This window comes from Cydia splendana, chromosome 4 (assembly GCF_910591565.1).
Source record: "Cydia splendana chromosome 4, ilCydSple1.2, whole genome shotgun sequence".
NCBI lineage: Eukaryota > Metazoa > Arthropoda > Insecta > Lepidoptera > Tortricidae > Cydia > Cydia splendana.
This window is the reverse complement of record NC_085963.1, coordinates 12,067,959-12,171,328: the sequence shown is the minus strand read 5'-3', so window position 1 is coordinate 12,171,328 and position 103,370 is coordinate 12,067,959. Positions and strand designations below refer to the sequence as shown.

The window sequence follows — 103,370 nt, the reverse complement described above, 5'->3', positions numbered from 1 at the left end:
TGTAGTGCAAATGTTTAGGTTATTTAATAAAGTAGGTATAATGTAGTTAATTCGTTATATAACGTTAAAGGATGGTTTTAGTAAATAAAATAGCATTTAAAATATAATCTAAGTAATTGGAGATCGTGAGTAATGATGAGCTCTCAATTACATTTACAAGGTGATTGTCACGCGACATGTAAGTTGTTAATTTACTTTTGTAACTTGAGATAAGGCCTGAGTCATGTGTTCTAGTTGTGAGTTTATTTTTATTCCATTAGAATTAATATAGAAATGGTTGAGTTGAAAACATCTATGCAGGAGGGTTTTGAAAGAGAATTAGGTTGTATTTAGGGATGGGCAGGCTTTATCTCATTTACGTGATATTTAGTATGGCGGCGATGAATGCAGAGAGTAACGTTATTTTTATTATGAACTTTAGCTATTTTGTACGGCCCTTTCCAAATAGGAGATAAGGCTTTTCGAAGCCTGTGGTGTTGTTTTAGATATACAAGATCGCCAACCTTGTATGAAATTACACGAGAGGGCGAGTCGTAGTATTGCTTAGAGGTTTCTTTACTTTTAATAATATATTTGAGGGCCTTTTCTCGACTACATCGCATACGGTACTGTAGGGCTCGGACATATTCGTCGTAAGTGAGACTGTCACTGGTTTCGTATAGGGAATTAGGAATATGGGGTTTGTGGCCATACAGCAGTTCATATGGAGTGTATTGAGTGGTACTGTGTGGGGTAGTATTATAACAGAGGATAGCCGTAAATAGATAGCTGTGCCAATCGGAATGGTTTTCATTCACAAATGATTTTAAATATTCCTTCAAGGTCGAATGGCTGCGTTCAAGCGCACCATTCGTCATTGGGTGATAAGGGGTGGAAAATAAGGGCTTTATTTTAAAAATATTGGTTATTTGTTTAAATAATTCTGAGGTAAAACACGTGCCAAGATCAGTAAGGATCATTTTTGGGAATCCAAATAGAGCCATGAAGTGAGCTAAATTACGAGCAACTTCCTCGCTCGTGGCGGTGACCTGTGGGTATGCGCATGAGAATTTGGTAAGGTCATCTTGGAGAGTCAGGATATACCTAAATTTTTGAACACCAGCTTCTGGAAGGGTGCCGACTATATCTAGAGCTAGTCGTTCAAATGGTTTAGTGCTAGAGGATGTTATTACCATTGGAGCTACATTACATTTCCTTAAGGGTTTATTGATTTGGCATAGCTTGCATGACTTAACATAGTTTTCGATATCTTTGCGCATTGTTTTCCAATAGTAAGAAGCTTTAATCCGATTAAACATTCTATTGATTCCGGGGTGTCCAGCGATTGTGGAGTTGTGGTTTTCTTTAAGGATTTGAGGAATTTCTGCAGGTGTAGGATAGATTATTTTGTTTCTGTAAATGTGTATAGTTATGTTAGTATTGTGAAAAACATATGCAATCATATTATAGATTTTAGCATAAGAAATGTTTGTAAATGGCTCCGTAAAGTCCGACACCGCCAAGTCTGTGAGTGTCGGGTTGTTTTGTAATATGATATGTCGTAGTCATCATCATCATCATTTCAGCCTATATACGTCCCACTGCTGGGCACAGGCCTCCTCTCATACGCGAAAGGGCTTGGGCTATAGTCCCCACGCTAGCCCAATGCGGATTGGGGACTTCACATACACCTTTGAATTTCTTCGCAGATGTATGCAGGTTTCCTCACGATGTTTTCCTTCACCGAAAAGCTAGTGGTAAATATCAAATGATATTTCGTACATAAGTTCCGAAAAACTCATTGGTACGAGCCAGGATTTGAACCCGCGACCTCCGGATTGAAAGTCGGACGTCATATCCACTCGGCTACCACCGCTCGTCGTCGTCGTCGTCGATATGTCGTAGTGATTGTAGCAAATTAAAAATAGTTTTATAATTTGTCTCGTCATAGTGATGGACTTTAGTGAATAGGAAGTAATACATTTTATTACTACTGGGGAATGGTAGGACGGAGTCAGGTTGACGTTCAGTATTTTGGAGGTCTTCTTGATTTGGGATTTCAGATAATATTTCGTCGATATAAGGCATAGAAGAGTCAAAATCAAGAGAAGTAGGGCATGCGATTGAGTTCAATTTAGTTTTGACTAAGGTTTCGGAATGTTCTATTATGTTTGTATTATACCTTTCAGTGGATTTGTTAGACTGGGATTTCATGAATTGTTCATAAGGACATTGGACTGTAGTATTAGGAATTAGACTTTGATTTCTACTCTGGCTGCGAGTTAGGGCATGAATTGGGATTCTGGAAAGAGCGTCGGCATTAGAATTAAGTTTCCCTGGTTTATAAACGACTTCATAGTCGTATTCCTCCAATTTTAATCTCCATCGGATAAGTCTACTGCCAGGGTCCTTTACATTGAAAAGCCAAGTTAGTGGGCGATGATCGGTGACAATTTGGAACTTATTACCATACAAATAAGGACGGAAACATTTTACAGCGAAGATAATGCCTAAAAGCTCTTTTTCTGTGGTGGAGTAGTTACATTCGGCTTTATTCATAGTACGAGACGCGTAGGCGATTGGGAGATCTCGTCCTATGGGACCTTGATAGAGTACAGCCCCAAGGGCACTGTTACTAGCATCTGAAGTCACAACGAAAGATTTGGAGAAATCGGGGTACTGAAGTAGAGGTGCCGAGGTAAGTTTTTCTTTCAGGTTGTTGAAAGCCAAATCTTGTTCAGAGGACCAATTGAATACGGCGTCTTTCTTTAAGAGAGAGGTAAGGGGTTTTGTTATTTTGGAAAAGCCATCTATGAATCTGCGGTAGTAACCTGCTAGGCCAAGAAATGATTTGATTTCTTTAGAATTACGTGGGACTGGGAACTCAGTGACGGCTTTTACTTTGTCGGGATTAGGATGCACGCCTTTGTCAGTGATTACGTGACCTAAATAAGTCACTTCGCGACGTAGAAATTCACATTTGTCAGGTTGGAGCTTTAAATTAAATTCACGAAATCTATCAAATATAAGTTGCAATTTTTTGACGTGACTTTCAAGATCATGGGAGTATATTATGCAGTCATCTAAGTATATATAACAATGTAGGCCTTGTAGACCTGAAAGGGCTAGATTCATGAGACGCTGGAAAGTGGAAGGTGCATTTTTCAGGCCAAACGGCATTCTTAAAAACTCGAAGTGGCCTGAAATTCCATCAGGATTAAGAACAGTAAAACCAGTTTTAGCCGAGTCAGAGGGGTCCATTTTAATTTGATGAAATCCAGACACCAGGTCCAAAGTTGAGAAATATTTAGAATTGCCTAGTTGATCTAAGATGTCGGTTATGAGGGGTATTGGATAGATTTCAGTTATTGTGTTGTGACGTCATTAAGGCGCCTGTAATTGATAACCAAACGCCATTTTTTTTGGCCTGATGCATCAGCCTTTTTTGGTACAATCCAGACTGGTGCACTCCAGGGGGATATGGAAGGTTGGTTTATATTTTGGTCAAGCATTTTCTTGATTTGTTTATCAACTTCTTGACGGTGACATTCGGGGAATCTGTAAGACTTAGCATTAATTGGCGGGGCGTTGCCTGTATTTATTGAGTGTTGTAGGGCGTTAGTATGAGTCAAAGGGTCTCCTTCGAGATAAAAAATGTCAGCGTATCTACTGCAGCAATCAAGCAAAGATTTCTTTTCTTCAGAATTTAGATGTGTGTGACGAATGAGATCTAATACACGTTGGACGCAGTTAGTTGACGTTGACGGTGCATGATTTAGGTTCATGACAGATTCAGCGGAGTTTTCTACAAAGACGGAGTAGTCGATTGGAGTAATCTTTACCTTAAGGTCCTTTATCTCGACCGGAGAATCAGTGTTATTTAAAATAGATACATTAACACGTTTATTCTGTTTTATGGCGACTACGCAGTTGGCTAAATACACCCCCTCACAAAACATATGGTCTAATACTAATCCTTCATTTTTCCCATTTAATTCTGAGACGGAGTTGGAAATACCGCATTCAATTACACTCTCCGATCTAGCAGGAATTATGTAAGAAGGCTGACTAAAATAAATGTGTAATTGCTGACCATTTAATGAAATAGAATCGGTTTTGTAATCTATATTTGCGTCGTAGATTTTGAAAAAATCGTTACCTATGATACCGTCGTATTTGAGATTGACCTCGTCTTTAATAGCGTGAAATTCGTAGCGAATTGTTTGATTTGTTAGACAGAGTCCTAATTGTAGGGAACCTAGAGTCTCACAGTATGAGTCAGAGTCGTTAATACCTTTCAGTTTAATAATTTTAGACGAGAGTGGGGGTTTCTGTTCCAAACTGGAGTATTTAACAATACTTACACTAGATCCTGTGTCCAACAGGAAGCAGAGAGGTTTATTGGAGTAGGGAGTATTTAAATAAGAATGTGGTAGTGATATTTTTTCCTTTAATGACTTAATTTCATAGCAGGGAATAGAACGGCTACTACTATTTGTTTCTAATTTATTTTCAGACGATGGCAAGGGTTGAGGAGGAATAGATTTCGCTGTAAGCTCTTCTTTACAGGATTTGGAATTAGAGACAACATCAGCGTATGCCCTGGTAACCGTTTCTGCACACGGATCAGTGAAAGAATTGGTAGGGTAGGGGGTGTTCCTGATTAACTGGATCATGGGGTGCATTAAATTCTTGATAAGAATGAGAGTCCGTTTTGACCACTTTATGGCAAGGTTCAGTGCTCTTCTTTATTGTTTATCTTATTAGAAAAAGGGCGTAATGTACTAAAAATTAAACTGTTTTAGTACCATTTGGCGTAAATCCAACAATTTCTTTGCAATATTGGCAACTTGCATTTAGGGAACACTATACTTCTAAGTACTATAATTTACATTTTTTTTTTCGAAAAATTATAGAGATGTATTCACTATTAAGTTTTTCCCCATTTTTGTTATTTTGGATACTTAAACGTGGAAAAGGTCATTTTCTTAGCCACAAAAACAATGTTTTTTTTTATTGGTTTATATTACTTCAACAGAATCACTGCTGTCCTACCATTTATGTATATTGATATACAACAATTTGTAACAAATTAATTTTACTGTAGAAAGTATTATGCGTTATTTTTGTTTGTAATGTTAATTGGATTATAAATTTTACTTTTACATACTAAAATACTATTAGATACAATAGTAGTTTTGAAATTTCGTATGTCTATTCAGTAATACTTAATGAATATGCTCGCATATTTATGACATTACATTAGAGTAGAAAAAGGCATACGGTCAGGCTTACGTACTTCTATGGATTTAAATGCAAACGTTATACCTAGACAGTAACTTTCATAAGGTTAATCTTGTAAATTAGGGTTTAAACAAAAAAGTATTAATATTACGTCTTACTTAATATTACCAATGACCCAGTCACAAACAAAACTAATAGTTATCAGTCTAACCTTAATTAAACGCCATAATTATCATTTGAATATAGTCATGTTTTATTATTTTCATAAAACTGATGATAAAGTACCCACTAGATCAGTTTAAATTGTCAAAATTTAGTAACCCTATAAATAAAGCAATGAGCACATGAGCAGGTAATGCAAGTACCTACTTAATAAAAAAATTGACAAGGAAAGTATAACTAGGTCATCCCACTTAAACACAAAAAAGCAACAATTATAAACCCGAAATTATACATAGTACGGAGGCGTATCTCTTACATTGAATTATCAAACACTCGTATAACTGCATTTTCGCAACAAATATCCATTAGTTGTGGGCGTAACGTACATTTAGCACTCAAAAAGCTACTGTAAAGAGGCGTAACGGACAAAAAATTACCACATATTTAATAAAATTCCGATGCAAAAGGGCGTATCGTACACAATGTTGGGAGTTACGCCAAAATGTCTTACAACATTTTTTTGAAACTGGCAGATACGGCCAAATGCGTTGGAAAATTGTGTTCAAGCATTGATTTTTCATAGGGCTTAACGGACATTTTTTTCAAGTTATCGAGACGTTAAATATACTATTCGATAGAGAAAAAAATACTGAGTATAACTGCATTTTCGCAATTTTGTCCCTTACGCCCTTTCAGCCTACGGTAGTCGTTATATACAGTTTTGTTCAGAATTCCAAGCGCTTTCGTTCTGTATAGTGAAAATTTCGATATCTCTTAAAAAGTTGCCTTTACGACCCAATTTTTGCACTATGAGCTTGCAAAAACAGCTTATTTCAAGGGGCGTAAATTACCAGTTATAAATTAGAAATTTATAGATATTATCGTAAAGGTTACCGCTAAATATAAATATTGTTGTAAATGACTTACATGTCTTTTGTCGTCCTTTAAGCCCTTCATTTGTCTTGATTATTTTTCATATCGTATCTCGTATGGTCAATATGGTCGTAAAGGACATATTTTACTATTGATATTATTTTACTTGCCCTTTATGACCCGCCCTAAAATGATTTTACCATAAGTATATGAAGCGAACAAGGTGGTAAAGGACTTTTCTAATATTTGTATCGTTTACTACCACGAATTAGTTTCTAAACTCTAAATTTAAAACAAATAACATTGACGTAGCGGTGTATAATAACAAATAAATCGTTTTCTGGGACCTATATTACTACACTGTAATGTTTGCCCTTAAATTAGAAAGCATTTACGCTAAGAGTTTTTTCGGCAGTTATCTTTGTTCATGGGCGTAAAGGTCTAGAATGCCTAATAAATAAATAGTTTTATGGATCCTTTATTACTAAAATGTAGAATAGAATAGAATAGAATAGAATAGTTTTTTATTCGTAAACACACAGACAACAGACGTACATTAAAAAAACATAGTGAAAAATAAAGTGTCACGAAATGGTCCCATCTCAGCATGTTGCTGGCGACTTCCAGCGCTGATCTTCCGATTAGACCATCAAGTGAGAAATAATCACGGAAGGTAACAGACAAAAAAATAAGTAAAGAAACATAAAATAAACCGAAAAATTGATTACACACATTTTACACAGCTAATACAAAAAAGAGATGAATTAAGTACACGGATTAACCGATCGAACTTGTACCATCCGGTCGGGTCACATCGTGGCGCGGCATTAGGCGCGCATAACTAGCGCCAGCGGTAGCTACACGAAATTAAATTCGATGACAGATTTGACAAACAATAAAGTGAGTGAATCTAATATAATATTATGTAAAATCTCAATCAGTTTTAACTTTTTAGTCATGAAAACAATGTTACAAAGTTGGCTAAAATACATAAACAAAAACAACACCAAAGTTAAACAAATAGAAACATAATGAAATTACACAGATAAAAAGGATGGCGTGTCGGGAATGGTGTCGACTCCTATGCGGAAGGAACAAGAACATTGTGGTAAGTAACAAAATTTACAATATAATACAACAATAGCAAGAGTCTTGACTACAGGCAGCTGGTTTCCAATCTGCAGGTTTCCTGGTTAAGCTGGTGATTGAGCATATACTGTTTGAGCTTTGTTTTAAAACTATATATACTTTGCAGGTTTCTCACTGGGGGCGGAATGTTGTTCCAACAGCGGGACGCAGAATATTTAAAGCTTCCTCGGAAAGCGGCTGAGGCATGACGCGGCGTCAACAGATGAATCCCACAATCACGGCGTTCGCGGAGCTTGATGCAAGATAGCTTGTTGAAGAGATATGAAGGAGTTTTATAGTTCAGTACGCCAAAGAGCAAACAAGCCAAGTGTAGTTTACGGCGGTGTTGCATTTTGAGGATGCTATGGCTATTCAGATATGGGGTCACGTGAGCTCTCAACGGAATATCGAAACAGAAGCGAGCACAGGCATTTTGAACACGCTGTATGAGTCGTTTAGTTTTTGCAAGAAGTCTTGGCCCAAACACAACATCCACGTAGTTCAGCTTTGATAGGACGAGTGATTCAATTAATTGAATGCGCAGGTTTTCACTTAAATATGGCCGAATTTTATATAGTACCTTAAGTTTATAAAAGCAACTCCTAATGGCCTCAGCGGTATGTTTCTCATATCGTAGTCCGCAGTCCATTATGAGACCTAAGTTACGCGCCTCATACACCCTCTCAACTGGTTTGTTCATTAGCAGAACATCCACTGAAATGCTGGCACCGGCCAGTTGCTGCTTGCTGCCAAACACAAGGTATTTTGTTTTGCTAGGGTTAAGTAGTAGGCAGTTTTGTGTAGCCCATCCAGCAATTCTGGTGAGATCTTCATTTAGTTTCCCTATGGTACTGTTGATATCGGCGGGCTTACATGATATATATACTTGTATGTCATCTGCGTAGATGTGGTATTTGCAATGCGTGATGTGAGATGTAATATCTGCAGAATATAATATAAACAGGAGCGGGCCAATCACGGATCCTTGCGGAACTCCTCTAGTTAGCTCGGCTTTCTCAGAAAAAAGTGAAGAACCATCACTGAGATGCACCGTTACAATTTGCGATCGGTTAGACAGATAGCTTGCAAACCACATTACAGTTTTATGGTCAAAACCATAGTAGCTCAACTTCGATAATAGCAGGTTAATATTCAAACAATCGAATGCCCTCGAAAAGTCGAGGAGTACTAAAAGTGTGCACATTCCCTTGTCTTGAGCATCCAAAATGTTATCAGTGACATCCAATAGAGCAGTCATTGTACTACGTCCTTTGCGGAAACCTGATTGGACATCTGGCAAAATATTGTTTTTTTCTAGGTAGGTGGTTAACTGTGAGCAGACAACTTTTTCCAATATTTTAGATAGGCAGGGTAGTATGCTTATGGGCCTAAGGTCTTTAGGCATGGTTGGGTTTGATACTTTAGGCAAGGGGTTTACTAATGCTAACTTCCAGATATCTGGAAAGGTGGATGTAACAATAGAGGTATTAATTAGGCTTGTAATGATGTCAATTGTGTATGGGAAAGTTAAGATAAGCATATTCAAATTTATCCCGTCAAAACCCTCGGCGTTAGATTTTAGACATTTAATTATTTTGATAATCTGGCTAGAATTAATAGTGTCTAAGTGGAAAACAGAGTCACTGTGCTTATGGAACTCAAAATAAGTTAGCTGTGATATAGTGACACCTGTAGTTCCCGGCAGCTCTAGAAAATGTTTATTTAAGATATCGGGGTTATTGAAAAAAGTAGGTAATTCTTTATCCTTTTTAGGCAAGACTGCTGACTTTAAGTTTTTCCATAAAGTTTTAGGTTCTTTTATTTTATTATTTATATTTTGTTTGAAATATGCAACTTTTTCAAAATATAAAGCTTTATTTACAACAGATTTAAGATCTTTGTAGTATTTCTTTTTAACATCACTCTGGTTTTTGTGGAAGTCTGCCGCAGCACTGTCACGCAGCCTCATCATATGTTTGATGGTGTCAGTAATCCAGGGGTAGGATTGTGTTGTAACTAGGGACGTCTTTACAGGGGCATGTACATTAAATAGACTAAGTACTTGTTGATTAAAAACATTAATCATGTCATTTACATTTTCAAGATTTGATATTAAGTCCCATCTCACGCACTGCAAGTCCACATCTAAATCTTTGTCGCAGATATTTTTAAAAGGCCTGTAGGTAATGTGGTAAGGTTTTAGTTTCTCGCGCTTAATATTAAAATTACAGACAACAAGACAATGACCATACAGTGAACCCACATGATCCATGTGAGTGCTAGCAGCCCGCAAGTCAGAGCAGACAACGTCGATCAGCGTCTGGCTGGTGTCAGTGAAATGCGTAGGCTGAGACACCAATTGAGTTAATCCAGTACTTGTTATGAAGTTATTGAACTGAGTGGTTTTTGTGTCGGTGCCATTCAATAAGTTAACATTGAAGTCACCAAGTATAATTAGATTATCGTAGCCACGGATTGCACTAACTGAGTCAGTTAAGGCATCAAAAAATAATTGCAGATCCATCCAAGGTGGTCGGTATGCCGTTCCGATTACCAGCTTCTTTCCGTTGAGAGTAAATGTGATCCACATCTGCTCCACCAGCTTATGCAACGGGTCAACGGGATGAGGCCAGGTCCGAGCTTTGAGATTACGCTTAATATAAAAGCCTACGCCTCCACCGCGCGACCGGTCGCCCTGCGGTCTAGGAATATGCCGGAAACTATATCCAGAAAGTGTCGGCGCCCGCCCTTCTTCACCCGCCCTTAACCATGATTCGTTGATCGCCAACACATCAACATCCTGCCGAGTAGCAGCCGCTATGAAATTGTCATGATTTGTGCCAAGAGAACCTGCATTGTACAAACCTATTTTAAGTGTTTTATTTACTATTATAGTTATATAGATATACCTCAGACCAGACATACCACCAGACAGATGACGTAACTTTAACAAAATGTATAACAGTAACAGAACCAGTGTCGCATAGATACCAGAGCCTGCAGATTATAAACAACTTTATAATTATATAAATGCTAAAAATGAGTGAAATAAACAAACAGAAAATGTAATGTTTGCTCTTCAAATTAAATATTAATTATAACTCTAATCGGGATATACCTGGCATAATCAACTACCGTTTGATACATTTTTAAGCTTCGTAACAGTAAATTATGCTGAGAAAAGTTAACATGTGGACCGTGACTGGTAACTAATACATCCCGAATTTGGTATAAAATAGTCTGATAACGTCACTTACGACCCCCTAATAAACAAGATTCACTAAATTATCAAACATTTCATGGGCGTAAAGGACATTCATAGTGTTTTTGACCAATTTTAAAGGACATTAACTTCTTTGGTATTTAATTTATAGATATGATTGCTAATTCAGGTTAAAGAGACTAACATTTTGAGTACTTTTCCAATACACATCAAAAACATAGCTCGATAAACAACAAAAATATATTATAAACATTTAAAAAAAATGCAGTTTTTCGCGTCTCCTGAAAAGTAGCATTTTGTCCTTTACGCCAATTGAACCAAAAGGTATCGTAATAATATATATTACTAAAATTAATAAAATCAGTCTTTATATTGTGTATCAACTAGGTACATATTATAGTTGCACATGCAAGTGCAAATATTTTCATTGCATTCAATTCATGGTATGTTGTGGGGGGCGTGGCTAACGATAATCGCAAGCCAAAAATTTTTCTCATGATTATACCAACCCGATGGAGCCCGTAATATCACCAAAATAATTAAAACAATTATATTCTGCTCCTCAAACGAACATATTTTTTTTTTCAATCACTTTTAAAATTTATGAAGTCTTGTATTCAATGTACACCATCATCATTGTAATTGACGTTGCTTGCCACGCTTTATGCATCACAAAATTAGCAATACATTGCGTCTTAAAATAATCTTAAAAAGTGTACTAAATAACGAATAAAATTTATTTTAAAAGTCGCTGATGTGACATTCTCATTCAAAAGGTAGGGACCACTTTGTCGTTTACCATAAAGACGAAATTTTATTGTATCTTTATACAAATCACCTGTCAGAGAGTCCTTATGGCAAGGATAAAGTGGTACCTTTTGATTGCGAACGTCACGAATGTTGGTCAGTATGAGGAGCGTACATTTTATTTTTAAATCTACTTACAACATACCTACTCCCACACTATGAAAAGACTTAATGTAATTATGCCTCCGAATGAAATAAATAAATACACTGTAATGGCTCCTCTACACGATGGGCCAACGCCGGCCACTCCATGGGACGCATTTATGCGTTAGAGGGAGCAAGTGATATTGCTATCTCGTTCTACCGCATGGCTGCGTCCCTTGGAGTGGCCGGCGTTGGCCCATCGTGTAGAGGAGCCATAATGTTCATCTAACAAGCACTTCGTAGCCTTCCCCGCGTACGCCGTTCATGCAAAGATTTATTTTGCCAAATAGTAAAAAACCGTTGTTGAAAATGACCCAAATTATGAATGTTGTCTCGATGTGGCATTATAATAATGTAGACGTAAACTTAATAACATGTTTTTTTTTGTGGCAGATACATGATGTTTATAAGAAAAAAAAAATATTAAAAATAAAAGCGGTTAATGAATTTGACACACATTTGTTTGAATAACATATTATAATATCCTGTGAAGTACAACACTTCACTTACCGACTATAATTTTATTTTAGGCATTTTAGGTTCACTATTAGGTATTTATTAAATGTAATTATACCCGTCGATGAAAATGACACAAAATGCGTGTGTACGTCGGAAGCCACTTTGCTTTTACAGGGAAACAAAGAATTTCATCTCGAATATTTTTTTTACCGAATGCTGTTTAAAAAAGGAAATACCTAAATTTCTACCTAAGCAAATACCTAGGATGACACAAATTATTATTATTAGGTTTAGTATGTGGTCTGAAAACTATATGTAAAAACTAAGCAACATTAATAATCTTATAACTTCAAAAGTTATTGCTACCGGACTAAAAGGTCACTTGTGTTCCCCACCGTAAATTTAGTATGTATTATGGTGGGTAACAAATAAATTCGACCAATCATAGTGTCGCATTGCGTATGTTTCGTCCCTCACGGAGGCACGCGTATAGGATCTTACCTTCTATGTTTTCAGTGAATTATACACAAAAATGAAAGTTCCAAAAGCGTTTATTAAAAGTAGGTATATAAAAGTAACGGATCCAAATGAACATTGACACCTATTCCTTCTTCTTGGTCGCAACGTCGCTCACTAGCGAGAATATGTTTTCGGCCGTGGACCGTTTGTGCACGTCGACGAAGTCCCGGCACGTCACACCGCACTCCTAGCGAACGAGTATCATATGTTAATTAATAATATACTTAATATGTTGATGTTGATTCGACGATCATTGTCCGATAGTTGTTTCAGCGAACGGTCTAATAGTGAAGAGTCTCGACCAACATCTTGAGAGACTCTCGCTAGGTGGTTGGATCAAGGGCCAGATGCAGAAAGCGGTGATCTTGGACACGGCGCGGATAGTCCACCGGTTCCTCTCTCTGCAACCCTGACCACCGACAACTTGGGCCTTGCCTCGCTGCGGCGGCACCCTCTAGTCTGTATCTTTAGCTGTTGAAATAAAAGTAAACAAACAATTTGTACATTTTCGGGTAATTATAACATAATATGGTTAACCAACCAAATACAAAACAGCCTGGATCAGTCACTGAACGACCTGACCTTAACCTACATTATTTGATCATGTAATGTTTTCATCTACCCTCAACTGGCTTAAGTTAAGGGTAGATTTTGTTTACTTTTATTTAAATACCTAAAGATACAGAGTAGGGAGTAGGTTTTTTATAATGTTTATATGCATATTGTAAAAAACCTAAACTGAGAGTTGAAATGAATAAAGGAGAATAATAATCACACCATTTGTAACTGTGATATTGTTAATAGTGACACCATAATTATGGGTGAGTCCCAAGATACAGGCTCAGCCTATTTTGGAGCTTACCGGACACCATTTGTGCATGCTACTGTATTCTTAGTTATTCTCAATAAATGTATTCTTATTCTTATCTTCTATGATTATTGGTTAGGTGACGTTACAGACCATAAAAATAATGCCAGCAGCGGCCGCATCAAGCGATTAGCTCAGGTTTCTAAACTATAGCCTGCGGGCCGAATCATTTTAGTAATTTTATCTAGGCACCATACAATTAATACATTTTAGTATCACCAATAATTTTAAGTATATGAAATGAAATGAAATGAAATGAAATGAAATGAAATGAAATGAAAGTTTATTCACGAGAACATATGGTACAGTAGATATTATTAAGTGTACATATTGACCCATGATATGTTCGGCCTTATGGCATGTGAAAATTATTTGTATTGACATAGTTCATGCATGTCAAAGGAAAATACGTTACAAAAATGTGGCGTTTATTAAAATATTATCAAAATTTAAATTATTAAATACAAACACCAAGTTCTACAGTCACAGTTAGTCATTCAAATTCAGCGCCTAAGTTCATCAATCTATTATAGTTAAATCTAATTGTCTTACTTACCTATGTAAAAAGATTACATGTTAAAATGAAGTAAAAATTAAAATTTATAATGTCAAAAGTTTACATGTCAAAATTAGGTAAGAATTAGAATTTATAATGTCAAAGTTTACATGTCATAATTAAGTAATAGTTAGAATTTATAATTAAATTAGGATTTATGATGTCAAAAGTTTACATGTCACAATGAAGTAAAAATTAGAATTTATAGTATCAAACGTTAACATGTCACAATGAAGTAAGTAATAGTTAGAATTTATAATTAAAATATTCATCAATGTTATAAAAACTTGCATTACACAATATATTTTTCAATTTAAATTTGAACTCGTTAAATGGTAGCGTCTTTATGTTTGCAGGAATTTTGTTAAAAATTTGTATACACATGTGATATGCGCCTTTTTTTCTTATTTTAAGGTTATAGGGCGGTAGTGTCATTTGGTACTGTCGAAGAGGTCTATTATTTATATTATTAAATGGCGGGAAGAGTTCTAGATTCTTCTTCACAAAGACAGCTGCTTCGTAAATGTATAGGCTTGTCAGTGTTAATAAGTTAAGCTTTGCAAAATCAAGTCGGCACGATTCTCTGCGACCTTCACCACAAATAGTTTTAATGCACTTTCTTTGGGCTACAGATGCACGTTCTATTTCAACTGAGTTTCCCCATAAGAGGATCCCATATCTAAAAATGGACTCGATATAAGCATGATATGTTACAAGAGCTGTTTTTTGCGAAACCGTTTCTTTGAGTCTCCATAATACATATATAAATTTATTAACTTTCTTACATACATTTTCTACATGTCGTTTCCAGTTACAGTGAGTGTCTAAAGTTATGCCTAAGAATACAGAGTCTTCTACTTCTTCTATTTCGGTGTTGTCATGTAAAATTTTTATTGTCTGTGGCGCTGCTTTGTATGATCTAAACTGGATAAATTTTGTTTTGCTAAGATTTACCTTTAAATGATTTTCGCTAAGCCAACCGATGACATCGTTCAATGCAGTATTTACCTCGCGTTCATATGAGTCTGTATTGGTACCTTTGATTAATATCGTGGTATCGTCAGCAAATAGGACGCAATCATGTCGGATACATTCAGGTAAGTCATTGATATATATTAAAAACAATAACGGGCCTAAAATACTGCCTTGTGGCACTCCGTATGTATTAACTTTATACTGGGACTTGTACGATTTCAGCTTATTGTTTTGAACCCTCTCAATTTGAGTACACTGCTTTCTTTCAGACAAGTAACTTTGAATCCAGGAATATGCGGGTCCTCTAATTCCATAGCGTTGGAGTTTGTCTAAAAGTCGGCGGTGACAGACGGTATCAAAAGCTTTGGACATATCCAAAAGTAATACCCCAACTGGAATGCCTTTGTCTATACAGTCCGTAATTAAGTTATTTAACTTAAAGCACGCTAATGTTGTAGACTTTTTTTTCCCAAAACCGTTTTGCTCGTCCTTTAAGATGTTAAATTTGTCTAAGAAACGTTCGATTCTGTTGTACATGGCTCGTTCATAAATTTTTGCCACGACTGGGATTAATGTAATAGGACGGTAATTTCCTAATTCCGACTTGTTACCTTTTTTAAATATTGGTTTGACAACAGATTTTTTTAATATCGTAGGGAATGTGCCTTGTTCGAAGGATTTGTTAATCAAATACGATAGATGGAATGCCAGTATTGGTGAAATACTCTTTATGATTTTGGTCGGTATTTCGTCAAATCCAGTAGATCCAGTATTTTTAAGAGAGCATATGATTTTATATATTTCACTCGGTTCAGTAGGGGTTAGAAACATACTGTTTTGTTGAGATTTAAAGGTTATTGGCTTTGGGAATTGTTGGCTGTTATTAGATGATTGGTTTATATTAATATAATAATCATTAAATTCCTCTGCAATGTCTTGAGGCCTATGTAATTGGATGTCATGCCTGTCTATAATACTAGTTATTTCTTTTTTAGATGTTTGATTGTAACTACCTTTGATTACGTTCCACGCAGCTTTGCATTTATTTGATGAGTTTGATATGAATTTAGTATTTTGTATTTTTTTCGAGTGAGAGATACATTTTTTAAGTATTCGTGTATAGTTATGCAGCTGTTCTTTATTCAGGTCTTTATTTTGTGTACTTTTTTGATATTTAAGGAACAGTTTTCTTTTCGTAACACAACATCGCTTAAGTGATTTCGTAATCCATTTCAGCTTTCTGTTTGCGTTAGATATTTTTATTTTTATTACAGGAAAGCAAAGATTGTGGAATAGTACTATAAGATCATGAAATACGGTAAATGCTTTATTTGAACAGTTTTCATCATAAATTTCAGAGAATGAGAGCTGACTGACATGATTTTTAAATATGAGGATATTTTCTTCGCTATAGTCTCGTTTCGTAGAGTACCACTCGCGTATGTAATTATTTATTTTAGTGGGAAAAGTTACGATTTGAGCTGTGTTATGGTCTGAGAGGCCTAATTGCACAGTTGTCCCTTCCGCCGTTTTTATGTTGCTAATTATATGGTCTATGCAATTATTTTTGCGAGTAGGTTCATTTATATGACTAAACATATTATAATTATCCAGAAGAGAAAAATAGTCCTTTTTTGTGTTATTTTTAATTAACGTATTAATGTTGAGATCGCCACATATAATAATTTTTTTAGATCGGAGAAACTTTAGCATTTTCTCAAATTGTTTAAAAAATGAATTGATGTTCGAATCAGGAGTTCTGTATAGGCACACTACTATCAAATTACAGTTATGTATTTCGATACCACAACATTCAAATTCTCGTTGGATTGAAAATGTTTGTATGATAGGTAGGTCATCTACATCAAGAGTTTTATTAGCCACTATGGCGACACCGCCTCGCTTCTTAGGTCTAGAGTAAAAGGAGACTAATTCATAGTCTTTGAGAACAAGATTGTTTTCGATACCAGAGGACAGGAACGTTTCTGAGAGGCAGATTACATGAGGAGCAGTTCCTTCATTTTTAAAACTATCTAGGATTAATTCCAATTCGTCTACTTTTGATAAAATGCCAGCTATATTTTGGTGGAATAAGCAAAAAGTATCATGTTGAGACACGAAAAGTCCGATTTTGTGAGACGCTTGCGTTTATATCGTGTAGGTGGCTACTGTCGGTAGAGACGCGTAGTTGTGTATGTTCAGGGTGTGCAGGCTCATGAGACTGTAGAGCCTTTTCAGTTCGGGAAGGTTCGGGGCGCGGCGACTGAGTACACGTAGGCTGCTGAGGTTGTAAGGCCTCCTGAGGTTGATTAGGGAGCTGAAGCTGTTTGAACTGTTGGTCTCCAGTATTCGAAGGCTGCTGCGATTGTAGGGGTTGCTGTGTCTTATCGTCGTTGATTACCCATTCTTGGCCATTTATGTATAATCGTCCATTCCGTATGACAGCGTGTTTGCCGTTCTTTCGGGCGTTTTGAAGGCAGTCTCTCATTTGATGTCTTTTTTTTAATGCTGTGCTGTCCAGTAGTTCTGCAACGGCGTACCCAGTATTATAAAAACAGGACGCATTATTAAGTACATATTTCTTCATACGTTGACTGATCAGTTCGATTACAAGCGGGCGGCGAGCACCTTTTTTTCCAATTCGTGCTATAGTTTCGATGTAAGGATTTATGTTTATTTGCAGTAGGTCGTAAAACATAGAGCTAATCCGCAGAAAAAGATCCTCTTCAGTCTCTCCAAAATACTCATCTAGTCCATACAAAATAAACTTTTTTTCGTTTTGTTTAGTGGAAGATACCAAGCTCGCACTGGCTTGTAAATCGGCTATTTCTCTTTTTATTCTATTATTTTCATTCTGTAGGGTCCTTATTATTATGTTAGCGTCTTGTAATTGTTTTGTTAAATTTTGTTGCTGAGTGTCAAGCATATTATTTCTCTGTATGAAGTCATTTTTGACCTTATCAATAGCCGCAGTTATTTCTGAATGGATTAATTGTTTTATGTCTTTTTTAATGGCTTCATTGTGCTGAGTTAATTTAAGATCCAACAGGGTGCTGATCTGGTCGATTGTTATAGGTGGCTGACAGGATTGACTGGGTTGGACTATGCTACAATTGTGTATATTTATCTGCGATTCGTCTGGAGTGATTTCATTCATCGATACATCTTGTGGTGGGGTTACGTCATAAAATTTTCGTACGGGCGTATTATCATTTCTATTCCTCTTCGTGATATTCGAGCATGACGAGCAATTCCAACTACGCTCAAGATCTTGTTTGCTTAATAAATAATTTGATAGTGTCATGCCAAGACAATCATAATGGTAAGCATCGTTACATGCGACGCATCTTACTGTTACTGAGGGATCGGTTATTGGGTCATCACATCCAATGCACTTCATTTTACTTAATTCTTTTACTGTTATAATTGTAAATCAAAGATAGTCACTTTTGTTTTGCAGTCACAACTTTTGTATGTAGTTACAATAAAAATAAAAAATATAAAAAATAAGAAAGCCAAAAAATAAATAAACAAAAAGCAAAAAATCGAGAGAAAAAGAAAAATGCAAAAAGTTTTTCAGTTCATTGGGATCGAACTCGGTCACTTTGCGTCACAGGCGCTATATGTACCGCACAGCCATGGATGCATAGGTGCTTTGGACGAATTTAAGGATCGCTAGATGTTTTGACAAGAGACACGAGTGATAAGCAAGATCCTATGGCAGCGGTCAAAGTCCAAGTAATTTTAAACGTAGAAACGGTCACTTTATATTTACAATGTTCACATTTCTATTCACTTGCCAGTTTTTATTGTTTATGTCACTGTATTTATGTATTTTAAAACGGTAGGTTTTCACTTAAAACATTTTTTTGTTAGAATTCAGTCTAAAAATAAACATTAACAAGTCCGTAGTCTTTTGCATATTTACAACACTTCTTGGTCATACTGCACTTAGATAACACTTCCACAGTTTTCACGTATAGTTCTTCTTATCGTGTGAAGGGATCATAACTAAATTGTATTTTGCCAATATTTTGCAAAGTATAGTTATTAACACGTCAGTCTTATTTTTATTTCATTTTGGCAGAATTTACTATTTTTAGCAATAAAAGATCGCGGAGCACTTGTTTCCGTGACAGCCAGCGCCATCTATCCTATATCTACTTATCAGGGGTTATAAATTTGTAATAAATGACCACATACCATGCCAAAGAACGTTTGCATCCAGTTTTGATACATGACGCTCAAACTCTTATCAGCAACGCAATTCTTTATGATAAGCTTTTTGCCAGTCTGAAAAAGTCACCACAAAATTGGATATAAAAATAATTATGTAAAGTTACATTGAGTTACATACGTTTGTACGCCAGTAGTGCCCTAATCTTCGAACAGCTTAACAGAAGAAAATTTCTATATTAAGAGGAATGGGGACGACCGCTGCTCCATACAAACGTGTAGACTCCATTTTCCTTTCTAGACATTGTAGAAAGTATTTTTAGACAATTTGATTTATATTGAGTAAAAGTCAAATGAAGCTATTCCCCTTCGTTTGACTTTATTCGATTTTTTAATTATTATAAAAGTTAAGTACGAAAAACTAATTCCATACAAATTTTGAAATGCTCCCTAACTCTTAAATAAGTAATAAAAAAATTGAAAAAACAAAATATATTTCTACTATCCTACCGACTGCGCCATGTTTTAATTCAATAATACACTTTATAATTATAAGAGTAACTGTTTATTAAAAACTTGTGAGTGTAACACAGGACCACAGATAGCATAGTCCACTTAACCACAGATACACAACACCCATAGCTGTTGTTGGTAGGTACACATCCAATTGTATCAAAATATTTTCAATAATGTTTATGTCCAGAGAGAAAAATGGAGGCTACGTTTGTATATACAGGCGGTTTCCGGGCGGTCGTCCACTTTCGCCTTAGGAAACAAAGCTGGATAACCTCAATAGGTTTGCCTATGCCTTCAAGGCGGTCGCACGGCAGCAACGGCACGGTGGTCCAGCGGCAGTTGGTGTCCCGCTTGGCGCTGAGTCGGATGGGGATCCGGTTTGACGGCTCCGGCACCACGGAGTTCTGGTACCGGACGTAAAGCGGCGGCGCCTGAGCATAACAGAACTTTGTATTTTTAGTGTTTCGTACATAACTTTGTTCACGTAACACTTATGGGATCACTTCGGTCTTGCAAATCAGTTATTTATTCTACAGTAATTGTCACTTGTTTGTATTTGCATTTGTCAAACTAAATGTGTTGTGGTTGTTGGCGTGTGGTCGCGTCACGTTGTCGCATGCCGCCCTATATTTACTTTCATTTAAATGTCTAAGTGTTCAATTCAATTTATAGTTACATCTGGGTCTCCGTAATTTTCTGCCTTCAAAAAAAATTGGTCCCCGTAATTAACTTTCTTGCCACGTATGGATTCGTCTTCAATGCTGTGAAGAAAATGAATATGAGGACCCAGTGAACATTTTAGTGGAATTCGTGTTCTATAGTTACATTTATATAGATAATATACAATACAGTCAGCATCAAATAGATAGTGAATCCCTAAATAGTCAATTAAGTATATCGTGATACAACTGTGTTACCAGAGAAAACAGGATGTGGTGAAAGGACGTAGGTATATGGCCGCTTTTGCTGTCACTACCTATTTAATGCTGACTACACTTCCGTGTACCAATTCGAAGCATGACTAATTATTGCTTCGGTAAGTACGGCTACTTACGCCTCAAGAAAAGGTTAAGCGTCACAAGACAGACTTATATATTTTATATATTCTGAGGCAGCCGTCGTATACCTAGGTACCTTATGTTTCCTACCTAGCCCACTATAAAAATGACGCATGGTGTCATACATGCATGGAAGTCTCAAACAACCCTGGCGGTGCACGGTTATAAAGCGATGAGATCGGCATTAAGTATAAGTTACTGAGTACGGCCCATCTAAGCCCATGTACCTGAGTATAACGAAGGTGTTCCGACAACATGGCGTCATGAGCGGGCTGAGCGTCATAAGGCAGCCGTCGTGTATGTTCTGTTCACAGTCCACTTCTCTTGCGCCGACTTGGCTGGACAGAGCCAGCCCGTAGTTCTGCACGCCGCCTGCACCTTTGACTACGTGTGAAGTGTAAGATTTGAAATATTTAAGCAGTGGCGAATTTGCCCTAAGGCCCAGTAGGCCCGGGCCTAGGGCAGCAAGATATTAGGGGCGGCAAATTGTGATCATAACAGATCGCTGATCGATAAAGCAAAAAATCGCTGATGATAACAAGAAATTATAACTCAAAATGTAGTCAATATGATGGGTGCTAAGAAAGGGGCGGCTACAGGGCCTGGGGCCTAGGGCGGAAAAGACTGCAAATCTTCCACTGTATTTAAGATTTAGCAAATATGTCAGCAAATATAAGCTTCACTTTTTATGCTGGGACTTCACATGGCGTTGCGTACATTCGACGTGTTTGTATCTTCTTTGAGCATAAGTGAATAGTAAGGGATACATTGACACACAAATACAGAAATTGATACCGGTTATTACCTGGTATATCCGGAGCAACTAATTGGACATTATATCCAAACATTGCATAATTTCCACTGATGGCTAGTGGCCTCTGGAAATCGTAGTAAATAGTTCATGTAATTATTTTACAGAAGTATGTAGGTAGTCACCAACAAAATGTTCCATGCAACAGAACAGAACAGAACTTACAAAATATTTTTACGTAGGTATTGATATAGGTAACTAGGTACATGTATGTACTTAGGTACTTTCATCATTAAATTTAGTTATGTCACGTAGGTGGTTCGCTTTCCATGCAAAAAAGAATTGCGTTATACATATACCTAAGTAATTACACACTATTACTACATAAATATGCATATGCGCATCTATCTACCCATGGTATAATAATATACTCCGCCTGGTACTCTATTCCCGTCTTTTCTAGGTCACCTAACTGACACAAGCCTACGTCATCACGCGACAGCGCTATATGATAATATGCGATAGCGCTATATATAGCGGCCATGTTATTGTGACGTAGGCCTGTGTCACTCTGGGAATAGAAGACCATGTTTTATTAGACCATGTATCTACCTACTTTCAAATGTTTATTTGCGCTAAATTGATAGTAAAACTTTGTTTTATACATGGTCTAATAAAACATGGTCTTCCATTCCCAGAGTGACACGGGCCTACGTCACAATAACATTGCCACTTTATTTCAACATAACATGTTACATGGGTACATTATACCTATGGTTAATAAGTTAAAATATTTCTTTATAATTTTATAATTTTCATTTATATGTATTTTAGCTTAAATTTTACAATAACACGTCATTTTTAATTACTCGTTAGCAATATCTTCCGATTCACGAAAGAAATTTCAGACTTTCGGGTAATTCTGTTTATACTACTGGCAACACAGGATAGCGCTGTGCACATTTGACAATTCGGATCTAGATAACTTCATGCCCTGACCGTCATCCTTGTCGAACGCGTGTTAATTGTTATTTCCTTCTCGCTCAGTGTCAGCAGTCGAAGTGTTTTCCAAACTTTTCACGTCGTAAGCTTGGTAATTAATGTGTAACTGTGAATTAGTTTTTTAAACGTTTGTCTTGTATAGATAAATAAAGTTTAATTTAATACATTAGATTTGTTTTATTTTACTATGTTTCTACATGAATAACTTAAAATTAATGCCGTTAAAATAATTTTCACCGTTGGTTAAAATTCTCCCACATTTCAAAGTTTGAGAACCTGTAAACAGCATGATGACGTAGGCGCGTGTCAGTTAGGTCATACGCGAATCTCGGAATGGAGTACCAGGCGGAGTATATTATTATACCATGGTTTTATACAGAAATCACGCAAAAAAACGTTATTATTACGGTATTGCATTGAAAAAAAAAACGGGAATAACGGATATAGGAAGCGAACCACCTTAAACAGTTATTTAACATAACATAAGAATGAGGATATACTAATTTACGAATATTAAAGAATGTACCTACTTAAGGGGCCGGTATATGACGTTTTCGATTTAGACCTCACTTTGTAACCATAATTTGTTCAATAAATGTTTGATAATTGCATTAAATTACACGTAAATTTATTCACGAAGAAACCGTGTACCGACTCTTTATGCCATTATATTTTTAATTTGCTGTTATTCTCTACAAATCGACACTAAAAGTATCAAAAAATCAAAATATGGAGTTCCGTTTGAGACAGAAGCAAAACAATTTTTTCTTTGACAGTAATTGAATTATTGTATGATTTTGGAAGCTAGATAATTCAGCTACCAATTTATTATCGATTTATATTTTTACTCACAAAGACAACACAGAAATTCAATCTCAAATGTAAACTTTCGAACAATTTCCATACATTGACGACATCACTCAAAATTCTTCTTCAAGTCAGATGCCCGTTGGGGCTACACCGGAGCACACGTGTACTTCTTCAAATGAAAATGACAGCTTGATTTTCTTGCTTTTGACAATTATATTGACATTAAATCATATACGCACACGAGAAAGCATACCAGTAGATAAAATGTATTTCAAAAAATAGGGTACATAAATATCGGCTCGCGTCGCATTTAAATTTCATTTGCTGTTATTTACGGGTCATTATTGTTGAAAACCGCAGTAAACTATCTTAAAATAATACGATTACAGTCGAATTTAAGTATTATCTTCCTTCAAAACTCGCTTAAAATGAAAAAAGTTTAAAGACTCATCTTTACTGATTGGGATCAATTTTTATTATGCTGGTATCATTTTGCGTCATTTTAAAAACGTATTTGACTTCTGTATGTCAATGAATTTTGATGACAACTGTAATCTTGTATTATATTATAGAACTTTTATATTAAAATATTGCCTATTAACAGTCTTGTAACTAGATCTGTAATACCATGGATTGCGACGAATAAATTATTATGATTATGCCGTTCGTTCCGTCTATAATAATGCGTGTACGTGCTGTTCTCTGAAAATCTTCAAGAAAAAATAAAGGCTAGACCAGCACTAAGTACTAGCAAGTTTTTGCGGCTTTGGAGACCGAGATGAAGCTTACAGGCCAATAGCGTTGTGTCCTGGTTATTGTTATGTATACCTATGTATCGAATGTTTTATAAATTTACTATAAAAAGTAATGTTTTATTTCGATTAGGTCTACATTTTGTGCATATTGCATATCTGAAGTATTTTCGTACTAAACTTGAAACTTTCGTTGAAACTAAATAAAATAATTATTCCAAATGTACAGTCACCTGCAATTTATGTTACACAACGAAGGCCGCAAAAATATCTGACACGATCTTATTTGTAGAACCATAAGAGCATGTCACATATTTTTGCGACCTTCGAAGAGTAGGTACCGTCATTACTCATTATCATCAACTTTGCCCGCTTTTTTTTTTAAACACGAATTTCTCAAAAAATATCACATCATATGACTTTTTTTGCTCAGCACGTCCATTGTGATCAAACGCATCAGTTTATGTGAAGAAAACATTTTTTTATTGTGTTTTTACCCATTTTTTTGCGTTTTAGAGGGCGGGTAAATAAAAAAATATCCGGGGTTTTCGCCAACATTGCCCACGTCAATTTGGTATTCAAATACAGCTCGTATATATGATGATGATGTCTAAGGATCACTTAAAGGTTTTGGGCAATCCTACCATCCCCTGTTAATAACTTAGCGATAAGTGTAAAAACTTTTAAATAAATTTGCTGGGCAATGTTGCCTACCCGTTTTTGCCCATTTCCAAATAAGGCTCCCCTAAGCATTTTACAAAGGCTAGGGTTGTCACTTTTGAGAAAATCTGTTACAATAGTTTAATGACTAAAAATATGATTTTTGTTGTGTTTTCATTCATTAACGGGATAAAACATCTAAATAAAGGATAATAAGACAATTAATTTGTCTACAAATACAGTATATATTTATAAACTTATTTTAGTGTACAAACATAACCTTCTTTTACTTGCGAAGTTGGGTAAATTAGATGAAAGTGACAACCCTAATCCGTTTTTGGTGGTGGGCAATGTTGGTACGGATGGCAAATTACCGGATTACTTTGCCCACCGCTAAAACTTTTGTGTATTTTATAGGCCTTATTCGTTTAAATCTCAATAGACATAATCTATGCTTCATGTGTTATAACTGAAACCCGGAAATATTTGTCAAAGGGTTCTCAATTTTTTCTACTTGCATTCATTATTTATCAATTTTTTGCCCGACGAAATATACCCTATATTAGACAACTCGCTCAAACTCAAAATTCCCAAGTCAAGTTATGCACAAGTTTGGCATATACTTTGTCAGAAATATAACCAATTTTCTACTAAAAACAGCAGGGTGGCCATAACTATTATCAATTTTTCTACATTAACGAATTTGTTTAAAATTGTCGTTTTGGGCAAAGTTTCCCTGGAGGCAAAGTTGGCGCTAATGACGTAACATATTATTGCAGGTGACTGTACATAAATGTTTCGGTGATTTTGAGATTATTTTCCAGGTTAGTTTACTAACAATCAAGTTATGCAGATACCGATTTCGTGAACGTATAAGTAAGGTACCGCTATTGTTTAGCGATACCGATTATTTTTGAAGGTAAAACTATACCGGTTGAAATATAAAGATATTAAAATTACAGCAGGGACAATCATTTTTTATAGGTGTACCTAAACCATCATTGGCCGAGCGTTAGCAAAGGTCTCCGTTTCAGCTTGGGCAAAAATGCTTTTGTATGTTCTCCTTTGCAGATCACATTTCTCAACTGATTCTCGTGAAAATTTGTAAGCAGGTTCGATAGAACTATTCTGTTTCGCTTTATCCGCCAAAATGGAATTGCCACCCTGCTGAAACTTTATTTATTTAAATTCCTATTGAATGGATTTTGCACCTTATGAAAAACCGTATAGAGTAGTAAATAACATTTTACATCTGACTTAATGACATCTTGTTTTATTCGCTTTAATTGTACAAAACGCGTATCTCGACAAAGCAATAGTAGGTAGTAAAACAGTCAACAATCAAATGAATTAAATAGGTACGTCACGTGTGACATGAACAGACAAGGAAAGCAAGATTAAATGCATTGTTTCTCTTTCATCTTTAAATGGAATGCTTTTACCCTCAAAGGAGGCTAGTGGTCAATACTAAACTAAAAGTCCAATCTTAAAAAAACATGATGGGTCACTGACCTGTCCCACTAAAGTGAGGTAGTGTGCGTGAAGTGCGCTTGTGTGTGAAATGGGGTAAATTGACAGAATCTGATATTTTACCCACCGCTACCGTCGCCTTAAGTAAGTACCTAATTAAATTTGAGCTTCATTTACCTCTTTCAGCAAATTGCTATACAAAGTCCTCGCTTTTTGTACCAGAAGTTCACGCCTGTCTCGTTTCCGCAAAAAGAATTTGAAGTCATCCTGGTGATTTGGAAAAAAAATCTATACTAGATATAAATTCTCAAAATCTATGTATACCTACATCCAAATGCTGGGCATTGGGCATGATGATACCGCGACTTCCTATTATACTTCCTAACTCGTAAAATTCAGTCATCCTTACACGGGTCCTAACTACTCTAACTAGCATACTAAAACTTAGTGCAATCAAATCAGGTTACTTTTTAGGAAGCTTACTTGCTAAACGCGGTTACACCAAGTGACTAGGTCATTTAGGATTAGGTCATTTAGAGTTCTGAATTAAATGGACAATATCGCGTCCGCGGAAGCCAAGGGGTTAATATTACGTACTTCATTTTTAAGACGTTCTTCGACCCAATTACCAACAAGCACACCATTGTTATACATCCCTACTGCATGTATGTATAATTTAGTACCTAAATAGAAAATTGAACTCAATTAATGCTAATATAAACTAAAGTAAGTATAAATAATCAGTAGCTAATAAAACTTTGGAAAAAGGAATGAATGACATTTGTCATGTAAATTTCACTCATGTTTCAATCAAAGAGTATGCAGGTAATTTTTAAAAACTCCTAAAGTTTAATTTTGATTATGAATTCGGTTTCCAGGTTGTTTTACTTTATAAATAAATATTGTAGTTTCTCGAACGAAATTTGTATTTTCTATGGGTGAACAAAATTCTCGGCTACTATTTTTTAAATTTCAAAAAAAAAATTACAGGGAATATTAGGCAAAGCTCTGCGTAGATGGCACCTTTGTGGCACATACAGTAAACAAACCACATTGACACATGGCCTACCGCGAAACAAGAAAAACGAAATTTCGTTATCTAATCTCTCTACTACTCTTGCATATTCGAGCGATAAAGAGGCAGATAACTAAATATCGATTTTCGCGTTTACCGGTAGGCCCTTGTTAACAAACCGCCTTGATGCATCAATGTCATATTTTATTGTCTGTGAAAACTTGTCAAAAAACAGTTTAAGGCACAGTCTGTATAAGTTAGTCTATGAATTTACTGAGTCGGTAGTGCTGCACTCTGGCGGCAGAACATTGCAGTAATATCCCCTGAGGAAATGTTTTGTCAGCCTCAAGAAAAAAATAATAGATAAAGTGTATTCTGTTTCTATGACACTAAAGTTTATTTTCGCTTGCAAAAAGGAAACAGGAAACATGCCGAGAGAGAGGCACGAGCTCTGTCCCTTTCTAAATGTTGCCAATCAGAAAACCTTCGTTTGACTATGACACCTCTCTATGCTCTCTATGATTATAAGCGACGGATGCATCCGGTACGACAGTCTGTGTCGTACTAAACAGTGTCGATTGGATACGAAATCGTGTATACAAAACTTAATCATGCTAAAAATACTAGATTCTACGTTCAGGCGTTCAATCACTGTGTTAAAAACAAGATCATCATCTGTCATGGCTGTCATCTAATTATTGTCATTTGTCAAATCGAATGAATGAAATACAAGCGGTCGGCCTTTGCGGTCGACGTTTAGTTTTTTATATTGCTTTCATTGTTTACAATAATATTTCTGTTATATTACCACTGAGGATACCTGTTTCTTAAAATGACTGAAGTCGATCTGCAGGGTGATGATTGGGACTTACCGTGTTCGGATGACGAACTTTCAAAACATGGCACTAATATTGGAAAAAGCTGGGTGGTAGAAGCAAACGAATTAGAAGAACTTTACAATACTATTGATAAAGGCGGAAGTTTGTCGCTGGAATGGAAATGTTCAGGTCGTCGAGCGCCTTCACCAATACCTGTGACGAAAGAAAGTAAGCCTGAAGTGCTTGTCTCGCCGGTAAGAGAAGAAAAGTCTGATTTCGATTTTATGGATGAAGTAAGTTCGCTGCGATTGCGAGTGCGACGGGAGGGCGAAGACACGCTCCGCGGTTCTGCCAAGAAGAAAACGACGTCGTTTGATGGCATTCTATCAAACCTGATTCGTCACAAGCGCATTGAGCAAATGGAAATGCAAGCAAACACACCCACTTCATCATCCCCAAGCACCTCTTGACCCTGTGAAAGTGTGAAGCCTGACACTAAAATTTAAACGGTCTGGTACATGAAATTTGTGATTAAAATATCCACATGATTTCTATGTGCTCAGAATTAAGGATATGGGAATGGAATATGGGCTTAAAATCTGACTTTTTTACTAGGGCAGGTGTTTCCAAACTGTGCATTGTAGTACATATGCCTATGCTAGCTGGTTTAAGGAGTTGAAAATTGGTAAGCCCATTTTGCCAAAAAGCTGAAGATTTTAGATAGAATTTTGAGCAGGATAATTTCCAAGGGAACCCCAAAAAAAATTGAACATTAACACTTTCGCAACCAGGCAAAATTTCAAACAATACCCCAGAAACCGACAGTACTCGCTAGTCGGGCAACGATGTGCAACTCAATGCCGCACGCCGCGAACCCGCTAGTCGGGCAAGCGGTGGACGCTCAGGGCTGTGCCAAGTAACTTTTGTATAAGTACGTGGATAAAATTAAATCTGCTGTCTCATCTGTTTAGGCTCCCCGTTTTATCAATTATCACAATGCATTCAGTGGGGCAGTAGGAAATGAATAAAATCACACAAAGCCAAATCATCAACAGGCTAAACCACAAAGTCCAGTAAGAAAGCAGAAATCACAGTTGTCCAAAAAACAAGCCGAGTCGTCAAAATGAAAATTAACACAACACAACAACGTCTGAAGCACATCACAAACCATTACGGAATGGCTCCGATTGCAATTTTACACCGAGACCGGGTTGAAAAAAAACCCCGGGTCGCAAACTTCAAATAGATAAGGGATGGTAAACAACATCTCCAGGGTTAAGTGTATGATCACAGTAACTACATTCTTTTGTCAAAGAAGTTGCGACTTTATTGTATGTGTACGAACATACTAATTATCGTAACTATTCAAAGCTACTTGTTACGTTTTGCTTCCATGCAGTTGCAGTGCAGTGCTATTTTATGATGACTGACCTATTGTCTTTTTCTGAGAACTGCCGCTTAGAAGTTAGAATGTTGTTAGGTACTTAGTGGAATTTCTTAGTTTATTTTTCTCCGAATTTTGTTTCACAAAAATCATCCTATGAGTACTCATGAAATAGATGTATACCTATACTTACTAAATATTTGTAAACACAAATTAGGTTGTACGATTTACGAAAATTCTAACTCCTATTGATACATACCCGTGTATGCAATTTCACGTAACCAACTAATAAGAATTTTTATTATGTAATCGCATTAGGTAAAGTAAATAAAAATACAAAGTGAAGTAATAAAATATAATAATCAACTGTAAGTACCAACTTTTCGACCACATAATAATCAGAAGACTTACAATTTTTTCTGTTGGTGGCAGTGGCAGCCCTGAGGTAGTGAAGATGCAATGCTTGCCCGCCTGTCGGGCACTTCGGCGTCGCGTGTAGGTTTATAGCTCTTGCCCGACTAGCGGGTATGCCGGCATCTGAGTAAAGTTTACGAGTGCCCGAGAGTCGGGTACGCGGCGTCGAATGTGTTAATTTTATATATGTTGCAGTCAAAAGTGTGAACTGGTCAAAAGAACTTTTAACCGACAAAAACAGGCAAAACTGCTTTTGACTGAGCATGTTGGTCAAAAGTAGTTTTACCTGAAAATCATACTTATTTCTGGCAGCAGTTTCGTTTTTTGGGCGTAGCAAAAAAAAAAATAACCCTAACCTACCTATCTCTGCGAGTACTATTAACTAATGATTTTCAGGTAAAACTACTTTTGACCAACATGCTCAGTCAAAAGCAGTTTTGCCTGTTTTTGTCGGTTAAAAGTTCTTTTGACCAGTTCACACTTTTGACTGCGACATATACACTACAAAAAAAAGATTTATAATCCTTGGAACTACGGGGAAGAAGCTGTGCATAAATAAAACATTTATGTTTAAAGCAGCAGGCTAAAATAAATTATGAGTTAACCCGCTACTCCTCAGATTACATGATCGATACCATTCAGTTTAAGCTAAAGCTGTTACTTTTTGGGCAAGTTAAGATTTTAGCTATAAGAATAAACCTCAACACCAGAGGCGTATTTTAGAGATTTGGCACCCCAGGCAAGTAAGATTTGCCGCCCCATTATGTGATGATAATGTATCTCATACAAAGAATAATAAACCCCCTGCTCACATATACATAATATGTGCACTTACTGCTGAATCTGCCTTAGGATATAACTGATATAAGACAGTTCTCCCTACTTTGCTTTGCTTTGTTATAAGTAGTTGTTATCATAATAATATAAGATTGTATAGTAATTAGAGCTCATAGCTTTGTAATAACTAAACTAAATACCTAAATAAATAATCTTAAAATGTTTTTTTTAATTTGTAAAAGAAAACAAGTCCCTAGTTTTCTATACATTTTTTTTGAGTTGGTCTGAGTTTTGTGATGATTATACAACTGTATTTATATGAAATTGTGCCACAAAACTATGTTTCTGAGTAGAAATAACCAAAAAGTTTTCAGGTTTCAAAAAGTTAAAAGGAAATGCCCAAGAATGTTCATAACTATGGCCGGACACTTTCTGCTATCTTACTTCAGAGGAAACAACATCTCTATTTGGCAAACCAATGTTTGTCAGTAGAAAATTACGTAAAATCCAAAATCTTTTTAGAAGACTGACCCTTCATACAATATCTCCCAAATTTCCCGCTTTATTACTGATCATGATCAAATTGGCTTGCCAGACTATCTCTCTTAGCAGTGACCTGTAAAGGATAGAATCAATAAGACAATAACACTTGAACATACTTTGAACCCTTACAAACGCGCCATAATCAACCATTGGCATACTATTTTTAGGTGATGCGTGCACAAATGCTGAAACCGGTGTGGTGACCAAGAATATTTATGGAAGGAACAAGTAGCGTCAAAGAAGTCATAACTCTATCTACTTGTGACATTTAAAGTTTAATTTTGCTTGGTATGGACGAAAGACCACGGAACAAGGATGGTCCCAAGGAAAGACCTCTGTCTATAGATGGTACTGATGGTAGGATCCAGGGATGTTACGGAGCTCCGGTTCCGTTTCCGTTAAGGCGGAACTTCCGTTTGGTATTACACATCCGTTTCTGTTCCGGTTCCGTTATGTTTGAAACGGAAGTTATAACGGATGTCAATGCTTCGCACGGCGGCGGCGTACATCAAATATGTACAAGTATCATACCAGTCATTCGCTCATCGCCCCGCTTGCCACGTGCTACGCTAATTTGTTGTTTGTTTGTATACTTTGTTTTATTCGTGTTATTAAAATCGTATGTGTTCTGTTGTGTACTGACTACTGACTGTGTGTAGTGTGTGTGGTGAATGTTAGTGTGTAAAAAAACGCACAATGAAGCCGAAATCAAGTTGGATTTGGAACTATTTTGATGAAGTTAGTGGGACACGGCTAAGTGTAAACTTTGTCTGAAGGTTTATTCTAGAAAGGGGAAAACGACTACATCGTTAAAAAGTCAGGCTCCGATTCTGGTTCCGGTTCCGTTTTCGGTTCCGTTTGCGGTTCCGTTTCCGTTTTCGGTTCCGTTAAACTAAATTGAAAACATCTGTTTCCGTTTTCGGTTCCGATAAAACCACATCCGTTACATCCCTGGTAGGATCCTATAGAAGTGCTTTACGCGTGCGTCCGTGCGGGACAAACATACGCAATGCGACGCTATGATTGGTCGAATTTATTTGTTGCCCACCATAATCCATACTAAATTTACGGTGGGGAATAAAAAAAATGTTAAGACTGACAAGGACAGACAATAATAGCGCTTTCGCTGCTACTCCTACTGAAAGATACATAAGACTATCCCGTTCGGCCATTTGCCCCCCTTCCCCTCATGCCTGATCCAGTTATATCTAAGAGTTATATACTAGATTCATCTTTACATTTGTATAATCTTCATAGAAGTGGTATACGCGTGCCTCTGTGAGGGACAAAACATACGCAATGCGACACTATGATTGGTCGAATTGATTTGTTGCTAACCATAATCCATACTAAATTTACAGTGGGGAATTAAAAAAATGTGAGACTGTGACAAGGACAAACAATAATAGCTCTTTCGCTGCTACTCCTACTCAAATATTGAAAGATACATAAGACTATCCAGGGCTATAACCGCGAAAATCGAAGTTCGCAAATTGCGGGCATTTTTCTCTGTCACTCTAATTACGCCTTCATTGGAGTAAAAGAGAAAGATCCCCGCAATTTGCGAATTTCGGTTTTCGCGGTAGCCCCTCTGTTCGGTCACTTCCCCCCTCCCCCTTTCATGCCAGATCCAGTAATATACTAGATTCATGATTCATCCCTTTCTAAATGTTGCCATTCAGGAAAAATAAAGCGAAATGTCATTCTTGTCGATGAGATTGAAAGCGATGAAAATGAAGTTCGCCGATAGCGTGCCGATAGCTGACGAACAAACTTTTAATTGGAGTAAAGTTAAAACTAAATAGATTAGATTACGTAGACCGAAGACCGAACTAAAAATAAATATTGTGTCGTGTAGATATTTCGTGTAAAATGTCTCCTATTTTAAAATATTTGAGTATTTTGGTATTGTTTAATTCGTGCAATGGTAAATCACTATTATCAATTGAGAAAATTTATTTAAAAGGTGTACAAGCGTACACTGGCGAGAGATGGAGTGAGTGCATATCGAAGTTTGAAGAATCTTTACATTTGTATAAACTTTACAATTCTATCTTTATAAACTGTGGAGTAAAATGCAAAACTCAAGCAAAACAGTCACAAATTGAACCAAACTTTAATGAATTACAAGTTTTCGAATCATATTTAAATGAAAGATATTGTTTAATAAACTGCAGAGATAAAGAACTTGAAGCAGTTCGCATTAACAGTAATGTAAAGGATACAATATTACAAGATTTTCAATCACGAAAGCCTTACGGATACTTACATGTGTGTTACTTCCAAATGAATGCACTGCAGAAAGCAGCATCAGCCGCCTATACTTATTTCCAAGCTCATAAGACGGATGATGTGATGAAGAATAATGTCAAATTTTACATTGGACTGCCTGAAGTGAGCCTAAATGAAATGGTTGACTTGGAAAGTGAAGATTTTGAGGTCTTGCACAAAGTTGGGTTGGAGTCTTATGAACAGAAAAAATGGGGGGAAACAATTATGGCCATGGAAGAAGTCATAGCAGATTATTTGGCCTGGGAAATGGGTTGCCGTGTGGCCTGTGAGCACCTACCGGAGCAAGAGTGGTCTCCAGAATTCGTCATCTCTGTGTCAAACAACATGCTATCCCTGTTACAATGCAGACAGCAATGTCAAAACAAACTCTCAATACTGGGTTTTAAATCTGGTATTGAATTCCTAGCCGATACCTTGAATTTTTTGCAAATATCTTATTATCATTCTGATAAATTTGAAGAAGCAGCAATGGCTGTAGCTAGTTATTTAACCTTAATGCCTAATGATGAAGATATGCTTCATAACAGGGCACTTTATGGTTCCTTTATTGATAAAAATGCATTCAATGCAAGGCCTGATATTGTGCATTATTTAAAAAATGACTTTTATGAAAAGGAGATTTTGTCCCACTTTCATCAAACAAATACTATTGATACCAATGCACATTCTGAAGAGTTCTAGTTTTAAATTAATGTGAACATATATTTTATAACATTAAGATCAATATTTAAATGTCTCAATGAGGTTAAAAAAATTGTAACTACAGAAAAAAAACATCTTCAATTCTAAATTTGCTGTCTGTCTTTTTCCAGTTTCATTATGTGTAGTATAAATTAGACTTATCAGACCCAGTGCCATATTAGGTCATTATACTTTTATATAAGTAACTGTTGTTCCTACTTGTACTGATAATAAAAGTAGTTAGGTACAGTCGCCATCAGATATATCGGAGCGGCCAAGGTGTTCACAATATCTGAACACGCGCTCTAACGCCCTGACAATAGAGGCGTGTTCCGATATTTGTGAGCACCTTGGCCGCTCCGATATATCTGATGGCGACTGTACTATTATTGTGATCTACATACTGTTGGTCAAATTATGAGATAACAGTTTTAATTCAATTTACATATCTAATCATAAGTCATGTCAATGTGCCTTTAACATAAGTGTAATACATATTATGAATGTACCTAGACTAAAGTAGGTAATAATTTTGTAGCATTTCATTTTATAATACACTTAAGTATACATTTTTATACCCATTTTTATACTAGCTTTTGTACAAATGATGAATTTTAATATTAGTAATAATAATTACAGTGCCATTTTTGTAATATATGCCAAAGAAATTTAGTAACAGTTGTTTTCTTTATTTTTATTACTTGTAATAATTTTAATTGCTACTGTGAACTAATTGGGAATTATACTATGGTACTATAACCAGAAATACATCAGGAGCAGTAATAAGGATGTAATTCACTATCTTTAGGGCCTCGGAATTTGCTAAATAAAAGGCCCCTAACCTGGAGAGAGAGGGGCGAATAGAGAATGGAGGACTTAGAACCGTACTTATATACCAAACCTGACCCTGAAATCTGTGATAAAAGCCTTAGTTAAGTCTTCCTAACAAATTAAAGTAAGCTGAATGTAAGAAATAGTTGTATTACGAGGGTTTATGATATGGCCCTTAAGATTATAATTCTTGGGGTTTAATACCGCAAACATCCAAATTTAAAAACTTTCCGCATCCCTGTCATTTGAATAAACAATAGCAATAAAAGAGGCATATAGATACGTAGGTGGATGTTCTCTGCTAAAGCTTCGATATGATCCGATTTTTTTTAACTACGAGGCTATCGTTTTCAACACCAGCAGTGTAAAATAAATCATTAGCAGTTTTGTGGTTCGTCATCACTTGTGAAACCGCCCTAACCTAAAGTATTGAAGTCGCCTACTTACTTCATATTAAAAAGTAATTAATTAATATAGTCTTTATTAAGTAAATTTAGCACCCCATTACAGTAACTCATAAAAGTTTTATTATATTACAGTAATTCATATGTTACGCATTACGCACAAATATATGTTTCTTACTAAATTGGTAACACTTTTATAATATTTCAGTATGGCAATACTATAGTGAAATTTGGAGTTTGCTAGATGGCGAAATTTTTCATCCAATCACAGAGCAATACTCAATATACTCATTCACACGACTGTCAAACTTGAGACACGGAAGGTCTGTGAATATCGATGTAATACAACTAAAATATCAACATTTTCAACTTGTACCATGGGATATTATAAGGTAAGTGCTATTTACTGTGCTGCTATTAATAGCCAGAATAGCCTTACATTCATCTCCAATTGTAGAGCAATTCCAAAGTAGCACGAATGATTACAACATTTCCAGCATATCACGGTGTTGCCATCCCTGCAAAATATATAAGGAAATTTGAGTACATACATTTAGGTATTATAACAAATTCATTATTTTATTTTAATATTACTGTTGCATTTATTTGATGAAAAGAGAATATTAATGTTCATAGGTATGTATATATCTGTATTTAGGTATGCCTGAATTAAAAGATATATATATGGACTAATTTGACATTCAATTTTGCGATGAAATGTTATGTTATGATTTTAAAATTCATGAATAAGCAAAGGCCAACTATAAGTAATAAATATATTTTTTTCTTATCTACCTACACACAATTTTATGCTCCTTAAATATATTTTTTACTGTTGCAGCGTTAAGACATCATGGCTTCTGATACAATAAATGACAGACTGAGCATAAAGAATCTTCTATTTACAAAGGCTCTACCAAACTATGTCATTCCTGTACCTACAGCAGGGTATAAAACATATCCCTGCATTGACTGTGGTGACAGGTAAAACCCTTTCCGCTATGATTTTGATTAAGTTCCATGAAATTGAATAGGTTATGAATGAAGTGTTAAGAAATGGAATCATTCTTAAAACCGTACCTATAAGTTTGTGGGTGACAGGACAAAGGGCGTTCAGTGATGAAACCTCTTAACTTTGGTAAACTGATATTGAAATTGTAAACCTAACTTAGTAATTATTTTAAGTCCCCAAATTGTCCACTCTAGCCATCTCTGATATTTCTCCTATTGTTCATCTTGGCATGTATGCACCTGCTGTAATTAGGAATTTGTAATGGATTTTAATTCACTTGCATTCTATTATGAATTTAAGTTTTATTAAATTAACAAAGTAGGTATTTATTCAAAATATTTCATTTTAAAAGTACTACTAAGTCCATGAGGTTCAACTTTTTGCTTTACACCATCTTTGTAGACACAAAGAAGAAATTTTGTCTTAACATTTGTCTAGGAAAGATTAAAGCCGGGTATTCATTAGGCAACTTTTGTTAATAAACACTGTTTAGTGACTGTTTATAAACAGTGTTGCTCAATGTTTCATCACCTCTGTAAACATGTTTATAAACAAGGATGAAAGGAATTTGATATGTATAATAATCCAATTTTATTATGGAATAATATTAACATCAATAAATTGCTCTGATAATTAGATTAAGATTAATTACGATTCATAAGAGCTTGTTGCTAGGCCTACATGAATAAAGTATATTTTTGATATATTTTTTTTTTTTTTGATGATGAAATATTGTTGCATAAACATGTTGCTGTGTTCCCCACTCTAGGTGGAGAACAAGACGAAACATTCAGTTTATAAACGTTTATAAACAGATGTCATCGAGTGTGGACGTGGGTGACGCAAGTTTAGAAACATGGAAATAGTACTACCTCCTCGGGCGGGCGACATCCTAGCAACAACTAAACTAGTGTGGACTGCTAAGTTTCAGAAACAGTGTTTACGGTAAACTTGTTGCAAAACGTGGTGATCAAATTCATAAACAGTTGATTAACAAATGTTGCCTAATGAATACCCGGCTTTAAACTCTAAATTGACATTCAAACTGAAATATAAAATATTATACATACCTATAGGAAGCAATTAATTATAAATACAGAGAAACTTACAAGAAAGATTTTTTCTCTATTTCTCATCATAACCCAGGTAAGTATGCGTAGTTAGTTTCCCTATTAAAAAAATGTTGTTGAACTGTACCTATAAAATAGAGGTACTGTTTATTGTTACTTAAGTTTTCGATATTGGCCGCTAGATGGCAGATCGTTCCTATGCGCAAGACGCATGTGTGAATTGTAGGGGGCAGCACCTCCCCTCCCCCCCCTCCCCATGAACGAACACATACACTGGTATTATTATTAATTACCTGCGAAATTTGAATGACAATTTTAAGTTTTTGATTTGAGTCCCAAGGTGGCAGAGACTTTTGTGCCTAAGTCAGTTAAAAATAATTATTAAAAAAAAATGACCTATTCAACTTTCAACAAAATTTGTTCATATTAGATTGTTTTTTTTTTCTTTCAGATTTCTCTTCAAATCAAGCTATGAATACCATATCAATCGGCAATCTGTTGTGATCACCTACATGTGCAGATACTGCAATCAACAGAAAACGTTTAACAACAGATGCAAACTCCTCTCTCACATCCGGTCACATGCCTTTAAAACTGCTACAATCAACGTCAGCGATTTGAAAGTAGATCCATTGCCAGCAAGCTACTTCGATAATCTAGCAGCTAAACATGGCATACGCTTAGAAACTAACAACCAGAAAGCAACTCTGCTGCAACAAATTAAAGCCAAAACGCCGAGTAAATTCTCGTGCTTGGAATGTAATCTGGAAATAACAGTTAAAACACACGTAAATAAAGACAGAGCAAAACATTTTATGCAGTATACTAATAAAGTTCACGCCTGTCCAGTGTGTCTCTTTGCTCTACCAACAACTTGTGGGCTCAAAGCGCACTTGCGTCTCCACTCGGGCAACGGGCCGTTCATCTGTCCAGAATGTGGGGTCCCCTTAACAAAGAAGATGATACAATATCCATACACTCATGACTGCGAAGGATTTCGGATGATGCGAGCCACTGCTAGGTACAAGTGCCCTCTTCCACAATGTTACTTATTTCATCCAAATGAATACAAATCACACATGAGGAATAACCACATGAAGAGGGTGTTTAAATGCCCTTTGTGTGTTGTAGCGTGTTTCAATGAAGCCACTATAGCTAAACATTTGAAGAGTCATGCTACTGAAGCGAAAGCTTTAATCTTCTTTCAATGTGAGATGTGCCCCGGAAGATTAGTACTAAACAATCAAATGGATAATCATTTGAGGGGTCATATCACCAATTCTGCGTTTGTCTATCCCTGCTGGGCTTGCGGTCAAGTGTTTAGGGAAGTCCGCAGTTTATTGCAGCATTATTCTAACAACCACGGTCAAACTGGAAAGTTTACACCCCAGTCAGCCACAGCACCTGCTTTTGCTCCAAAACCTGATAAACCTGGCTTGGTTTATCGTGTAGTAAAAAGGTGCGACAAGTGTACAAGAAGCTTCACTTACAAATGCAAATATGAACAAATATCTATTCTGCCGAACGAGTGCCCTTTTAAATGTTCAGCGTCGGCCTCTAGTAAGCAAGTCATCACGGAACCAGAATTCACGATACCAGCAGAAACCACAATCAAATGTTATTTGTGTAAGAAAGATATACCTGAAAACTGGGATGATATCAAGACTCATTTTGCGGCTGATCATAAAGAGCATCGCTGTTTGGATGCGACACTAGTTATACCAAAAATGAACGTTAAGAAATTCAAAAGAAAGCAAAGAAGGGAAGCCAGAAAACGGTTCCGAGAAACTTTGAAAAAATTAAGGGTACCAACGAACAGCAAACATAAAAAAAACGCTGGACAGCCTTCCAGCGTTCAAGATTCGTTCTCTAGTAACAATCCATTAGCTTGCAAAAAATGTGGTCACGAAGCCCAAGACAAACTACAGCTGGAAGAGCACTTGAAAAGTCATAGAGATTCCAACATGGCGTACCAATGCATGGATTGCGGACAATGCTTCGTGGTGAAACCCTCCTTTACGACCCATTTATTAGTAGAGCATGGTATATCCGACGTTAACGAATATATACTTTCGAAACAATGCTACAATGCTGACGCCCTGTTAAAAAATAATTTCACCACGGATAAAGTTAAAGAGGAGGAACCACTGCGCGAAAACCAATGCCAAATTTGTCGGGATCAATTCGACGATCCAGAAGACTTAGAAAAACATTTCAGAGTTCACGGTATGGCCTTTTTGATGAAGAATTCATCTGCAAAGAATAATAGTCCTTAAAAATATACATCGCTAGCCGACTACGTATTTTAGTTTTAATTTTTAACAAGCAGAAACGTCTACGAACGATGCTGATGTCTTGGTGGCTCAGATGGCAGGGCGCTGGAGTATCGATCTAGAGGCCGTGAGTTCAAGTCTCACCCAAGACAGTAATTTTTCCACTTTTAAATTTATTCTAAGCTTAATAGCATCGTTCGCAGACGTTTCTGCTTGTTAAAAATTAAAATTAGTATGGGTAGCACATCGTAACTGGTGAATTTCCAATATGACTTGGAACTCCGGTAGCCGTTTAAGAAGTGTAACACTCTTGGGGTAGATGTCGCTAAGGGTCCCCTTGACCTATAATATGGTGGAAAGATTTGCTGGCTATGGATGAGGTCTTGGTGGCTCAGATGGCAGAGCGCTGGAGTATCGATCCGGAGGCCGTGAGTTCAAGTCCCACCCAAGACAGTAATTTTTCCACTTTTAAATTTATTCTACGTTTACGTATTTTAGATATAGGTATGTACCTAGATATAAGTAGGTATTGTTTATTGGTTACTTTAAGTTCTTTGAGACTGAAATTTTAGTTCGTTAATAAAATGTATAGACAGCAATTGAGTTAGTCATTTTGATTAAAATGCATGATAGGTAGGTATTTATGGGTAAAAATAAAATAAAAACTTTGATATATTGAAATACTTTTGAAACTTGCCTGTTCATTGCTGTTTAGTTTGTACATTGTATGTTAGTGTGGGTCAAATCTTAGAAATTAAATTTGGCTCATTAATGGGTAGGTAGTTATGTCAATATTCAAATAACTTATATTATAAGCTAATAAGTCTAATAACTAACACGGCCGCCCGGCGCCAATGTCAAGCACACAGTCAATAGAATTGAAATTAAAATATATAGTCATATTATAATCGATTTAATTTAGAATATTAAAGTACACACTGGACTAAATTATTTCTAGGTCTTAAAGTCAGCAAAGTTATTAATTACGTAAGTATGTAACTTTGTGCGAAATAAATAAATTGGCTAACATCATTATGCTAATGGATTTTGAACATATAAACTTTCACAATCAGTACAATCACACAGTATGAACACATTTTAATAACTGAGGTATCAGGGTATCACAGATGTGATGGTAAAGTTAATATACCCTTTACAAGTTAATTTACTTATTATAAAATCAAATAGTCCTATGTCTTGGATTGAGCTATATTACAGATTTTAATGATATTTAATATAAATAGGACATAATAGGACAAATAGGGTAATCAATAGTAGGTATAGGTACTTACCTACCAATCATACTTTATAAATGAAATGTTTACAAAATAGTCAAAATAAGTAGGTTGTACAGTCAGCGTCATATAGTAGGTAGGTAGCATCCAAAGTATTCAAATAGTTCAGTACATCATACAAATTAAATGGTGTACTAAACTATTTGAACACTTTGGATGCTACCTACTATATGATGCTGACTGTACAATTGTTGTAATAGTGGCTACTTCTGTTTCTTACTGTAGGTACAATTAGACATTGAAAAATGCAATTTACACTTAAGGCTTGTCAACAAATTCTGCCTTTGTTTATACTTTTCTAATATTTAAAGAATATGATATGAATTATTATAATTCCCTAAGTTCCTTGTCCACAAACTTATAAGAGTTATAAGATACATAGGATATCATTCCTCCTTTTTTTATCTTTAGATATTACAAATTTCAAGACTATAATTTACTTTAGCAAATTTGGTGCACATCCCCCATCAGATTTGTGCAGTGTCATGCAGAAAATTAATTTTCTGGTTATACATACCGGGTGTGGCCTGTAACACGAGCAAATAATTAAAACATAGATTGTACTCCTCAAACGGTGACACTTTTGTTCAACAACTTTTAAAAATTATGAAGTATTTAGACTCCCTATTTTTCATACAAAATAAATATTATCTTCAATGGACGCCATCGCCACGCCATATCATTGTGATTGACGTTGCTTGTCACGTCTTAAACCTAACAAAATTCGCAATACATTGCGTCTTAGAATAAACTTTAAAGTGTATTAAAAATCAAACCACAAGTTATTTTTAAAAGTCACTGAACTAATGTTGGTCAGTATGAGGAGTTCAGCCTACAGTTTAATTTTTTGCTTATATTACAGGCCACACCCGGTATACATAGCTACTTACCATTACAACACAAATACATTGAAAATTACAAATGAACTGAAGCACAATACAATGCTATTTCATTGCACAAACATATTTGAGTACATTCAATAGTTATTTGTACAACAAGAGATCAAAGTTTGATATTTCTTCGAGTGCTTATTTTGAGTCCCGTGCAAGCGAAAGATTCTATAATAGATTCACGAGCGTAGCGAGTGAATCTAATTTAGAATCTTGAGCGTAGTAAGGGATTCAAAAGCGCACGAGATGTAAATAACTTTGATCTCGTGTAGTACACAAAATTTTTCACCCTAAGCAGTGAGAACATACCTAGAGGGACAGAGATAATAGAACCCAAGTATATCGAACTTGTATTAGACCCCGCATGCTGAAATGACATTTGACTATAAAGGTCACTTGAATGTCATTTTGTCTCACTCAGTGAGCAAAATCGCATTTTGCTCACTGAGTGAAACACGCTTAGTGAGCAAAATGCGATTTTGCTCACTGAGTGAGACAAAATGATTCAGTGAGCAAAATCGCATTTTGCTCACTGTTTTTAAGAAGCAAAGTACCCTTGTTCGAGCTGCTGAGGTGAAAATATATTTTTTTTAATTGCCTAAATTCTATCCTGTCAGCTTATTTAGAGACAGACTTTCTTTACATTTTCGCAGGACCAGCCTTGATGTATAGATTAGGCCCCTTTTTCATATCAGTCTCACAGCAAACTATACATAAATTTAACCAAAGTTTATTGTAAATTTATGAAAAATAAACCCTTTTTCTTAGTTTAGCTGATTACTAAATTTGCTATACTCTGACTAACTGCCTAGTTGACTATTAACAGGTAACCCTGTAAATTTATGGTTAGTTAACATGTTTAGCTAATTGCTGCATCAAACATATTAAAAATGAGTCTACAACTTTATTGAGAGCTATAACATGTGCAGTTTATTTTGAATACTCAGTTGAAGCAAAAAGCTGATGAGGGTGATTTAGGTAATGTGACGGTTGTAATACATAATTAATTAAATTTGAATTTCACCCACAAGCTCATCTAAAACAGCTAAACTGTCAAGTGGTTTTTTCAAGGCAGGCTACAGCTCTGGATATCACACAAAAAGAGTGGTTAACTCCGCATTTATTAAATTAAAATACTTCGGTGGTAACAGAAGACACCACTGATAGTTACAATTAAATATTATAATAATAATATAGTGATAGTAGTATTATTATAGTGATAATATTTAATTGTAACTATCAGAGGGAAAACTAAATACCATCCTCTTTTCTTATAAATTATTTTTAACTCTCACTTAGTTGAGACACCACTGATAGTGTTACCTACAAGTAAATATTATCACTTCTTAAATAAGAATAAGATAAGAGTTATTTTTCTTGTTTCTTATTTCAGTAAATATTAGAAAATTCAAAGAAGTGATAATATTTAATTGTTACTATCAGTGGTGTCTGAACTAAGTAGTTGAGTGTTCAAAATAATTCATAAGAAAATAGGATGGTATTTAGTTTTCCCTCTCAATGAGGTACGGCATGTTGGGCATTGGGGCTTAGACTTGAGGGCGAGTTTGAGGCATTCCAAACAAAATACATGTCCACAGTTAGTTGAGGCAAGAGCTTGACCGCTGAACTCTTCATAGCATATAGGGCATCCCAGGGTCTGTTTTGGTATTTTCTCTGGAGTATTATCTGGAGTGGCTACTTTTCCAGATTTATTCTTGGATTTAGTAGATTTTTTTTTCTGAAAGGCAAGTAATAATTAAAAGGATACACTTCAGCACTTTATAGGCTTCCCAGCAACTGGGTTATAATATGATAAGCTTATGTGGCCAGAAATTGTTATTATACACATTATAGGACAATTTATGATATGTATTATAACAATTTCTGTCCACATAAACTTATTCTCTTTTTTAGGGTTCCGTCCCCCAAAGGGTAAAAACGGGACCCTATTAATAAGACTCCGCTGTCCGTCCGTCCATCCGTCTGTTTGTCTGTCACCAGGCTGTATCTCATGAACCGTGATAGCTAGGCAGCTGAAATTTTCACAGATGATGTATTTCTGTTGCCGCTATAACAACAAATACTAAAAAGTACGGATCCCTCGGTGGGCGAGTCCGACTCGCACTTGTCTGGTTTTTTTATCAATGTTTTCTGCGCTGTGTGGGACAAGAAGTAGATTATAGTCAATATATTAGATTTATAATAGATACCTTGACATCAGGTGTACATAGATCCAGAATAGATGTCTCTGGATGATTGTTTGCCCTTGTTCTGGAATGCCGCCTCTTGCGTCTTTTGCTTGCTTTGCTAACAGTGCCACCATTCTCTTCACGGAAAGAGTCTTCCGTGTCTAAATTTATTATCACATTGTCCAAACGATTATGGTTAACTAAAGTGAAGGAGCATTCTGTTAAGTCTATGACACTTTCACTATCATTAGCCATAGTTATATTGTCAGGATTCTTCAAATTTCCCGATGAGATTCCTTTAAATTATTGGAATCATGTAGAGGAAGGCACCAATTTAAAAACTTTGAGACAAACGGTAACTTCAAAGAATCACTAAATTTTTAATATATCCCTTCAATCATCAAAACGCGTTTTTGTTTAGCCACGAAACAAAGAAGCGCGCCCATTCTTTCTTCCGTGTGTTTAGCAGTTAGTACTTTTAAGAAGATACTTTTAGGTAGGTAAGGTAGGTAGGTATTTATTTTAAATAAATTGAATTTACTTCAGACTGCGACTTCTAGACAACCAAAACAAAATGAAATGAAAGGCGAGTGAAGAGCAAAGAGAATTAGAGTATTAAAAAAAATGGTGAGTTGGTGACAGCTATCAGAAACGCCACAAACTTCATTTTATCGGACATGGTCGTAGGAACAAAGTGGGCATTTTTGTTATATCGTGTAAAGCAAGCTTTATGTTTTCCTCGTTCTTTCTACTCATGCTTTCTACTCGTGCTTTCTCGCTTTCTACAGTGGGCTGTTACGCTGTCAGTGTCAAATTGACATGTATTGGACAAGTACTTTACATTGTTTTTTGTAATTGTATGATGTTATCTAGTTATTCTGGTAGCAAACACAATTATTTTATGTTATAAACACATATCAATTCACATTGTTTATTAATACAATTTCTTATTGCTCTTTATTGCGTGTCACTAGTTCATTCGGACTATCAGTGTTGTGTTGTTTTACGAGTTTCCAAAAGTGTAAATTCCAGACATTTCATGGTTTAGTGTTCGTACTGTTCGTGATTCATAAGTAAGTTACGATAAACATTGCATTGTTTGTATTAACTATAGTATTGAAGTAAACTTAAATGCATTTGTATTGCAGGTATAATAAGTATCCAGGATGCATCTTGGTGTAAATTTGTCCAATGCTCTTCAGCAATTGGAAAGTGTGAAAGCTGCTGTGGATCAAAGTGACGATCCGAAACTGAAGGTAAAAGCTCACTGGTGTAACAATATAAAGTGATCTTAGTATTTATAACCAATGAAACATATTATTATGACACTGTGCTTGAAGTTCCTCAATGTGAAATTCAGATATGGAGCATTCCACGGGCTGTCCCGTACAAACGCATGTTGTTTCATGTTTTTGAACTTTTTTTTGGCATTTAATTCTGATGATTATTTTTCTGTGCATATTTTTGACCAATTATCACAGAAAAAGAAACTGTTATACCTGTAAATCTTCAGAAAATTTGCTTTCGTACGGGACAACGGTAGACAATTTCATGGAATGCTCCATATACAGATGTAGTGCATAATTATTTTCCATTGTATTTTCATGGAAACATATGAACATGTCTTGCAATTTCAGTCAGTCTCGGTACAAAAAGTACTGAGGTTGACTAAAGTAGCATGACAAATATGAGAAAATATGATGGAAAACAATTATGCACTACATCTCTACTGTAGGATGTGTAATATAGCCCTCAGTACCGTCAAGTGGAATAACTTGGGACAGATTGGGGATAGAGGGTTAACTTTAGACAATTTTTTTTTACTATGAACAATAAAGAGTATTTAAGCTGAATTTCATATTTACTTTTAGGCTGCTACGAATGATGACCTGAACATGTTGATTAGCTTGCTGGAGAGTCCGATCCTGAAAAGCATAGCAACACTTCAGGACTCTGTTGGCATGCTCGCTACACAAGTGGCTCATCATCCTTCCATTCTGCCTGGTGACTTTGATATTACTCCTGCAGGTAAACAAACAATTCCACGTACATTCAATGTTTAGATGAAGTGCCACAGCACTTTATTGGATGTTTCTAAACAAATCGAGCACAGACTAACCTTTTGTACAGGTTCATTCAAGAAAGCTGTCACGAATGGAATGAACAAATCTTTCATTGTTTGTGTGACACCTGTATCGGTATACAGTCAGAGCCACCATTTTAATCATTTTATTGGTTAATGTGATACAGACATAGATATTTTCATTCACTGATTCAGTCCATTTGTGCCAGCTCTTGTGAACACTACCTAGTAACAGTGACTATTGCAGGTCAGAAAATCGGTATTGCTATCCAAAACCCTGTGCTGAGTTTGTTTATAGATAGCCATAAAAATACAAGTGGCTCTTTCAAAACATGGCTGTGATAAAATTATTCTCTGTATTTGAGTCAATGATTTGAAGTAATATGAATATGGCAATTTTATTTGTCCTTTTTAGAAAAAGAAAACATTCAAAATAATACAAACAAGTGGGTTGCCAGGCCTAAATGAAAACAATTTGTATATTATTCTGTTATTGCATTGCCAAAAACAGTTTTCACAATTTACTGGAATGTTTCTACCTCTTACCACAATTTGATTTTTATTGTTGACTACCATCATATCACGTAATAATGTGAGTTTTTTTCGAATTGTTTTATACATAATAAAGTGCAAGTAATTGTAATTAGCCTTTATTATTGAAGTCAGTTGGTACACAGTATATATTAATTCGGTTTCATAACTTGAACTTCAACTCGTCCTTTGCCGTAGGCCTCCTCCATAGCTTTCCATTTGATGCTTTCTTTTGCTGTTTGCATCCATTTACCTCCTCCTATTCTTTTTTCCTCCTATGCGGTTTCTCTCATCATATGGCCTGTCCAGCGCCATTTTTGATTTTGCCTTGATTATGGACAATTTGACTCTGTCTCTAAGTTTTATATTAAGTATGCTTCTTTCCATATGGCTTTGACACACATTAAGTTTTTGGTGCTGTTTTTTTCCCCAGGTTTGGCAACCGTAAGTTAATACTGGTATTATACAACTATTGAAAACTTTATTGAAGTGCAAGTATGTGTGCAGGTGAACTTGCTCTCCAAGCTCGAAACTTGTACGGCGCGGAGGGCGAGGAAGAACAGCGAGTCCCACAGGTGTCTCCGCCGCATTGTCTCGATTTTGGGTCAAGCTCGGACAACGAGCGCGTGTTGGGGCTCGACTCTGCCTCCATCGACTCTAATATGTCGCCTAAACAGGTACATTAAATGCGTTCCAAGCTTGAGATTTCAGAGTTTGTTTTAGTCTCTGTCCAGTCTGCAGTCTGAAATAAACATTATGGCTATTCTGTTTTTTTATTGATATGCCACCTGAAACAATCAATATGATTATAATGTCACTTTCATTTTCCAGAGTCACGGCATCCTCGAAATGTCCAGAAACGACGACTCTCTGGCGTCTGCCTCTCCTAACATAGTTGCGGGCGACTGGGCGCAAGTGGAGGTCATAAACCTCGTCAACGACGGCACTGGCCTTGGATTCGGTAAGATTTTGGCATTATCACAGAATAAATAATAGTACTAGGTACAGAAGATTCACTCTCTAACAAAACGCGTCTGTTACGATTAGGACAGATCTGACCGCTAGGTGGCGACAGCGCCACGCGCGGCTTATGGCTAGCCACCAAAATTGGTGTGGGATGGATGTACTTGTAGCTACCTGCTGCAAAGCGACGAAATCGCGGAGTGAACCACGCCTGGCATTATCTAAATGTCTAGAAACGGTGCCCTGGAGTTTGCTTCTCCTAAAATGCTAGTTGGCGACTGGTACAAGTGGAGGTCATAAACCTCATCAACGACGGCACTGGACTTGGATTCGGTAAGATTTTGGCATTATCTAAATGTCTAGAAACGATGCCCTGGAATTTGCTTCTCCTAAAATGGTAGTGGGCGAGTGGGGGCAAATGGAGGTCATAAACCTCGTCAACGACGGCACTGGCCTTGGATTCGGTAAGGTATTGGCATTATTTAAATGTCTAGAAACGATTCCCTGGAGTCTGCCTCTCCAATCAATGTCAGGCGTGGCTCACTCCGCGATTTCGTCGCTTTGCAACAGGTAGCTACAAGTACATCCATTCCTCACCAATTTTGGTGGGTAGCCATAAGCCGCGCGTGGCGCTGTCGCCACCTAGCGGCCATATCTGTCCTGATCGTAACAGACGCGTTTTGTTAGAGAGTGAGTCTTCTGTAGCTAGTACTATTATTTATTTTGTGTCAATGTTGCGGTCGACTAAAGCCCTAAAAATTCTGCATATGAAGAAAAAATCAAAAACGTGATGTTATGGGTGGTCATTTTGCCCCAGTAAAGGGTTAATAAGAAATTGCTTTTTATTTCAGGTATAATTGGGGCAAGGACCCGTGGTGTAATTGTAAAGACCATCTTGGCGGGTGGCGTCGCGGACCGCGACGGGCGTCTCAAGTCTGGAGATCACATTCTACAAATAGGAGATGTAAGGAGAATATGAATAGGAAAACGAGAAAATGCCAAACGAAACCTAAACAGTGTATGGAAGTTACCACGTCACTTGGGTTGCATTGGCCATCCCGAGCTCGTAACTCACCGCGATTCATAAAATTCATCTAGTTTCAATTAGTTAAATTATGTTACAAATATAAGTCAAAATGAAAGTTTAGGACAAACTATTAATAGCTAATTGAGGCTTTTAGCTTTTAGCGCGTTTATGAATAACTCCATTTATCTTTTCGATCAGCTTATTTTGTCAATATACGATTGTCGTCTTGGCCATAGCTCTTCATATGAGCTGACTGGTACATTTTCTATTTCCTGTAGTAGTAACGATTTTATTTTACACAGGCTCATTTAGTGGAAATGGGTTCCGAGCAAGTAGCAGGCGTGCTCCGAGCATCCGGTTCCCGGGTCCGCCTGGTGGTAGCCCGCGCCGTGGACCCGGCGCTAGCGCCGCCCGCAGCCGCGCCGCTCGTCCCCGCTAGGCTCCTGTCGGACCCGGAGGCGCTGGACCGGTATCTGCTGGAAACCGGTTTCGAGCAGGTGTTCCACACCCAGCCGGTGCACCACCCGCCCACTTCTCGGTTCGTGTTCGACAGCGCGGTGACGCCGCCCCCAGAAACAGGTAGATTACAATCACAAAAATTCGTTCTAAACTTATGTCGAAAACGACCGAGCTCTTCGAGTTATAATGTTCGCTGCATGCTTCTATTGGTCCTGGAGGCGCTGGACCGGTATCTTCTGGAAATCGGTTTCGAGCAGGCGTTCCAACCCAGCTTGCGCACTACCCGCCCACGTCTCGGTTCGTATTCGTCAGTGCGGTTATGCCGCCTCCTAATACAGGTAGAATACAATTATGGAAATTGGTATTATTACTGGGTACGAGCCAGTTCCCGAGCCATAATGCCCGGTGTGTGCTTCTATCGAAATCGTAGGCGCTGCACTACTATCTTCTGGAAACCGGTTTGGAGCACAGTTGTGTCACATACAGCTGGCGCAAGGCGTCATGCTGATCAAGTTGGTTCTGCTGGTTTTCTAAATAGCTACTATACTATTTTCGGTACATTTTTGACTGTTATTCGTGTGTTAACTTATGATTTAATTGTAGATGCTGAATCACCAGAAGTCGACAGATTTACGGTGCAGTTGAAGAAGGATGAGAATGGACTGGGAATAACTATAGCAGGTACGCATATCCGTCGCGGGTCCCTTGCCTGACTGCAAATACCTATTTATTTAGTTGGTGTTCAAATCTGCGGGCTCAGCACGGTTCCATTTTTATCGACTATCACTATGCGCGTCCCTTTCGCACTTACATACTTGTTAGAACGTGACAGGCATGGTGACAAGGGATAAAAACGCGACCGTGCTAAGCCGCCTGGAGTGGGTTCAATATACTGGAGTTAATAATGGGTTCCTAAATATGTGAACACGACTTTATTGTCAAGACAAAAGAGTAGTGTACCTATATGTTCCCACATTTTTAGCATTTTGACACACAACACACATATGCTACTTGTTAGAAAGTGTAAATTATTATATTTTGTAAAGTTTGTTAAGGCGATTTGGTGTGACATATAGATTGTATATGAACTGTATCCGTTTATTATTCATCTTGGTACATCCAGGTTACGTGTGCGAAAAAGAGGAGCTTTCGGGTATCTTCGTGAAATCTGTGTCTGCGGGTAGCGCGGCGGCATTAAGCGGGCGTGTGCGAGTCAACGATCGCATCGTGGCCGTGGACGGTGCGTCGCTGGCCGGCAAGTCCAACCAGCGCGCCGTCGACGCGCTTAAACAGAGCGGGAACCTCGTCACACTCGAGCTGGAGAGGTGAGAGTTACACGTCTGTCGGTAGCACGTCAAGGACCGCATGGCAGCAGTAGACAGCGCATCGCTTGCCGGCAAGTATAATCAGCGCGCCATCGGGTCACACTTGAGTTGGGGAGGTGAGTGTTACACGTCTTTCGGTAGCATATATAGACCTTATAGTGGCCGTAGATGGCACATATCTCACCTTCCAGTCCAAACAGCGCACCGTCGACGCTTTCAAGCTGAGCAGGAACCTGCGTATCACTATCACTACACCTTATAAAACAAAGTCCCCCGCCTCGTCTGTCTGTGTGTATGTATGTTTGCCATAAACTCGAAAACTACTGAACGGATTTTTAAGCGGGCTTCACCTATCAATAAAGTGATTCTTGAGGAAGGTTTAGGTGTATAATTTGTTAAGGTTTTGTGTAAACTATGCGAAGTCGGGGCGGGTCGCTAGTATAATATAACTCACCGTTGTGTTGCAGATACCTGCGCGGTCCTAAATATGAGCAGCTGCAGCAAGCAATAGCAGCGGGCGAGAGCGCTGGGGCCGCCACCGTCGCGCACAACCCGTTCCTGCACATGCACCGCCCGGAACCGGCGCACCACGACATACAGATGACGACCTTGCACAAGTGAGTTCTTTTTTATAGTGGTGTAAAATACTAATGGTCCAAAATATGAGCAGCTGCAAAAGCAATAGTATCGGGAGAGGGACACACACAGGTGCTAACCATGAGACTGACACGCGGAAACCGTTACGGTGTTGTTTTTTCTGTGTTTAAGTTTGCGGAATTCTTTGCGAATGAAACAGGCGAAGTGGAGAGAAGACGTGCATAAATTGATCAATCATAATGGGTCATATCTCATTAAAATCATCTCATCAGTCTATGAATCTAGTATTTTTGGTTATCCTCTAACTATAGTTCGTTTTTTTTAGCATTAGAAAAAAGGTAAACAATCTTGATGTGTATTTTAATTGAAAAACACGTTTTAAAAATAAGTCACAGTAAATATGTAACATTTATGATAGACCAGCGGTGGAACAAAAATGGGTTTTGATAACATTAAAGTTTTTTCTTTTTTGATATGTTATTGCATGCATGTTAAATAACATTTATGTAAAATATTAGAAAATTATAGGTGGAGCGTTCGGCCATATTTAAATATTTCAATTTTGCTAAATAACTATGTAAATATAAAATTAAAGTTACAAAAAACTGTAACATGTTCAATAACACTTTAATTTATTCACAATATTCGGTTTTTAGAAATCTGGAACAGCTGCTTTCTGGTGAACGTAAAAACACGAATTACTTTGTGAATAAAGAATTAAAGTAGCTGATATTGTAAAATTAAGATATTATCTATCAACTTAGTATACTTGTAAAAAGTTAGAAATGTAGACAATGTGCTTGTCTAGATATTGATTTCTGGTTAAGCAGTATAGCCAATATTGAATTAAAGTTTGTAGAGTTAATATTACACGGTCATAATAAAGATCTTAGTTCCCACACAAAATATTAGAAATATAAAATCACGGCGACACTAAATACTGATACGTAAGTATGCATTCCGCGCTTATATTGAGTTACATTTCAAACGCGCGGCGTTTTCGCGCGCCGCGCTGTACGCCGTGGCAGGAGGCAGCGATCGACGGTGGCGGGCTAGCGATTAGCGCGGTGCCCGTAAAAAATACGCAAAACGTTTATAAAATTATTATCAATGGTAAATAGTTATATTGTTAATAGTAGGTACACTAATGGAAACTTACCTACACTTATTTATTTCTATATGTACTAGGGATTGCCCGCGGTTTGGTTTACGTAGAATTCGTTATCGTGTTAAGTATAGAAATAATAGATACATTTGAAAATTATTTTAGGTGCATTGTCATACAGATAACCACCCTTGTTAAAGTATTCTTCAAATTCAATAGACAGGTGTCATTTCAATATAATTTTGCGTAATTTGGCGCTTTTAGGTTATAAATGACTAGCGACATATATTTTTTGTTTAAGAGCGATATCCGATATATATATCTCCGATAATATTTACTTTATCATTTAAATCAATTTCAAACTAACGTTATTCAATATTTATCATTTTAAAGTCAATTTTACCAACCAACTGAGCTTTACGAGTATACCTACGGAAACAACTCAAAATTTGCATCAATTTAAATGCCACTCTTCTTATCCGTTTCGAACAATCAAGAGGGCCTTTACGAGCTGATGTAGTGAAAATTTTATTTAACCCTCGTCCCTTGAAACCTTCACTACGCTCGAGGTTCAACTTTACGAACCACTCGCTACGCTTGTGGTTCAATTTTAGAATGTTTCGCTTGTTTGGGTATCAATATTAGCACGATTAATTAACAAATTTTCCCCTTGTAAAACAAATAAATAACGTAGGTGAGGTGCAGGCATATGAGGCCCGGCGGGTAACAAGGCCCAGCATTCAAAAATAGCAGTTGCTCCCTATTATTCTGAATTTGTACTTGTTGCTAAGAAGATCAACTGTCAGTGCAGGCAAAAAGGTCCAGTCCCGGGCCTTATTGAACGTATGAGATGAAATAATAGATTAAAATATTTTAAGATAACTTTGAATATTTTTAATCTTTCATTAATAAGGCCGATTTGAAGAAACTTCTATGAAATTATAACTTATAAATAACACCTTCACTGCGTGGGCTGTCCAAATCGCTGCAGACTTTTCTTGGTCTAACTCTAATAATTTTTCACTTGCTTTATTGACCCAAAGACGTTTTAAAGAATCAAAAAGTCTAATAACATTTAGACACTTATACTTTTTAAAGGCAGTAACTACTTACTTATATAGGTAACTTTTTTTATTAATACATAGGTAGTTATTTACGATAGAAGTGCGAAAAATAGAAATTTTGCAACGAATGACGAATTTTAAAACACGGCCAAAGGGAGTGTTTTAATGTGCTTATTATAGCACCGGTGTCGTAATGTAGCACCAGGGCCCTATTTCACCAACGTGACAGGTGCGACAATTCGACAAGTCTCATTGTTGCTGACGTCACAGGCATCCATGGGCTACGGTTATAGCTTACCATCGGACGGGCCTTATTCCTGTTTGTCACTATCATTGTATTATTTAAAAAAAACTTTATTATATCGGCAAAAAACAGGTATCTTTCTTGTGATGTTTATGATGATAATGATGACAATTGACACAAGATTTCAAAGAACTTTCGGTAATTCTTGACAGTAAATGAGTTCTGTGTCGGAATTTCGTGACAACTGTCGTATTTCTTGTGACAATTGTCCAAGTCCCAGCCCCCCCTTTGCTACAGTCCAATCCGAAAGGCACCTTAGGTCGGCGCTTACGTCATTATTACCGGCGTCCCAATACTAATGCGGTGCTACGCGACGTAAGCGCCGACCACCATATTCAACGTGGTTTGTCACATAGTACCCTGTAAAGGTATGATTCCAGGGATAAAAAATATGTTATAACGTTATCCAGCGTATAATGGAATTCATAAAAGATTTTCTTTATAATTACTACAAGTAAATTTGTTCATATTTGCATATTATTAAAAAGGTAAATGAAAAGTAATTGAGTAATTTAATTACTAATTAATGTAATCACAATTGCAAATTACACAGAAAAATTAATTACATGTAATTAAATTTTATGTAATTAAATTACAAACATTTTAATTACATGTAATTAAATTAGTAATTAAATTACAAACATATTAATTACATGTAATTAAATTAGTAATTAAATTACACGAGTAATTAATTACGCCCAACACTGGTTGGTGGCAAACAACCACACCGCTCGTCTGATGGTAAGCGGTTACCGTAGCCTATAAAGGCCTGTGACGTCAGTAACAGTGATGTCGACAAATGTCGCACCTGTCACGTTGGTGAAATAGGGCCCAGATGTACAGTAAAAATCATGTTAAAAGATAATACTAACTGTTACGAATAAATATTTATACTGTAAAAAATTATCCCACCAAAAACATTTTCATGTAAAATGTTGCTAAGACGAAACCATAAGCCTAAGACTCGCACTGTTAAAAAGTTATCAGATCTCTTGTCGAGCCAAGCTTCAAACTCTACAAGCCCCTTCACTAACTCTACGACTTAGTCAAAATATGTGGCTTGGCTCTTTTGCTACCGCCACATGGGCATAAGGTGAAAAACTTATTATAATCATTATTTTTAGGGTTCCGTACCTCAAAAGGAATAAAACTGAACCCTTATAGGATCACTCGTGTGTCTGGCTGTCCGTCTGTCACAGCCTATTTGCTCCGAAACTACTGGACTAATAAGTTGAAATTTGTCTATAACCCAAAGACATACATGTAAAGTAAATATGTAATATAAATTTAAATAAAGGGGCACTTTTGAGATGAATGATAAATAGAAGAAAAAAAAACTATATCTTTGTTATATATCAAATGAAGGGGCTCATTTTAGAATTAGAATCTCAAATATATTTTTTTCATAATTTTAAAATAAATACTTTAGAAGTGATTTAAGAAAACAGGCAAAAAATTAACATTACCCTTATCTCCGAAACTACTGGGTCTTTTTATTATGAAAAAAATACACATATTAGCTCTTTACCTATAGATGACAGGAAAACCTATTAGAAATGTGGAGCTAAGCGTGAGCAGGCCTATGGAACTCTCTGCGCGAGCTCGGATTAATACCTACGAATCTGCTCCCGTTCACGGTAGAAAAGCAAGCCAGTTGGTTGCCACACGCGCTCACGTACGCACGTCACCGCGCGCCGCACTGTCAATTTTTACGATAGTTACACGTACGGCGGGATTCGGGAAATGAATTAGAGATGCACTAGATAAGAAATAGTAAAGTTATGTGACGTTCCACGGCAAAAGGTACCATTGCCCCGACTGAATATTGGAGTGGCGATAATAATAAGCGTAAGCGCCAGCCGCCATAAGGTACCTTTTGCCGTGGAACGTCACATATCTTTACTATTTCATATCTAGTGGATGTCTAACGGCGCGATATCTTAAAGTTCGAATCGCGCGGGTGGTAGGTACCTACCTACTATTGAATTTCTTTAATTAAACATGTAATGTTTAATATGTGTGACAAATGTATAGATTTAGATATCTATCTATTTGAAATAGGTAGTAAATTTTTAATTTATTTTGGTAAATGTTTATTTTAACGACAGTAAGTTTACACCGGAAAGTGCCTACTCATTTTTGCTCTGGTTAACTTATAATTAATTACCTTTATTCATGGGGTTTCTATTATTTTTCTTTACTATGTAACATTAATCTCTATCTGGTTTTAAATTACAAGAAGTTTTAAAACTAATTCTTGCTGGGATTATTGCGCGGTTTATAAAACGGCGTAAACACTGCGGTTACTGCAGGGACATATGACCTTTTAAAATGACTATTTCGCAAACACTAAACATAATCGGAATATTAGGTATAATTTAATATTTAGCTTTCCTTTTATTTCACTCCTCTGTTTAAGTGGGTATTTATTTATCATTTCTAAGCGTCAGCAACCCTAGCGTTGTGCCGGTGCGCGCGGTGCGGGGAGCGGCGCGTTGAAGGTCACTCCATTGTATTTTTGTGTAGGTATCAAAACGGTAGGTATTTGCGTTTTGTTTGAGAGATAAGTATCTGTTCGTAAGAACTATTGTATAATCTGTGGCGTGAGTCGGACTTAAGTACTTAGTTTTTGATCCGATCCCTACGGGTTTTTAAAAGACATTTTACTCACTTTTCACTAAAAAAACATATTGTTAAAAATTGTGTAATGTACGGAACCCTTGGAACGCGAGTCCGACTTGCACTTGGGCGGTTTTTTTATTATACATACAATAGTTCTTGTAGAAACGAAACGGCCGAGCCACATACTTTGACTAAGGTGTAGAGCTAGTGAAGTTAGGGCTTGTAGAGTTAGAAGCTTGGCAAGAGATCTGATAACTTTTTGACAGTGCGAGCCTTGGTTTCGTCTGGGCAACATTTTACATCAAAATGTTTTTGGTGGGATTTCACTTCTTTTTGTAAGTTGCTTATGACAATCTTCCATCCCCTAATTTATAGGGTTGGGGGTGATTTACTATTAAAAATCCTGAAATAAGTATCTGGGGGCATCTGTTACACAATGTACTTCTTACTGATTCCTCATATAAACCCTTCACCCCGTAAGGGTAAACTTTGGGGTTGAAATCTGCCTTCACCCCGTAAGGGTAAACTTTGAGGTTGAAATCTATTCTATATCCTTCCCCATAACAATACCTATCTACATACCAAATTTCAACTAAATCGGTTCAGCGATTATTGATTCCCCATACAAGATTAAACCCCCTCATCATCCCCTTAGGGATTAAAAAATTCAAGTTTTTGAATTTATTTGTTGTTTGTGTACTAAAACTATCTTACATATCAAATTTCAGCTTCTTAGAGGACTTCAGGAAGTACCCTAAAGGTATTGATAATCATCAAGTGAGTGAGTCAGTGACGAAATCGAAGTTTATAGATATGAATAAAATCTAAAGTATAAGAGCTATGCAATTGATATGCTTAATAAGTCCGAGAACTTTGTTTATCTAGTATAATCCAACCCCAAGTTATGAGGGTTCCAAAAAACGACGAAGCGCTTCGAGAAAAGGTAGATAGTGCCCTTGCGCTTTGCTCGTCTTGGCGGGGGCACTGCCGTGCCCCCAGATGTTAAAACATAATAATAATAAAGATTTATGTTTAGTGACATTAGTTACCTACTATTTTCGCGTAAACTAGACAATTTTTATATCTTTAGTTAATAAGACCCAAAAGAATTATTTTAAAACTTATTATAAATATCCTCTTGTTGTGAAGTACCAAATATTGTTATTTGTATATGTATAACTCTTAAGTTAAAAACAATAAAATCTGTTATTGTCTATTGTCAAAATGATTATTTTTTGCGGGATTAAGTAATACCCTGCTAGTGTTCAATAAGGCCCACAATAGGACTTTTATAAAAGGTATATTTTCCAAGAGTATCGTAATATTTTTATAACTATTTTGGTATAATGAAGAAACTTCAATAAATAAGATACCTATTTGAGTGAGTTTTTCATACTTAATATCCTGTTTATAAAAAAAAAACATTTTAATTTAAGGTGGGCCGTATATATGCATATACGGCCGACACGGAATATACAATAAGGTGAGGTCACTTACCTTATTGTATATTCAATATGTATACGTGTAATATTGAGCAGTTGGTTTATAATATACATAATATGATATTGACGTTGAATAGGACAGGACATGACAATAGGAACCAGAAATAGGTATAGTCGGTCAAACCAATTTGTCAGTAAATAAAAACAAAAAACTATATTCATCCTTTTCTTTTGGGTGCTAGTACTAGTGTAAGTCAAAGATAGTATGATGATTCTCTCTATGTTTGAAATGAGACAGTCCTTTGACAAACTATGGTAAAAAATAGTTGTGAATATCATGTACATTTTTATTACAATTTCGAAATTCAAATGTTCTTCCTAATCAACTCGGCCACTAAACTATAGATGGTCAAGCAAATCTTGTCAGTAGAAAAAGGCGCGAAATTCAAATTTTCTATGAGACGATATCCCTTCGACCCTACATTTTTCAATTTTGCCGCCTTTTTCTACTGACAAGATCTGCTTGACCAAGTATAACTGATAACTTGGTATCCGATCCGCTAACTCGGCGAATGAATCGCCAGTTCGCCAACTCTCCGAGCCGAGTCAACGCTATCACACTGCTAATAAGGCCATTCAAAAATAAACCTTAATTCGAGAGCCCGAAGGTTCTTATATGACAAACAATACATTATGACTTAAAACTTTATGGGAAACAAAGGGACCCCTTTAATTTCACGTAATGTCCGCATCTAATTTATATATGTCCACAGTAAACAAACAAATGAATGATAAGAAAAGACAGACAGTGCTGTGAGCGGGAGGTGGGGCGAGGCGAGGGGCGAGGTATAGGTAGGCTTTGATAGGCTCTCGGGCGCCGCGCCGGCGACACTGACGGACCAGCGCGGCGTATGTATGAATTTCGCGCCTTTTTAAATATATTTTACTATTACAATGCAAGCTACACGCCGAAATTTCTTATTTTCCATAATATGGCTGCGTATATTATTTTATAGTAATAGACTTATTTTTACAGACTCTAATTCAATATTAGATATTATAGGACAAAAAACGCATATTAATTCTAAAGCATATATCTTATTGTTCTAAATTTTTAGCTTGCCTATTAACTTAAGAATTTAGATATGTTGTTGTGGATTTATTAAACTTTAATTCAATATCGACAAAATAATAAGCTAATTTATAGTTTGACTAAGAAGCACGTTAAAAAAAATTCTAATAATTTTACATTATAAAGCGTCATACATATTATAAACGATGGAACTTAAACATTGCACTTTAATTCAATATTAAAAAATCATTACTAAAAATATATAAATACCTAATTTATATCTAACGCTCGTTCTAACTTTTCGTCATATTTTACAAATATGCTTAAAAATATGTCCCATGTCAGATAAGTATCATTTTTTCATCTTTAGAATTATCAAAACTTTTAGTGCAAAAATCCGGTCCCACTACTGGTCTATGAATCTAATATGATCATTTATATTCTTCTGCTTTCAGAAGTAATAGTTACTGATTTTTAAAAAGCGTTTTTCAATTAAAAGACATGTGAAGATCGCTTACCTTCTTTCTAATGCTAAAAATCGCATTTTAAACCTAGAGTCTGGCTAGCCAAAAATTGTTGACAGATATTTCGTTGTTGTATCACCAATTGTCTATGATTTAAAAAGCTAAAAGTCAGTTGTCAATATACGTCATTCATTCAAATTGTTTGCGGTTTATAAGGGGTTTATTTTAAATAATATTAATAATTTGTATAGTGCCTGAGTGAGGTTCGCAAACTATTATTTAAGCTCGTAAATAATTACGACAATGTGCGAAGTCGACGTGTAGCGTCTAATAACGAAAAACTGCAATCTTTACCAAATGTAAACAAATTAGTAGGTTAGTGCTCTATAAATATTTTGATACTTTAAGTACTAGTTCTAACATTTGCCTATTACTTTGATTAAGTACGTGAATTTATTAATGCCTGAATGTCATAAATAGGACAAGTGTATAAAGAAACGGATAAACTAAAAGTTCTGAAAAATATCTATAAAATCTAAATATTGGAACGTAAACATATGTGTTTGTCGTTGACTGTCAGTACTTTAAATAGTGGTAGAAATTATGTGAACTGACTTTGAGTGCACGAAAACGTTTATTTAACTTATTTCCTTAGGTACCTTACTTGTGCACAGAATATCAAAAATATTGTCTAGTATCAAAACTATAATTCCTACTACACAAAGTGTGACCAGCCCAAGATTTTTTGAATTTCCCGCCAAAAGTTTAGGTAAAATTTCAGTAGCCAGACTCTATTCTCGTAAGTTTTTGGGAGCAGGTTTGATAATTATGCAGGTACTTAGTTTTTAGGGTTCCGTACCCAAAGGGTAAAACGGGACCCTATTACTAAGACTTCGCTGTCCGTCCGTCCGTCCGTCCGTCCGTCCGTCCGTCTGTCTGTCACCAGGCTGTATCTCACGAACCGTGATAGCTAGACAGTTGAAATTTTCACAGATGATGTATTTCTGTTGCCGCTATAACAACAAATACTAAAAACAGAATAAAATAAAGATTTAAATGGGGCTCCCATACAACAAACGTGATTTTTGACCAAAGTTAAGCAACGTCGGGAGTGGTCAGTACTTGGATGGGTGACCGTTTTTTTTTGCTTTTTTTTTGTTTTTTTTTTTTAATATGGTACGGAACCCTTCGTGCGCGAGTCTGACTCGCACTTGCCCGATTTTTTTCTTTGCCGATCCAGTTTTTGGATTTGTTTCAAAATGATCATAGATTCACGACGTCTTCAGCTCACAAAACCGTCAGTTTTTTAAAATGAAAATTTCCTTTTGTAACATTTCAGCCTGGAATCCAGCGTGGAGGACCCGGCGCCGTCGCCGCCGCGCAGTCCGCCCGCAGCGCGCGCGCAGCCCGCGTTTGAGATGCCGCGCACCGCTGAACAGAAGGAGGCTATTAGGAGGAAGTGGCAGTCCATATTAGGTAAACTTGTTTTTTTAGAGAAGTAGCCTTTAAGGGTGGTATTCCACCTGTCCAATATCTTTGTTCTATGTGTATTGCGTCTCAATTTTGCTTAATGAAAGTGTGAGATGCAGTGACATTTGAAAAAGAAATTATAAACAGGTGGTCTCTATAAACAAGTGGAACACCACCCTAAGACACAGGTTCATGGTCCAATAGCACCTAAAATTTTATTCATTTTACAAAAACAATTTTGGATGCCATATTTTTCTGTACAAGCCCTGGCCATACGCCTTGGGATGTATTTACAATGTGTTAACCGCAGTGTTCGACAATAGAATGTGGTATTTGACCTGCCTACGTCTTAGGTAGCTGGTGCGAGAACCCTCAACCTCACGCTTAGTTTTCTTTTAATACCCACTATTGAGGTACTCTGACGTTCAGTCGAAGACCGAAAAGTACTGAAACTTGCACGCGAGGTCAAGCACCGTCTAAACGAGCTTTTAGAAACGTGCTTTTACTACAAATGTGTACTTTTTTCTAGGCGAAGACGTGGAAATAGTAGTAGGAGTAGTGATGCGCGGCGGCGGCGGGCTCGGCATCTCGCTCGAGGGCACGGTGGACGTGGAGGGGGGCCGCGAGGTGCGGCCGCACCACTACGTGCGCTCCGTGCTGCCCGAGGGGCCCGTGGGCCGCGCCGGCGTGCACCGCCCCGGCGACGAGCTGCTCGGTACGGGTGGACCTTGTGTCTGTGTAATAACATTTACATTTGAATGCACGTGTGTGTAGTTATGCCTAGCAGTGGTTGGGAATCTCGCTAGAGGGCACAGTGGACGTGAAAGGAGGCCGGGAAGTCTTGTGGATTTTGTGTCTCTGTAATAAGATTAAAATTTTAATGCATATATAATATTGACTTAACATATTTAACTCTATTCTATTTTATAATTTGTCTTTTATAGAAGACTATATTTTTTACCATGTTTGCCGACTCAAAATCACATAAGCTCTTGCGTATGAAAGCGATCTCAGCATGTGGTCTAGCCAAGATAACAATCCTTTGCAGAAAACGAAATGAAACACTATTGTCTGAATTGTGTCTCTATCACTCTTCCATATTAGTGCGATAGAGACAGATATCGTTTCGTTTCGTTTCTTTGCGAACGATTGTCATCTTGACTAGGCCCCCAGACCTTATTGAAAGTCGCAACGGTACCTAAAACTGAAGCATCGCGTGTATTTAATGGCCGGAGTATAAATCCTTATGAATGTATCCTTATGAATGTATGTTTCAGAGGTGAACGGCCACCGTCTGCTGGGCATGAACCACCTGGAGGTGGTGTCGATCCTGAAGGAGCTGTCGAGCGAGGTGTGCATGGTGTGCGCGCGGCCGCGCCCCGCCGCCGCCGCCGCCGCGCATGCGCACGCGCACGCGCCGCCGCTCGACCTGGCGCCGCCCGCGCCCACGCTCGTCAAGGTACATCCTTCATGCAATGTTTTCTGGACACGGGAAGATGGTGGCCCGGATGGGGGATCTCTGACTCGCCCTCCGCGAGATGTCATCGCGAAGCGAAATCAAAGATTGCTTTGCAACACCGGTGCAAGCGCAAGTGTCGGGAGTAAGGGGACTCCTAAACTTTAAATATATGGCAAACTCGCCACTTATTTTTCACATTTACCCTCTATAAAGCGGCTCTTGCGACCCCACTCTTTTTATTATTACGGTATTCGAGTTTCATTAAAATAATAAAAGTACTTTTCACTTCTCATGCTCAAAAAGTGCACCTTTATGTCGTGCGTAGACGACATAAAATCGCTTTTTATGCTCTAGAGCATAAAAGTAAAATTTTCTTCTAAGACTAAGGTAATCGGTCTCAACAGCCAAACAGTTAAAACATATTGCACAATTTTACTGAGCAATAAAATTGTGTAGATGACAAAACTTGTTATATCATTTTATTTTTGCTACAATTTATTAGAAATCCGTATTTTCTGTCATTAAATTTAGTAAATCACATAAAATAGGAGTCGATTATCGTTCAAAAATGCTCCGAAATGTTTGACTTGGCAGAAAACCAAGCGTCTAAAACTCTGATCACATGTTGAAAATTAAAAAAAAAGTTAAAAAGTTAGTTGGCGGGAATTGGTTATGTATTATGTTCTTTCGCTTTACGACAATTTCGTGGTGTAAATTGCCGTGAAAAATATAATTATTTTCCTCGCAATCGAAGTGAAAAGCAGAGTGTACAACGAGGGCATAAATGTCCATTTTTACCCTCGTCTACTATTTTGGTCTTCGCTTCGCTCAAACCAAAAAATTGCCTCGGGTAAAAATGGGTCACTTTATGCCCTTGTTGTACAATCTACTATTCTTAAATACCTATGGGGGCGTGCATAAACTATAGGGGCAGCATAAGAGCCGTCAGATTTTTGACGCGAGGCGTAAATGTGACGTTTATGCTTCCGATGTAGCCCACAAGATGGTAGAACCTATTATGCACAAGGAAATGTACCTACGAGAACGGTAGATGGTAGCACTTGCTTTGGTAATGTCCATGTGCACATATGTTTCCGATTCAGGCCACTAGACGGCAGGCCCACCAACGCGCACGGTCCCTATTAGTACTCTGTACAAGTATGTTTTAAAGATTTTTAGGAGTTTTTATTTATGCCAAAGAGCTAAACGATCTAAATAAGCTACCGAGATCGTATTGCTTCGTCACGTGCCACTTGTACAACTCTCGTGGTTTATGGAAAAATTAAATTGCTGTAGCTATAATTGTTTATTAATTTTCAGGCTAAATCAGACGGCAGCCTAGCTGGCGCGGGCGCCGAGGAAGGCGGGTCGCTGTCGGGCGGGAAGGTGCGGTCACGCAGCCTGGAGCCGCTCACCGGGCTCGCCATGTGGTCTTCCGAGCCGCAGATTATAGGTAACGTTTCCTAACTGCTAAAGAAAGAAAAACATCTTGCTCGGGATCCTTCACATCATTTTGACACCAACCTTCTTTACATTATTTGTCCAGAATTTAAAGTAGTAAAGCAAAGATTCATTGATTGCTAAAAGGCCCACTTGCACCATCCCATTAACCCGGGGTTAAGTGGTTAAACCGTTAACGCAGTGTCAAATTGAACTGGTAACCATGGTAACTTCAGGCTTAACCGTTTAACCCCGGGTTAGAGGAATGGTGCAAGTAGGCCCAAGCGGCACTTGCACCATTCCACTAACCCGGATTAACTGGTTAAACCTGGAGTTACCACAATGGTTACCAGTTCAATTTGACACTGATGGGTGCCTGGTAACCGTTAGGTTTAACAGCTTAACCCCGGGTTAGTATGATGGCGCAAGTGGCCCTAAGAGATTTAAAGCTACGCATTCGTGTTTCTTCTTTGACAGCTGACGTAGATGACGGTATTCGGATCCGGACATTATGCGGAAATTCTGGTTGTCAAAATTTGATGTTTGACATAAAATAGTAGAAATTAAATAAAATGGAACTAAAAAATTCCATACAAAATTGTTGCCATGTTTAAGCATTTTACGTCAAAAATGTGACAGTTACGTAGGAAGTGGCTCCCTCAATAATTTTCTACAATTTCTTGTCGGACTATACAGCGCTATCTATTTCAGCTGTTAAACGAAATATTTTCCTAAGACTGGCTTATACAATCAATAAGGGTCGGTTGCACCAAAGTGTCTGTCACGGTTAAAGAGATCGCAATTTTTGACATTGGAAATGTCTTTTCGTTCGCTCCAGTATACGGTCCGATTTCACGAAAAAGTGCGATCCCCTTATATCTCGGAAAGTTGTGAAGATATGATATTAAAAAATAGGCTCAAAAGACGCATAATCACGAGAGCTGTAAGGTGCAAAAATAATTATTCGAGAAAGTCAAAAATAAAAAAAGTTATGGTCGAAATAATGAAAATAAAATTCAATTTTTTCCGAATTTTTGATTTTGGTGCTCGATAATTTGGAAACGAAGAATGATATCAAAAATTTGAGAAAAACGGCTCTGGACAATTTAGTCAGCTACAATTTGAGCCTAAAACAAAGACGATCGGGTTAAGGGTTTGCCCTGTAGCCTAACCTTAAAATAGTCAAAAAGTCAGAACGACATTTTTCACAGGACATTTATGACTTCATGTTTCGCAGAGTTCGTTATCGGTGTTTGTTGTGAATTATCGGGATTATGACGGCAGAATAACACTTGCACTGCGTGGGCTTTCAAAATCGCTGCAGATTTTTCTTGGTCTAACTCTATCTATCCTGTTTGAGACGGGCGTAGATAACGCACTATTCGACAATCTATGCATTCTTGTGGTGGTGGAAATAGAAATAGAGATAGAGGCAGAGGTAGAGGCAGAGGCAGAGGCAGAGGCAGAGGCAGAGGCAGAGGCAGAGGCAGAGGCAGAGGCAGAGGCAGAGGGAGAGGGAGAGGGAGAGGGAGAGGGAGAGGGAGAGGGAGAGGGAGAGGGCGAGCACAAAATAAAAACTTATACAGAGAAACATAAAAAAGAAAAAGTGCCACGAAATGGTCTCACCTCAGCATGTTGCTGGCGGCTGCTAGCAGATAGCTGATGCTGAACCCTGGCAGTACCTAGTAGAGCTCGGGTTTAATACAACATAAACACACGCTGTTTTGGTCATCGGACTCGTCTCGATGAGCACTTAGGAGAGTAGTACCCAAGATAGAGCTGATGCTGAACCCTGGCTGTACCTAAAGGAACTCAGGTTTGTTGCAACATAGGCACACGCTGTTTTGGTCATCCGACTCGTCTTGATGAGCACTTAGGAGAGTAGTACCCAAGATAGAGCTGATGCTGAACCCTGGTTGTACCTAGCGGAACTCAGGTTTGGTGCAACATAGGCACACGCTCTTTTGGACACCCGATTCGTCATGATGAGCATTACCCAAGATAGCTGATGCTGAACCCTGGTAGTACACCTATTGGAACTCAGGTTTGGTGCAACATAGACAAACGCTGTTATGGTCATCTCTCGTCGCGTCAAACTGCTGTCAAGAAAATTTCATATCTTGCAGCAAATGGGCCGCTGCCGATCACCACTTCTCGAGTTGACTACGGATTTGCCGTGTAATAATTTTCTTGTACTTTGAACATTAATATATCCTGCTTATTAATCGAAAAATGAAATATGTACCTATACTTATGCGCCACGGCGACAATTATTCAAACTTGGATACGCGTGTGGAAATTTTGCAATTTGTTTGTTCACATGCGTTATGTCTAGGATACTTGTATTAGTCTAAGAATAAAATAATTATCATTCAACGTTGTAGTTTTATTTTGTAACTTTTTCCTTATCCAGACTTTCTCGTCGCTCAGCGACAATATTTTTTCGAATTCCGTAGATTCTTTTCCAATGTGCTCGATAGTCGTGTGAGGCACGAAATCTGTGAATTTTTTTTTGTATGGGAAATTTCATACTTCAGTGCTGTTTGACGTTAATCAGTCTGTTAAATGTGGTTGGTGCAACTGGCCCTTAGTCTGCCAAAGCAAAGCTCATGCTAACGGAGTGTTTGTTTGACAGAACTGCTGAAAGGCGAGCGCGGCCTCGGCTTCTCAATCCTGGACTACCAGGACCCGTTGCGACCCGCGCACACGCTCGTGGTGATCCGCTCGCTCGTGCCGGGCGGCGTGGCGCAGCAGGACGGCCGGCTCATCCCCGGCGACCGGCTGCTGTTCGTCAATGACCAGGTAACGGCGACAACAACCTTTTACGCCAAGTTTGCGACCGCAATCGCCGCCATTTCATATTGTAAGTTGTTAAATTGTAACTTCCTAAAGCGCTTTTCTGTGAGAAATTGACAGTTTTTACTCCGTTTCAAGTCAAAAAGTTATTATTATTAAGTAGGTAGCGTTTTAATTTTGATCAAATCAGTAAATAGGTCGCAGAACGATGTGCGATAAGCAGTAAGATCAAATGCAGATCGACATTAAGTGCGCGCTGTGAGCAAATACTATATTAATTTTAAAGATTTCCAACTTTAGCCACAATGTATTGACACTAGCAAACTTCCATCATGCCAAGTATTCCATTCCTTGACATGCCATGCCACGTTACTATATTTATACCCAAAACCTTAAAATGGGCCTCCGGCCATCGCCATTAATAAAAGGCTCGATTAGGGTGTACCGGGTACTAAAAGTGGCACATTTTTGTAATCTGTGTTAGGTCTGATTTAGACGGCGCGCGAACTCGCATGCGATTTTAGTTATATTGCGGACTGTTGGTTACGTCCAATTCAACCGACCGATCAAGACTCGCAATGTAATGAAACTCGCATGCGAGTTATCGCATCGTCTAAATGAGACCTTAATTGAACTGCAGAACCTCGAGGACGCGAGCCTGGAGCAGGCGGTGGCGGCGCTGAAGGGCGCGGCGCGCGGCGTGGTGCGCATCGGCGTGGCCAAGCCGCTGCCGCTCGTCGACGCGCCGCCGCCGCTGCCCGCCTCCCAGCCGCCCCGACACGACTGAACATGAACACCACACCACCGGTACCCTATGTCACTCAATTTCTACCCTACAGCAGGAGTTCCTAATTTTTATCAGTCCGCGGAGCACTTGTAAGTTTAAAATTTAATTTCAACGCCCTAACCTAGTTGGGCTATTCGAAATACATAGACCCAGTTTTACTCTCTACGGCGCACAGTTTGGGAACCCCTGCCCTGTAGCAAATATTCATTGTATAAAATTCTAGTCTGAAACAAATTCATGCTTAGAATTTGACAGGCAGTATCGATTGCGCTGTTCGGTTTCGTATAATTACGCGGTGACTCAGGCTATCAAAAGTTCACATTTGACAACTAAAGCAAATAAATAAATGATTTATGATTTAAACTCCCGCAAAACATGGAGATGTGAAACGTCTACTTCGGTTGTCAAAGTCGGAACTCGATTTATTTAGACTTTACAATTACATCTCCTACAATCGATAACTCTCCCGCTTTACACAGACTGTTTATTTATTTTATTTAACATTTTAAATCAGGCAACATCAACAAGGCCCAAAGGTTTATGTAAAGGTATTATGATTACGGTCAGCCAGACTTTCTGTATATTCTCGGTAAGCGAAACTAAAACTAATATCTGCCTTACGAATCGTCTAAGATAAAAGATGCATATCGTGCCGTACTAATCGGTCACGTATAAATTTAAAGACAGATAGCAATACGAAACTATCATCATCATGACTATATGAATTCAAAATAAGAACAAACTTTAATTAATAATATATTAAAATTATTTTAAACTTTTTTATACATACCAAAAAAACATAATCAAAGCCATGACTTTCAAAACGAAGAGAGACTACTAAAATCATAATCCTTCTGTTATAATAGCAACCTTTAAGTATGTAATGAATAAAATATTTAAACGAATTTAAAATGCTTTGGAATTGAGGAAGACCTCTTATAACTGTTCAAAATGTTCCATAAGGTTTAATATCATCATTTTTTTGTTTAACTATATATTTATATATTAAAATTATGTACTTATTTAAATTAAATATTCACTGTATTTGACTTATCAAAGGAATTTATAATATTGTTGACCGTGTTATTAGAGGAATTGACGCATTAAGTAGGTTAAATGATTGTTTTTAATAATATAACTTTTATGACATTCCAATATCATAATTAAATTTTTCATGTGACCTGTTATAGACTTATGTGTGTACTTAATTAATTAGATGATAAATTCATAATGTAATTTTTAGTCAATTACCTTAGTTATAGACATTAGCCCTCCATTATGTTAGATAGTAGATATTATACTTCCTCAAGTATTCTATTTATGTTTATTGTAAGCAGTAATATTTTAAATTGTATGTGTTTTTGACTACCCTTGTATTTCTCTATTGTATTCAAATAGATAGTTATCATAATTGTATTAAATTTTAAGCAAAGTTATTTGGGGTTTTATTGAAACAACTGCAGTTTTTAAAATAGTATATATTTTTACTTATAAAAATATAATTTTATTTTGATTTAACAATAAACTTTTAACATCACAATGATTCCAGTCGTACCACGTGTCCCTATTTGAGCAAATATTTAAGAATAATTTAATTTAGCGTCGACAGTCATTTGACGTCCCTATCCTAGGTAAGTTTATTCTGCGCACGAGCTCCGAGGAATTGAAGGGAGCAGTCCCTTCTGCTTCCATACCCCGAATCACCACTGTGGTAGATATTCATACACCTATTCCTTCACTGTACTCTTATATTATGTCTTGAATCAACGTATTATCATATATTCATTAAGTAGCTGTCCCGCAACTGATAATTCGCTAGTTCCCTATATCTCAGATAAGAATAGCACCACTCTTAAGTCCTGTTATTGTCTAATAATAAATATAATTGTTCACTAGTAATCCCCTGTAAGATACTCGTCTTCAAGTAGCTTTGCTATCAATTTGATTGTTTATCAGTCCTTGTAAAAATCTTCTATGATGTCGTGATATTTCTCGTATACCACGTTCCGCTTGATTTTTAGTGTTGGTCCTGTAAATGAAAGTATTTTTTGTAAATAAACTTATACAGCAAAATAACGGATTCCATTTGTAAGGCGTTTGTTTACTGGGTATGAGCAATTGAGCACTTAGGTTTTCCGAATTCATTGCGTTGCGATTATTCAGTACATAAAACGCATGTATGTAACAAATCATTGAACTTTAATGATAGTTGCAATTAGAATTATTTGCTAAAAGCGCCTTACAAGTTACTATGAAAAATTTTGACAGGGACAAGTTTACACACAGTCGCACATAAAGCGGAATTAAAGCTAGGTAAGAGCGTGTCATAATATTTACGCATTTCGTTGTGCGACATAAAATTGCTCGTGACTGTACCAACTCGTACGAAATATAAAACTGTTACCTAGCTCTCCTGTGTTAACAGAGAAGTCCGCCGGCAGAATTGAGAACTTCTGGATTTTTTGCGCGTTTGAAATCGCCTGTTTGTTCGCTCGCATTATGCCGGCTTCAATTGCTTTGGACACCTGTAAAAAATATAAAAGATTGTTAAGCCTTATCGACTTTGATTACTCGACAGATCGTGACAATGCTAAGTAGAATTTAAGCTTATGCAAGATATGAACTATACCAAACGAGTCTTGTCCCGTTATATCCGCGATACCTCCCCAATAAACAACAATAAATCCACGGCAATAAATTTGACTACCTACTGACTGTATTTTTAGCTCACATAGTCTTGCACAGCACGCGTCGTGTTTTTTATGACATTTTCTACAAGATTATATTTATTATACCTACTTAAAGTATACTCGTAGTAAGAAAGATAAGAGGAAAAATAATACATTAAAACAATTGTTTCACTTACCAGAGGATCTTTGGTTTTTGAAATCTCCCGGAGGCTCGTAGCTTTGCTTCCCAGGCTTTCGACCCATTTTTGCGTCACCGGGTCTAACTCGTCCAAAGGATCCCCGGACTCGTTGTCAACTTTACACTGAAATCATACAATAAAACTTTAAAACACACACCAATTGGTTTCTATTGAGTCTTAACAGTTATAACAGATTTTACGCTAGGGTTTATAAATCGTTCTATGTGTGTGTTATGTTAATCGTTCTTTTTTTTAGCATTAATAGAAAGAAGGTAAGCGATCTTGACATGTCTTATAATTGAAAAACGCTTTTTAAAAATCAGTAACTATTACTTATGAAAGCAGAAGAATATAAATGATCGTATTAGATTCATAATTGTTACATATTTTCCGTGACTTATTTTTAAAACGTGTTTTTCAATAAAAAGACACGTCAAGATTGTTTACCTTATTTCTAATGCTAAAAAAACGAACTATAGTGCGTAGTCTGTCTGCGACGTCATAAGTAGGTACCTACTTACCTATTGATTTACTGGGTAACGAATTAACTAACATGAATCGCATGAGATTTTTCACAAAATAGCACTATACATACATATATAGCTGTTGCTTTGTTACGTACTTACATGCCAAATAATATGGCCTCGTCAAAAATATACTGACTTGAATTTTTATTTCAGTCTCAAAATTGGAAAATTGTCATATCAAAAGGCAATCCAAATTGAAATAAAATTATAATTGATTGTTTACCTTGAGCGTGAGCAATATGGATAAGAACTTGCGCCGGTCGCCAATGAGCACCGCGTACCCGACGTGGGGCAACTCCGTTTGTACTGTCTGCTCGATGAGCACCGGCGCCACGTTCTCGCCGCCGGCGGTGATCAACAGCTCCTATGATATTAACAGAAACTCTTTACTAATAGGAACACTAGCTGATCAGGTGGACCGGGTTATTCCCACTAAGTTGTTACCAGTACTGGGATTTTTTTCCCCCAATTTACCACTGGTAACTACTGGGAAAAAAATCCCACCTTTTACCAGTGTTACTACTGTGAAAAATAATTCCGGATTTTTTTTCCCAGTAGTTAGTTACCAGTGGTAAAAGAGGTGGGATTTTTTTTTCCAGTAGTTACCACTGGTAACAACTTGGTGGTAACTGGTGGGAATAACCCGGTAGACCTTATGTCTTTGTAATAAGGCTTACGAATTGTCAGTTAAAGGCGTGGACGATGTTACAATGAAAGAGGACGATTGATATGCGAGTGTCTTCATCGACACAGTTAAGTGACGTTTGGTGAATCGATATAAGATATACTACATATATGACCAGTCCAGAGTGTTGCTGATGGTATGATTATGTACGAGATGATGCGAGATCTAAAGTGCCAGTCTATATTTCTATAGTTGTAGGACTGTAGGTACATCATACCTTGTTAGCTGCCAAAACGTTATCTCTTCCTTTAGCGTTTATGCTTTTCTCCCGCCCCTCGTTTATCTCTATCTTACCCTCCTCTGTTTTTTTTTTCTGATGAACTACGACCTTAAGTTATTTAGCAGCTATAAATAGTTATCTAGCAGCAATAAAGATTAAAAATGTGCCCAATGACTTTAACATCAACGCGAGGATTCTACAAATATCAGTCCGCACCTTTATCCTGCCAGTAATGTAGAGGAAGTTATGGCTGTCAACCCTGCCGACGTCGCCGGAGTGCAGCCAGCCCTCGCTGTCGATCGCCGCGCGGGTCTTCTCCTCGTCGCCAAGGTACCCCATGAACACGTGGCGACCCCTCATTAGGATCTCGCCGGGCCCGTTTTGAGACATCGACCCTTCGAACTTGGTTTCTGTGCCTTCTAGCAGCTCGCCTACTGAAGTGAGGTTGAATCTGGAAGAAGTAAAGACAATTGTGTAATTTGAAACTTTGGTCTCTGAATCCCTCTGCTCTTTGCTCTTTGTATAGATATTATTTGTAGGTCAGTCGCAATCGAGAATATATTCATATTACGCCGCTTAGCCATAAAGCGTTTTAATTATTCGTCCATACACTCACATATGTTGTAAATATTTAAAACAGTTTTTTTGTTCAAAATGTCGAACTTCTCGATGTAGGAACGTCAAAAAAAATGTTGATGCCAATCATCATAAATTAAAATTTAAACAAGCCTTTCCAAGATCATTTTCGCGTAGTGGCAAGGGCTGCTAGTAATCAAGTAGCTGACCAATGAAAGATACCATGTAAGTTACTAGATCTTCAGGTCATAGATGACGGAGATTGAAACGGTCTGAATCATTGACGTTAACCTCCTAACGTGATGTACTACGTACGCAGTTTTTCGGACCTAAGCATAGTAGCAAAAAGCGTTTAACTTACTTGGGATCAATGCTCAGCGAGTGCGCGCCAGAGCCCTCGCTCATGCCGAACGCCTCCATTATAGGTATGTCCAGCGACAGGAAGAATTTCTTGATGTCTGCCGACAGCGGCGCGGCGGCCGTCACGAACGTGACGCACCGGTCCAAGCCCAGATTCTCTCGCACTTTGCTGAACACCAGCGACCGCGCCATTTTGTAACTTAGCGTCATGCCGTCACGCCTGAAATCGTACGAGAAATAAATTCGTTATTTTTCTTAATTTAATAATATTTAGGTAAGTAGGTGTTGACTTAGGTACTCAAATAACCACAATATGTGACGCAATAAAGAAGACATATTTTATGTAAATATCGGTTTTACACACATGTACCTATCAATCACAATCAACCACCCCACTCAAATGAATAATATTGAAGTAGCTACGCAATGATGTACACTGACATTGTTTAGTAACACTAAATATTTATTTAAAATTATATTAACTTAAATAACAGGTAATGATTTAATATTAATGAGTAAGAAAATACATCCAAATCTATGTTCATGCTATGGCATATTTTATTACGCTAAGTAATAACATTTGTAAAATGAATAGACAAACCTATACTTAGGGAGATGATTAATTAAAGTACTTATTACTGTTATTAACTCTAATTCAGATTTTGGGCCTGGGCCTAAACAGATAGTGCTTAGTTATTAGTCCTACTTGCCTACTGTTGAAACAGATTCGTTAACAACACTTTTAGGAAATTGCTACATAATTTACGATGTCTGCTTGTAACTAATCTGCCACATACCTAATAATTATTAACTAATTATTGTAATTCCTTCGCAATTAAGAGTTTCTCCGATAAAACAAAAAAATATCATATGCATTTTATAAATAGGTATGTATTTTGAATAAAATTTTATCCATAACAATTAGAACCAAATTGATTTTATTTCACTGTTTAGGTATTGATGATGTCTATTTATTTTCAAGACTGCGAAATTATTTGTAAGTGCGTATTTGTTTTTAGGGTCAGTGTGACCTACAAACCTAACTATGTAGGTATACATATTTAAACTTACTCAAAAAAAAAATTGAAGGAAAATTATCAAAAATACTTGTCATAATAACCTGCTGGATTATATGGACTCTGAAATGAATGGGAGAATTATTGTTTACTTATTCAAAATTATATGAACTGAAACGTGCAGATGAGCTAACTCAACAGATCACACCATACAAAATCAACACGTATGATATGAAGCGTAGACCTTACCAATACTGTAACATTTCGAGGGTGGTGAACTCTATGGGGAGGCCTCTCATGCCGGCTGATAAGGCCCTGAGTATTTAAAACAAAGGTCAGCTGAATCGGGGAACGACCGCGCTGCCGTACCACACAAATTTAGTATTATAGAAGTATTTAATTGGAACACAAACGTTTCTACTACACGTGTTGAATTGTAGAACTATACCTAGTCATACCAAGTTTGATATGTTGGTGTGTGTTAACATTTCATTTATTTACGATACCCCACACCATAGGGTTAAAGCAAAAAAAATTGCAAAAAAGGAGGTACGTTATAAAAAGAAGCTCATTTCTGGCACTAACGATCACGGAGTAAAGCCGGGGCCGGGGACGGTCAGACGGACATGGCGAATCTATAAGGGTGCCTAGTTGACTACGGAACCCTAAACACGACGTACTATGTTGAGTTAAAAATATTTTTGGGTTTCCTTGTTAACATTTCATTTTGGATGACTATTGAAAATTTCGAACGTTTTCTAGTTGGTTTTAGGGTTCTGTACCCAAAGGGTAAAAACCGGGCAAGTGCGAGTCGGGCTCGCGCACAAAGGGTTCCGTACCATAATGCAAAAAACGGCAAAAAAAAACGGTCACCCATCCAAGTACTGACCCCGCCCGACGTTGCTTAACTTCGGTCAAAAATCACGTTTGTTGTATGGGAGCCCCACTTAAATCTTTATTTTAATCTGTTTTTAGTATTTGTTGTTATAGCGGCAACAGAAATACATCATCTGTGAAAATTTCAACTGTCTAGCTATCACGGTTCGTGAGATACAGCCTGGTGACAGACGGACGGACGGACGGACAGACGGACGGACGGACGGACAGACGGACGGACGGACGGATAGCGAAGTCTTAGTAATAGGGTCCCGTTTTACCCTTTGGGTACGGAAGCCTAAAAACGGGACCTTATTACTAAGATTTCGCTGTCTGTCTGTCACCAGGCTGTATCTCATGAACCGTGATAGATAGACAGTTGAAATTTTCATAGATGATGTATTTCTGTTGCCGCTATAACAACAAATACTAAAAAGTACGGAACTCTCGGTGGGCGAGTCCGACTCGCACTTGTCCGGTTTTTTAGCTAATTTGTAAGTGTAATAGGTACTTGTTTAAAATTGTCACTAATGGAGATTGGAAAATATAATAAGCATTGAATTACCTTTCGGTTTTTATTCTTTTTAGGGTTTCAAAATTGTATGTTTGCATTGCAATAATTTAAACCAGCGTGGAAATGTTACCGGGAGATTACCAGCCTATACTCTGTCTCTTTAGGTACGAGTATTTAAATAAAAATAAACAAACAATTTGTACATTTTCGGGTAGTTATAACATTTATTGGTTAACCAACCAAACACAAAAGCGCCTGGATTTGTCACTAAACGACCTGACTTTAACCTACATTATCTATTTGATCATGAAATGTTTTCATCTACCCTCAACTGGCTTAAGGAGCCATTAGAGGGTAGATTTTGTTTACTTTTATTTAAATACCTACCTAAGCCCATACAACCATTTCCAGTCGCCGTTACGACGCGGTGTTGACACATCTTGTGTCGACACCGTCTGTTTCGGTCACAATTCCAGTCGCAGAGTCGTCGCCGTGTCGACACAGTTACCAGAAATGGGGAAGGGTCGACACATGACACAAAGTGACATAAAGTGTGGTCGCCGTGTGCACACATTGTTTCGGGTTTGCGACTACTTTATGCCAAAATCATTCGTTCATTTTGTTCCTGTCAAATGGAAACTGTCAGATGGAAAAATACTTAAATAAAAATAAGTGACATTAATACGCCATCTCTAAAACGGATTACAAGACGTAATTATATATTGTTTGCATTTATATTACAATATGACTTAAATTATTATGGGGAATTAAACTGCTCGAGTGATTTGATAAACTAAGTGTAATATAATCAACGCGCCACCACATTGTTTTAGTTTAGCCGGAAATGAAATTGTTTACTTCTCAGTGCCTGTGTTCATAACTATATTATTTGAAGCATTTTTAGTACTTCGAAGCGTATACTATACTTAAATAACAGAAATAACGCTTTACATACTACGAAACTTGTTAATTATGATGTATAAATATGGTTTAAGGCTGAGAAATATTGCAGTCACAAAGTAGTTGCAATGTTTCGACTTTGTGTCGACTCTGTGTTGACACATGACACGCGCTGTCAAAAGTAATAACAAAGTTACTGGTATGTTACTGGATTTGCAAAATGGCTCCTTGTGTTGATTTGTTTTCAGATATGGGGTCATCCATTAATTACGTCACACGAATTTCTAGGTTTTTTGACCCCTCCCCCCCCCCCTTGTCACATTTGGTCACATTTGGCAAACCCCTCCCCCCTAGTGTGACGTCACATTTTTTCTACGAAATCGCCAAATCGAATTAAGTAAGTACCTAAGTATTATTAATATTTTATCAAAATATTTTTGACGATATAAATATTAGTAATTTTATATCCCAAAACTGCTTAGGAAAGAAAATTAAAAGAATAAAAACGATTATCGTTTTAAAAACTTGTTATTTAAATGTACAGCGAATAAAATAATTTAAAAAAAAAATCGGTTACTGATGAAGTTAAAGTGACGTCACAAAGTTTGTGTCTCCCCCCTCCCCCATGTCACAATATGTCACATTTTCTTGACCCGCTCCCTCCCCCTAAACGTGTGACGTAATTAATGGATGACCCCTATTCTCAAAGTGTAAAAATGCCGTGGTCAGAGATGGGCATTAATCGATTAACTGTTTATTCGACTAATTAATGGAATAAAAAAAGTTAATTCTCAAATTTTAATCGCGATTAGTTTAGTCGACCTAACATAGATTGAAATTGAATTAATCTGAATATTAATCGAATAAATTATCGATTAAATCTCGATTGAAAGTTGACAGGGGGCCATTTTTGTACGTAAAAATAATAGAAATGTCTTGCATGCAGATCGTAGCAAAACACTTTGTCATAAAAGTCGAGATGGGTGTCGATATATAGGTTTTAGGGAGTGCCGATTTCGAAAATAATGACCATTTTGGAATCCGAAATGGCGGCCATGCACTGTGTCATAAAAGTCGTCATGGATGTCGTTTTATAGGTTTTAGGGGGCCCCGATTTAGAAAATGATGACCATTTTGAAATCCAAAATGGCGGCCATGCACTATGTCATAAAAGTCGTCATGGGTGTCGTTTTATAGGTTTTGGGGGGCGCAGATTTAGAAAATGATAACCATTTTGGATTCCAAAATGGCGGCCATGCACTATGTCATAAAAGTCGTCATGGGTGTCGTTTTATAGGTTTTAGGGGGCGCAGATTTCGAAAATGATGACCATTTTGGATTCCAAGATGGCGGCCATGCACTATGTCATAAAAGTCGTCATGTATGTCGTTTTATAGGTTTTAGGGGGCCCCGCTTTCGAAAATGATGACCATTTTGGAATCCAAAATGGCGGCCATGCACTATGTCATAAAAGTCGTCATGGGTGTCGTTTTATAGGTTTTGGGGTGCGCAGATTTCGAAAATGATAACATTTTCAATTTAAAAATGGCGGCAATGCACTATGTCATAAAAGTCGTCATGGATATCGTTTTATAGGTTTTAGGGGGCGCAGATTTCGAAAATGATAACATTTTCAATTTAAAAATGGCGGCAATGCACTATGTCATAAAAGTCGTCATGGATATCGTTTTATAGGTTTTAGGGGGCGCAGATTTCGAAAATGATGACTATTTTGGATTCCAAGATGGCGGCCATGCACTATGTCATAAAAGTCGTCATGGATGTCGTTTTATAGGTCTTAGGGGGCGCAGATTTCGAAAATGATAACATTTTCAATTTCAAAATGGCGGCAATGCACTATGTCATAAAAGTCGTCATGGATATCGTTTTATAGGTTTTAGGGGGCGCAGATTTCGAAAATGATGACTATTTTGGATTCCTTTTTTATGACAAAATACGTAGCCGCCATCTTGGATTATAAAATGATCATCGTTTTCGAATTCTGCACTCCCTAAAACCTATAAATCGACATCCGTGACGACGCAAGTTATCTTTATTTTCAGATCTAACAAATTGCTACAGAATACAAAGGACAAAAAAGAAGCGAGGAGGTAATGAAACAAGCAAAAATACAGATGATTCCTCGACGCAATTGGGTGATTCTTAAATTGTGTCCAGATTTTTTGTCATAAAAGTTTTAGATTTTTTTTTGTGTTTTGTATCTGTATTTTTTATGTAATTCGACATTAAGAGACCATATACATCTCTTAGTAATTGTAATAAGTTAGATTGAATTTTTAGTTTTATTTTATAAAATTGTTGATGTTATTATTTTTGCTTGTATGTAAATTCAATGATGACGTGTAAAAGTGCCCTTGTGGCCTATTTGCTGAATAAATGTTGATGTTTGATGTTTTATTTTTCACATATTACTCTCACAAGTTCCGTGACATTTCGACCTTGTAATTTTTTAAGTAAATGGTTTTGTTTATCTATGAGGATCTCACTAGAATAGTATAATCAAGGTATGTTTATATTTGATGAATGAAATAGTAACGCAAAAAAAAAATATTTGTGTCTTATATTCCTGCCGAAGACTTTTATTTTACCTTTTCCTTCTACACAAGTTTGGCCAAGTAATAAGAATTTAGGGCTCTCAATTTTATTTTGACTTCTACAACAGTAAAGCTACGAGGCCATGTTTGGTATCGTTTTCGTATAAATTCGCAGTACCAAATTTAGTTAAGGTATCACATTGACACCATTCTGAAGTAAAAACATATAAACTTATTAAAATACTTTCTTTTAAACTCCTCTTCACGCTTAAACTGCTGAACAGTTTTAATTTAAATTTGGTACACATATATTTTGAGTCCCGAGACAGGATATAATAAGTTATCTCAAAAATCATCCTTTAAAGGTGTGAAATGAGGTGTAGGGGGAATTCAGAATTGACTTCTTGAAGTTAATACTGTTTAAGTTTAGGTTTGAAGTCATGTTTTTTCATCATTTTTAACTAAATCAAAGATGTAGACCATCCCAAATTTCATATAAATCGGTTCAGCGGTTATTGATTTCCCGTACAAATTTCCACGCCACTTTTCACACCTTCAAAAGATGATTTTGGTTATAAGATCTATCCTATGTCCTGTTCCGGGACGCAAACTATTTCTATACCAAATTTCAACGAAATCGGTTCAGCGGTTAAGCGTCAAGAAGAGTTTCAAAAAAACCGGCCAAGTGCGAGTCGGACTCGCGTATTAAGGGTTCCGTACATTAAGTTCGACTCGCGCTTGACTGCACATTTCTAATAGGTTTTCCTGTCATCTATAGGTAAAGAACTATTTTGTGTATTCAGACGGACATACATACAGACGCACGAGTGATCCTATAAGGGTTCCGTTTTTTCCTTTTGAGGTACGGAACCCTAAAAAGATTTATTTTTATTTTGTGGAATGGTGTCAATGTGATATCTTAAATGGATTCAGCACCCCAGATTTATACGAAAACGATACCAAACACGGCCTAGCACCTTCACTGATATAGATATATCAAGATAAAATTGAGAGCCCTAAATAAACTTTCAAGAGCGGATATCTCAAAAACTATTCAACATATCGAAAAAATTGACTGAATAAACTTGTAACAAATTAAATTAACTTTCATTTTGTATAAGTGGCCATGTCGCTGAGATGCATAGTTTCCGAGATATAATCGAAAAACGGGAAACTGGGACCTTCAAAGCCCCCTCTCTCCCCCCCGCTCAAGGGCTACGACCGGGGACTTTTGATATGTTCACCTCCTAATTTGTCAAACCGAGTTACGGAGTCAAAAATTGTGTTCCGAGCATTTCCCTCTACAACTTTTGGAGCATTCGTTGCCTGACCTAAGTAGCTTATTGAATTTCTTTAAAAACTTTTCTGTAAAAGGTTGACGGGTGTTGGGTGTTTATATGGTTTCGGTCGATTATTATCATTTGCATTGCCCATGATGACTTACTAGAATTACGAGCACACGAGACACTAATAGTAGTTTGACAAACCTTGGTTTTCAAGAGGTATTTTATATTGACATTTGCTGTCACAAATTTGCTGTCAGATTTAGTCGCAAACCGCACGCAAAGTGCACACAAATGTGTCGACACCTTGTTACGGAAAAGTGTAGACACGGCGACGACACTTTGTTTCGAAACAATTCTAGACACATTGTGTGGACTCTGTTACGACACATCTGACATTTAGTTACCACTTTGTGATTCTGCGACTGGAATGGTTATATGGGAGGATACAGACTATAGGAAAATTACCGGTAACAGTCCATCACTCATCCCATTGCAACTCTCTGGGTTGCAACGGAACCCTAAAGGAGCATTCCATGAAATAGTCTACCGTTTGTCCCGTACGAACGCGAATTTTCTGAAGATTTGCAAGTATAAGGGTTTCCTTTTCTATGACAAATGGTCGAAAATATGCACAGAAACATAATCGCCTGATTTAAATGCCGCAACACAGGAAATAAAATGCGTTTGTACGGGACAGCCCGTGGAATGCTCCAAAGAGAAATATCTACTTATCAGATACATATATATGATATACATTTTATGAGCTTGTTTATTTTTGTAGTTTATCTACACGGATATTTTTATGATTAAATTTACAATTTCAAGTGCGTCAATATTTTCTGATATTGATAATTACTTAATCCCACTAATCCTCATAGATACGTATTACGTATAGATAGGGCATTACATTAATTTTGGCGTATTAAAGCAGTTGCGGTATAGATAATTTATGAATAAAGCGGAAAGATAAGTAATCCTGCAACGCAGATCCGGTACGTATCTTTGTTTAATCAATTACTTATAGTAATCAGTCAGTAAGTCAGGTCAGGTGGGGTGACGGGGTGAGAGAAACATACCTACTTTATTTTGCTATATAGAAACCGTATGAGGAAAAGCCTTAAGTATTTTTACATAATTTTCATTTATGAATTGGTTTTATTTTTAGGATTATCATTTACTTAATTAAAGAAAAATCATTTATTTACATACATTATATATACAGTGGTACTACTAAACGAAATTAATAACTAATTAACTAGCTTAGTTTTTAATATCTTTAAGCGGGTATCTCTGTTACCTTAACTGTTTATTTTTCCTACAAGTTGCCTCATAGTTTCTCTTACCCCACCTAACCTTAACTACATTGTGAAACAAGGGCGGTATGGCAAAAATGTTATTATTGTTAGAGTTATTATTTTTAGAGTTAATAAAAACCCGTTGCCTGAAGGGCAGAGGGTAGGTACCTAAGATATAAAATACGAATACTTTCCGTATTTTACGGTTGTTTTCGGCAAGATGTACCTAGGGAATGCAAATCGGTTATTTTCGGTTATTTTTTGTATGGAAATAATCGGTTATTAACCGAAACAGCGGTTATTTCCATACAAAAAATAACCGATTTGCATTCCCTAGATGTACCTAGAGCATGTCTTGTCTTGGGCGTTCTTGGCCAGACATTTCAAAAGTTTAATATTCCTACCAACCAACCACCAAAAAAAAAACCAACAAAATACCAACGTAAGGGTCGAGTGAAGAAAACGAGGGGCAGCCTTTGCCCGCAGTGGGACACTAAATTAGGTTAATTGAAAAAAAAACTTACCCTTCAATTCTACCGAGGTGGTACTTAAGCCCTTTCTCTTTGGCCCAGAGAGCGATGCTTTTCTTCAGGGCCCCGCTCTGAGCGCCTACGGCTATCATTTTCTCGTACATTTTTTCCCATAGTCGGGGCACTGCTAAAAGTCTGTCGAAAAAAATATTATGTCAAATTAGTCTATTAGAAAAGTTACCCATTTATTTAAACTTTATTGCACATCATAAAATAAAAATATTCTAATGGCGCACTTAATGCCTAAAGGCATTCTCAACCAGTCAACCATAGGGCTAAGGGGTCATCCATTAATTACATCACACGTTTAGGGGGAGGGAGGGGGTCAAGAAAATGTGACATGTTGTGACAAGGGGGAGGAGGAGTCACAAACTTTGTGACGTCACTTTAACTTCATCAGTAACCGAAAATTTATTTATATTATTTTATACGCTAATATACATTTAAATAACAAGTTTTTGAAACGATAATCGGTTTTATTCGTTTAATTTTATTTTTTAATCAGTTTTGGGTTATAAAATTACTAATATTTCTTTTGTCAAAAATATTTTGATAAAATATTAAATAAATATTTGCCGATTTCGTTGAAGAAATGTGACGTCACACCAGGAGGGAGGGGTTTGCCAAATGTGACCAAGTGTGACAAGGAGGGGGGGAGGGGTAAAAAAACCTAGAAATTCGTGTGACGTAATTAATGGATGACCCTGATAAACAGAGACGTAAAAATGGTGCAAGAAGAAAAGTAACAGAATTTATCAACTGAAACCGATTTATTAATTTAACGTCGTCAGAATGTCTGTATTTTTAACACTCGTCACAAGTTCTCTTTTGTGACGTGCATGACATGACACTTAAAAATCCCTGGACATGACATTCTTGGGTCGTTGGTTAACCTAGAAATATACACCGGCGACAATTTTATTGTCAAATTGGTGAAATTGCTGGAGAATAAAATTTAATTAACGCTACTTCACCATTTTATAGGTTAGGTCTTAGTAACTTAGAGTCGAAATAGACTTGCAATAATTTTCATAATCAATTATAATTATTTGTAGGTACATATTTAATTTGTACGTCTTGTAGGTATGTATTTAATGCATTTATGAATTTTAATGGTTTCCAATAAAAATGCATATTATTGTTTATTGTATAAATTCCTAAGTAGATCGTATATATGTATCTAGAGTCCATCTAAAGACTTTGAAGTGGAAAATACTGTGAAAGTGCGTCTAAACCTCATTTTGTCACGGCAAAGTCTGTGTAGAATTAATTTGGTTTAACTCTATTAAATTTGTCAATTACCTTTCTTGGTGACTGATATTATTTAGGAGACGATAATTTTATGTGTAATAGGTATATCGTACAATAATTAAAGCTTAAGATTATCTGTTAATTAAATGTCTCTGACGTACTTACCTAATTTTGACGATTCATTAATAGGATAGTTATCTACTATAAGAATCAAGATGTCGACTAATTTATTTATAATTTATGTATGGTATCAATTCTATTGTTCAGACGATAGATTAGACCTTATTCCATCTATTACCTACCTATTGTTATAGATTAATTGATTAGCCACTTTATAAGATACACCTGTTCAATAATTGGTACAGTAGACGCAAAGTGTGAAAATCTACTTATTTGTGACTTTTATCAAAGTTATTATGAGATGTAAAGCCTAAGAAATCGTGTTATGATTATGACCCTTATTTTGACAAGTAAAATAGATGAAACTGTACTGCATCATATGTTTTATGGTCACTGGATTGTTAAACATCAACTTTTGACAACCAAAGTTACCGCACAATGTACGGAGCCGTACAACGCCATCTACATCAGCTGTAAAATTTGAATTACGAATTTTCTACGGCTGTACTGATTTTATCAATCGAGGAAATTTTACTTGTAGACAATTCTCATTTATACAGTGAAATTATAAGAAATTATACTATTTTCAATATTCTGAAACTAGTTAAGCACACCGACCGGGACAAGTAAAACTAGATAAAAACTTGTAGGTAGGTAATCCAAGCATCGAATCGTTTGCTACTAAGACAGGTTCTAAATTATACAACATAATTACGAGATTCACGAGTATAAAAGCAACTATATCGCGTTGCACATATTCTTGTGTTTAGGTAGTTACAATTTTGCATTACTCGCGCTCTTACTTCCACGCAATGTTTAATAACCTACCTGGTAGGGCGAACATCCTTCAGTGTGTCAATCAGGCTGCCCTTGAGTGCATCTGGTTGCGCAAAGTACACCGTCACGGCGTTCATCAGGGTTACGTAAATGTCCACCACCTGCCGACAATTCACATTATGATATAGTTAAAGCCTTGTTTTACTTTGCTAAAGCGAGGGCTTAAAACGAGGACGGGAGTCAGCCGAACATGAAAAATCATCACACAACGTTATGGAAAAAATTTGATGTACAATTATTGTACATCGTACTGAATTGAATATACCTATGGGAAAAAGTAGGTATTCTGCTACCGTAAAATACCCCAAGCTCGCCTAAGAAACCTAATAACTTGTACAGATTGTACCAAATGCTGTATGATAAACTATACCATAAGTATTTGTTAGGAAATGTACAGTGTAAGTAAAGAGTAATCGAATGGTACCTTTTTAACCTTTTAATATCATTTTGTTTTATAATCATTTGAATTCATTTTTTCTCATATTGTATTCATTAAAGCAAATATGTACACCTACCTACATGTGTTATACATGGAATTCAATGTATGGAAACAGTCCTATTATGCTTTTCTAACGATAATTAGCTGCAATTAACTGCAAATAGAAAACGCGTCACTGTAATTGACGTAGATGTCACATAATACATATATTATTAGCTCATTATAAAAACATTACGGTTGTTAATTAGTGATCTGTAATAAAATCGGCCAAAGGTGCTCTAATAAGTGTCTCTTAGGTACCAAAATGGTAAAAAAGTAACCCTTATATGGCCATACGTCACCCTCACAATGAGAGTAGATATCATTCGTTTAATTTTAGTTCATTATTTCATTCACGTTGATTTTTGGTGAATTGATCTGTACGTCATTAAAACTTGTTACAAGTTATTCAGGACTTTGCTCTTTGACAATGGTGTAGGTAAATAACATTTTGCATCAAGGCATACAAAAAACTGGTTTTTAACCTGCTTATGCAAAGGGTCAACAAAACATGTTTGATCGCGTGATTTGTGATGTCGACTTTAGTAGGTAATGTAATATAATATGGTTATTGGTATGATTTTACGAACTTTGTGAGAACTTTTACACCACACGCAGAAAGTTAACTACGGCAAACTTTGACGACCGATGAGATAATATGACGTGACCAAATGTTAATCACTGAGGGTTTTGAGACAGGTATTTATCGATCAGCAGGAATTTTGTTGCAGTTCGTAGTTCGTATTAGGTCGACTTCGAACTTGCCTATGCAAAACTTGTAAAAATATAAACTTGTAATAAGCCAGGGTTATTTTGCGGAAATCCATGGCAAATTACTAGACCTACCTGGTCGCGTAGCCACCACCGGTTTTTTGCTACCGGAATATATATAAATAGTTATACATTCCGGTAGCAAAAACTATTTTACAGACGGACTGTAAATTATTGTAGGCAAAATGACAATCACCTGAGCAGCGACATGGCTGAGTGGCAAGAAGGAGATAAGAGTGTCGACTGTCGGCTGGATATCGCTGACTCGCTGCGAGATGGAGTACGCGTCCCACGTCAGATTGTCGTGTGAGAGCATCACGGCCTTCGGGGGACCCACGGTTCCGGACTGAAAATAAAAATAGTTTGGTATTCTGTATAGATACAGAGATGGTTATCGTATCAGAAATGTAGTAAACTGAGTCTTTATTACGCTCGAGATATTAAATTGTCCATTAGTTAGAAACGCAGAATTTATGTAAGGGAGAAACCATCATTGGGTTAATGGATGCAATTTGTTGGAAGCGCTTTGAGACGGGACTAATGATTAATAATGTAGGTATAGTATAGGTACTTGTCTTACCGTATAGACGATAGTGCAGCATTCGTTGACGGCGAGACTCTTCAGAATCTGGTCTAGCGGTCCATCTGGCTCCTTTTGTCCTATTTCTAATATTTGCTCCCACTGCGAACAAGTGGTAATTCAATTAGTCGTTACAAGATAAATTTAAAATTTTCGTATGAATAGACCGAAACATTAGGTAACTACATCAACTTCATTATTATTAATTATCGATACGGACAATGTGCCAAAATTTAAGTAACAGCTACTATAAAACACTTACACTGTATAGTCCTGGTATGGAGCTGTCAACGGGACCCTCCCACTGTATGATGGCTTTGAGCGTGGGACATTTGTGGCGGACTGATAGGATTTTATCCAACTGCTTTTTGTCCTGTACCGCACAAATGTTCGCTCGCGACTTCTCGAGACAATACAGGCATGCTTCAGCCGAATTGGTCGTGTAGACGCCCGCTGCGTACCCTCTATAAAAGTAATAGCTTCAATTATTTGTTTTCCTATGAAACATCCATGGCCATTTTTGTAGTAAGTTTGCATGTCCGGTTCAAAAAATATTGTTCACGCAGTCGTGATTCTGTTCTTTTTATCGCTTTAAACTAATCCTACAATCGCGTGTTTGCAGAGATTGTTTATTGTTGTTGCACAGGATAAGATGCGATGGAGTCGCATGTCAAGGAACGCAAGTTTTAATCGCTAAAAAAGTTGCTGTTTACAACCAATAGTTTTCAACCTAAAAGCCAGTCCAGACGGGATGATCAAATCGACCAATCTGATCAGAAAATAAATTGGCGTCAATCTTCAACTTGACCATCAATTTTAGATATATGGTGATATTTGAGCGTTCTAAATTTACATAAAGAAATGCCCCCAAACGCAAATACTGGCATCACAAATTGATATTCTTGCGTCTGCACCCCAATTTTATCGGCAATATCGGTTATAATCGGCGAGCCTAATTGGCGTCTGCGTCCACACCACCTGATTTGATCAGACAATTTAATCCGCCTTAAAACGGGGGCGATTTTTGAAATTCGACCGCTCGATTTCGTGCATTTCGTTCAATAATATCTCCGCTACTAGGCATTTAAATTCTACTAATAGAATTGAAAACGAGTGGTCAATACCACTCGATTCCAAATGTCTATCGCTCGTATTTCAAAAATTAGCATTTCGCCGTTTTCCACCGATTTTCGAGTGACGAAATCGAGCGATCGAATTTCAAAAATCGCCCCCCTGGAAAGTGAAGACTGAAGCTATTTAAATGGAATAAGTACCCCGATTTACTATGTTGCTGGAAACTTGTGTTATTTTAATTATTGCCTCGCTAAGCAACAAAGGCAGGTGAATGGAAATTTCATCATGTTTCGTGCTCACCCTGCGTGAATAGCTGCCAAGTCCGCCACGAACCACTGTTCTGAGTTGAAGCCAAGTATGCACACGGAGTGGAATCGCTCTAAGCCGAGCTTGAGGAATGCTTTTGCTACTGTCCTGACTCGTTCCAGGTACTGCCTGAATAAAAAAAAATGTTGATATACTTATGTTACAGAGGTTTAAAAATGAAAATCAACAGTGATAGAGCATGCTCTTTGTTTAGCTCATGGCTCTCGATATGTACCTATTTGCTTATAATTTTGTGTAGGTATGTAGGTAAAAAGTGGTTATCTACTTCAAAAGAAACCGGCAACTCGTAATAAAAATAGTCGTGTCTTCTTTTGGAAGGACACAAATTGAAATTGTTGGTACACCTGTCCAATTTTTTTGTCCAACGTGTATTTTGCTCACATTTTGCTTAATAAGAGATTGAAACGCAATGACATTGGATAAAGATGTTAGACAGATGGAACACCACCCTTAACTTCTACACTATTATTATTAACAATGACTTACAAGTCATACCTATTACGGCATCGCTGGCCTAGAAAAGGAAGGGATTGCAGATATGCCATCCTCATGCACCAATGAACAGATGCCAGGCGCTCTAATACTATGTACTTAACCAACTAACCTAACTAAAGGGGGTCAACATTTTTATATACTTTTCCGGGGTTAGCTCTTAGGTTACTTTGAATCTGGCCTTTATTAGGCACCTAAATAGTAGACCCGTTTATAGTTTTCCAACAACCAACACTTACTTATATGTGATTTTGTGCCATTTCCCATCTTTCTTTGTACATAGCGCGGGACTGTCGGGGTATCTGGCGGCGGTCTGTCGCAGGAGGCCCGGCACCGATATAGGAGGCTCGCCGGCGATCCCTCGGGCCGCCAGGCGTAGCTTCACGCGCCCTTCCGGAATCCAGGTGAGGTAGTCGTCCGCGGGCAGCACTTGGTCCGGACCTGGACGTATCGAAGGCAAATTATAACAAGCTTGTTTCCTATGAATACATACATTTCATTCATTAACAGTGGTCATGAAATCAAATTTACCTAAATACACTGAAAATAACAAAAAAAAAAAATGTATTCGCCGCGCTTTCTTTTATTCCATAAAATCAATAAAAACTAATTAAAAGCAGATGCATCCATTTGTGTATATATATATATGTATATAAAAATTAAATATGCCATTTAGTTTTCTTAAATGTAATAAAAGAATTTAGTCGTACCCCGAAATTAACGGAGTTTAAAAAAAAACAAGATGTATGTGTACCTAAACAATACATATTTAATCATTCTTTATTTAATATTTATTGGCATCATCACTCGCAATAATGTGGCCATGGCACAAAATATTTAATAAATAAATTTATTACCTGTAGGTAAGTAGGTAATTAGATTTCAATTCATTAATATTAAGTTGATTGCAAACGTTTCACACGCTAAGAATCCGATCTATGTACATTATTATTGATTAATATACCTACAGAGATCGGATGATTATTGATTAGGTCTATATATGCAATGCAATGCACAGTGGGGGTGGAATTCGCACTTATTAATAACGAGATTCGGGCGACCGTCTCCTGCAAAACAACATAATAAAAGTTGGTGTGGGTTATGCAAAACACGATTCATAATTTAATTTTATTATTAAATTAATTATCCATTAATCCAATTACATAAAGCTATCATCTATCACTTCAGCAGGCATTAGCCATTACCCACTAAGCCAATTAAATAAAGCCATCACTTCAGCAGGCATTCGTGCTGCGTAGGAGGGCACTTTGAACAGAGAAACAATAATCATGTTTATCTCATATCGACGCGTGACTTATGACTTCGTCGTTCCGTTCGACCTCTAGCTGTAGATAAAATAGGCATATTTACTCGGATATATACATTTCGAAATTTTTATGTGTAAGAGATAATACTTATAATCAATAATGACTGCGCCCAAACACTAAAAAATAAAATAGTGCAATTTAGTCCTATTTTATTTAAAGCTGTTTTTACAACGAAGGGTTATCTATTATCTAACCTCAAGCCATTTGGTTGATACATACCTATTTTCAGAATCAACTCTTTCGTCCGAACTTAGGATTAGGTAAACGTAACCATTAGATACACGAGTACTACTAATATGTATGTACGTAATAGTTCACTTGGTAGGTACTCTTGGTAGTGGGTCCGATATCTCAACTTAATTTTACTATACGCCTTCACATCGGTTATCTCACAAAATATATGACTTATTGTCGACCTTGTCGTAGGTAGTAATAAAATAGTGCGTAAATACCAAACCTATCCTACCTATCTTATTTCTTTGATAACGTAGGCTTTAGGGTTATTATGTGAGACATGATACGTGTTGATTACCTATTTATATAACCGTGCATGTGGACAAATCAATAAAGATTAAATGGCGTTTATAATCGACTACAAAAAGTAAGTATACCTACCTTGAAAATATCGATAATACTATATATACAACTTTTTTTTTAAACGAACCATGCATATGGTCATATTGGTCGAGTTTTAATTTAGATTGTAGCTCGCATTATGTTTTAATTTAGGTAGATGTTTCTACAGATTTTCATAAGCAAACAGTAATTCGCTATAATTATTAATTACTTATTAAACACCCTTTTTATTAGGATTAAAAAAGGCACACTATTATAATAAAAATCGTTAGTTGTTTACAAGTTTTACTATAAAAGACAAAATTTACTCATTTAGTATTCCGACTCGTGTAAAAGAAAATGGTGTTGTGTTGTGTGGCCCGGTGGCCCCATTAATAGTTATTTGTTTTACAAGGGGGGCAAAGTTGTTATTTAACCGCTCGTGCTAATATTGATACCCGAGTAAGCGAAAGATTCCAAAATTGAACCACGAGCGTAGCGAGTGGATCGAAGAGGGAAATCTTGAGCGTTACGAGGGTTAAACAAATTTTGCCACCGAGTGAAACACAAAATTTTTCACCACACCAACGCAAGGAAAATACCAACTGTACAACATCAAACAAAATGAAATGAAATCAAATCCAAATGAATGTTATTAAATATTTACCATCCAAAATCATCAATTAAAAGTCCACTCTATCAGCCAACATGAGCAAACAACTCAAAATTTGCATAATATTACTTTGCCTCACATGTGGATAAAATACAACTTTCTTATCAGTTTTTGAAGTGCAAAGCAAGCCTTTCCGTGCTGGTGTGGTGAAAAGTAGTTTTTTTTTAGTTTTGTAGTTTTTAACATTTCAGACTAAACTCAACGTAGGGTATTACTCTAAGATGTATATGTCGAGTACCGATGGTCTCAAAGGCGGTGGGCGCGTGGGGTAGTACGATAATGTATTACTTCACAGCTAAACCAGTATGCTACCATGCTACCAGTGCATGAAATAAACATCAGGACTCGTTAACCATACTAGTGCCTACTATATTTCAGAACTAAATGATGAAAAGAACTAATTGCTATTAGAATGTTGACTGGTTAAATTGAGAATGAAAAGATCACATGAAACCGTTCAAATCTTTATTCAAGTCAAGCTAGGCCGGCTCCAACCCTATGCCTCTGACATGAGAAGATTTAGCCCTATATGGGACCGGCAACAAACTCAAGAGGGACAAATCTTTTCAAAACAAGTTAAAACAACACATAACACATCATTTCTTTATTTCACAAAAGTAAGCTTCTAATAAAACATAAGAAATCAAAATAACACTTGAAATAAAACACTTAGCTAAATGGTTAAAGAACGCGGGATTCTATAAGCTATCAGAATAATCCTTCAGGTATAAACCTTCAGGAACGTAGCGAGTTAGGCACGAGGTTGGCTAACGAGTATGTCCGATCTCTAGCGCGGTCCGATCAAGAAGAAATACCAGCGGCGGAGCCTCTCCGCTCCCGCCTCAGTCAAGTTGGTAAACCTGCTCGACCAGTCTACCAACATACCGACAAAAACGCCAACTCGTGCCTACGCTCACTCGAGAGAAACCTCTCGACGTTCCAAAGCCTTCTACCTGTCATCTCAGTACAACAACACGCCAATAGATGGCGTTACTCTCTACGCAACTTTATTTCAACAATGCGCCAATAGACGGAGTTAGAGTTACTCTCTACACAACTTTATTTATTTTGTTACAACCAAATAATACGTAGCTCAACATTGCTAATCGATTTTATACAGGCGTCTAAAATAATGAACTATAACGCTGCAATACGTCTTTCTGGTGTCAGGGTCCGACATATATAATATCGCTGTAAGTAGGTACATGTATACAATGGTTTATGAGTTTTTTTTATCAATTCTCGGCGTGTTATCGATTTTTTGCATATTGCATCGCCTAAGTGGAGAAGTTGAATGTCCGACCGATATGTATATTGGGTAGTAAACCTTAGATGAACATTCATTCGCTAATGCGTACTGTCAGCTCCAAAAATAACAGCGCTAATAATAATTGTATTGCCAAGTTACCGCGCTGGGCGGGATTGTATTAACTAGCTTCTACCCGCCACTTCGGCTGCGTACAATGATTTCCTATGATGGGTCACCTATTGTTATGGTCTGCAACACTCTTCTATTTTTTTCTAAGCCAATAAAAAAAATTCAGTGATTATGATGTAAATTTAGATTCTGCACTGATCGGCTTAAAGTTTAGCCTTCTTATAATTGACCTCTTGTTGAGTGTACTTACTACTTATAGGGTTTAAAATAAACTTACCGTTGATTGGCTGGCTGCCTCCATTGACCATTTGCATTTTGTTAACTTTAACGATCTCTTCGCCGTTCTCTACCATTGAGGTTTCCTGTAACAACATATTAATATTAACCCTGTTATTCACAACGCTTGACTGCTTTTTGTGTCAAAAGACTCAAAAGAGCTGATAAGGCTTCGGCATTACCTTATGAATAAAAAATACCTTTCGATAAATAAAATAAAATTTCTGTTTGCCTAGCTGCGTTACACATTTCCTCATTAAATGTGGCTAATACTAGGAGTTTTGTCACAGTCTCTATATTAAACTAGTTGAATTGCTTCCCAGTTTAAAAGCGTCTTAGGCGGTTATCCCACTGATGCGATTTCCGGATGCATCATGATAAATGAAGATATGATAAGGTATAAATAGGTTAAAGGTGTGATATCATTATCAGTTATCATACCTAGGTATATGTTTTTTGCGTATGTGACAAACGCAGTTGTATAAGACGAGGATTACTCTTTCTTTATCGACCTTATCGTAGCTTGGGAAAGGTAAAAACTCGTAGTAGCCTACTAGGCTAGTTTAGGATAGTTTTCGTCAGACATCGTTCCTTAAGGCGGTGAAAAGACGATTTGGACTTATTAATAGAAGTACAAAGTCGCGGACAGTAGATATTCAGATAACCATAAAAACAGTCCAGTAAATACGTAAGTAGCCCTTGTTAGCAAACTACATTGAATGAGATGTAATTACAGAATCGCCAAGCACTGAGACGCCAGCAAACATCGTAAATATTATATGTTGCTGCAGCTTAAAGATACTGCTATTAAAGTCACGCCACTGTAATGGGTTTTCTGCTGTCATGCAAATTAAACATGGGTTCATCTCAAGGTTGGATCACTTATTCAGAAAATATATTTGCATTGTAGTACAAAGTATAAAAACAATTGTGAATTTATCAATAAATTACGTTTTTCCCGAGTGTGAGACTAGAATCATCTTTAAATTAATTCGGTTTGTTCGTGCCAAAGGTCATCGTAAACCCTTCGAACGCCAGCAACCTAAAACATAATAATAACTTAGTTATGTTATTATAGGTACACATATAATACAAGTATATGGGCCTTGCTTGCATTGACAAACTGCTTAGGATTAGCAAAACAAACTCACACCTTATTAAGCATACAGACGTAACGCGCCAGTTACTTATTGTCCAAAGTTCAACCTCAAACCAGTCAGACGAGCGAGCTGGCAATGTAAATTAAACGAGATGACATTATCGACCACTGTACCTTTAGAAATAATAGTATAAAAGTATAAATATTTTTATCATAATTATGTAATTCTTCCGGCAACACAAGTTACCGTATTCTCTATGTTTTCTGCATTTCTATGTGGAATTTGCGTGGCGGGGGAACTAAAAACTATGAAAACGCACGCAATGGTAATGTCAACTTTTGTAGGACCAATTTAGACTACCCTGGCTGAATCATACCTAACCGCTTGGCGTGGCGCCGGTGCCACCACACGAAGCGCTATGGGAAGTCTTGCATTCTAAGCACGATGATTTAATTTCGGTAGGACTTAGTTATAGTGGCTAATTATGCACAAATCACTTCCCTCTGGTGTTGAGGTATCCCATTTTCATACAAGGGATGACCAATTGACCATGTAGCGCGCCATTAACGATAGTTATATACCCATATTACTAAAGCGAAACAAATGTCATATACCTACCTACAAAGGAGAAGTCAGTTTGTAATAATAATTCCATCATAATTTCATGTCATTTCGATTGTCGTTTTGAAATGAGAGCGAGCGTAACTTCGACTGTATGGCGGCGGCTACGTTCATGTGACTCTTATGATAGGAAGATACCTAATACAATATTTCAGTTTTGATAACTGACAAATTATAATTTAAAAGACTGATTCATACTTTAAAAAAATCTATCTATTGACGAAGTTCTAGGGATTTTCCTTCTTTTTCAGAACTGTTTAAAATGAAGTCATTTATAAGATAAGGAGTAAAAAGTAGTGTGATTAATAATATTTCACTAGAACACCATATATCGATTATCACCACAACCGAAAATACCGAAATAGATACGTGTGCAATCGTAAAGTACAGTAACCTGTCCGCGCGTCCGTTATCGTATGCGTGTCACGAATATAATATAGGAAGCATACTATGTGGTCGTGCAACTCGTCACCTTATAAAGTTAGCAAATACCGAAAACTATATCGTGCAGTTCCTGTGCAGATTCAATAATTTTGATACCTATACGACAGATAATAGACTTTGTGTTTTAGCGTTATCACTTAGGTATCATAAACGTGTTGCAAATCTAACAAACCGTTGATAGCCCCGTTTATTAGAAAGAAACACAATTTACCAGAGGTTGCAAAGTTTTATGAATATGGGGACTGTAATTTAAATTTAGACTCACAAATCCAGATCCTTACCAAAGCGCGTCTGTAATAAGTCTGTATGTTCATGGTATAATAATATACTCCGCCTGGTACTCCATTCCCGTCTTTTCTAGGTCACCTAACTGACACGGGCCTACGTCATCATGCGACAGCGCTATATGATAATATGCGATAGCGCTATATATAGCGGCCATGTTGTTGTGACGTAGGCCCGTGTCACTCTGGGAATGGAAGACCATGTTTTATTAGACTATGTGTATGTTCACTGTTCGGTGGCGTTCTAATCTAAATGTCTAAATTAGGTTAGCTACCTACTATAAATGCAAAAACTTTGTCCGACTGTCACTATTCACGGCTAAACTACAGAACTGATTGGTTATTACATTACTTTTTTTGCAACTAATTTATGGTCTTCATCAGAAGTTCCACTTCACCAAAAGGAATGGTAAATGGTACGGTCACATCTGGAAATATCGATACGGACAAAGTGACAAAAATATGTACCTAAAGACTAGACACTAGGTTACCTTACTATATACGGGCAATAAGGTCTTGTATACATATGTTTGGCACTTTATTCTCATCGATATTTTCAGACGTGACGTGACTATACTTCCCGAGACCAAATGTGCAAATACCTACATAAGAAGAATTCCTTAGATCGAACTATAAAAATACTAGGTTTTGCCCGCGACTTCGTCTGCGTGGAATTAAGGTAAAGGGCCCCTGTTTCGGCAGGTTAAGGCTCTTGAGAGTGAGTTGAGAGTTTGTATATTTTTTTAAATATTACTAAGCATATCATTACCTTGAAAGCTTTTGAATAAGTTATATTAGTTCTTTGTTGATAATTTAATGTATAAACTGTAGGGTTTTAGTTGAAACTTTATTTTATATGAATTTTGTCGTGAACCTCTTATTTGGCTCCCATTTCGTGATACAAATTTAGGTCAGCTCCTAAGTTCGTGAATTCGTGTCCCCTGTTTCGGCATAAAGTTTTCTTAGAGTAATTGGTGATAATTTGCTGATAATCATTTATATTTAACGGTCTTACCTACTTACGAATAATTGTATGGTCAAATTAAAAATAATATTAAAAAAAATAATAATTTGAGAGCTAGCTTAAAGTTTTTTGTACTCGTCGTCTTTAATGGTTGAATTAAGACTTTGTAAACCATATGGGTACTTTAATACGTGATTAAGAGCCAAACTATTTAAATAATTAAATTGAAATTAAAATTAAAATAAATTAAAAAATAAAAATTATTTACAAAAAATAATTTACTATCTTATACGTTAAATATAAACATACACAAAAATAAATCAAATAAATTGAATAATAAATAAAATTGTGCTAGTAGTTAATATGAGAATATACGTGGAATATACCTTAAAAATTTTAACTCGGGTCACGTTCAAACTCGTTTTATGAGAATTCTAGTGAAAAAAACATATACCGAATTTCGCTCATACGAAACTTCATGAAATACATTAATTGTTTACTAATTTATTTTTTTAATTATCTTCGTTGTTATATTTAAAAACAAGCACTCAAAATGTATCTAGAAAATCCTTGATTCGTTAGTGGCACGAAATAGGAGACACACGAAAAATAAAATGACCGCTATTTCGTGAGTCGATTTATTGCAATTTTAAGTTATTTCTATGCATATATTCAATCTTTTTTCTTATCAAATCAATTACTAAGGAACCCACAGAAACACTCCCAAAAACTTTTATTCGAATGGGTTTAGCTTTTCCGTCCTATAAGCTTAACAAGTGAGAGCGCGCACCTTACGCCTAAAAAAAGTGCACGCATACAACACAGCTGTTCGCGGCCCTCTGACAGTTTCGACCGTCGTATTACTCTCAGTTTAATTACTAAAATATTGGTTATTACTTTATTGAAGAGATTAAATAATACAGATTTATCTTACCTAGTGCTATAGTAATGTTGTTTAGCAACATAATAAAAACCGGGCAAGTGCGAGTCGGACTCGCGCACGAAGGGTTCCGTACCATAATGCAAAAAAAAAAACGAAAAAAAAGCAAAAAAAAAAAACGGTCACCCATCCAAGTACTGACCACTCCCGACGTTGCTTAACTTTGGTCAAAAATCACGTTTGTTGTATGGGAGCCCCATTTAAATCTTTATTTTATTCTGTTTTTAGTATTTGTTGTCATAGCGGCAACAGAAATACATCATCTGTGAAAATTTCAACTGTCTAGCTATCACGGTTCGTGAGATACAGCCTGGTGACAGACGGACGGACGGACGGACGGACAGCGAAGTCTTAGTAATAGGGTCCCGTTTTACCCTTTGGGTACGGAACCCTAAAAAGAATAGTGTCACGATTATCTTAGTGTAACACCATGTCATTATTTAAAATTTTATTAGTAAACTGTAAAGTGTAAGTCCGTATCTGCTCACTCTCGATTTTCTAGTGGAGGCCTGCAAAGGCGGTCAAATAACGGGCCTACGATTAGGTACTGCGTTTGGTGCGCTGCGGTTAAGTCAGAGACCTCTAGGTACGTTCTGAACTTCTGAAAGCTTCGCGCTGTCAATGAAAATCAAGGAAAACCGAGAGAAATATTAAAGCGCTAATAAGGAAAACTACTTACTTCCGCCCTGCACAACATGGGCATTAACTTATTATAAAACTTGAAGTAATTAAAATGTCTAACAAAGTAAATAAATATTGAAGTTGCTGTCGTTTAATAACCCGGTGCAGTCCACCAAAACATGCTTTAATTTCAGCGCTAGTAAGTGTCGAGGGTTGCTTGCATTGCATGTGCTACTTTAGCTGCAGGATCGATAATTTAAAAGGCTATTAGGCTAACTCCACGTACGCAGTAGGTATAGATAAATAGACGACATGCGAAAGAAATCTCACCTCATAAACAATTCTTCGCGAATTTCAGGATTATAAATAGATCTCTATTTACACGGAAGAATAACAAAAGCACTTAAAGCCACTAATATTTCTGAACACCATAGAACGAGCACATATGTTAAATAGGAATGTTACGGTCAAAAATGATTTAGAGTAACTATGTTTAGCGATCGCGACCCTGCTAAGGTCGTTTTGAGACGGAACTCGATCGCGCTACGACCGGAGCCACGCGGGTACGGCAGCCAACTGGCGCCGTGCCCTAACACGCGCGTCCACGACTCAAGGTGTAAAGTTCATCTGCGAGGACCCGCTGGACGTAGAGCGCCATCCCGTCATATTTGCATCACTTCGACTTTGGTCGGCCAAGCAGCTAAGGATGCTCAGCCACAACTTTTATTAAATCATACAAGTTTCAGCAGTCGAACTAACTTACAGCTGATTATTTCCTAGTGCCGACATTTTGGTCTGATTGACCTTAAGGTAGACGACCTACCTGGCTCGATTGAACGCCTTATGTTAGACTCCCACTACTGGGGTAGGAGTAGGTAGTGAAAGTTGGTTGCTTACCGTAACATGTCCGTTCTGCTCCATCTCCGAGGTAGCACACGTGCTGGAAACTCACGCGCGACTGACTACGACTACGGCACGATGCACGCCCGCCTTGTGCACCACTCCCGCTTCTACTGATAACCAAAGCCCCTAATCAGTTCAACTTTATCTCCATTTATACCAATTTTATCCTTCTGAAAGTTTATACTCAGTAGGTATGGCGCCATGTTTTAACTGTAAAACATGTAGAGTTTTAGTAACTTTCCAATTTTCCTTGTGCAGGGTTTCTCCACGTGCGTTGCATCAAATCATTTTACCTTTTCTTAGTAGTTTTAATTTTTTAATTTAATGATTTAATATATAATATGGACGCTGTTGGAACCATCACCATCACCACAGAGCTTATAACTAGACAGGTCCCTGCAAAGCTGTATTTACAGTTTGCCTGCAGGTAAGAGTCTCTACATACATAATTATTAAAAAAAAAAAAAAAATCTAAACACTTAACTGAATGTAATGTTAATCTTATAATGTTATAAATAGTATCTGGTATAATTTGACCTATTAGCCTAGCTAATGGATTCATAACAACAAGGGAATGCGTAGAGATCAGAGTTATACTGGTCCGCTTACAAAGCTGCCATCGTTTATATGTAATTGTGAATGGCCCGCGCCTGCACCAGCTTTGGCTGAATAAGAGGGAAACTCCCTATTGCCTATGTAGAGTGCTTAACCTATTCAGCGCAAATCGCTGTCGTTTTGCCTCTACGAAGCATTTTCGCCACATACCGGGAAACCCTTCTTATCGGCTACGTCGTAGCGTTACGACCGTAGCTCAGCGGTGAATTGTGTTAAATATTGAAGCAAAATATTTTTTCATCTCGGAAGCACGAAAAATTAGCTAAAGTCTATACACGCTGAAATTTTTATCGTTTTGTTCCCGAAGCATAGAGGTTAGGTATCGATTATACAGTCAAATAAAATTGTCAAAAAAAATCTAGCTCTTCAAATGAAAAAAATAAGCAAGTGAAAAATCAGTTTCACGAAATGAGTAAAACACGTAGTAACACCGCTGACGTCACGTCGAAAAAGTCATAACCACAAGTCATAAGTCACAAGTCATAACCGCGGGACGTGCGGGGTGCGGGAGGGATAGCTCCTTAGAAAATCAGCACGAATGAAATCGCGGCGGCGGCGACGGTTTGAGGCGGCATTTTTCTGTGTTACTATTTATTCTCACGGCTTCGAGTTCTGTATTATTTTTTATTTATTTGGCAATTTTGAAACTAAGAGCTAGATTTTTTTTGACAATTTTATTTGGCTGTGTAATCGATACCTAACCACTACGCTTCGGGAACAAAACGATAAAAATTTCAGCGTGTATTGCTCACTGAGTGAGATAAAGCATTAAGGGCGGATTGTTTGTTTGAATGGGTGTTTGGGTGAATGAGTGTTTAGATGAATGGGTGTTTGGGTGATGGGTGAATGGATGTTAGGATATGTGGTTAAATGGGTGAATGGGTATAATGCGTTTTCTTGGCTATATATGTATGTTTGTTCTTACTGCTGAGGTGAAAAGTTGTATGTACCACACGAGACCAAAGTCTTTTTTTTCACTTTGTGCCTTAGAGTCCCACGCTACGCTCAAGATTCTAATACAAACTTTCGCTTCCTCGGGCGGGACTCAAAATAATCGCTCGTAGCAATAGCAAAATTAGTTAACTTTGCTCTTTTGTTGCACAAATAACTATAATCAGGTCATGTTACTTATTGTTGGATGCATAACTTACCAGAAGGAAGGAAGTTTTTAAACTATAGTAGTATAGTTTACCGTTTATCCCTCCGTCTATTCTAATAATATTCTAACTAGCATTTCCTACAACAATGCGAAGCTACTGCCATCTGTCGATACAGCGTGTTATCACAAAGTCTTTGTCCTTAGTATTGAGGCTAAAATAGTCCTGTAGCGCTGGCTATATTTTCGACAAAAATAGATGATGTAATTTATGGACAGCCCCTTACGAATACTGTTTTAAGATGTTAATCTTACATTTTGTTTTGTGTCACAGATATTATTTGCTTCTTAAGTAATTTAATAATTTGTGGTAATTATTTTTATTTTAAATTATTTTGAAGAAAAGAATATTCGATAGAAAACATGTAACTGTGTCGCATTTAGGATAGTTTTTTAATGTGAAAACATAGTTTGTGTCAATTACGTCCATTGCAATCGGATACTATGTCATACTATTCAAAATGACTCAAAAAATAATTAAAGTAAAAAAAATTGCTGACGTGGCATTTAATCGTGTCAATATGTACATTACATGTTTTTGTGTCTTATTAAGGCATAGCTTCATAAGATTTATGATAATTTTGTTCTAACAGGCTATTAGCATAACAAAAGAATATTAAAGTTACTAGAGTTCACATCTTAATAATATAAAAGGCGGGATTAATAAGATATATGAATTTGTGTCACTTTCATCCATTGCATAAACAGATAATACAAAAATAATGTTTGCGTTCATACGAAGCTAGCGGGCGGCTATTAACGGGCAACGCGGGCCGTGTAGGGGGGGCGGGCGCAGCGGGCACGGCGCGACCTTGGCGTGGCGGCGGCGGGTAAGGGCCTCTCTCTAAAAACCACACGTTGCGTACGCAACGCATGTTTACTTCGCCTGCGCGCCAAATTAACGCAACTTATGCAAAGTTATACTACTACAAAGAGAACTTATAGATATTGTACAATGTCACCATTTACCAAAAGAACTGTAAGTAAGTACATCTTATTGCGAGAATTAAGGTATGTTTATCTATACACATTGAGAATGTGAAATTCCTCTTTGACGTTCGTTACGTAATGTTGATTAACAAATATGCGACAGATCCATCCTGAGGGCCTACCGCGAACATCGCAATTCGCAAATTGCGGACATCTTTCTCTGTCACTTTTATTACGTCTAATTGGAGTAAAAGAGAAAGAGTCCGCAATTTGCAAACTTCAGTGTTCACGGTTACGCATCATATATTTGTGACAGTGACAGGGAAAAGGTACCCCATTAGTAAAATTTGGTTTAATACCGTGACTTGACTAATAAATTTTAATATAAAGATATAATTTTTTTTTTCATTATAAATAGCATAAACCAGTCTTTCCATACTTAACATAAATCATGCACATTATTTTTTTAATGTTTTTTTTTTGCTCTTATCATTTTTTTATAATAGGCATTATTAATTGTGTAATTAATAATACCTATTTTTAAAAAAATGCTACGAACAAAAAAAATTGAGGTTATTTAATGCCTGTTTATTCGGATGTTTTTAATTTATTTACCTTAAATGATAATTACCAACACTTTTGATAGTTCAAGCTTCTTGGATTGGGTTCAATTGGCGTAAAGGACATTTTGGCGAAAATGAGTTATATCCACTACCGTAGGCTCAAAGGGCTTAACTGACAAAACGCGATTTTTCAGGAGAGCTAAAAAACAGTTTTGTTTTGAGAAAAAAAATCAGACCTTTTTTGTTTGTTGGAATTAACTGATGCCTGTATGTGGCTTATTCCTAACTTTTTGAGGTCTTTTAAACTGATTTCTTGAACTTATAATACAATGCTTATTTACGAAAACAGCATGTCCGTTACGCCAAAAAACACGACTGTTTTAAGAAGGGCGTCCCTTACGCCTCTTCTTTATTGTTTATCTTATTAGAAAAAGGGCGTAATGGTCTAAAAATTAAACTGTTTTAGTACCATTTGGCGTAAATCCAACAATTTCGTTGCAATATTGGCAACTTGCATTTAGGGAACACTATACTTCTAAGTACTATAATTTTCATTTTTTTTTCCGAAAAATTATAGAAATGTATTCACTGTTAAGTTTTCCCCATTTTTGTTATTTTGGATACTTAAACGTGGAAAAGGTTTTCTTAGCCACAAAAACAATGTTTTTTTTTATTTGTTTATATTACTTCAACAGAATCACTGCTGTCCTACCATTTATGTATATTGATATACAACAATTTGTAACAAATTAATTTTACTATAGAAAGTATTATGCGTTATTTCTGTTTGTAATGTTAATTGGATTATAAATTTTACTTTTACATACTAAAATACTATTAGGTATAATAGTAGTTCTGAAATTTCGTATGTCTATTCAGTAAACCTTAATGAATATCGACTACCGTAGGCTCAAAGGGCTTAACGGACAAAACGCGATTTTTCAGGAGAGCCAAAAAACAGTTTTGTTTTAAGAAAAAAAATTATAACTTTTTTGTTTGTTTGAATAAACTGATGCCTGTATGTGGCTTATTCTTAACTTTTTGAGCTCTTTTAATCTGATTGCTTGAAAATATAATACACTGCTTATTTACGAAAATAGCAAGTCCGTTACGCCAAAAACCACGACTGTTTTTAAGAAGGGCGTCCCTTACGCCTCTTTTTTATGGTTTATCTTATTAGAAAAAGGGCGTAATGTACAAAAAAATTAACTGTTTTAGTACCATTTGGCGTAAATCCAACAATTTCGTTGCAATATTGGCAACTTGCATTTAAGGAACACTAGTACTTCTAAGTACTATAATTTACTATTATTTTTTCAAAAACTTATAGAGATGTATTCACTGTTAAGTTTTTTCCCCATTTTTTGTTATTTTGGATACTTAAACTTGGAAAAGGTCGTTTTTTTAAGCCACGAAAACCAATGTTTATTTTTTTATTTTTTTATATTTCTTGAACAGAATCACTGCTGTCCTATCATCTATATCTATTTATGTACTTATATCAAAACAATTTATAACGATTACTTTTACTAAAGAAAGTATGTATGCGTTATATCTGTTTGTAATCTTAATTTGATAGTAAAATTTAAGTTTACACACTATAATACTAATAGGTACAATAGTAGTTTTGATATTTTGTATGCCTGTTCAGTAAAACTTAATGAATATGCGATTATTTATAACATAACATCAGAGTAGGGAGCAAAAAAGGCATATGGCTAGGCCAACTTCGTACTTCTATGGATTTAAATCCAAACGTTATAGACAATAACTTTCATATTCCTATAAATTAGGGTTTAATTTAAACGAAAATGTATTAATATTACGTCTAATCATAATTGCAAATGTATTATATAATTGGTTAAAAATATTGTGTTTTCTTCTTTATTTAATTTAGGTCTTAAGTTAGGGTTTTACAATGTGAGTATATAAGTACAATATAAAAACACTTACAAATCATTACAAAAATATATAAACACATTATAAAAACCTAACCTAGGGTGCCGCCGGCAGCGGGGCAGGGCCCAAGCTGCCGGTGGTCAGGGCCGCAGAGTGAGGAACCGACGTACTATACGCGCCGTGTCCAAAATTACTGCCTTCTGCATCTGACCCTTGATCCAACCACCCAGCGAGAGTGTCTCTAGGTGTTGGTCGAGACTCTTCGCTATGAGACCATTCGCCGACACGACTATAGGAACAATCATCGTAGAATCAACATCCCACACGGCGGTTATCTCGTGAGCTAAGTCTAGGTACTTACTGGACTTGTCCTTCTCGGCCTTCACGAGATTCTCATCATGGGGGATGGTGACGTCGACGAGCACGGCCCGGCGCTGCGATAGATCTATCAGCACGATTTCGGGCTTATTGGCTACAATAGTTCCGTCAGTGATGATAGATCGATCCCAATAGAGCGTGGCACGACCATTTTCGAGAACTGGCGCAGCTGAGAACTTCGCGGTCCACAAGGCCGTATGGATATCGGCTATGGATAGCGGATATCGAAAATTTTTCGATATAAAAAACGCAATTTGATAGACAGTTGTACATTTTTACTTTTAGTATGGAAATCAGTCACATCATTTTATCACGAAAATTGACAGTGCTGCAGCAGTAACGTAGCAACAGAGTAATGCTGCTGCAGTCGCCATCCGAATGTCACCTTTGTCATATCTTAGAAAGTAATTGAAAACGCGAGCGAAGCGAGCGCGAAAATTTATCTTATATGATAGACAGTTTTATATTTTTACTTTTAGTATGGAAATCAGACACATTATTTTATCACGAAAATTGACAGAGCTGCAGCAGTAACATTGCAACAGAATAATGCTGCTGCAGTCGCCACCCGAA

General features: G+C 36.9%; 5 protein-coding genes and 1 long non-coding RNA gene across 10 annotated transcripts; 4 read left to right on the top strand and 2 right to left on the bottom strand.

Annotated features, from left to right (window-relative positions):
• The first annotated feature begins 6,839 nt into the window (after positions 1–6,839).
• Positions 6,840–10,252, top strand: LOC134789959 (uncharacterized). The gene is made up of 2 exons (XR_010144137.1): positions 6,840–7,366; positions 7,514–10,252. It is a non-coding gene; the product is annotated as an uncharacterized LOC134789959 (long non-coding RNA).
• A 2,306-nt stretch (positions 10,253–12,558) lies between these two features.
• On the bottom strand, positions 12,559–26,904 carry LOC134789946 (cilia- and flagella-associated protein 161). Of its 2 annotated transcripts, none has more exons than XM_063760674.1 (8): positions 26,730–26,904; positions 26,310–26,399; positions 21,493–21,565; positions 20,915–21,071; positions 20,306–20,390; positions 19,902–20,075; positions 19,141–19,230; positions 12,559–12,725 (listed from the first exon to the last, which is right to left on the bottom strand). In XM_063760674.1, exons 1-8 carry the CDS (start codon positions 26,784–26,786, stop codon positions 12,621–12,623), a joined length of 831 nt encoding a protein of 276 aa, XP_063616744.1. In that variant the 5' UTR covers positions 26,787–26,904; the 3' UTR covers positions 12,559–12,620. The 2 variants fall into 2 exon arrangements, with proteins under 2 accessions (XP_063616744.1, XP_063616745.1); XM_063760675.1 differs by having other exon boundaries at positions 19,902–20,060; positions 26,730–26,902.
• Positions 26,905–32,864: 5,960 nt separating this feature from the next.
• On the top strand, positions 32,865–34,308 carry LOC134789940 (cartilage-associated protein-like). Its single transcript, XM_063760669.1, has one exon. The coding sequence runs from the start codon at positions 32,956–32,958 to the stop codon at positions 34,054–34,056; it is 1,101 nt and encodes a 366-aa protein (XP_063616739.1). The 5' UTR covers positions 32,865–32,955; the 3' UTR covers positions 34,057–34,308.
• A 1,219-nt stretch (positions 34,309–35,527) lies between these two features.
• On the top strand, positions 35,528–39,705 carry LOC134789931 (zinc finger protein 532-like). The gene is made up of 3 exons (XM_063760656.1): positions 35,528–35,683; positions 36,133–36,275; positions 37,825–39,705. The coding sequence occupies exons 2-3, from the start codon at positions 36,145–36,147 to the stop codon at positions 39,647–39,649; spliced, it is 1,956 nt and encodes a 651-aa protein (XP_063616726.1). The 5' UTR covers positions 35,528–35,683; positions 36,133–36,144; the 3' UTR covers positions 39,650–39,705.
• A 5,160-nt stretch (positions 39,706–44,865) lies between these two features.
• On the top strand, positions 44,866–68,378 carry LOC134789923 (patj homolog). The gene is made up of 16 exons (XM_063760620.1): positions 44,866–45,093; positions 45,169–45,276; positions 45,892–46,048; positions 47,142–47,311; positions 47,466–47,595; positions 48,449–48,561; positions 48,927–49,203; positions 49,687–49,764; positions 50,207–50,408; positions 50,876–51,025; positions 60,418–60,554; positions 61,078–61,263; positions 61,826–62,007; positions 63,328–63,460; positions 66,083–66,249; positions 66,884–68,378. Exons 2-16 carry the CDS (start codon positions 45,187–45,189, stop codon positions 67,028–67,030), a joined length of 2,319 nt encoding a protein of 772 aa, XP_063616690.1. The 5' UTR covers positions 44,866–45,093; positions 45,169–45,186; the 3' UTR covers positions 67,031–68,378.
• A 178-nt stretch (positions 68,379–68,556) lies between these two features.
• On the bottom strand, positions 68,557–97,365 carry LOC134789928 (long-chain-fatty-acid--CoA ligase ACSBG2). 4 transcript variants are annotated; one of them, XM_063760646.1, is made up of 16 exons: positions 97,251–97,364; positions 91,381–91,465; positions 87,409–87,610; positions 86,651–86,785; positions 85,539–85,740; positions 85,277–85,378; positions 84,893–85,042; positions 83,439–83,548; positions 81,234–81,374; positions 73,533–73,598; positions 72,269–72,487; positions 71,548–71,782; positions 70,650–70,790; positions 69,897–70,022; positions 69,435–69,555; positions 68,557–69,059 (listed from the first exon to the last, which is right to left on the bottom strand). In XM_063760646.1, exons 1-16 carry the CDS (start codon positions 97,272–97,274, stop codon positions 68,983–68,985), a joined length of 2,136 nt encoding a protein of 711 aa, XP_063616716.1. In that variant the 5' UTR covers positions 97,275–97,364; the 3' UTR covers positions 68,557–68,982. The 4 variants fall into 4 exon arrangements, with proteins under 4 accessions (XP_063616716.1, XP_063616718.1, XP_063616720.1 ...); XM_063760648.1 differs by lacking the exon at positions 97,251–97,364 and adding an exon at positions 96,684–96,956; XM_063760650.1 differs by lacking the exon at positions 85,277–85,378 and having other exon boundaries at positions 97,251–97,365.
• Positions 97,366–103,370: the final 6,005 nt, after the last annotated feature.

What these genes read in the sequence shown, in the direction of transcription:
- LOC134789931 (XM_063760656.1), top strand. Translation starts at nt 36,145, where the DNA reads ATGGCTTCTGATACAATAAATGACAGACTGAGCATAAAGAATCTTCTA. An exon ending in TGCATTGACTGTGGTGACAG is followed by an intron (nt 36,276 to 37,824) that starts GTAAAACCCTTT and finishes TTTTTCTTTCAG; the next exon opens with ATTTCTCTTCAAATCAAGCT.
- LOC134789923 (XM_063760620.1), top strand. Translation starts at nt 45,187, where the DNA reads ATGCATCTTGGTGTAAATTTGTCCAATGCTCTTCAGCAATTGGAAAGT. An exon ending in GTGACGATCCGAAACTGAAG is followed by an intron (nt 45,277 to 45,891) that starts GTAAAAGCTCAC and finishes ATTTACTTTTAG; the next exon opens with GCTGCTACGAATGATGACCT. An exon ending in TGCTGTTCGTCAATGACCAG is followed by an intron (nt 66,250 to 66,883) that starts GTAACGGCGACA and finishes ATTGAACTGCAG; the next exon opens with AACCTCGAGGACGCGAGCCT.
- LOC134789928 (XM_063760646.1), bottom strand. Translation starts at nt 97,274, where the DNA reads ATGGAGCAGAACGGACATGTTACG. An exon ending in AAGGATGTTCGCCCTACCAG is followed by an intron (nt 81,375 to 83,438) that starts GTAGGTTATTAA and finishes TTTTTTCGACAG; the next exon opens with ACTTTTAGCAGTGCCCCGAC. An exon ending in CCATATTGCTCACGCTCAAG is followed by an intron (nt 70,023 to 70,649) that starts GTAAACAATCAA and finishes GTATGATTTCAG; the next exon opens with TGTAAAGTTGACAACGAGTC.
- LOC134789946 (XM_063760674.1), bottom strand. Translation starts at nt 26,786, where the DNA reads ATGTATAACAATGGTGTGCTTGTTGGTAATTGGGTCGAAGAACGTCTT. An exon ending in AGTTGCTCCGGATATACCAG is followed by an intron (nt 21,072 to 21,492) that starts GTAATAACCGGT and finishes CTTCACACGTAG; the next exon opens with TCAAAGGTGCAGGCGGCGTG. An exon ending in GCATAGGCAAACCTATTGAG is followed by an intron (nt 19,231 to 19,901) that starts GTTATCCAGCTT and finishes TGACTTTTTCAG; the next exon opens with ACTGGCAAAAAGCTTATCAT.
- LOC134789940 (XM_063760669.1), top strand. Translation starts at nt 32,956, where the DNA reads ATGTCTCCTATTTTAAAATATTTGAGTATTTTGGTATTGTTTAATTCG.